Source organism: Pelobates fuscus, chromosome 3 (genome assembly GCF_036172605.1).
Source record: "Pelobates fuscus isolate aPelFus1 chromosome 3, aPelFus1.pri, whole genome shotgun sequence".
NCBI lineage: Eukaryota > Metazoa > Chordata > Amphibia > Anura > Pelobatidae > Pelobates > Pelobates fuscus.
Genome location: NC_086319.1, coordinates 355,404,275 through 355,548,453, shown reverse-complemented (window position 1 = coordinate 355,548,453; position 144,179 = coordinate 355,404,275). Strand labels below are relative to the sequence as shown.

General features: G+C 44.2%; 6 protein-coding genes and 1 non-coding gene across 7 annotated transcripts; 3 read left to right on the top strand and 4 right to left on the bottom strand.

The window, feature by feature from the left end:
• Nucleotides 1-53,030: 53,030 nt before the first annotated feature.
• Nucleotides 53,031-53,352, top strand: LOC134603334 (histone H4). Its single transcript, XM_063449196.1, has one exon. It carries the CDS (start codon nucleotides 53,041-53,043, stop codon nucleotides 53,350-53,352), a length of 312 nt encoding a protein of 103 aa, XP_063305266.1. The 5' UTR covers nucleotides 53,031-53,040.
• A 728-nt stretch (nucleotides 53,353-54,080) lies between these two features.
• Nucleotides 54,081-54,472, bottom strand: LOC134603333 (histone H2B 1.2-like). The gene has a single exon (XM_063449195.1). It carries the CDS (start codon nucleotides 54,459-54,461, stop codon nucleotides 54,081-54,083), a length of 381 nt encoding a protein of 126 aa, XP_063305265.1. The 5' UTR covers nucleotides 54,462-54,472.
• Nucleotides 54,473-54,736: 264 nt separating this feature from the next.
• LOC134603331 (histone H2A type 1) lies at nucleotides 54,737-55,158 on the top strand. Its single transcript, XM_063449194.1, has one exon. It carries the CDS (start codon nucleotides 54,747-54,749, stop codon nucleotides 55,137-55,139), a length of 393 nt encoding a protein of 130 aa, XP_063305264.1. The 5' UTR covers nucleotides 54,737-54,746; the 3' UTR covers nucleotides 55,140-55,158.
• A 381-nt stretch (nucleotides 55,159-55,539) lies between these two features.
• Nucleotides 55,540-56,092, bottom strand: LOC134603329 (histone H3). The gene has a single exon (XM_063449192.1). It carries the CDS (start codon nucleotides 56,076-56,078, stop codon nucleotides 55,668-55,670), a length of 411 nt encoding a protein of 136 aa, XP_063305262.1. The 5' UTR covers nucleotides 56,079-56,092; the 3' UTR covers nucleotides 55,540-55,667.
• A 781-nt stretch (nucleotides 56,093-56,873) lies between these two features.
• Nucleotides 56,874-57,621, bottom strand: LOC134601269 (histone H1-like). The gene has a single exon (XM_063445742.1). It carries the CDS (start codon nucleotides 57,619-57,621, stop codon nucleotides 56,980-56,982), a length of 642 nt encoding a protein of 213 aa, XP_063301812.1. The 3' UTR covers nucleotides 56,874-56,979.
• Nucleotides 57,622-59,427: 1,806 nt separating this feature from the next.
• Nucleotides 59,428-59,520, top strand: TRNAI-UAU (transfer RNA isoleucine (anticodon UAU)). The gene is given in 2 exon segments: nucleotides 59,428-59,465; nucleotides 59,485-59,520. It is a non-coding gene; the product is annotated as a tRNA-Ile (tRNA).
• Nucleotides 59,521-76,976: 17,456 nt separating this feature from the next.
• ATP13A1 (ATPase 13A1) lies at nucleotides 76,977-139,884 on the bottom strand. The gene is made up of 26 exons (XM_063449191.1): nucleotides 139,544-139,884; nucleotides 133,594-133,683; nucleotides 130,768-130,958; nucleotides 128,147-128,219; nucleotides 123,457-123,612; nucleotides 123,051-123,120; nucleotides 122,722-122,828; nucleotides 121,563-121,692; nucleotides 121,423-121,478; nucleotides 121,006-121,132; nucleotides 119,021-119,158; nucleotides 118,005-118,125; nucleotides 112,816-112,973; nucleotides 111,500-111,675; nucleotides 109,440-109,550; nucleotides 109,186-109,311; nucleotides 108,239-108,350; nucleotides 105,630-105,829; nucleotides 104,245-104,341; nucleotides 103,698-103,879; nucleotides 85,695-85,809; nucleotides 84,684-84,880; nucleotides 84,167-84,309; nucleotides 83,633-83,744; nucleotides 77,627-77,770; nucleotides 76,977-77,365 (listed from the first exon to the last, which is right to left on the bottom strand). Exons 1-26 carry the CDS (start codon nucleotides 139,835-139,837, stop codon nucleotides 77,255-77,257), a joined length of 3,537 nt encoding a protein of 1,178 aa, XP_063305261.1. The 5' UTR covers nucleotides 139,838-139,884; the 3' UTR covers nucleotides 76,977-77,254.
• Between the last annotated feature and the right edge of the window lie 4,295 nt (nucleotides 139,885-144,179).

Genomic DNA, 144,179 nt, shown 5'->3' with positions numbered 1-144,179 from the left:
GAGGAACGGGAAATGAGTAGCTCGGCATCCAACCTTGTGCAAATGGGGTCTTTCATGCTGTCGTGCCTGTTGAGGGACCCTTGTATAAAAAGGCTGAAGGAGAACGACCTGTACTGGGTGTCCACGTTACTAGACCCCCGGTATAAGCAGAAAGTGGCGGAAATCTTACCGAATTACAACAAGTCGGAAAGGATGCAGTATTTGCAAAATAAATTAAAAAGTATGCTTTACACAGCGTATAAGGGTGATGTCACAGCACAACGGGAATCTAACAGGGGGAGAGGTGGAAGTCATCCTCCTCGTCCCACGACCACGCCGGCAAGGACAGGACGCTTTAAAGACGTGTTGTTGATGGAGGACATGCGGACCTTTTTAAGTCCTACGCATCGCCACAGCCCTTCGGGATCCACCCTCAGAGAGCGACTCGACCGACAGGTAGCAGACTACCTCGCCTTAACTGCAGATATCGACACTCTGAGGAGCGATGAACCCCTTGACTACTGGGTGTGCAGGCTTGACCTGTGGCCTGAGCTATCCCAATTTGCGATAGAACTTCTGGCCTGCCCCGCTTCATGTGTCCTGTCAGAAAGGACCTTCAGTGCAGCAGGAGGTATTGTCACTGAGAAGAGAAGTTGCCTGGGTCAAAAAAGTCTAGATTACCTCACCTTTATTAAGATGAATGATGGATGGATCCCGAAGGGACTGACACTGGGCGATACATTCGATTAAAAAAGGCCTGATGGTTGTTGGGTTTACAAGCAGTAAAAAGATATATACACGGGGTGAACATACAGGAAGTGTACTTCAAACTAGTATACCGTTGGTATTTGGTGCCTACTCGCCTTCATAGATTCCCACCCACACTCCTACCAGATTGTTGGAGATGCGGTAGGGAGCTAGGTTCATTCTCCCACATCTGGTGGGACTGTGAGGAGTTGAAACCTATGAAACTAATCCTAGCGGAACTGGTAGACTTTATGTTTGAAGTTCGGACTGAGATCACGCCTCAAATGTTTTTGTTTCATTTAGATTTACCAAAAAGAAATATAAAACTAAAAATTATTTTGATTCATATCTGTATGGCAATAAAAATAGTTATGGCCAGAAATTGGAGAAATATGGGTGCGTTAAACTGGCAGGATATATGTACACAGATTGACTACCAACACAACATGGAAGCTGGGATAGCCAAGATATCTAAAGAAAAATATAATGAAGTCTGGGTCCCTTGGGTTAGATTTATTAACTACAAAATGCAACCCCCCCCCACCCCCCCCCCACCCCCTCATAGAGATAGCTACCCGCAGGCAGTAGAGAGAATGGGATGTATGTATGGTCAAGATGTAATGTATGGTATAGATACAGCAGAATACTGGTAGATATTTATTAGAAGCACGGCCCGACTGTTATTTATAATTATTATCTATTGTATCACTATTGCAAAGTAACTTTTTGTACTGTGTTTAAAATTATATAGTTAAAAGCTGTATCTGTACTTGAATGAATTTAAAAAAAAAAAAATGAAAATAAAGATTTATATATATAAAAAAAAAAAAAAGGGATGAGCTGCCTTGGGCTAAAAATGGTCCACACGCTGCTGTATTTTAGCTCTGAATGCCGGTTGACTTGCGTGACTTATCCGCCACCAACTATCCGCCATGTTTTAGGGCACTTTCTGCCTGTGAAACAAACATCAATTTTTCTGGCCGCTGCTACAGCAGCGGCTGCAACAATACCACATTTTTCAGGCATGTGTACATGCCTAATTTTTAGGCCCTCTGATGCTGCACTGTGGCTTCAAAAACCAAACCAAAGAAAAGGCACATAGTGACCCTATGTAGGGGGAACAGTCCCTATTCTGCTCTTGCATTTCTATTTCTTCTTAGATAACAAAAAAATTCTGAGACGACGTTGGCAGGGCTATTCACTTGTGTGATCTGTCATGAATTGTCATTTGAATGTTAATTTGAACTGTGGGGCACCAGAACTTGAATCTGACAATTTTTATTTTATCAGAGAACTTGTTCGGGATACAGAAAGGAAAAAAGGGAGAGTAAGAGGTTAAGGTACATCGTTCTTATTCACATCTTATACATTCAAGAGCAAACTGGTTATTCATTCTCGTGGGAGTTTTTCCGCTGCCCTTGTGCCTTTGGTCTAGTACCATGTCATGGTTGTCTTTCTCTCCTAAACCTGGGTTTGGTCCGGGGTATGGGAAGGGGGAAACCTGGGGACAGGCTACGGTAGGGGAAGAAGAACGGGGGAAATAGACGTCGGAAGCCCCTCATCTCCCTTTGTCTCCTTCTTAGTTAGCACGCTGTGTGCGGTCACCGGGTCTATTCCCTTATCTAACTACTTAACTATGTACAATGTGGGTGTTTGTTCCGTTATGCCCTGTAGATTGTTTAAACTCAGCTTGGTATACCTCAATGTTGGCTGTTGTACCATGGTGTTTGGAGTCGTTGTCTCTCTGCGTCAGAGCAGTTAGGTCTTAGGAGTGGTACTGATACCGGAGAAACTGACGGAAGCCAAGCACAGAGAGATGGACACAGGTTTCTTCAGGAAGGAAGAGATTCTTTATTGGATCACCGATCGGGACTCAGAGGGACTAATGTCACCAAAATACAGCAAGTTCTGAGCCCCGGACAATAGTGCAGGCTCCTTATATAGGCATATAACTCCTCCCATATTAAGCTCCACCCACACATTCTCTTGATCAATCAATACAAATAAGAATTAACTTCCTGCTTGACCGCATGGCTTGTCCAGCACAATGGAGGAGGGGAATACTACATCCTGTATTCTTGCACATGCTCCGTACACTACTGATCGTATCTTGCCTCGTGCAACCAACTGATCGATACGTCAGCATATGCACGTACACATGCCACGTGGTAATCTCGGCCTACTAAATTAATTTTTACCGAGATTCCACCACATTCCCCCCTTTGATGCCTCTTGATATTTCACAATTACTTGAGGCATCACTTAACCTTGGTTTGCATACACCGCAAGTTACCTTGAACCAGACCAGACTTATCTTATGATGTGAATCTTCAACACTCATCTTCCTGCATTGGTTCTCCCTGATCTAGAGCCTTATATTTATAAATTGCCATTATCTGTGCAGCAGCCTTCCTCTCTGCTATATTTTCTATCAGGCTTTGCACAGACCTAACTACTAAGGGTATAAGACACGGCAGGAGTAGACACAACATTAAAATCAGTAGGACTCCACCTACCACTGCCTTAAGCCCTCCAAACCACTCATACCAGCTACCAAACCAACTACTTGGATTATACCCTTTCCATACCTGAGTAGGCACATGCGCTAGTTTAACCATATGGCTAGTAAGCTCAGCTATTGCTTGCCCTTCGTCATCTATTTGAAGACAGCAATTGCTCAGGTTAAACTTCCCACATACACCTCCCTCTACTGCCAAAAGGTAATCCAAGGCTAATCTATTTTGGTAGACTGCTGTCCTCATCCTGGTATTATGCTTCGCTAGAAGATTGAGCGCTTGTGATGTCTCGTTAGTAATAATCTCAACCACTGCCTGTAATCTTATAATACGGTTGAGCATATAAATTGGGGTAACCAAAGGTACCATCCTCTGCATACGTGGCTGGACCATAATAATCTATAATACGCTGGGGAGGCCATTCATTATCTTCCCAGGCGCCTATCTCTATGGGTCCCCTTTTCTTCCTATGATTCACATCATACACTTTAACACCTAAAGTCTCACCTGTTTCAATAGGTAACAAGAAGAAGGATGGTTTGAGCATACCCAACACACATGCCCCTTCCCAGTCCTGTGGCAACTCCGAATAGGCTTTCTTACCACAGATCCAGTACAAATTTGCTGGGGCTCTCCAGTTAGATGTGATGGATAGGTCAAACCACACATCCTTTAAATTGGCGTATCTAGCAAACGGGTTAGATGGTTCTGAGACATTTGAAGCCGACCACCAAGTTGTATTCTTTGTATCATCATCATAAGCTTTTTGCCCTAGACAAGTTAATTCTCCTACAGAAGTATTATACATCATTCCTTTCCTTGCTATGCAAACATAACCTATGATGGAGGTCTTTAATCTCCACTCAGATTTACCTCTAACACTCATATGATAATCGGCTTGTGTAGATATTAATTGGTCAACTGCCTCAGAACCGGACATTACCTCCTTTGCTTCCCAAGGCCATTGGTCTCCCATGTTAGTACCTCCACACACATAGCAGTTGGTAACATTAAGACTACCGGCAATACTTTCGGCTAAATCAATGAACAGGTTTTTAGCATTATGGGGGATCTTATTATCTATGCTCATCTCTTCATAAAAGGAATGGTATACTTGATGAGTCTGGGAGGATACCGTATCAGTCTCTATCCCTATAAACAATACTGTCCCAGGATCTAAACCCGTCCCATATATTTGAAACCCAAATAAATTACCATATTTATCTAAGAACTTGTCGGGGTTATTTATAAGTATATGGACTGGATTGCATTCCATAGACTTACAATATGGGCTGGTAGGCAACTTAGTCACAATCATGTCCTTGTCTACTGTCTGTCCCCAAGTTGCCCACCCCACACAAGACCAATATGGGCAGAAGTTATAATCTCTATTTGGGCATCTAGGACTCACATATTTATTTTTACTACTGGGACAAATATATTTATCGTTAGACCCATACGTCCTCTCCCATCTAAGATCCCCACATACATTCCACGGCTTTCTACCACTTGATATCGCCTTACACGCATCAAATAGCAGAACACCCGAAGAATGTACGGATTCTAATACCGTCTTATTAATTAGGGTCCCCTGAGGATCTCCATTCCTGAGAGTCAACCAAATTGTACGGGGTTGATACTCTGGACTGAAGCACTTAGGTTCTCCTACTCCTAAATGGCACACACTATATTCTATATTTAGGTATCTACATCTTGATACATCTCCTTTACACTCGTATTGTGAATGCCAAATTAGGGTTTGAGAAATATGGTTACCTGTTCTTGTAGTCTTAATGCATACCTCACAGCTAGGAGTGTCGGTACCTCTACCTTCCTGAATATAAAAATACACATATAAAAACATTATTAAGAACACATCTTTCGTCGTCATCCTCAGTCTTCGTCCGTGTGAAGGCACCTCAGCTTCCAGGATGTAAGGGCTGCAGGGAATGGAGTTCTGCTCGTCTTCACAGGGGTCCCTTTGGGACTTTTCCTGGCTTATATACTATACGTCGGTGAGCGGACAGACTTTATTATGGCCTTCTCACTCACTTACCAAATCTCTGAAACAATAAAATTTGTAATCCACAAAGTTCCTCGTCACTCCGACTGAGTCGTGCGCTTTAACCGGATCTTGCAGGGATTCTCTGGATCTGCTGTAACTTGCCAAGAATCGACTGCTGCTGGTTTAACCCTGGAATGATGTATCCACGGAGTCACTTCGGCTACTTTTATCGCTGTAGGGGTAGACAAAAGAACAACATAAGGACCTCTCCACTTGGGCCCTAACGGTACATTATTCCACTCTTTAATCCACACTTGGTCTCCTGGGTGGTAACTATGAACTGGGGGATAAATATTCACAGGTAATCTATCTTGTACCCATTTCTGTACCTCCTCCATAGTCTTACCCAACTCTACAACCTGCTGCCGGGTAATTCCTTCTCCCAACTGACTCAAATCCCCCCTTAAGTTACCAAGTACGGGAGGTGGTCGCCCATACATGATTTCAAAAGGATAGAGGCCCATCCTTCTGGTAGGTGTACTGCGGATTCGCAATAGAGCTATGGGCAAGAGAACGTTCCACTTAAGTTGGGTTTCCTGACACATTTTAGCCAACTGATTCTTAATAGTTCTATTCATTCTCTCTACCTTACCAGAACTCTGGGGTCTATATGCCGTATGAAGCCTCCACTTTATACCAAGCATATGAGTCAGTTGTTGTAGGCACTGATGAACAAAAGCTGGACCATTGTCCGATCCTATAGAGCAGGGTAGTCCATATCGGGGTATTATTTCTCGTAACAGGAATCTCACAACTTCTCCTGCTTTCTCTGTACGAGTAGGACATGCTTCTACCCAGCCTGAATAGGTACACACAACCACCAGCAGGTAGCGATGTCCACCAGATTTAGGCATTACTGTATAGTCAATTTGTAAATCGGACATGGAGAGTCCCCCCATAAACTGGACTCCTGGTGGCTTTACTGGTCCTTGCCTTGCATTATTTTTAGCACATGTTACACATCTTCGTACAATGGCCTGAGTCAAGTTGGACACTCTTGGTATGTAGAAATGTTTTCTGAGAGATTCTTCTGTGCTGTCTCTCCCAGAATGTGTCCCGTTGTGATAGTTTTGGACAATTTCTACCGCTAGTGATGCTGGAATGACTATTCTTCCATCTTCTAACTGATACCATTTGTTCTCCAAATACTTTCCAGGTTCAGTCTTTAACCACTCCTCTTCTTGAGCTGTATAAACTGGAGTCCATTGAGACAGTGGAGTTGGTATAAGAGCAGCTATATGCCCCACATACTCCTGTCTTCCCGATTCAGCGGCACGCTTAGCTGTACTGTCTGCCATCCGATTTCCTTTGGTTACATCACCATCTCCTCTCAGATGCGCTCGACAATGTATAATACCGACTTCTTTCGGCTCCCACACTGCTTCCAATAGTTGTAGGATTTCAGCTGCATACTTGATTTCTTTGCCTTCTGAATTCAATAGTCCTCTTTCTTTATACAAAGCTCCGTGGGCATGAGTGGTTAAAAACGCATACTTGGAGTCCGTGTAGATGTTCACTCTTAAACCTTCAGCCAATTGTAACGCTCGTGTCAGTGCTATCAATTCTGCCTTTTGTGCTGATGTTCCTATTGCCAGTGGCCGAGCTTCTATCACCTTGTCTATTGTTGTTACTGCATATCCTGCATAGCGGATCCCTTCTTTCACATAACTACTGCCGTCGGTGTAATATTGAACATCGGGGTTCTGGTTGGATAAATCACGAAGATCGGGTCTACTTGAAAATACTTCATCCATTACTTCCAAACAATCATGTTGACTTTCAGTAGGTTGTGGCAAAAGGGTAGCTGGATTTAAGGTATTTACAGTCTCTAAATGCACTCTTGGGTTTTCACACAACATTGCTTGATACTTGGTCATACGGCTGTTACTAAACCAATGATTTCCTTTGTAATCCAACAACGTCTGTACTGCATGTGGGACTCGTACATAAAGTTCTTGACCCAGAGTGAGTTTATCGGCTTCAGCTACTAGCAGGGCGGCTGCAGCTACGGCTCTTAGACAGGGTGGAAGTCCACTGGCCACTGCATCCAGTTGCTTAGACATGTAGGCAACAGGTCTTTGCCATGATCCCAAATACTGTGTCAATACTCCCACAGCCATTCTTCTTTGTTCGTGTACATACAGGTAGAATGGTCGTGTGTGATCAGGTAGACCTAATGCTGGGGCACTCATCAAAGCCTTCTTCACATCTTCAAATGCCGTTTGCTGTTCTTGAGTCCATAAGAAGGGGTCGTGCTCTGTACCTTTGATAGCTGCATACAGAGGTTTTGCCAGTATCGCGTAGCTGGGAATCCATATCCTACAGAAGCCTGCTGCCCCCAAGAATTCTCGCACTTGTCTTCTATTCTTGGGTATCGGTATTTGGCACACAGCTTCTTTTCTCTCTGGCCCCATAATTCTTTGACCTTCAGAGATATGGAATCCCAGATATTTGACAGTTGGCAAACACAACTGAGCCTTCTTTCTAGACACCTTGTATCCTGCCTTCCAGAGAATGTGTAGTAGATCGTGCGTTGCTTGCTGTCATATTTCCTTTGTAACTGCTGCTATCAACAAGTCATCTACATATTGTAACAATACACACTCTCCTGGGATGGACTCGAAATCCAGTAGATCTTGACTTAGAGCTGAACCAAATAGGGTAGGTGAATTTTTAAACCCTTGGGGCAGTCTTGTCCAGGTCATTTGGCGTTTTGAGCCCGTTACAGCGTTTTCCCATTGGAAAGCGAAGATACATTGACTTTCTGCGGCAATTCGGAGGCAAAAGAAGGCATCTTTGAGGTCTAAGACTGTAAAATAAGTAGCCCCGCCCGGAATTAAAGCAAGCAGGTTATATGGATTGGGTACAACTGGATGTATACTAACAACCGCATCATTGACTGCTCTCAAGTCCTGCACAGGTCGATACTCATCTGTACCGGGCTTTTGAACAGGCAGCAATGGGGTGTTCCAGGGGGAAGTACAGAATTTTAGGATACCATACCGTATGAACTTATCCAGATAAGATTGGATGTTCTTCTTAGCCTTCTGCGGGATGTGATATTGTCTTAGGCTCACTGGATAAACCCCAAGTTTTAGTTCGATTTTAATAGGTGGAATATTGCGGCCCAGTCCTGGTGGGTTGTTCTCTGCCCAAACTCCTGGTATGTTGAATAAGGACTCATCACTCCTAGGGTTTTGGCTAGTCAACGCTGTATAAAGTCGCCACTCTTCTTCCTTTGGTACGGATAATGTCATAATACCTGAAGGTCCATTAAACTTTAAGGATGTTGTTCCATTTGGTAGGAACGTAATCTGCGCTTGTAACTTAGATAGCATATCACGTCCCAGCAATTGGACTGGACATTCAGGCATATAAAGGAATTGATGTTTTACTACGTGGCCTCCCAATGTACAGAGTCGACTTTTAAGAACCGGTTTTGCAGCACTTCTTCCAGTTGCTCCTATTACAGTAATAGTTCTTCCAGATGGAGGAGCAACTAGGTCAGTCACCACCGAATGTTCAGCACCAGTGTCGATCATGAACGCACTCCTTTTTCCCCCTATTGATACATCGACCATAGGCTCCGCTCGACCAAGGGGGATGGAGCCCGGTCGGTATCAATAGTCCTCCATGACCGTGTCAGCCAATCCTACAAAGTCCCTACCTTCTCTATCGCGGGACCTTTGCGCTGCTGGATAGTACCTATCTTCCCTTACACTTCCTCTGTTCCCATTACTCCCTCTATTACCATTGCTCCCTCCGGGGCCTCCTCTACCTCTCGCTCTGCCTCTAAAGTTTCCGTAACCTGCCCTGGGTAAGTCTCTCTCGTACTGCTCTCTTTGCGGACACTCGTTTCTCCAATGCCCTTCTTCCTTGCAATACGCGCACTGATTCCTACTCAAAGGCTCCCTATTCCATCTACTATCGCCTCTATCTGGGCCCCGTCTATCTACGCCTGCGATCGCTACCGCTAGCATATCAGCCTTTTTACGCATCTTGCGCTCTTCCTCTTTCTTCGTCTCTGTTTCCCTGTTCATGTACACTTTATTCGCTACCTCCATTAGTTGGGTGATAGACATACCTGCAAACCCTTATAACTTTTGTAGCTTGCGCTTAATATCTCCGTAAGCTTGGCTGACAAAGGCGGAGTTCACCATTCGGGAATTATCTGCGTCTTCCGGATTAAAGGGGGTATACAAGCGGTATGCCTCCAATAATCGGTCATAAAAGACACTGGGCGCTTCATCACTTTTCTGAATCACCTCAACTGTCTTCGACATGTTAATAGCTTTCTTCCCTCCGGCTTTCATGCCAGCAATTATAGCGTCTCTATAGGCTCTGAGTTGAACCATATCTGCGCCATTTACATTCCAGTCGGGATCGGTATTAGGGTAATGTGTTGCGGCCCATGCTGCTGGATTGGCTTGATTCAAAGCACGGGCTCTATCCTCTAGCGCTTTAATGGCCGCTTGATTAATCCTTGTCCTTTCCTCATTATTGAACAATGTCATTAATAACTGCTGGCAATCAGCCCATGTCGGGTTATGTGTCTGAACAATCGAGGTGAACAGATCGGTCATAGCTTGTGGTTTCTCAGTGTACGAGGAATTGTGGGTCTTCCAATTCAAGAGATCGGTAGTCGTGAACGGGACATATACGAAGACTGGGTCAGCATGTGCCATTTGACCTGCGGCATCGATATAAGCTGACCCGGGATTAAGACGAAGAGGCATCTGATAATGTCTAAGTTGTTGGGTACCGGTCAGTTGTCGGGTTAGTATGGGGCTACGTGGAGGGGCGTCAGTTAGAGGTTCCAGTCGGGGAAATAGGGCATGAGGATGTGGGAGCTTGATTTTGGGAAAAGTTAGTAAATAGAATACTCCCAGCCGAGCTAGAAGAAGCTTGACCGGAAGTTTGAAGTGGCGCCAAATCAGGATATTTAGATCTAACGGGGGTTGGTTCTGGTTCCGGAAGGGGAGTTTTAATACGAGGGGGGGTGGATTCTGTACTAGAGGAGGAAGCGGAAGTGGATGAGGGCAATGAGGGGAGGGGTATAGAACTTCCTGCATTCGCGTTACCTCTTCCTGTAGGGAAGTAAGGGGGCGGCAAAGGGATCTCGGACTCAGGGGGCGTGTCCAAAATGGGCCTAACCACCGTCCTAGTGGACAAACAAGTCCTGGCCACCATGAGGCGACATTGCTCCTCGTGGCATATCTGAATCCATTTTGGCGAGTCGTTTACGGCCTGTCTCCAACAATCAATATATGGAAACTGCCCGTAAAGTTCAGGCCTACCTGACACAGCCATGTGTACACGCTGTATCAGGGTTGGATCCAAACTACCACGTGGCGGCCATGCCGCAACCAAAGTAGGCCACTCCCTAGTGCACAAAGTGACCAAACGTACAGGAGACATTTTAACCCCAAAATCACATGTTTTGAATCCCTTTTTAAAATTCTTTACCATACAACCTAAGGGATCCGGAATCGTTGACTCCGACGCGCCCATACTTATCAATGGAACGTCGTTGACAACGAATACTATGCACGCGTACTATTCAACAGTCACACCCGTTTCCTCTGGCAACAGCACCACGTGGTACGGTTACCAAGTGAAACGTACACAATAACACAATAAACACTCAGGGAATTCCCGTACACACACAGCTGTTACACCAGTCACTAGATAATCAATATTATGCCCTTTGGCGAAACTATACAGTCACCCACGCTATAATTCTCTATATATGAATTACCCGTCTATAACACACCCCAGTAACATCGTCTTTTACAAATAGCGGTTACAGTACGGTTAGCATAGGTCAAAGCACAATTTAAGGTCACAATACAATTATTAGTGGTTATGGTGTTAAAACATGCAATGGACGACAATGATTAGTACTTATATACAGTGTCAGTAAATATACAGGGTTATGGTACCGTGCACTATGATACAGCAACACACTATTAACACTCTCGCTAGACGGCTGAGCTCGCGCTATCTAACAAGATATACACTTTACTAACAATCTTTAACACATTTACAATCCCAACTAAACTATTGGCCAGTACCTTGAATGGACTACCTAAAACTATGTACACCCGTTTTGGTTAGCCACACTGCCCAAGCACCACATATAGCGAGCTAGAGGACCGAATTTACACAGACGCCTCTTAGTCGATTACTATCAAAAATCTAGTGGGTTCCAAATTTACACGCCTTCCCACTTAGCCAAGATAGGTTGAGAGCTAGCGAACCGAATTTACACAGGCGCCGCTTAGTCTCCCGGTCCCTCCGACCTAGCGAACGTAATATACACCCTAGAACGCTAGTCTAGACAAGACACCGGTGTCCGGCTAGGACTATTTACACAGGACCCCGCCTGACTAACCAAATCAAACGGTCTTACTAAAGAGCGTTCGATTGAGCGGTGCGCCTTCGCTCCTTCCCTCCGACAGAGGGGGCAGATTCCATACACAATTCAAACCCCTTATGGGCCTACCGCACAATCGGTATACCCCTAGTGGGTCTGCTGTCTAAAACAGCAGTTGTCTTACCTCCTCGTTCCTGAACCTGAGTTCACACTCATCGACGGGGACACCCCAGCACTTCTTACGTAGAGGCCGATGATCTCCTGGACAACAGACCAGTGGCGCCGAGACGAAGGGAGGTCCACGCAGAAGTTCAGGGGTGCAGCCGTAGAGAACGTGGGCAAAGATAGACCGTCTCACGCCTCTGCCTCTCAGCTACCGTTGAACGATGAGCTTCCCGGCCAATGCACCAAATGATACCGGAGAAACTGACGGAAGCCAAGCACAGAGAGATGGACACAGGTTTCTTCAGGAAGGAAGAGATTCTTTATTGGATCACCGATCGGGACTCAGAGGGACTAATGTCACCAAAATACAGCAAGTTCTGAGCCCCGGACAATAGTGCAGGCTCCTTATATAGGCATATAACTCCTCCCATATTAAGCTCCACCCACACATTCTCTTGACCAATCAATACAAATAAGAATTGACTTCCTGCTTGACCGCATGGCTTGTCCAGCACAATGGAGGAGGGGAATACTACATCCTGTATTCTTGCACATGCTCCGTACACTACTGATCGTATCTTGCCTCGTGCAACCAACTGATCGATACGTCAGCATATGCACGTACACATGCCACGTGGTAATCTCGGCCTACTAAATTTATTTTTACCGAGATTCCACCACAGTACTATTCATCCTTTGTATATATATATATATATATATATATATATATATGTGATATGTTATTGTTCTAACACGACCCCCTCCTCCTCCTTCCTCAGATACGCCTCCCATATGTTCCTGGCTTCCACTATGTGGTGTGGGGGGTGTAGCCGCTGGCAGGTTTTTGTTTCATATGCTAGGTTTAGGGAGATCTGTTGGAGAAGGCTAGATCTCTCCGGTGGCTGTTGTTGTTTCCACCCTCTGGCTATTAATAAGTTGGCAGCAATCAAAATATGATATGTTAGGTCGGCATGTGCTTTTGGGAATGGGTCAATCGAGATGAAGAGTAGGGCATTTTCTGGTCTCAGGTTGGTTCTCGTGACCAGTGCCCCTTGTATCACCCCCTCAACTGCCTTCCAGTATCCTCTGATGGCCGAGCAGGCCCACCAGATGTGGAGCATTGTTCCCTACTCTATTAAACATCTCCAGCAAAGTCTCGAGGTGTTGGGATATATGGTCGCTAGTCTAGTCGGTACCAAGTACCACCTATATTGTATCTTGCGCATTAGCTCTAGGTGGGATGCGCATCTGGATCTACCTTTATGGGCTATGAAGGCTTGGTTCCATTGTTCTTCTGAGAAGACTGTACTCAAATCCTTATGCCATGCCTCCCAGGTGTGCGTTTCCTAAAATCGCTGCCATATACACGTCCACTGATAGGAGACGCAACAGGTATTAAACTGATAAGAATAATACTAAACACACCACTCCTATCTGGTGGCACATTAGATTGCACGCGCAGTGCCCAAAATTTGAAGTAGGAGGACCGACCAAGCATCTTCTTCCATCTCCCTGTTACAAAAATCGCTGCCATATCCATATAAGTTGTACATGATGTCCAGGATAGTTTTCCAGGGACAAATGTTGTAGCCTGTTGAACGAGGTGACCTTGCTCGGGTCCCAGGTGTGCGGTTCCTAAACTCGCTGCCATATACACGTCCACTTATAGGAGACGCAACAGGTATTAAACTGATAAGAATAATACTAAACACACCACTCCTATCTGGTGGCACATTAGATTGCACGCGCAGTGCCCAAAATTTGAAGTAGGAGGACCGACCAAGCATCTTCTTCCATCTCCCTGTTACAAAAATCGCTGCCATATACATATAAGTTTTACATGATGTCCAGGATAGTTTTCCAGGGACAAATGTTGTAGCCTGTTGAACGAGGTGACCTTGCTCGGGTCCCAGGTGTGCGGTTCCTAAAATCGCTGCCATATACACGTCCAATGATAGGAGACGCAACAGGTATTAAACTGATAAGAATAATACTAAACACACCACTCCTATCTTGTTGCACATTAGATTGCACGCACAGTGCCCCAAATTTGAAGTAGGAGGACCAACCAAGCATCTTCTTCCATCTCCCTGTTACAAAAATCGCTGCCATATACATATAAGTTGTGCATGATGTCCAGGATAGTTTTCCAGGGACAAATGTTGTAGCCTGTTGAATGAGGTGACCTTGCTCGGGTCCCAGGTGTGCGGTTCCTAAAATCGCTGCCATATACACGTCCACTGATAGGAGACGCAACAGGTATTAAACTGATAAGAATAGTACACCACTCCTATCAGTAGGTCCCCCCCATTGTGATTTATGCCCCCCACCCTCCGCCCAGGGGTGGGGGCCGGGGGGGAGGATAGTAGGTCCCCCACCTTATCCTTATTTACTCAATATTCCCCTGTATAACAATGTTTGGCATTTAGTAAATATTACCCATTCTGGTCTGTGTCAGTGTGTATCAGGGATCCTTAGGATAGGTGTCAATCCATATCTGCCAAGTGACCCTATGTAGGGGGAACAGTCCCTATTCTGCTCTGTGTCAGTGTGTATCAGGGGCTTTGAGGACCGGTGTCAATCCATACCTGCCAAGTGACCATATGTATGGGGAACAGTCCCTATTCTGCTCTGTGTCCGTGTGCATCAGAGGCTCTGAGGACAGGTGTCAATCCATATGTCAAGGTGTCAATATGTCATATGTCAGGTGTCAATCCATATTCATTGCGATTTAGGAATGTTAGGTGATTTCTGCCCTTTATGGATTAAAACCAGACTCTGCATCAAATGTGTAATTTTCCATGGGAGTTTTGCCATGGATCCCCCTCCGGCATGCCACAGTCAAGGTGTTAGTCCCCTTGAAAATTTCAGGTTCGCGACATCACTACTGAGAGGTCAGTTTATAGGGAAAACTGTTGCCTGGAGGAAATTCTAAAACAATTTCCATATGTCCTTTGCAGCTTTACATGCTGGAAAAACACAGGTGCCAACTGCTGTGGCTTTCTGCAGTGTGCATACCGGCAAGGAGGGCAGGGTTGAGGAGTGGGTGGAAGATGATGTGGAGGATGATGAGGTCCTAGACCCCACATGGAATCAAAGTCATACGAGTGACGTGTGCAGTTTGGAGGAAGATGCGCTGTGGCACAGAGGCACCAGCACAGAGGGAGCAGGGTGCAAAAGCGGAGCGGCCGTCCCCTAGCGCTCGTTGGCATGTATTAGCCCGAGAATTACCAGTTATCCAAGTAATCCATGTAGCAGTGACGGATCCAGAGACTGATCCCGGGAGGGGCACTTTTATATTATTTAAAGAAATAATCCATGCACAATAACCATTACAGCTCTGTGTAGTGGTTATGGTGCCAGGACCCCCTCCCAGAGTAAGTAGTCAAACCGTTTAAAAACAGTTTGACAACTTACAGTGTATGTGTGTGTGGGGGCAGTGTGTGTATGGGGGGGCAGTGTGTGTATGGGGAGGCAGTGTATGTATGGGGGCAGTGCATGTGTATGGGGCAGTGTGTGTATGGGGGACAGTGTATGTGTATGGGGGGCAGTGTGTGTATGGGGGGCACTGTGTGTGGGGAGGGCAGTGTATGTGTGTGGGGGCAGTGTATGTGTACGTGGTGGCAGTGTATGTGTATGGGGGGCAGTGTGTATACGGGGGGCAGTGTAAGTGTGGGGGGCAGTGTATGTGTGTGGGGTTCAGTGTATGTGTATGGGGTGGCAGTGTGTGTATGGGGGGCAGTGTGTGTATGGGGGCAGTGTGTGTGTGGGGGGCAGTGTATGTATTTGTGGGGGCAGTGTGTGTATGGGGAGGCAGTGTGTGTGTGTGTGTGTGTGTGGGGGAAAGCCGTTTATGATGGGCAATGTGTGAATGTGTGGTTAGGAGGGTATGGGGGCTTTTTGATTAAAAAAAAATTAATGTATAAAATTAAATAAATGTATGTCCCCCCTCCCTTCTTACCTTTACTGGGAGGAGGGGGGACATATTTCAATCCCTGGTGGTCCCAGTGGGAATCCCTGGTGGTCCAGTGGTCAGAGTGAACTGTAGCCCGCGCTCCAGGGCTAGAGTTTACTCTCGCGAGATTTGGAGCGTTGTCGTGGTAACTGCGGCAATGCTCCATGCTCGCAAGAGGAGGACCCGGAGGAGCTGCATGCTGTGCTCCTGGGTCCTCTTTCCCTCCCTGCCGGCTGCCAGCACGGTTCCTTGCGGACCGGGAGGGAGATCTGTGATCTCCCCTCTGGTCCGCAAGCACATTGCAGGGCTGGCACTTGGACACTGCCAGCCCTGCATTAGCCGGCAGGGGAGAATCTCGGTGGGGGGGGCAATTGCCCCGTTTCCCCCTCCCCCCCCGATCCGCCTGTGACATGTAACGATCAAAGGATCCATAATAGACTTGAGCGAACCCGAACTGCAAAGTACGTGTTTGTACTAGATTTAACGATCCATTCGTAGTTTCACAGTGAGGTGGGCAGTCCGGTGAACAGGACCCAGACACTGTCAGGATGTGACATTCACTGTGCACGCTTTTGGCGTTGTCACCCTGCTGCTGCTCGCCTGTCTGCACTGCAGCGTAACTTCGGCCTTCCCGCTCACTGCCTCATGAGACTTTGCAAACAGCAGGCGATAGTGGAGTTTCAGCTGCAGCACGCACGGGTCAGTGGCTCTGTACCAGACTTCCCTCCAATTGATCATAGTTAAAGGATTTCAAGTGGACTCATTACAATTACAGGGCCTCTATAGAGTCCTGTATTGTTATTTGTCGTCACTACCTTCCCCCATCGGGAGTGGGTCATTTGCACGCCTGCTGCCTTCCTTGTATGTGGAAGCTGTTTCTCGGGGTCCCTGTATGGAATGGAACCCTGATTCCCCATTACCCGTGGTCATCATGGTAGGGGCAGAAACTGGCATCGAAAGTTGATATGGATGACATCCGCATGCAAAGTCGCCGCCACGGGGATATGCGATTTGCCCGAGGTTCTCTAGAGTCAACAAAGTTCCTGCGCAACTATAATGTCAACAGCTACTGTGCGGAACAGAGCTGTCTTTTTTTATATGTCCCAATATTTTGGGGTCTTCCCCAATTAAAGTATATATATATATGTATATATATATATATATATATATATATATATATATAAATAAAAAACAGTGTTGGCTATCTCATCCTCCTCATCCACCGCCACGGTCACCGCCTTCTCAACCTATGGGTCACTTAGTATAAGCTAGGTACACATTAGCAGAGGCTTGTGAAGGCCTTTTCTCCATGCATCAGGACTTGCCTGATATGCACCGCAGGCCACAAATGTTTCTTTATTTGTATGTCCCAATATTTTGTGGGCTACCACAATTTAAAAAAAAACAAAAACATAAAATACAGTGTTGGCTACCTCATCCTCCTCCTCCACCGCTGCTTCCTCCTCCACCGCCACGGTCACCAGCTCCTCAACCTATAAGTCAGTTAGTATAAGCTAGGTACACATTAGCAGAGGCGTGTGAAGGCCTTTTCTCCATGCATCAGGAGTTGAGCATTTCTCCATGCATCAGGACTGCAAGAAATGTATCGCAGGCTGCAAATGTTTCTTTATTTGTATGTCCCAATATTTTGTGGGCTACCATAATTAAAAAATAAACAACCCCCCCCCCATAAAAAACAGTGTTGGCTACCTCATCCTCTTCCTCCACCACTGCTTCCTCCTCCACCGCCATGGTCACCGCCTCCTCAACCTATGAGTCACTTAGTATAAACTAGGTACACATTAGCAGAGGCTTGTGAAGGCCTTTTCTCCATGCATCAGGACTGCAAGAAATGCACCGCAGGCCACAAATGTTTCTTTATTTGTATGTCCCAATATTTTGTGGGCTACCACAATTAAAAAAAAAACAAAAAAAACATAAAATACAGTGTTGGCTACCTCATCTTCCTCCTCCACCACCACGGTCACCGCCTCCTCAACTTATGGGTCACTTAGTGATACCGGAGAAACTGACGGAAGCCACGCACAGAGAGATGGACACAGGTTTCTTCAGGAAGGAAGAGATTCTTTATTCGATTCACCGACCGGGACTCAGAGGGACTAATGTCACCAAAAAACAGCAAAGTCTGAGCCCCGAACATACAGTGTAGGTTCCTTATATAGGCATATAACTCCACCCATAATCAGCTCCACCCACATGTATTCTTATCCAATCAACAGAATAAAGACTAACTTCCTGTATGACCACATGGCTTGCCCAGCACAATGGAGGAGGAGAATTCTATATCCTGTATTCCTGCACATGCTCCATACACTACTGATTGTATCGTTGCCACGTGCAACCAACCGACCGATACATCAGTATATGCACGTACACATACCACATGGCAATCTCGGCCTACTAAATTTATTTTTACCGAGATTCCACCACATTCCCCCCTTTGATGCTTCTGATATTTCATAATTCCAGATGCATCACTTAATCAGAGTTTGCTTACACCTCAAGTTGCCATAAACCAGACTAGACTTTGCGACTCTCTAAAGATACAAATCCCTCAGCATTCCTCTTCCTGTACCTGTTCTCCTTGATTAAGAGCCTCATACCTATAAACAGCCATTATCTGTGCAGCAGCCTTTCTCTCTGCTATATTCTCTATAATGCTCTGCACAGACCTAACTACCAAAGGAATCAGACATGGCAGGAGAAGGCATAGCACCAAGATTAGCATGACTCCACCTACCAATGCCTTGAGTCCTCCAAGCTGCTCATACCAATTACAAAACCAACTACTCGGATTATACCCTTTCCATACTTGAGTAGGCACATGTGCTAGTTTAACCATATGGCTAGTAAGCTCAGCTATTGCTTGCCCTTCATCATCTATTTGAAGACAACAATTGCTTAAATTAAACTTCCCACATACACCTCCCTCTACTGCCAATAGGTAATCCAAAGCTAATCTATTTTGGTAAACGGCTGTCCTCATCCTAGTATTATGTTTTGCTAGGAGATTGAGCGCTTGCGATGTTTCATTGGTAATTATCTCAACCACTGCCTGTAACCTTATGATACGGTTGAGCATATATATTGGGGTTCTATATCCAAAAGTACCATCCTCCGCCCACGTAGCTGGCCCATAATAATCTATAATACGCTGGGGAGGCAACTCATTATCTTCCCAGGTACCTATCTCTAGGGGTCCCCTTTTCTTTCTATGATTCACATCATATACTTTAACTCCCAAAGTCTCTCCTGTTTCAATTGGCAACAAGAAGAAGGATGGTTTGAGCATACCTAATACACATGCCCCTTCCCAGTCCTGTGGTAACTCCGAATAGGCCTTCTTACCACAGATCCAGTACAAATTTGCTGGGGCTTTCCAACTAGATGTAGCAGATAAGTCAAACCATACGTCCTTTAAATCGGTATAAATTGCAAACGGATTAGGTGGTTCTGAGACATTTGAAGCTGACCAACAAGTTGTATCTTTTGTATCATCATCATAAGCTTTTTGCCCTAGACAAGTCAATTCTCCTACAGATGTATTAAACATTATTCCTTTCCTTGCTATGCAAACATAACCTATAATGGAGGTCTTTAATCGCCACTCAGATTTACCTCTAACACTCATTTGATAATCAGTTTGAGAATCTATTAACTGTTGAATTGTCTCAGAACCGGAATACATTGCCTCCTTTGCTTCCCATGGCCATTGGTCTCCCATATTAGTACCTCCACACACATATGTCACGTTTAAACATTTGTTATGAAGGAACACAACTGCAGATTTCTTATAGTTTGAATATTTATTATAAAAAGTAGAAGATATTGTGACGTTAAGTCCAATTTACAGGTACTGTAGCTTTAATTAGTAAACGATAACTGAAGTCCACAATTACAGGCACTGTAGCTTTAAGTAGTAAACGATAATTGAAGTCCACAATTACAGGCACTGTAGCTTTAAGTAGTAAATGATAACTGAAGTCCACAATTACAGGCACTGTAGCTTTAAGTAGTAAACGGTAGTAATTAGCAGACACTGAATCAGAAAGAGTCTCTTAGTAGTATTAATGAATTAGGTGATAAGAAGTTACAATAGCTGTTCCATAGCATTTAACTGAAGCAAGACAGATGCAGCTAACGTGTATAGTGAATGAGTTGAAGATAGCTGTAACTGGGTTGTTTTATAGAAGGACTTTGGAGACAGGAAATAACAGCTTTGAGATGTAACGCTTATCACAGAGGTTTTACTTAGCTTCTGGCACATAGAACACTGGTTCCCGAGATCTCCTCAGAGGCGGTTATCATAAGTGAAGAGAGTTCAGCTTTAGTCGTGGATGAGGAGAGGTGAAGGGAACTTGAAGTGTCTTCCAGTCCGGTCCGGTAACAGAAGGCTTTCACAACGAAGTTGTAGCCGGTTCGTGAGTACGGAACGTAGTTCAATAATCCAGCGTCGATCAGCTGGTGCGGTCGGATTAAATAAGGAGACCGTGTCATAAAGGGGTGTGGCTAGGCTCCGTGGAACCAGGAAGTAAGAGGATACCATAGTTAAGGCATGACAGTACCCTCTCCTTAATGAGCAACCTCTGGGTGCTATTGACTTGGTTTAGAAGGGTAACGCTTGTGAAATTTGGAAATCAATTTGTCAGCATGAACGACAGAGGAGTTTTCCCATGTATCTTCATCAATTCCATATCCTTTCCATCTGATGAGGTATTGTAAAGAGCCACGATGAATCCTTGAATCCAGTATACTTTGAATTTCGTATTCTTCTTCACCCTGGACCAATATGGGATCAGGAGAAGTAGCGACATTTCTATGGAAAGGGTCAGGATGATGAGGTTTTAGCAAGGACACATGAAAAACAGGATGTAGTTTCAAAGTAGGTGGAAGCTTCAATTTAACAACATTACGGTTGATAACCGATATTATCGGAAAAGGACCAAGAAAAAGGGAACTTAACTTCTTTGATGGACGGTTTGTAGAGATGTTCTTTGAGGAAAGCCAGACAAGATCACCGATTTCATAAGAGGGAGGAGGTTGTCTTTTTGTATCAAAAAACTTCTTTTGATTGGAGGAGGCCAATTCTAGATTTTCATGCAATTTCTTGAATAAAGAGGACATATGAGAGATTTGATTCGAATCGGAGAGGTTAGATGAAGAAACTGTCTGAGCAGGAAATGAGGAGGGATGAAATCCATAATTGGATAAAAATTGAGTCATTTTGCTGCTGGTATGAAAAGAGTTATTGTATGCGAATTCTGCCATGGGTAACCATGTTATCCAATCGTCTTGTAAGTGAGAACAATAACATCGTAGATATTGCTCTAAGCATTGGTTGACTCTTTCAGTTTGTCCATCTGTTTGAGGATGATATGCAGATGATAGTTTACGTTGGATATGAAGAGTAGCACATAATGCATTCCAGAATTTGGAGGTAAACTGAGTTCCTCGGTCTGAAATGATTTCGTCTGGCAGTCCATGAAGTTTAACTATGTTGTCAAGGAATATTTTTGAAAGTTCAGAGGATGAGGGTAAGAGGATAACGATTTTTAACTGTTATTTTGTTTAAAGCTCTGTAATCAATGATAGGACGTATAGTCTGGTCTTTGTTTCTCACAAAAAACATACTTGAGGCAGCAGGTGAACTAGAGGGTCTAATGAACCCTTTCCGTAGGTTTTCATCCAGATATTCTTTGAGAATTTGCAATTCAGACTCAGAGAGAGGGTAGATGTGCCCAAAAGGTACTGGGGCACCAGGTATGAGGTCTATAGGACAATCGTAGGAACGATGAGGTGGGAGCGTTTCAGCTTCCTTTTTACTGAATACGTCTGAAAAGTCTGAATAACAAGAAGGTATAGTTGGTTCTTTGGAGATCTGAAGAATGGGAATTTGTTGTAAACATGTTTCTTTACAATAATGGGAGTTAAAGGTGAGAGAGAAGGGAGACCAAGAAATTTGAGGGTTGTGGTTCCTTAACCAGTTGATCCCTATTATAACGGGATAGAGAGGTGATGGAATAACATCAAATACTAGAAATTCAGTATGAATATGATTGGTGGTTACCTTTAGAGGGATGGTTTCATGAAGAATCGGTCCTGAGGAGATAAGGGAGCCGTCAATCACTCTAATAGGAACAGAAGTGTTTTTTCGAACACAAGGAATTTTATTCTTTGTTACAAAGGTTGAATCGATGAATACCCCATTTGCACCAGAATCGATGATAGCTTCAGTCATAATTCTCACCTTATCCCACTGTAGTATGAGAGATATAGGAGTAAACTGAGTGGTTGGTGTAGAAGGGAGTGCACTTAAGATAGCAGAGGCATAGGCTTGCCTACCGCCCTTTGTCCGTTTTAATAAGGGACAATCAGGAACCAAATGATCTTGAGAAGCACAATACATGCATAGGTTTAATTGACGTCTTCGGTTCTTCTCTTCAGGAGTGAGAGGACTTCTTATTACCCCTATTTCCATAGGTTCGCTTGGTAAGGAAGTCTTTTCAGGAGCTTTTGAGGGAGTGAAAGGTTTTCGGTCTTTAGAATGTAAGAGGGCTTTTTCGGCCTTTCTTTCTCTTAATCTTCTGTCAATGGTGATTGAGAGGTGAATTAGAGCGTTCAAAGTAGTAGGGAGTTCTGTTCTAGATAGTTCATCTTTTACAGCTTCAGATAAACCAATTCGAAATTGGTTGCGCAATGTGATGTCATTCCATTGCGTTTCTACTGCCCATCTTTTAAATTCAGCAATGTAATCTTCAACGGGTCTATGTCTTTGCTGTAGAGTTCTGATTGTTAAATCAGCTGTTGCTTGTTTGTTAGGATCTTCATAGAGAAGAGACATGGCTTCAAAAAATTCATCCAGTGAGTCTAAGATGGGGTCATCGTTTTCCAGAAAGGAATGGGCCCATGACATAGGTTCACCTCTTAGAAAGGAAATAACCGAACATACCTTAGTTCTTTCTGTAGGATAAGATCTGGGTTTCAAAGCAATTAATAGTTTGCAAGAGTTAAGGAACTCCCTGTATTTAGAACGATCTCCAGAGAACTTTTCAGGGTTACATACAGCAGGATCGCTAGCCGAGTGCAGAATAGTATGAGGAGTATGAGTTTGTAAATCTCTGACATAAGTGAGAATTCTTTCGTTAGTAACTTGCAGGTCTTGCACACCTTGGGCTAGTGTATCAACTCTTTGATTCAGCGTAGTTATCGTAGAATCGAAATCTGCTGGATCCATTACAAGGGCTGGATTATTCTGTACAGGGGCGTATTTGCCGCGAGGCAAACAAGGCATTTGCCTTGGGCGGCATTTTCCAGGGGGCGGCAAAAAAGCCGCCCCCAAACGCCCAGGGCAAATGCCTTGTTAGCCTTGCGGCTAACAGACATCCTGGGCTGGTGGCTGCTGGGCTGGTTGCTGGGCGGGCGAGCGGGCGGCTGGCGAGGGAGCACTTCCTCTGAGCTGTCTGCTCAGCTCCCTCGCGCGCCGCAGAGTGAGGCTGGGAGCCGGAATATGATGTCATATTCCGGCTCCGCCTCCCAGCCTCACTGTGCGGCGCGCGAGGGAGCTGAGCAGACAGCTCAGAGGAAGTGCTCCCTCGCCAGCCGCCCGCCCAGCAACCAGCCCAGCAGCCCGACCGGCAGCCCCACTAGACCCCAGGGAGAGGGAGAACCCCCCCAGCATTCCCAAAGGTAAGGAGGCTGGGGGGGTAAATAAAAAAAAAAAAATGAGTTAATGTGAGTGAGTGTGTCTGTTAGTGTGTGTCTGTTAGTGAGTGTGTCTGTTAGTGTGTGTGTGTGTGTGTCTGTTAGTGTGTGTGAGTGTGTCTGACTGTGTGTGTCTGTTAGTGTGTGTGAGTGTGTCTGTTAGTGAGTGTGTCTGTTAGTGTGTGTGTGTGTGTGTCTGTTAGTGAGAGTGTGTGTGAGTGTGTCTGACTGTGTGTGTCTGTTAGTGTGTGTGAGTGTGTCTGTTAGTGTGTGTGAGTGTGTCTGTTAGTGTGTGTCTGTTAGTGAGTGAGTGTGTCTGTTTGTCTGTTAGAGTGTGTGTGTGTGAGAGTGTGTCTGTTAGAGTGTGTGTGTGTCTGACTGTGTGTGTCTGTTAGTGTGTGTATGTCAGTGTGTGTGAGTGTGTCTGTTAGTGAGTGTGTGAGTGTGTCTGTTAGCAGCTAACAGACACACTCACACATTCACTAACAGACACTCACACACACAGACATACACACACTAACAGACACACACACTAACAGACACACTCACACTCACACACAGACACACTCATACACTCACACACACACACTGACAGATACGCATCCATTAGCTAACAGTTAGCTAATGGATGCGTATCTGTCAGTGTGTGTGTATTTAGAAGGCGGGGGAAGGGTTGGGTGGGGGTGGCGGGGGAGGGAAAGGGGGGCGCCTGAGTTTTGTCCTGCCTAGGTCAGCACAAAACCAGGATACACCACTGATTCTGTCACGTTTAAACATTTGTTATGAAGGAACACAACTGCAGATTTCTTATAGTTTGAATATTTATTATAAAAAGTAGAAGATATTGTGACGTTAAGTCCAATTTACAGGTACTGTAGCTTTAATTAGTAAACGATAACTGAAGTCCACAATTACAGGCACTGTAGCTTTAAGTAGTAAACGATAATTGAAGTCCACAATTACAGGCACTGTAGCTTTAAGTAGTAAATGATAACTGAAGTCCACAATTACAGGCACTGTAGCTTTAAGTAGTAAACGGTAGTAATTAGCAGACACTGAATCAGAAAGAGTCTCTTAGTAGTATTAATGAATTAGGTGATAAGAAGTTACAATAGCTGTTCCATAGCATTTAACTGAAGCAAGACAGATGCAGCTAACGTGTATAGTGAATGAGTTGAAGATAGCTGTAACTGGGTTGTTTTATAGAAGGACTTTGGAGGCAGGAAATAACAGCTTTGAGATGTAACGCTTATCACAGAGGTTTTACTTAGCTTCCGGCACATAGAACACTGGTTCCCGAGATCTCCTCAGAGGCGGTTATCATAAGTGAAGAGAGTTCAGCTTTAGTCGTGGATGAGGAGAGGTGAAGGGAACTTGAAGTGTCTTCCAGTCTGGTCCGGTAGCAGAAGGCTTTCACAACGAAGTTGTAGCCGGTTCGTGAGTACGGAACGTAGTTCAATAATCCAGCGTCGATCAGCTGGTGCGGTCGGATTAAATAAGGAGACCGTGTCATAAAGGGGTGTGGCTAGGCTCCGTGGAACCAGGAAGTAAGAGGATACCATAGTTAAGGCATGACAACATAGCAGTTGGTTACATTAAGACTACCAGCAATACTCTCGGCTAAATCAATAAATAAGTTTTTCGCATTATGGGGGATCTTATTTTCCACACTCATCTCCTCGTAGAAGGAATGGAAGACCTGATGAGTCTGGGGTGCCACAGTATCGGTCTCTATCCCTATAAATAATATTGTCCCAGGATCCAAACCTGGTCCATGTATCTGGAACCCAAATAAATTCCCAAACCTATCTATAAATAGTTCTGGGTCATTGATAAGTATATGGACTGGGTTACACTCCATAGACTTACAATATGGTTTGATAGGCAACTTAGTAACAATCATATCCTTATCTACTGTCTGTCCCCAGGTTGCCCACCCTACACAAGACCAATATGGACAATAGTTATAATCTTTATTTGGGCATTTTGGATCTATGTATTTGTTCTTACTACTGGGGCAAATATACTTATCGTTAGACCCAAAAGTTCTTTCCCATTTAAGATCCCCACATACATTCCACGGTTTTCTACCACCTGATATCGCCTTCCATGCATCAAATAGCAGAACACCTGAAGAATGTACGGTTTCTAGTATGGTCTTATTTATCAGGGTCCCCTGTGAGTCTCCATTCCGAATAGTCAACCAAATTGTACGGGGTTGATACTCTGGACTGAAACACTTAGGTTCTCCTGCTCTTAGATGGCATACACTATAATCTATTCCCAAGTATCTACACTTAGATACATGTCCTTCACACTCATATTGTGAATGCCAAATAAGGGTCTGAGAAATATGATTACCTGTTTTTGTAGTCTTAATGCAAACCTCACAGCCTGGTGTGTCGGTACCTCTACCTTCGTGAATAATTAACAACACAAATATACACATTATCAAACACATCACTCCTGACATCTTTATCCTAATTCTTCGACCGTGCGATGGCACCTCAGCTTCCAGTATGTGAGGGCTGCAGGGAATGGAGTCCTTCCTGATCCTCACTTTTCTTCACAGAGATCCCTTCAGGACACTCTGACTATGTAACGTAGGTAGGTGGTCAGGCTTTATTATGGCCGTCAAAACACCTACTTGCTGATCTCTTTGATTACTCTAGAAGTCCCAATAGTTCCTCATCACTCCGACTGAGTTGCACGCTTCAACCGGATCTTGCAGGGATTCTCAGGATCTGGTGTAACTTGCCAAGAATCTACTGCTGCTTGTTTAACCCTGGAGTGATGAATCCACGGAATCACTTCGGCCACCTTTATAGCTGTTGGGGTAGACAAAAGAACAACATAAGGACCCCTCCACTTCGGCCCCAACGGTACACTGTTCCACTCCTGTATCCAAACTTGATCTCCTGGAGGATAAGAATGGACAGGTGGATAAATATACACAGGTAACCTATCTTGTACCCATTTCTGTACCTCCTCCATAGTTTTACTCAACTCTACAACCTGCTGCCGGGTAATTCCTTCTCCCAACTGACTTAAATCCCCCCTTAAGTTACCAAGTACGGGAGGTGGACGCCCATACATAATTTCAAAAGGTGAGAGACCCATCCTTCTGGTAGGTGTACTACGAATGCGCAACAGAGCTATTGGCAAAAGAACATTCCATTTAAGTTGAGTTTCTTGACACATCTTTGCCAATTGGTTCTTAATAGTTCTGTTCATTCTTTCCACTTTCCCAGAACTCTGAGGCCTATATGCCGTATGAAGTTTCCACTTAATACCGAGCATATGAGTCAGTTGTTGTAGGCACTGGTGAACAAAGGCTGGACCATTATCCGATCCTATAGAACATGGCAGTCCATATCGGGGTATTATTTCCCGCAACAAAAATCGCACAACTTCTCCTGCTTTCTCTGTACGAGTAGGACATGCTTCTACCCATCCTGATTAGGTACACACAACTACCAGTAGGTAACGATGTCCACCGGATTTAGGCATTACCGTATAGTCTATTTGAAGATCGGACATAGGGAGTCCTCCCATATACTGGACTCCCGGTGGTTTCACTGGACCTTGCCTTGAGTTGTTCTTGGCACACAACACACATCTTCGTACAATGGCTTGAGTCAAATTGGACAATCTTGGTATGTAGAAATGCTTCCTAAGAGATTCTTCCATACTATCTCTCCCGGAATGTGTCCCATTGTGATAATTCTGGACAATTTCTACGGCTAGCGATGCTGGAATAACTATCCTTCCATCTTCTAACTGATACCACTTATTCTCCAAGTATTTTCCAGCTTCAGTCTTTAACCACTCTTCTTCTTGAGCTGTATAAATTGGAGTCCATTGGGACAGAGGGGTCGGTATGAGAGCAGCTATACACTCCACATATTCCTGTAGTCCCGATTCAGCGGCACGCTTAGCTGCATTATATGCCATCTGATTTCCTTTCACCACATCACCATCACCTTTCAGATGCGCTCGACAATGTATGATACCAACTTCTTTCGGTTCCCACACAGCTTCCAATAGTTGTAATATCTCAGCTGCGTACTTGATTTCTTTACCCTCTGAGTTCAGTAGTCCTCTTTCTTTATACAAAGCTCCATGGGCATGAGTGGTTAAAAACGCATACTTTGAGTCCGTATAGATGTTCACCCTCAATCCTTCAGCCAATTGTAACTCTCGTGTGAGTGCGATTAGTTCTGCCTTCTGTGCCGATGTTCCCTTTTGACAGTGGCCGAGCTTCTATCACCTTGTCTATAGTTGTCACTGCATATCCTGCATAGCGAATCCCTTCTTTGACGTAACTACTGCCATCCGTATAGTACTGGACATCAGGGTTCTGGATGGGAAAATCACGAAGGTCCGGTCTACTTGAGAAAACTTCATCCATCACCTCCAGGCAATCATGTTGACTCTCAGTAGGTTGTGGCAAAAGGGTAGCTGGATTCAAGGTATTGACAGTCTCAAGATGCACTCTTGGGTTCTCACTAGTGTTGTCGCGAACCCGAAATTTTCGGTTCGCGAACGGCGAACGCGAACTTCCTCAAATGTTCGCGAACCGGCGAACCGCGCGAACCGCCATTGACTTCAATGGGCAGGTGAATTTTAAAACCAACAGGGACTCTTTCTGCCCACAAAAGTGATGGAAAAGTTGTTTCAAGGGGACTAACACCTGTACTGTGGCATGCCGGAGGGGGATCCATGGCAAAACTCCAATGGAAAATTAGACAGTTGATGCAGAGTCTGCTTTTAATCCATAAAGGGCAGAAATCACCTAACATTGACACCTGTCCTCAAAGCCCCTGATACACACTGACACAGAGCAGAATAGAGACTGTTCCCCGTCCTCAGAGACCATGATACACACTGACACAGAGCAGAATAGAGACTGTTACCCCTACATAGGGTCACTTGGCAGATATGGCGGGGTCGTGGGAGGGGGAGGATGACTTTCACCTCTTCCCCTGTTAGATTCCCGTTGTGCTGTGACATCACCCTTACACGCTGTGTAAAGCATACTATTTAATTTGATCAGCATGGCCACTTGAGTTTTCACGCTGCTTGTAGTTTATATATGGTTCACAAAAATCAAACAAACGATAAAGTAAACATGTAAGGATTCAGAATATTCTTTCAAACCTTTACACATTGTGTGTACATACTTTTTGTCTTAAGTTTGTGGCTTTAAAGAGGTTCACGTTGTTTCTATGATGCGCATAACATGTTCTTGTAAATGTTTGTTAAATTTTTCCTGGAATTGTAATTTTTGAATCTGAATAAAGATAGTCAAATCCCTGATACACACTGACACAGAGCGGAATAGAGACTGTTCCCCGTCCACAGAGACCATGATACACACTGACACAGAGCAGAATAGAAACTGTCCCCCCTACATAGGGTCACTTGGCAGGTATGGATTGACACCTGTCCTCAAAGCCCCTGATACACACTGACACAGAGCAGAATATACTGTTCCTCCTACATAGGGTCACTTGGCAGATATGGATTGACACCTGTCCTCAGAGACCCTGATACACACTGACACATAGCAGAATAGGGACTGTTCCCCGTCCACAGAGACCATGATACACACTGACACAGAGCAGAATAGAGACTGTTCACCGTCCACAGAGACCATGATACACACTGACACAGAGCAGAATAGAGACTGTTCCCCGTCCACAGAGACCATGATACACACTGACACAGAGCAGAATAGGGACTGTTCTCCCTACATAGGGTCACTTGGCAGGTATGGATTGACACCTGTCCTCAAAGCCCCTGATACACACTGACACAGAGCAGAATAGAGACTGTTCCCTGTCCACAGAGTCCATGATACACACTGACACAGAGCAGAATAGAGACTGTTCCCCGTCCACAGAGTCCATGATACACACTGACACAGAGCAGAATAGAGACTGTTCCCCGTCCACAGAGACCATGAAACACACTGACACAGAGCAGAATAGAGACTGTTCCCCGTCCACAGAGACCATGATACACACTGACACAGAGCAGAATAGGGAATGTTACCCCTACATAGGGTCACTTGGCAGGTATGGATTGACACCTGTCCTCAAAGCCCCTGATACACACTGACACAGAGCAGAATAGATACTGTTCCCTGTCCACAGAGACCATGATACACACTGACACAGAGCAGAATAGAAACTGTTCACCGTCCACAGAGACCATGATACACACTGACACAGAGCAGAATAGAGACTGTTCCCCGTCTACAGAGACCATGATACACACTGACACAGAGCAGAATAGGGACTGTCCCCCTACATAGGGTCACTTGGCAGGTATGGATTGGCACCTGTCCTCAAAGCCCATGATACACACTGGGGGGAGCTACTGTCCTCCCCAACCACTGCGCGGTGGGTTGGGGCCATAAATCACAATGGGGGGACCTACTGTCCTCCCCCCCTCGGCCCCCACCCCTGCGCGGTGGGTGGGGGCCATAAATCACAATGGGGGGCCTACTTTCCTCCCCCCGGCCCCCATCCCTGCGCGGTGGGTGGGGGGCATAAATCACAATGGGACGGACCTACAGATAGGAGTGGAGTATTGTTCATATCAGTTTAATACCTTCCGCGTCTCCTATCAGTGGACGTGTATATGGCAGCCATTTTAGGAACCGCACACCTGGGACCCGAGCAAGGTCACCTCGTTCAAGCTGCTCTGGTTCCTTGATGAGCCAGCTGCCCGTGAGTTAACATGTCCCGTGGAGAAGCACTCTGTCCTGTAAAGCCTCACCACAATAAAAATTAAATAAATAACAGCACTCGGAGTGGTGAGTTTAGTAAATGTTCATATCAGTTTAATACCTTCCACGTCTCCTATGAGTGGACGTGTATATGGCAGCCATTTTAGGAACTGCACACCTGGGACCCGAGCAAGGTCACCTCGTTCAAGCTGCTCTGGTTCCTTGATGAGCCAGCTGCCCGTGAGTTAACATGTCCCGTGGAGAAGCACTCTGTCCTGTAAAGCCTCACCACAAAAAAATTAAATAAATAACAGCACTCGGAGTGGTGAGTTTAGTAAATGTTCATATCAGTTTAATACCTTCCACGTCTCCTATCAGTGGACGTGTATATGGCAGCCATTTTAGGAACCGCACACCTGGGACCTGAGCGAGGTCACCTCTTTCAAAAGGCGACAAGATTTGGCCCTGTAAAACTCTCCTGGATATTATGTACAATTTCTATGGATATGGCATTGATTTATGTAACAGGGAGATGGAAGAAGATGCTTGGTCGGTCCTCTTACTTGAAATTTGTGGCACTGCGCGGGCAAGCTAATGTGCCACCAGATAGGAGTGGTGAGTTTAGTATTGTTCATATCAGTTTAATACCTTCCGCGTCTCCTATCAGAGGACATGTATATGGCAGCCATTTTAGGAACCGCACACCTGGGACCCGAGCAAGGTCACCTCTTTCAACAGGCGACATGATTTGGCCCTGTAAAACTATCCTGGATATTCTCTACAAGTTCTATGGATATGGCATTGATTTATGTAACAGGGAGATGGAAGAAGATGCTTGGTCGGTCCTCTTACTTGAAATTTGTGGCACTGCGCGGGCAAGCTAATGTGCCACCAGATAGGAGTGGTGAGTTTAGTATTGTTCATATCAGTTTAATACCTTCCGCGTCTCCTATCAGAGGACATGTATATGGCAGCCATTTTAGGAACCGCACACCTGGGACCCGAGCAAGGTCACCTCTTTCAACAGGCGACATGATTTGGCCCTGTAAAACTATCCTGGATATTCTCTACAAGTTCTGTGGATATGGCATTGATTTATGTAACAGGGAGATGGAAGAAGATGCTTGGTCGGTCCTCTTACTTGAAATTTGTGGCACTGCGTGGGCAAGCTAATGTGCCACCAGATAGGAGTGGTGAGTTTAGTATTGTTCATATCAGTTTAATACCTTCCGCGTCTCCTATCAGTGGACGTGTAAATGGCAGAGATTTTTAATTGTTGAATCACCTCCCCTTTTTAGGCCATCTTGGAGGATTTTTTTTTGGTTTGGTTTTTGAAGCCACAGTGCTGCACCAGTGGGCCTAAAAATTAGGCATGTACACATGCCTGAAAAATTTGGTATTGTTGCAGCCGCTGCTGTAGCAGCGGCCAGAAAAATAGATTTTTGTTTCACAGGCAGAAAGTGCCCTAAAACATGGCGGCTTGAACCCTAGTTGGTGGCGGATAAGTCACGCAAGTCAAACGTCATTCAGAGCTAAAATACAGCAGCGTGTGGACCATTTTTAGCCCAAGGCAGCTCATCTCATCAGGCCTTTTTTAATCGAATGTATCGCCCAGTGTCAGTCCCTTCGCTGTGTAAAGCATACTTTTTAATTTATTTTGCAAATGCTGCATCCTTTCCGACTTGTTGTAATTCGGTAACATTTCCGCCACTTTCTGCTTATACCGGGGGTCTAGTAGCGTGGACACCCAGTACAGGTCGTTCTCCTTCAGCCTTTTTATACGAGGGTCCCTCAACAGGCAGGACAGCATGAAAGATCCCATTTGCACAAGGTTGGATGCCGAGCTACTCATTTCCCGTTCCTCCTCCTCACTGATGTCATTGAAGGTATGTTCTTCCCCCCAGCCACGTACAACACCACGGGTACCAGATAGGTGACAACGAGCACCCTGGGATGCCTGTTGTGTTTGGTCTTGCTCCTCCTCCTCCTCCTCCTCAAAGCTACATTCCTCCTCTGACTCCTCTTCCTCACAATCCTCTTCCAGCGTTGCCGCAGGTCCAGCAAGCGATGCTGATAAGGCTGTTTCTGGTGGTGATGGTGACCACAACTCTTCCTCTTCACGCTCATCTACAGCCTGATCCAGCACTCTTCGCAGGGCACGCTCCAGGAAGAAAACAAATGGTATGATGTCGCTGATGGTGCCTTCGTTGCGACTGACTAGGTTTGTCACCTCCTCAAAAGGACACATGAGCCTACAGGCATTGCGCATGAGCGTCCAGTAACGTGGCAAAAAAATTCCCAGCTCCCCAGAGGCTGTCCTAGCACCCCGGTCATACAAATATTCATTAACAGCTTTTTCTTGTTGGAGCAGGCGGTCGAACATTAGGAGTGTGGAATTCCAACGTGTAGGGCTGTCGCAAATCAAGCGCCTCACTGGCATATTGTTTCGCCGCTGGATATCGGCAAAGTGAGCCATGGCCGTGCAGGAACGCCTGAAATGGCCACACACCTTCCTGGCCTGCTTTAGGACGTCCTGTAAGCCTGTGTACTTATGCACAAAGCGTTGTACGATCAGATTACACACATGTGCCATGCACGGCACATGTGTCAACTTGCCCAACTTCAATGCCGCTATCAAATTCTTTCCGTTGTCACACACCACTTTCACGATATCCAGTTGCTGCGGAGTCAGCCACTTTTCCACCTGTGCGTTCAGGGCGGACAGGAGTGCTTGTCCGGTGTGACTCTCTGCTTTCAAGCAAGTCAAACCCAAGACGGCGTGACACTGCCGTATCCGGGATGTGGAATAGTACCTGGGAAGCTGGGAGGGTGCCGTTGATGTGGAGCAAGACGCAGCAGCACAAGAGGACTCAGCCGAGGAGGTTATGGAAGAGGATGGAGTAGGAGGAGTAGAGGAGGTGGCAGCAGGACTGCCTGCAATTCGTGGCGGTGTCACCAACTACTCTGCAATGCCACGCATTCCTTGCTTGTCAGCCGTCAGCAGGTTTACCCAATGCGCAGTGTAGGTGATATACCTGCCCTGACCATGCTTTGCAGACCAGGTATCAGTGGTCAGATGGACCCTTGCCCCAACACTGTGTGCCAGACATGCCATGACTTCCTTTTGCACAATCGAGTACAAGTTGGGGATTGCCTTTTGTGAAAAGAAATTCCGGCCAGGTACCTTCCACTGCGGTGTCCCAATAGCTACAAATTTTTTGAACGCCGCAGACTCAACCAGATTGTATGGTAAAAGCTGGCGGGCTAATAGTTCGGACAAGCCAGCTGTCAGACGCTGGGCTAGGGGGTGACTTGGTGACATTGGCTTCTTACGCTCAAACATGTCCTTGACAGACACATGACTGTGGGCAGATGAGCGGGAACTGCTCAAGGCGGGAGACGGAGTGGCGGATGGTTGAGAGGGGGCAAGAAGGACAGCAGTGGTTGACGTGGCTGAAGATGCTAGACCAGGAGGAGGATGGCGGCTTAGAGTAGGCGTGCTGCTTGTACTCATGTGTTGATCCCATAGGCGTTTGTGATGTGAGATCATGTGCCTATGCAAAGCAGTTGTACCTAGGTGGGTGTTGGACCTCCCACGACTCAGTTTCCTTTGGCACAGGTTGCAAATGGCATCGCTGTTGTCCGAGGCAGACACACAAAAAAAATGCCACACTGCTGAGCTCTGCAATGACGGCATTCTGGTGGTGGACACAGCATGCGTTGATTGGCGTGCTGTCGGGCTGACCCCGGGTGCCAATGCATGCTGTCTGACTGTGCCACTAGCTCCTTGCGACGACCTCCCCCCCCCCCCTGCTTCCAACTCGTCTCCTCCTCCTCTCTGTCTCCCCATCTGAACTTTCACCCTGTTCTTCTTCTTGCCGAGCGGGCACCCACGTGACATCCATGGACGCATCATCATCATCAACCGCTTCGCTTGTATCTGACAACTCAGAAAAGGAAGCAGCAGCGGGTACAACATCATCATCATCACACCGTACCTCCATGTGTTTAATGCTGCCTGCCTGATACATATCCCTGTTATCTACATCCTCTAGCAATAATGGTTGCGCATCACTCATTTCTTCAAACGGGTGTGTGAATAACTCCTCTGACATACCAAGTAAAGCAGCTGTGGTGCTAGTTTTGGTGGTGGCGGCAGGCGGGTGAGTGGTATCTTGAGAGGTGCCTGAAGCTAAGCTGGAGGAGGATGGTGCGTCAAGGTTCCGAGCGGAGGCTGTACAAGATTGGGTGTCCTGTGTTAGCCAGTCAACTATGTCCTCAGAACTTTTCAAGTTCAGGGTACGTGGCTTCTGAAAACCGGGCATTATTCTAGGGCAAAAGGGAATCACAGCACCACGACCACGACGGCCCCTGCGGGGTGGCCTGCCTATGCCTGTCATTTTTTGGGGGGATTAGTGGTACTATGCGTGCAAGCTACTGTGAGACCAGATATGATTGGCAATGTGAACTGTAAGAGTTCTGCAGAGCACACACTGTAGGCCTGAGACACCCGCTTGAAGACAAGTAACTGCTATTCAATCTATAACAGTGAAAAACAAATTTTGGTTTTAAAAACACGCTATAGAGACACCAGATATGATTGGCAATGTGCACTGGAACAGTTCTGCAGAGCACACACTGTAGGCCTGAGACATCCGCTTGAAGACAAGTAACTGCTATTCAATCTATAACAGTGAAAAACAAATTTTGGTTTTAAAAGCACGCTATAGAGACACCAGATATGATTGGCAATGTGCACTGGAACAGTTCTGCAGAGCACACACTGTAGGCCTGAGACACCCGCTTGAAGACAAGTAACTGCTATTCAATCTATAACAGTGAAAAACTAATTTTGGTTTTAAAAGCACGCTATAGAGACACCAGATATGATTGGCAATGTGCACTGGAACAGTTCTGCAGAGCACACACTGTAGGCCTGAGACACCCGCTTGAAAGCAAGTAACTGCTATTCAATCTATAACAGTGAAAAACAAATTTTGGTTTTAAAAGCACGCTATAGAGACACCAGATATGATTGGCAATGTGCACTGGAACAGTTCTGCAGAGCACACACTGTAGGCCTGAGACACCCGCTTGAAGACAAGTAACTGCTATTCAATCTATAACAGTGAAAAACAAATTTTGGTTTTAAAAGCACGCTATAGAGACACCAGATATGATTGGCAATGTGCACTGGAACAGTTCTGCAGAGCACACACTGTAGGCCTGAGACACCCGCTTGAAGACAAGTAACTGCTATTCAATCTATAACACTGAAAAACAAATTTTGGTTTTAAAAGCACGCTATAGAGACACCAGATATGATTGGCAATGTGCACTGGAACAGTTCTGCAGAGCACACACTGTAGGCCTGAGACACCAGCTTGAAGACAAGTAACTGCTATTCAATCTATAACAGTTAAAAACTAATTTTGGTTTTAAAAGCACGCTATAGAGACACCAGATATGATTGGCAATGTGCACTGGAACAGTTCTGCAGAGCACACACTGTAGGCCTGACACACCCGCTTGAAGACAAGTAACTGCTATTCAATCTATAACAGTGAAAAAAAAAAATTGGTTTTAAAAGCACGCTATAGAGACACCAGATATGATTGGCAATGTGCACTTGAACAGTTCTGCAGAGCACACACTGTAGGCCTGAGACACCCGCTTGAAGACAAGTAACTGCTATTCAATCTATAACAGTGAAAAAAAAATTTTGGTTTTAAAAGCACGCTATAGAGACACCAGATATGATTGGCAATGTGCACTGGAACAGTTCTGGAGAGCACACGCTGAAGGAAGGACTGACAGAGACGCTTGAAGGACACTGACTGGCTGCTATTAGCTTACACTAGAAACCTTTTTTCTTTGTAAAAGCACGCTAAAGAGACACCAAATATGATTGGCAACTGTCAAAGCACGCTGGAACAGGTCTACAGAGCACACGCTGAAGTAGGCCTGACACCCAGACGCTTGCAGACAACTAACTGCTCTTCTATTACAGTGAAAAAAAATTATTTCTTTTAAATCTAAAGCTTAAGCTATTGTAAAAACAGATATGAGTGGTGGCACTGGGCAAGAGGGCACAGTATCCACTGTGAACCTCACACAGAAGCTGGCAGGCAGGCAACTGCTCTTCTATTACAGTGGAAACAAAATTTTGGTTGTAAAAGCACGCTATAGAGACACCAGATATGAGTGGCAACTGTCAAAGTACGCTGGCAGGGTTGTGCAGGGCACACGCTGAAGGAAGGCCTGACAGAGCCGCTTGAAGGACACTGACTGGCTGCTATTAGCTTACACTGGAAACCTTTTTTCTTTGAAAAAGCACGCTATAGAGACACCAGATATGAGTGTCAATTGTCAGAGTACGCTGGCAGGGTTGTGCAGGGCACACGCTGAAGGAAGGCCTGACAGAGCCGCTTGAAGGACACTGACTGGCTGCTATTAGCTTACACTGGAAACCTTTTTTCTTTGTAAAAGCACGCTATAGAGACACCAGATATGAGTGGCAATTGTCAAAGTACGCTGGCAGGGTTGTGCAGGGCACACGCTGAAGGGAGGCCTGACAGAGCCGCTTGAAGGACACTGACTGGCTGCTATTAGCTTACACTAGAAACCTTTTTTCTTTGTAAAAGCACGCTAAAGAGACACCAAATATGATTGGCAACTGTCAAAGCACGCTGGAACAGGTCTACAGAGCACATGCTGAAGTAGGCCTGACACCCAGACGCTTGCAGACAACTAACTGCTCTTCTATTACAGTGAAAAAAAATTATTTCTTTTAAATCTAAAGCTTAAGCTATTGTAAAAACAGATATGAGTGGTGGCACTGGGCAAGAGGGCACAGTATCCACTGTGAACCTCACACAGAAGCTGGCAGGCAGGCAACTGCTCTTCTATTACCGTGGAAACAAAATTTTGGTTGTAAAAGCACGCTATAGAGACACCAGATATGAGTGGCAACTGTCAAAGTACGCTGGCAGGGTTGTGCAGGGCACACGCTGAAGGAAGGCCTGACAGAGCCGCTTGAAGGACACTGACTGGCTGCTATTAGCTTACACTGGAAACCTTTTTTCTTTGAAAAAGCACGCTATAGAGACACCAGATATGAGTGGCAATTGTCAAAGTACGCTGGCAGGGTTGTGCAGGGCACACGCTGAAGGAAGGCCTGACAGAGCCGCTTGAAGGACACTGACTGGCTGCTATTTGCTTACACTGGAAACCTTTTTTCTTTGTAAAAGCACGCTATAGAGACACCAGATATGAGTGGCAATTGTCAAAGTACGCTGGCAGGGTTGTGCAGGGCACACGCTGAAGGAAGGCCTGGCAGAGCCGCTTGAAGGACACTGACTGGCTGCTATTAGCTTACACTGGAAACCTTTTTTCTTTGTAAAAGCACGCTAAAGAGACACCAGATATGATTGGCAACTATCAAAGCACGCTGGCACAGGTCTGCAGAGCACACGCTGAAGTAGGCCTGACACCCAGACGCTTGCAGACAACTAACTGATCTTCTATTACAGTGAAAAAAAATGATTTCTTTAAAATCTAAAGCTTAAGCTATTGTTAAAACAGATATGAGTGGTGGCACTGACTGTGCAAATGGGCAAGGCATCCAACCTGACACAGAAGCTGGCAGGCAGGCAACTGCTCTTCTATTACAGTGAAAAAAATGATTTCTTTAAAATCTAAAGCTTAAGCTATTGTTAAAACAGATATGAGTGGTGGCACTGACTGTGCAAATGGGCAAGGCATCCAACCTGACACAGAAGCTGGCAGGCAGGCAACTGCTCTTCTATTACAGTGAAAAAAAAAGATTTCTTTAAAATCTAAAGCTTAAGCTATTGTTAAAACAGATATGAGTGGTGGCACTGACTGTGCAAATGGGCAAGGCATCCAACCTGACACAGAAGCTGGCAGGCAGGCAACTGCTCTTCTATTACAGTGAAAAAAAATGATTTCTTTAAAATCTAAAGCTTAAGCTATTGTTAAAACAGATATGAGTGGTGGCACTGACTGTGCAAATGGGCAAGGCATCCAACCTGACACAGAAGCTGGCAGGCAGGCAACTGCTCTTCTATTACAGTGAAAAAAAATGATTTCTTTAAAATCTAAAGCTTAAGCTATTGTTAAAACAGATATGAGTGGTGGCACTGACTGTGCAAATGGGCAAGGCATCCAACCTGACACAGAAGCTGGCAGGCAGGCAACTGCTCTTCTATTACAGTGAAAAAAAATGATTTCTTTAAAATCTAAAGCTTAAGCTATTGTTAAAACAGATATGAGTGGTGGCACTGACTGTGCAAATGGGCAAGGCATCCAACCTGACACAGAAGCTGGCAGGCAGGCAACTGCTCTTCTATTACAGTGAAAACAAATTATTTATTTTAAATCTAAAGCTTAACCAATTGTTAAAACAGATATGAGTGGTGGCACTGGGCAAGTAGGCACAGTATCCAATGTGAACCTCACACAGAAGCTGGCAGGCAGGCACCTGCAATTACATTACACAGGAAAAAAAAAAAAAAAAAGCAGCCTGATGTTATAGCCCTAAAAAGGGTTTTTTGGGGTGCTGTCCTTACAGCAGAGATCAGATGAGTCCTTCAGGATTGTGGTGGACACTGAATACCCTAGCTTAGCTATCAATTTCCCAATCTAATCAGCAGCAGCTAAACTTTCCCTCCTCTCACTAAGCATGCAGCTTCAGAATTAATCGAAAATGGATGCTGGGAGGGAGGTTGGAGGGTGTGGAAGGGAGTGCTGCTGATTGGCTGGAATGTGTCTGCTGACCGAGAGGCACAGGGTCAAAGTTTGCCCAATGATGACGAATAGGGGGCGGATCGAACCGCCCATGTGTTCGCCCGCGGCGGCGAACGCGAACACGCTAAGTTCGCCGGGAACTGTTCACCGGCGGACAGTTCGGTACATCACTAGTTCTCACATAACATAGCTTGATACTTAGTCATGCGGCTATTGCTAAACCAGTGATTGCCTTTATAGGCTAGCAACGTCTGTACTGCGTGCGGGACTCGCACATAGAGTTCCTGACCCAGAGTGAGCTTATCAGCTTCAGCTACCAGCAGGGCAGCGGCAGCTACGGCTCTTAGACAAGGTGGAAGACCACTGGCCACTGCATCCAGTTGTTTGGACATATATGCAACAGGTCGTTGCCATGATCCCAAGTACTGTGTCAGTACTCCCACAGCCATCCTTCTTTGCTCGTGTACATATAAGTAGAATGGACGTGTATGATCAGGTAGACCTAATGCTGGGGCGCTCATTAATGCCTTCTTGACATCCTCAAATGCCTTCTGCTGTTCAATAGTCCACAGGAAGGGATTGTGTTCTGTGCCTTTTATAGCTGCATAAAGGGGTTTCGCCAATATCGCATAACTGGGAATCCATATCCTACAGAAGCCTGCTGCCTCCAAGAACTCTCGCACTTGTCTTCTATTCTTGGGTGTTGGTATTTGGCATACAGATTCTTTTCTCTCTGGCCCCATTATCCTTTGACCTTCAGAGATATGGAATCCCAGATACTTGGCAGTTGGCTGACACAACTGGGCTTTCTTCCTGGACACCTTGTATCCTGCCTTCCAAAGAATGTGCAGTAAAGTGTTGCTTGCTGACATATCTCTCTTGTAACTGCCGCTATCAACAAATCATCTACGTATTGTAATAGTACACATTCTCCTGGGATGGACTTGAAATCTAGTAAGTCCTGACTTAATGCTGAGCCAAATAGGGTAGGTGAATTCTTAAACCCTTGGTGCAATCTTGTCCAAGTCATCTGGCGTTTCGAGCCCGTTACAGCATTTTCCCATTGGAATGCAAAGATACACTGGCTTTCTGTGGCAATTCAAAGGCAAAAGAAGGCATCTTTGAGCAGGGCCGGCGCCACCTGTAAGGCGACCTAGGCAGCCGCCTAGGGCACAACTTACCAGGGGGCGCCGGATCCCTGTCCCCGCTGTGGCTCCTCATGCTGCGCCGCCTGAGCGCTTCAGCAAGCCCCAGGCGGCGCAGCACTGCTGCATGGAGGGCGGCCGGGTTTGAGTGACCGGCAGGAGGGAAGCGCAGAGCGCTCCCTCCTGCCGGTCTCTCCATGTAGCATGGCCGGGCGGCGCGGAACGCAGGACAGGAACCTTTGTTTCCAGTACCCGGCCGCCGGCGGACTGACAGGAAGTGCTCACTCAGTGAGCGTTTCCCTTCAGTCCGCCGGCGGCCGGGTACAGGAAACAAAGGTTCCTGTCCCGCGTTCCGCGCCGCCCGGCCACGCTACAAAGGCAGGAGGGGAGGGTAAGGACCACTAGGGGTGGGAGGGAGGGGGGGGTAAGGACCACTAGGGGTGGGAGGGGGGGGGAGGACCACTAGGGGTGGGAGGGAGGGGGGAAAGGACCACTAGGGGTGGGAGGGAGGGGGGGGAAAGGACCACTAGGGGTGGGAGGGAGGGGGGGGGAAAGACCACTAGGGGTGGGAGGGAGGGGGGGAAAAGGACCACTAAGGGATGGAGGGGGGGGGAAGGACCACTAGGGGTGGGAGGGAGGGGGGGAAAGGACCACTAGGGGTTGGAGGGGGGGGAAAGGACCACTAGGGGTTGGAGGGTGGGGGAAAGGACCACTAGAGGTGGGAGGGGGATAAGGACCACTAGGGGTGGGAGAGAGGGGGGGTATAAGGACCACTAGGGGGAGAGAGGGGGTATAAGGACCACTAGGGGAGGAGGGGGATAAGGACCACTAGGGGGGGTAAGGACCACGAGGGAGGGTAAGGACCACTAGGGGAGGGGGGGGATAAGGACCACTAGGGGAGGGGGGGATAAGGACCACTAGGAGAGGGGGGATAAGGACCACTAGGGGTGGGAGGGGGGATAAGGACCACTAGGGGGGAGAGAGGGGGTATAAGGACCACTAAGGGGGGGTAAGGACCACGAGGGGGGGTAAGGACCACTAGGGGAGGGGGAGGTGGGAGTGAGAAGACCACCAAGGGGGAACTGCAGAGGGACAGGGGGCCAAGGGAGAGCACTAAGGGACAGAAGGGGAGAACATGGAGGGACAGAAGGGAAGGGGAAATCATTAATTGACCGGAGGGGAGAGCACTATGAATTTTAAAAATAAATAAATAAAGAGCTGCTCCCCTCTCAGTCCCTATCCTACCCCACAAACCCTCTCTTTAACACTACACACATACACAATGCATCCCCCCCACATACACATACACACACACACACAGAGAAACATACAATGCATTCCTACTCACACACAGACACACCCGAAACACACAATGCATCCCTTACGTTCACACAAACACTCATTCTCTTAGACACAGAAACTACATTACATACACAGAAACAAACTTTGCACCCCTTACACACACACACACACACACACAGAAACATACAATGCATTCCTTATACGCAAACACACACTGCATCCCCTATAAACACACTACATCCCTTACACAAATTGCACACATAAAACATCCCCAACTCATTGATGGGCCATGTAGGTGGATTTATGGGTGGGCAATGTAGGCATACTCACGGTCAAGCTCTGGGGGCCCAGACCTTGAGCTGTGTAAGGGGCCCTAAAAAATGGAGCTGTTTCCTGTTCGTTAATTGTTGTGAGCACTGTTAAAAACAGTCTCCAGAGAGCCTCTTCTACACCAGACCCGTGGAGCCAGACTGAGCCCATCATCAGCCTCTCATCTGGTGGTAAGTAGGCAATCCAATATATTATTAGTGGCACTAATTTCTAATTTACCTCACATTAAATGGATACTATAGTCACCAGAAGCACTACAGCATAATGTAGTGGTTCTGGTGTCTATAACCTGTGCCTGTAGGCTTTTTAATGTAAACACACTGTCTTTTCAGATAAAAGACACTTTGTGAAGACTGGCGTTGGCCCATATGGCAGAGCATATGGCGGCACATTTTTTTTTGCCTAGGGCGGCAAAAATCCTTGCACCGGCCCTGTCTTTGAGATCCAAAACAGTGAAATAAGTAGCCCCGCCCGGAATTAAAGTAAGCAGGTTATAGGGATTGGGCACAACTGGATGTATACTTACTACCGCATCATTGACTGCTCTCAAGTCCTGCACAGGGCGATACTCATCTGTCCCGGGCTTTTGAACAGGCAACAATGGGGTGTTCCAGGGGGAAGTACAGAATTTTAGGATACCATACCTTATAAACTTATCCAAATAAGACTGTATGTTCTTCTTTGCCTTTTGTGGAATATGATATTGTCTTAAGCTCACTGGATAAACCCCAAGCTTTAATTCAATCCGAATAGGTGGGATATTGCGAGCAAGTCCTGGTGGGTTATTCTCTGCCCATACTCCTGGTACATTAAACAAGGATTCATCACTCTTAGGGTTTTGGCTGGTCAACACTGTATAAAGTCGCCACTCTTCTTCCTTTGGTACTGATATTGTCATTATACCTGAGGGTCCATTAAACTTCAAGGATGTCGTTCCGTTAGGCAGAAATGTTATCTGTGCTTGTAATTTCGACAACAAATCTCGCCCTAGTAGTTGGACTGGACATTCAGGCATGTAAAGGAACTGATGTTTTACTACGTGGCCTCCCAGTGTACAGAGTCGACTTTTAAGAACCGGTTTAGGGGCACTCCTTCCAGTTGCTCCTATTACGGTGATAGTTCTTCCTGAAGGAGGAGCGACTAGGTCAGTCACCACAGAATGTTCAGCACCAGTGTCGATCATGAAAGAACTCCTTTTTCCCCCTATTGCTACATCGACCATAGGCTCTGCTCGGCCAAGGGGGATGGAGCCCGGTCGGTATCAATAGTCCTCCGTGACAGTGTCAGCCAAACCCACAAAGTCCCTATCTTCTCTCTCTGGGTCTCTGCGCTGCTGGGTAATACCTATCCCCACTAACGCTTGCTCTATTATTCCCACCATTTCCTCCAGGGCCTCCTCTTCCTCTCGCTCTGCCTCTATAATTATTGCTATACCCTGCCCTTGTTCTCTCTCTCTCTCTCATGTTGTTCCCTCTGTGGACACTCACTTCTCCAATGCCCTTCTTTCCTACAATACGCGCATTGGTTCCTACTTAAAGGCTCCCTATTCCACTTATTCTCGCCTTTCTCCGTTCCCCTATACACTTCCTTTTCCCTTCTATCTACGCCTGCGATAGCTACTGCTAGCATATCTGCTTTCCTTCTCATCTTTCGCTCTTCTTCCTTTTTCGTCTCTGTCTCCCTATTCATATATACCTTATTTGCTATCTCCATTAGTTGAGTTATAGACATCCCTACAAACCCTTCTAACTTTTGCAACTTTCTTTTTATATCTCCGTAGGCCTGGCTGACAAAGGCAGAGTTAACCATCCGGGAATTCTCAGGAGCCTCTGGATTAAAGGGGGTATACAACCGGTATGCCTCCAATAATCGATCATAAAAGGCACCAGGCGACTCATCACATTTCTGTAATACCTCAGCCGTCTTCGACATATTAATCGCCTTTTTCCCTCAGGCTTTCATGCCAGCAATAATAGCGTCCCTGTAAGCTTTTAAATGGGCCATGTCTGCGCCATTGACATTCCAATTCGGATCAGTATTTGAGTAGGGGGCGGCATGGGGATCTCAGACTCAGGGGGCGTGTCCAGAATGGGCGTGGTCACGGCCTTAGTGGACAATCGAGTTCTGGCCACCATGAGGCGACATTGCTCCTCGTGGCATACCCGGATCCATTTTGGCAAGTCATTTACGGCCTGCTTCCAACAGTCAATATACAGAAACTGGCCGTAAAGTTCAGGCCTACCTGATACAGCCACGTGTACGCGCTGCACCAGATTAGGATCCAAACTGCCACGTGGTGGCCATGCAGCCACCAGAGTAGGCCATTCCCTACTACATAAAGTAGTCAGGCATGTTGGAGACATCTTTACTCCATAATCATACACATTATATCCCTTTTTAAAGTTTTTTAACATACATCCTAAGGGATCCATAATCGTTGAATCCGACGCACCCATACTTAACAATGAAGCGTCGTCTCCAACAGAAAGCAAACAAATACACTTCCAACGGTCACACCCGTTCCCTTGGCAACAGCACCACATGGTACAGTTACTAGGCCAAACGCACACAACAAAATATACAGGGAATTCCCGTACACACACAGCTGTTACACCAGTCACTAAATAACTATTACTGTACCCTTTGGCGAAACTGTACAATTACCCACGTTATAATTCTCAGTGTCTGAATTACCCGTCTATAACACACCCCAGTAACATCGTCTTTACAAACAGTAGTTATAGTACGGTTAGCATTGGTTAGAGTACAATTTTAAAGTCACAGTTCAGTTAGTAGTGGTTATGGTGTTAAACATACAACATAAACGACAATTATTAGTAGTTATTTACAGTATCAGTAGTTATTATACATGTTTATGGTACCGTGCGCTATAATACAATTACACACTATTCACACTCTCGCTAGACGGCAGAGCTCACGCTGTCTAGCAAGATATACACTCTACTACAATAATCTTTAACACATTTACAATTTCCCAACTAATCTATTGGCCAGTACCTAGATGGACTACCTAAAACTATTTACATCCGTTTTGGTTAGCCATCTCTGCCCAAGCACCACATATAGCGAACTAGAGGGCGGAATTGACAACAAAACCCTTTTAGTCTATGTACTCTATCAATAGTCTAGTGGGTTCCAAATTTACACCCCTTCCCACTTAGCCAAGATAGGTTGAGATCTAGCGAACCAAATTTACACAGGCGCCGCTTAGTCTCCCGGTCCCTCCGACCTAGCGAACGAAATATACACCCTAGAACGCTAGTCTAGACAAGACACCGGTGTCCGGCTTGGGCTATTTACACAGGACCCAGCCTGACTCCAAACCAAAATTAAACGGGCTGACTACAGGGCGTTTAATTACGAGCGGTGCGCCTTCGCTCCTTCCCTCCACTGGAGGGGGCCAATTCCATACACATATAACCCCTTATGGGCCTACCGCACAATCGGTATCCAATACCCCTAGTGGGTCCACCGTCTAAAACAGTAGTCGTCTTACCTCCTCGTTCCTGAACCTGAGTTCACACTCATCGATGGGGACACCCCAGCACTTACTACGTAGAGGCCGATGATCTCCTGGAAAACAGACCAGTGGCGCCGAGATGAAAGGAGGTCCACGCAGAAGTTCAGGGGTGCAGCCGTAGGGAGCGTGCGCAAAGATAGACCGTCTCACGCGTCTGCTTCTCAGTTACCGTTGAACGATGAGCTTCCCGGCCAATGCACCAAATGATACCGGAGAAACTGACGGAAGCCACGCACAGAGAGATGGACACAGGTTTCTTCAGGAAGGAAGAGATTCTTTATCCGATTCACCGACCGGGACTCAGAGGGACTAATGTCACCAAAAAACAGCAAAGTCTGAGCCCCGAACAGTGTAGGTTCCTTATATAGGCATATAACTCCACCCATAATCAGCTCCACCCACATATATTCTTATCCAATCACCAGAATAAAGACTAACTTCCTGTTTGACCACATGGCTTGCCCAGCACAATGGAGGAGGGGAATTCTATATCCTGTATTCCTGCACATGCTCCATACACTACTGTTTGTATCGTTGCCACGTGCAACCAACCGACCGATACATCAGTATATGCACGTACACATACCACGTGGCAATCTCGGCCTACTAAATTTATTTTTACCGAGATTCCATCACATTAGTATAAACTAGGTACACATTAGCAGAGGCTTGTGAAGGCCTTTTCTCCATGCATCAAGACTGCAAGAAATGCATCGCAGGCCGCAAATGTTTCTTTATTTGTATGTCCCAATATTTTGTGGGCTACCACAATTAAAAAAAAAAAAAACATAAAATACAGTGTTGGCTACCGCATCCTCTTCCTCCACCACCACGGTCACCGCCTCCTCAACCTATGGGTCACTTAGTATAAACTAGGTACACATTAGCAGAGGCTTGTGAAGGCCTTTTCTCCATGCATCAGGACTGCAAGAAATGCACCACAGGTCACAAATGTTTCTTTATTTGTATGTCCCAATATTTTGTGGGCTACCACAATTAAAAAACAAACAAAAAAAAAACATAAAATACAGTGTTGGCTACCTCATCCTCCTCCTCCACCATCACGGTCACCGCCTCCTCAACCTATGGGTCACTTAGTATAAACTAGGTACACATTAGCAGAGGCTTGTGAAGGCCTTTTCTCCATGCATCAGGAGTTGAGCATTTCTCCATGCATCAGGACTGCAAGAAATGCATCGCAGGCCGCAAATGTTTCTTTATTTGTATGTCCCAATATTTTGTGGGCTACCACAATTAAAAAAAAACAAAAAAAAAAACATAAAATACAGTGTTGGCTACCTCATCCTCCTCCATCACCATCACGGTCACCGCCTCCTCAACCTATGGGTCACTTAGTATAAACTAGGTACACATTAGCAGAGGCTTGTGACGGCCTTTTCTCCATGCATCAGGACTGCAAGAAATGCACCGCAGGCCACAAATGTTTCTTTATTTGTATGTCCCAATGTTTTGTGGGCTACCACAATTAAAAAAAAACATAAAATACAGTGTTGGCTACCTCATCCTCCTCCTCCACCGCTGCTTCCTCCTCCACCGCCACGGTCACCACCTCCTCAACCTATAAGTCAGTTAGTATAAGCTAGGTACACATTAGCAGAGGCTTGTGAAGGCCTTTTCTCCATGCATCAGGAGTTGAGCATTTATCCATGCATCAGGACTGCAAGAAATGCATCGCAGGCCGAAAATCGTTCTTTATATGTATGTCCCAATATTTTGTGGGCTACCACAATTAAAAAACAAACAAAAAAAAACATAAAATACAGTGTTGGCTACCTCATCCTCCTCCTCCACCACCACGGTCACCGCCTCCTCAACCTATGGGTCACTTAGTATAAACTAGGTACACATTAGCAGAGGCTTGTGAAGGCCTTTTCTCCATGCATCAGGACTGCAAGAAATGCACCGCAGGCCACACATGTTTCTTTATTTGTCTGTCCCAATGTTTTGTGGGCTACCACAATAAAATAAAAAAAATAAAACATAAAATACAGTGTTGGCTACCTCATCCTCCTCCTCCACCGCTGCTTCCTCCTCCACCGCCACGGTCACAACCTCCTCAACCTATAAGTCAGTTAGTATAAGCTAGGTACACATTAGCAGAGGCTTATGAAGGCCTTTTCTCAATGCATCAGGAGTTGAGCATTTCTCCATGCATCAGGACTGCAAGAAATGCATCGCAGGCCGCAAATGTTTCTTTATTTGTATGTTCCAATATTTTGTGGGCTACCACAATTAAAAAAAAAAAAAAACATAAAATACAGTGTTGGCTACCTCATCCTCTTCCTCCACCACCACGGTCACCGCCTCCTCAACCTATGGGTCACTTAGTATAAACTAGGTACACATTAGCAGAGGCTTGTGAAGGCCTTTTCTCCATGCATCAGGACTGCAAGAAATGCACCGCAGGCCACAAATGTTTCTTTATTTGTATGTCCCAATATTTTGTGGGCTACCACAATTAAAAAAAAAACATAAAATACAGTGTTGGCTACCTCATCCTCCTCCTCCACCGCTGCTTCCTCCCCCACCGCCACGGTCACCACCTCCTCCACCTATAAGTCAGTTAGTATAAGCTAGGTACACATTAGCAGAGGCTTGTGAAGGCCTTTTCTCCATGCATCAGGAGTTGAGCATTTCTCCATGCATCAGGACTGCAAGAAATGCATCGCAGGCCGCAAATGTTTCTTTATTTGTATGTCCCAATATTTTGTGGGCTACCACAATTTAAAAAAAAAACAAAAAAAAAACATAAACTACAGTGTTGGCTACCTCATCCTCCTCCTCCACCGCTGCTTCCCACACAACCGCCACGGTCACAGCCTCCTCAACCTATAAATCAGTTAGTATAAGCTAGGTACACATTAGCAGAGGCTTGTGAAGGCCTTTTCTCCATGCATCAGGAGTTGAGCATTCCTCCATGCATCAGGACTGCAAGAAATGCATCGCAGGCCGCAAATGTTTCTTTATTTGTATGTCCCAATATTTTGTGGGCTACCACAATTAAAAAACAAACAAAAAAAAACATAAAATACAGTGTTGGCTACCTCATCCTCTTCCTCCACCACTGCTTCCTCCTCCACCGCCATGGTCACCGCCTCCTCAACCTACAAGTCACTTAGTATAAACTAGGTACACATTAGTAGAGGCTTGTGAAGACCTTTTCTCCATGCATCAGGAGTTGAGCATTTCTCCATGCATCAGGACTGCAAGAAATGCACCACAGGCCTCAAATGTTTAATTTGTTGTATGTCCCAATATCTTGTGGGCCACCACAATTAAAAAAAAACAAAAAAAACATAAAATACAGTGTTGGCTACCTCATCCTCCTCCTCCACCACCATGGTCACCGCCTCCTCAACCTATGGGTCACTTAGTATAAACTAGGTACACATTAGCAGAGGCTTGTGAAGGCCTTTTCTTCATGCATCAGGACTGCAAGAAATGCACCGCAGGCCACACATGTTTCTTTATTTGTCTGTCCCAATGTTTTGTGGGCTACCACAATAAAATAAAAAAAATAAAAAATAAAACATAAAATACAGTGTTGGCTACCTCATCCTCCTCCTCCACCGCTGCTTCCTCCTTCACCGTCACGGTCACAACCTCCTCAACCTATAAGTCAGTTAGTATAAGCTAGGTACACATTAGCAGAGGCTTGTGAAGGCCTTTTCTCCATGCATCAGGAGTTGAGCATTTCTCCATGCATCAGGACTGCAAGAAATGCACCGCAGGCCGCAAATGTTTCTTTATTTGTATGTTCCAATATTTTGTGGGCTACCACAATTAAAAAACAAAAAAAACATAAAATACAGTGTTGGCTACCTCATCCTCTTCCTCTACCACCACGGTCACCGCCTCCTCAACCTATGGGTCACTTAGTATAAACTAGGTACACATTAGCAGAGGCTTGTGAAGGCCTTTTCTCCATGCATCAGGAATTAGTTGAGCTCAGTTTGAACAATGAAAGAGAATACCCTGCACTCCAACCCTCTCTCAAATTGATAATTCTGTTGATCCTCCTGACAGCCATGCTTTAGATTTTGATTTATGTTCTTCCAAAGCTAAATTCAAAGATTCCATTTAGTGCTATTTAATGGCTCAGCTGTATTTTTAATTGTTATGTTATTTTAAGTGATTTCCCAATCCACATTTGTTTGCAGAGCACTTGTCCTACTCTTACTCCCATTTTACTTCCTTTTACAGCTCTCTAGCCCTTTCCAGAAGGTTTTTAGAGGCATTTTTGTGGTTAAAAGTTCGGTTCCCCATTGACTTCAATGGGGTTCGAGTTCAGGGTCAAGTTCGACACCGAACTCTGACTTTTTTTTTCAAAGTTCGACCGAACCCGCTGGACCCGAATATCCAGGTGTCTGCTCAACTCTAGTTCTGTGTATAAAAGACCAGCTTGTCCCATTAAACTTTATCATTGTCCCAACATCAAGTGTTATCTGTTGTATGGGTGGAATACAGGCTATAACACATAACAGCTGTTTCTTCCAGCTCAAGGGATATTTCAGCGATGATACCCAGCCAGATTTTGCATTTCAGAGAGATCTTTCCGGGGATGTATGGCATGTGGGGGTGCTTCTCTGTATTATGTGTATTTTGCGGGGGTTTTTGTGTTCAACTTTCTGTATCCGGGAGATAATTACTTTAACCGACAGCTGACAGTGATCTCCTAAACACAAAGACGCGTAGGCGGGCTTTTGTTACTTTGAATGGAGACACCTGCTGGGGGTCTGTGTATAAATTCAGTGTACCTTGCCCTAATAAAACAATTATTCTTCACCCATCACTAAGTCTCAACTAGTGTTTGGGTAAGATAGCGGTATCCTTAGCAGGAGGGTATTATCACTCTGGAGCTATTCACAACTGTTAAAGGGACTACCTATGCCGAAAGTAACCCACCTTCTCGAGGGTTTACTGCCACAACCGCCACACAATCCGAGACAGTTACCCTTTGGAACAGCCCGTTCAATTTGTCCACTATTTTGCACTATCCTCCTGATTTAGAAACTGAGTGTCTGGATACTTTGTTTAACCATTCACATTGTTGTATATGTGTATACTTTATTTGTTGTTTTTGACACTATGACCATAGAAACATAGAATGTGGCGGTGGATGATGAACCATCTCATTTTCTAAATACTTTCAATAGTCACTTGCCTTATCGTATAACTAGGATAGCCTTATGCCTTTCCCACGCATGCTTAAACTCCTTTACTGTGTTAACCTCTACCACTTCAGCTGGAAGGTGGTTATATGCATCCACTACCCTCTCAGTAAAGTTATACTTGCTGATATTATTTTTAAACCTTTGCCCCTCTAATTTAAGACTTTATTTATGTGACGGACCGCCTGGCACCCCGACTGGGTTCCTCTGTCAATCGCTGCTTCCTAGTAGCCTGGAGTACTATAAGAACTGCACCAGACACCATAAGCACCGTAGCCCCTTAGCCGCCGTAGCTTGGCTGGGGTCTCGCTCTCCTCCACCCACCCTAGAACCAAACCCAGGATCCAGCTTCCAGTGGGTGGACCTCTCCTACTCCAGAGAGTCTAGCAGGTATAGCTGTGTAGCTCTTACAAGAGCTAGTGATTATACCCAGTATAGCAAACAGAAGCAGGTATAGCTGTTACCTACAATCACGAAATGAAGCTGCGTGTTGAGGGTGAAGTGAACTGATTTTAATGGGACCACACTTGACCTTTTATGACAATTCCCATGCAAGCGGCACTCCCTCCTGGACCTGAGAGTAAACCACAGTAGAAACAAATACAACATCACATTGGTTTTCAGATCCAGGACACTCTTATACAAACTAGGTCAATCCCTCCTCTGTACCTGGGAAATAATTGAGTCAAGTACTATATTTATTGTATTTTTGTAGTTATATCCCCTGATAGCCCCGATCTGGGTGAACAACATATCCAAAAATCACCCAGATCGGTTCAGGGGTTCAGGAATTTCCTGGAAGTCATAGTTATGGCCGACAGCACGCATGGTCCCATGCCCAAAACAGTTTCATAGAATCGCGGTTAAGTGCCGCTGGGGACCATCTGGGAACCGTAAAGTTTTCACGCCCAAAATAGTTCCAGGGCATTCGCGGCTAAGTCCCCCTGAAGTCTATTCGCGTTTTTGGTCCATGCAAACAGCCGCCAGTGAGCTAGCGTACAGTTCTATAGAAAGTGCCGAACCAGGGGTAATAAAATCTGGGTCTTTACAGTCGCTGACCTAGACCATAGTCTTTTGGCAGGAGGCTGGCAAGCAGACCCCTCCAAAAGCCCATGGCGAGGTTCTGTTCGCCACAATGTATTTAAATGTTTCCAGACACCAGCTGATTTAGTATGAGAGAAGAGAGAGAGTTGTATTTATTGTCATAGACCTTTCATATGTATAGTTTTACTGACTACTGGTATTACACCTTGTATATGTCCCTTGGTCACCACTTCTCTAATCCTTCACTGGTTCTGGATTCAGCTACAGCATACAGTGATTATAGCCCTCTGGAACATTGTAAAATCCCCAATATAGTGGACAATTATTATTATTATTATTATTGTCATTTATATACAGCCAACAGATTCCGTAGCTCTTTACAATATCATGAGAGGGGATTTAACTATAAATAGGACAATTACAAATAAACTTACAGGAACAATAGGTTGAAGAGGACCCAGCTCAATCGAGCTTACATTCTATAGGAGGTGGGGTGTAAAACAAGACCAGTTGTATTCGGTTAAAGAAAACCCTGGTGTCTTGGACATAATTAGGTCAAGACATGATAATTTATTTTGGTGCTGGACCCCAAGACACATTTCGCAATGCCTTTTATATAAGCTTATTAAACACAATGGTTTTCATTCAGTTCAACATTTTAAAAATAACTGAGCACACAAGTCACGGCTTCTGTGACATACCTATACTTAAAGGCCATTATATTTAGACTGCAGAAAAACTGCAGGACAGCCACCTAAAGCTATTTAGTGTAATGAGTGTCTGTAACTGTATGCGAGACAGGATAGCAGTATGTTGTTCTATAGTGGCCTCTAGTGGTGCCTTCGGAAAATAACAATTCAGCCTTTTAACAAAAGGAGTGGTACATGATTTCTGTACTAAGATTTTTATCATTTTTGCACCTTTACTAATCAATAAGTGTTTATTATTATTATTTATAATAATATACACTTCATACTGCTATCCTCTTTTTTTCCAATTCCAGGTATAGAATAAATTGTGATATTATATGAATAAATAGCAAATTGATACTTAACACATTGCAAATTGTGTTTTTTTCAACTATTGTTTTTTTGTTTTGTTTTTTATCGAAAGTTATGTTGTAGAGAACACCAGTATTTGATTTCCTATCTTATTTTGTTGTTGGAACCGATGGGAGGAAGCACCGTTGTCAGGGCTGGCGCCAGGAGTAATAATTTACAAACTGACCAATGATTCCGTTTCTGCCCCTCCCCCACGTGTTCTCAGAGGAGAGTCTGTAAGGCTTTCGTGTTGAGCGCCAAGAGAACAATGAGTGGGGTGACTTACACCCTAACCACGCCCTCTATCGCACAGCCTACTTGTTGTGCAGTTCCCCATCAGGTCGTACTCACGCTATATAAAGCCTTGCTCGGAGCTCACGTTCTTCATTCGTCTGTGATGGTCATAGAAGAGAACCATGTCTGGCAGAGGTAAAGGCGGAAAGGGACTCGGGAAAGGCGGCGCTAAACGGCACAGGAAGGTCCTGCGTGACAACATCCAGGGCATTACCAAGCCTGCAATCCGCCGCCTGGCTCGCAGGGGAGGAGTGAAACGTATCTCCGGCCTCATCTACGAAGAGACTCGCGGGGTGCTGAAGGTCTTCCTGGAGAATGTTATCCGAGACGCCGTCACCTACACCGAGCATGCCAAGAGGAAGACTGTGACCGCCATGGACGTAGTCTATGCCCTTAAACGCCAAGGCCGCACTCTCTATGGCTTCGGAGGTTAACCATCATCTCATCCTCCTTTCTTGCGATCTCCCATCAAAGGCCCTTTTCAGGGCCACCCACCATTTCCTAATAGAGCTGTGTCTGTCACTGCCCGCGTTGGATGCTCTGTGTGCTAGTTAAAGCCGGCTTCCTTTATCTTTATTACATTGGCGGTCACTGTGGCAAGGTTAATGTTAAACTCCCGTTTATTACTGGCTCTAAGAGCCGCCATGTTAACCAGTTTTAATAAACCGCAGGATTTTATTAAGAAACCTTTCCACCCCAGCAGTGCGATGTGCAGGTCCTGCGTGCTCTAAGGCAGAACCTGAGGTAAACAAAACACGGAGTGCGGACTGTTGTCGCCACCTTGTGTCAATTTGAGGAATTTCCCCAGTGAAGCTGAGCCAGAGAGAAGCGCAATAAATGCACTACACGCGTTGGTTGCCAAACCTCCAAGGTGGCTACTTGGGACCCACAAATTCCATTCACATGTCCGTAATTCCGGGACTGATGAATGGAGCAGGCTTTCTAATGACGGATTTCAGTTTAAGATCCATCTAGCAGGCGAAAGCAATTCAGACCTAGTGATACAAACAGTCTGAGCAATATGCGAGATTCACTAAACAGTGAATACCGAGAGCAGCAGAGATGATACTAGTGGGTTTATCACGAGGATTAGAGCTCTGACAGACGGTGTGGGTGGCTCTTATAAGAGCCTTTGGGTTTATAGTAAAGTAGAAGAATGCCATTACTTTGCGCTGGTGTACTTGGTGACAGCCTTGGTGCCCTCAGACACGGCGTGCTTTGCCAGCTCTCCGGGTAGCAGCAGGCGCACGGCGGTCTGGATCTCCCGGGAGGTGATGGTGGAGCGCTTGTTGTAGTGAGCAAGGCGAGAGGCTTCTCCTGCGATGCGCTCAAAGATATCATTAACAAAGGAGTTCATGATCCCCATGGCCTTAGAGGAGATACCGGTGTCGGGGTGGACCTGCTTCAGCACCTTGTACACGTAGATGGCATAGCTCTCCTTCCTGGTCTTTCTACGCTTCTTGCCATCTTTCTTAGGAGTCTTGGTCACAGCTTTCTTAGAGCCTTTCTTAGCGGCTGGTGCGGACTTGGCTGGCTCAGGCATGATCTACGCTGTTTGCTGGGAATACAATGAAAGTCTGGGCGCTCCGGCGGCTATATTTATAGGCAGGCCATGCAAATTAAGCCCTTCCGCTTCCCATGATGGGATTGGTCAACACAGACAGGTGACATAACGATGTCATAGTTTCAGCAATTGATTGGTTCCCTGTGCAGCGAGTGTCTAATTGGCTGCTTGTAAAGCCATCCAATCACAGAGCAGAGTGTGTCTATAAATAGCCCGTGTAAAGGGGGGAGGAGTCATTATTAACAGCGACATTCTAGAACCAACATGTCAGGCCGCGGAAAGCAAGGAGGAAAGACCCGTGCAAAGGCGAAGACTCGCTCATCCCGAGCTGGCCTTCAGTTCCCAGTCGGCAGAGTCCATCGTCTGCTGAGGAAGGGGAATTATGCAGAGCGGGTGGGAGCCGGTGCCCCCGTCTATCTGGCTGCAGTGCTGGAGTACCTGACCGCTGAGATCCTGGAGCTGGCAGGGAATGCCGCCAGAGACAACAAGAAAACCCGCATTATTCCCCGCCATCTCCAGCTCGCTGTCCGTAACGACGAAGAGCTCAACAAACTGCTGGGAGGAGTGACTATCGCACAGGGAGGTGTCCTGCCCAACATCCAGGCTGTGCTTCTACCCAAGAAAACCGAGAGCCACAAGTCAAACAAGAGCAAGTAAATAATCAATCACTGATTCTTCATACCCAAAGGCTCTTTTAAGAGCCACCCAATATTTCCTAACTGAGCTGAATGATCTTACCACTGACTCTGCACCATTAAAAATATATATAATCTACCATCCGTTTCAGGATGTTTTCAACCACTGACTATAAACAATGAGAAATATTGCGTAATTTAGTTTGGAGAGACGGCAGGGAGTTATTTAATGGAATTTAAGATTCTAAACTTGGGTGCGGATAGGTTGCCAGTGCAGCTGCTTTTATTTTTAAGCAAATTTTACATTTGAATTCCGTGCTTGCTATTCTTCCTTTACAGAGGGTTATTCACTAAATAGCTCAAATTCTCCAAGTCAGCTATTGCTTCCGTCCGAGTAACTGAAAGCACTCATGGCAGTTCCTGTGTTTAGGATTATATTCACACAGGTGTAAAATGGCTACATGGAGGGGAAGGATTTAGGCTCATTCGAGTGCAGATTTGGTGGCTCTTAAAAGAGCCTTTTTGGTGTTTGTGTGAGCAGGTTAAAAGTTTAAGCTCTCTCTCCTCGGATCCTACGGGCCAGCTGGATGTCTTTGGGCATGATGGTGACCCTCTTGGCGTGGATGGCGCACAGGTTGGTATCCTCAAAGAGACCCACCAGGTAAGCCTCGCTAGCCTCTTGCAGAGCCATGACGGCAGAGCTCTGGAAGCGCAGATCAGTCTTGAAATCCTGAGCGATCTCACGGACAAGACGCTGGAAGGGCAGCTTGCGGATGAGCAGCTCAGTGGATTTCTGATAACGGCGGATCTCCCGGAGAGCCACAGTTCCCGGCCGGTAACGGTGAGGCTTCTTCACTCCGCCGGTAGCTGGAGCGCTCTTCCTGGCAGCTTTGGTGGCTAGCTGCTTGCGGGGAGCCTTGCCTCCGGTGGATTTACGGGCGGTCTGCTTAGTTCTGGCCATGTCTTCGCGATCACAGAAAGGAAAATCGAATGTATACAAAGGGCCACAGTCTTCTATTTATAGGCCGCAGGGCGCATTCTGATTGGCCCGTTCTCTGTACTCATTCTGATTGGCCCGTTCTCTTTACTCATTTTGATTCGCTGCTTTTTGTCCGCATTCTGATTGGACGACAAAATTAACTGTTCCTGAGTTCAAACTGGGCGCCAAAATTTCCATCCTCACAGATTATAGAGACGGAACTAGATCTGCTTTTATATAAGTGGTACTATTAGCGCTCTATCCGCTGCAGTGATTCATTAAACTATTCCGCGATTAGGGAGAAGGGAGATTAAAGCGGACTCCCTGACATATCATCAGTCCTACTCCTGCGTGTTTGTAGATTTGTGTCAGTGGGCGTTCATTATGGGCCGGGCCAGGCCGGTCCCTCTGTTTATGGCTCTTACAGCTTTGCGTTTCAACATAAAGTGACTCCTTACAATAGGCCGCTAGATGGCGACATTGCATTAAATATGCCAGTGGAAAACACCGTTGCTTGGGGGAAATGTACTTTTATTACAAGTCTCCAAACTGAGACGGGGAGTATCTAATCCCTTTCAGAACTCCGTCACACATTGTAATGGCACCAACAGCTTGATAGATACTCCTAAATCTGTATTGTAGGCAATGGATGTGTTTACAAAACTAAACCTATTGGCAGCGATAGCTGAACAATCTAAAGTGGAACGTCCGAGCATTCCATTCCTAATCTAAACGAATATCCCCTTCCTCAACATACAGCGTGTAAAAGCGAATACACTCAAAACCCACGATTCCCCTGTGGTCATAGCTCTGAAAAGACAAGGTGGTGGCTCTTAGAAGAGCCTTTGGGGGTTTTATAAAAAGTAAAATCACGAGTATTAGCTTATTTCTTCTTGGGAGCTGCCTTTTTAGCCTTTGCTGGACTCTTGGCGGCTTTGGGCTTGGCTGCCTTTTTACCCGGGCTCTTTGCTGCTTTTTTAGCCGGACTCTTTACTGCCTTCTTGGGCTTGGCGGCTTTGACTTTCTTGGGGCTCTTGGTGGCTTTTTTAGCGGAGGCTGCCGGCTTCTTGGCCTTCTTCGGGCTCTTCGCGGCTACCTTCTTGGCTTTAGCCGGAGACTTTGAGGCTTTCTTTGGGGCGGGCTTCTTGACTTTAGCCGGTGCCTTCTTGGGTTTTGCAGCCTTGTCTTTGCTCTCCGCCTGCTTCTTGTTGAGCTTGAAGGAGCCGGAGGCTCCGCTACCTTTGACCTGGACGAGAGTCTCTTTAGTCACCAAGCCCTTGAGAGCCAGCTTGAGGCGGCTGTTATTCTTCTCCACATCGTAACCAGCGGCGGTCAAAGCCTTCTTCAGGGCTGCCAGGGACACCCCGCTGCGCTCTTTAGAGGCGGACACAGCTTTAACAAGGAGTTCGGACACGCTGGGACCGGACGGCTTGGCGGCTTTCTTGGCGCTGGATGCTTTCTTGGGCTGCTTCTTCTTGGAGTCGATTTCAACCGCAGGAGCGGCAACGGGAGCAGTTTCAGCCATTTCTCTTTTTCTCTGAGATCAGACGATAATAAGAATTAAACCTTGGCCTGTGCCAGTCTCTCTTATATAGCTCCAACTGACACCCGATTGGCTGTTCAGCACCATTTCTGATTGGCTCAAACTGACAGACTCAGCTCCCCGCACTCTCTCCTGCTTCACATCGCTCTCTGCTCTGGCTCTGTGTTTCCTGCTCTGTAAAACTTATGTTTTATGTTAAATGTGGCCACTAAAATCGGCGCATTTTCCCCTGAAATGCACGAAGACACCGCATTTGACCTTCCATAGGAATTGCTTGGCTGCTGCCTGCTAAGAGAACATAATTCACTCAGTGAAAGTTTGCAGAAACCAAATGGAGTCTGCTCGATTCATTTCAGACCTCTGACTTTATATACATTTAAAATACAATACGGTAAATGTTTTACCGCTCAATGTCATGCAAGATAAAGAAGGCCCCCCTGAGGATGTAATGTGAGGATTAAAGTGTTAGGAAGACCAGAGCAGGATAATGTGTTTCTCTTATTCTTTCACACAGTTAACACAGGCAGCAGTGATTCTTGCTGGTGCTATCTCCAACTGCCTTCATACATATTTAGTTGTCTGTTCCAGTTGTGGATAATCAATTACATTTGTATGTCTATTAAATAACATTAACCGTGTTCATCAGTTGTAATACATTTGATTGTTAGAATGGTTTCTACTCAGTGATATAAGAGGAGTAACAGGGAGGGAGCAGTGTAGCTGAAAGAGGACAAACCGCAACAATCTGTCTCTTGCCTTTTATTATAAGGAGGCCAGTAACAAGCCCCAAACCCAAAGTGTTACTACTTAACAATTATTATTTTTTGGTTAGCCATTGCTTCTTTCGAATTAAACATCACTCCTTGTCTCTCGTTTGATCAATCTTTTCACCTTGGACACATTTCTTTTTTTGTCTTCTGATTGTATGATATGCTAATTTGTTTAATCTCAGATGGTCAGATACTTGTCTCTTCTCTGTAAACTTCATGCACATTCAGTCCCCCCATTAGATTTGTAGCTCCCATAAATGTAGGATTTTTTTAGAGAGCCCCAGAAGGATAATGGTTATCACAATTTACAGGGTTAAGGCAGCAGGTTTCTCAGATTGGATGAGATTACTCATTCTAAAATAAATACATTTATACCGGTATATAAAATGTAACGGGCAGAAATGGAACCCAGATCAACATTTTACAGGGGAGTGAGGTTCCCCAATACACCACCAATGAAGCTTCAATTCAAATGTTTGAAATAAGGAATGTAATGCAATCATGTTTCATATAGTACAAGTAAATATAAACATTTTTGTGATGCCAACTTTACACTTAAAATTATTCAAAATTAAAAGTTATGTGCTCCCTGAATTCTGTAAACGAGATATTAATTCAGAGAAACAATGGGTTGTAGTTCAGATACAGCTAGTGGAGTTTGAGATGCATTGCCTGCAGTAAGGGATGTTAAATTTTCCTGCAAAACAAACCCATGATCTATTGAAGTGTAGGATAAGAGCATAAGACTGAAGGTCAGCACTACCAAGGAAGTTTCTGAAAATTGGCTCACTCACAACTTGGGGGCAGTTCAGTGCTGCTTAACGTAACGTGATTTTGATGGATGGGTCTTTAATAATGGTCTTGTCGAGTAATGCCATATTTACACAGATATCTTAAAGACAAACTTTGATTCTTGACTCTTGTTTTTTCTCCCTATTACACTACTTCCAGAAAACCAACAGAATGATCCCTAAAACTGGCGCAGAAATATTTATGAAGAAAGAATTCAGGTATATGTGCTCCAGTGGCGCAATCGGTTAGCGCGCGGTACTTATATGACAGTATCTGATGAGCAATGCCGAGGTTGTGAGTTCGAGCCTCACCTGGAGCACACTTTTAATATTGATATTGGCAACTATTAACTACCTAAAAAGGCGAAATAAGTGTTCACAATATCGAAGATAAACAATATATATGAGATGTATAGTTGTATACATAAATATTGTCAATTATGTATTTATTCTTTAACCAAAGTTAAAAAGCTTGGACTTAACAATAAAATGCACTATTGAATTGATAATACAGTAGATATCAAATTGGAACACAGGAATGGTTTATATATTAATAAAAAATTAATAGATAATGCATTTAGTCCATATGGAGAGTCCTGATATTAAAAAAAACCTGACAATTGCAGAATATGCATAATTATAAAATAACATTAAAGGGACACTACAGTCACCCAGACCACTTCAGCTCAATGAAGTGGTCAGGGTGCCAGGTCCCTCAGGTTTTAACCCTTCAGATGCAAACATAGCAGTTTCAGAGTTTACATTTGGGGTTAAGCCAGGCTCTAGTGGCTTTCAGACAGCCACTAGAGGCGCATCTGCGACGCTGGAGGCATATTTCGCATCCATCGCGCAGAGCGTCCATAGGAAAGCATTGAGAAATGCTTTTTTATGGACACTTTGAATGCGCGCGCGCGCAGCACTTGCCGCGTATGCGCGTTGGGCGCCGCTGACGTCAGACGGGGAAGAGAGGACACCAGCGCCGAGGGAGCCCGGCTCTGGAATAAGGTAAGCTGTTGAAGGGGTTTAAACCCCTTCAGAGCCACGGGAGAGGGACCCTGAGGGTGAGGGCACCCTCAGGGCACTATAGTGATCCTTTAAAAGAAAGAAACAAAAGTCACAATAAAAAATCCAGATAGGGAGTGAAAAAAGCAACACAGTACCTAAAATAACTGCTTGCTGATAAAGGATATATGTAAAGTAAAAATAAAGGAGGGAAATGCTTCTTAAAAATCAATGTCTTTAATAAAATATACAATGACTAAAATCGTTTTACACACAAAAAATAAAAGATTCAATAGTATCAACAGTTGCTCCAGATCACTTGCACAGATGTCCCCTTCAGCGGTTCTCCCGGTGGCTGTGGCTTGTGGGAGCTGTAGTCCTCGCTGTGGAATGTTTGCTGATGAAGTCGGCGTTCGGTTCACCCAGTGTTCCACCCGAAGCCTCACTCCCCAAGGATAAGCCTCTGGGGGAGGCCAGCAGGTTAGCTCCCGAATGGAGTCTTTGGATACGGGCCATAGTCTTTGGGCAGGAGGCTAGCATAGGCACATTTGTGGCATAGGCACATTTGCCACAGCTGGGTTCTCCCCATTCAAGCTACTATATGGAAAGCGGGTGAAGGGGCCCTTAGACCTCATCCGAGTACACTGAGAGGGGAACCGATATAGCAGGGACTCTAAGACTCCATCCGGTCCCTTAGTTCCAGTATGTAGGGTATGATCAGACGGTACGCGAAAACATTCAGGCAGCCCAGAAGCATGGTACAACCGGGGGCCAGGCACTGTAGCTTCCAGGTCACACAGAAAGTTATGGTTTTAAAATAAGGCCAGCATGACAAGCTGCAGGCTTCCTGGCAAGGACCCTATAAGGTGGTAGAGCTGGTCTGTGATACCACCTATGTAGTAGCTAGCTGTGAGAAGGAACAGGTGAAACTTACATTTTACATTTACATGCTTAAAGAGTATAAGGGCAGAGAGGAAGAGGTAGCCGCCATATGTTCCCCTGCTTCCAAGGACCCAGAGAATACACCCCTACCCGTCCTGTTAGGAGGTGACCCCAGGGCTGGCAACATAGAACTAGTCCAGTTAGTTGACAGACTAGGGACCCAAGAAAAGGGCAAAAGCTATTCAGCTCCTTGAAGCAAAACAGGTGACATTTTCCTAAAAACCTGGATATACTACGTTAGCCTAAAAAAAGGAGAAAGGTACTGTCCCTGTATGGTATTAGAAAAAATCTCAGAAATGGTAAAAGGAATAGGTCTTTTATTAATTAAACTACTCAACACACGCACTGAAAAACACAATCAGTGGTCATCGCTGCCTCAGTGATGGATAACTGGGGCAGAAACAGATGACTGAACCTTAACACTACTAAAGTGAGGAATATATACAGACGGGGAGTGAGGAAAATAAAGGGTATATTTACATAAGACAAAAAACTTGGGGCACCAGTCACCGAATAACGGTGAAGTGGATAAGTCCCTAAACCAGTAAGCAGGGTGTATTAAACCGAAAGGTCTAAGCCTGGAGGTAATAGAGTAGCTAATAGTCAATTAGCCGTCTTATTGTAACCTCTAGGTCTAAATAAACGTAGTACACCTGGTACATGGACAACTCCGATACAAACGGAGGTCGCTAGTATATACACAAAGTATCTAATGCTACTGGTTTAGTCAGTGGCACAGCCGAGCGTCAGGACAGTGATCAATATGATTAGTAATGATCGCAATAGTGTCTGGATACGTCCTTGCGCAGGGGTGCTGTGTGTACAGTATACTGTGTATGGACCGGGAACAGCACAGTAGCTTAGACGTCAGTCAGCCTGTGTCAGTCATGCGTTTAAATGTCTTCGGTCCTATATATGGACCGAGAGTCACACAATAACTAAACGTAAATTAGCCTGTGACAGTCATGCGTTTAAATGCTTTGGTCCGTTACACTGTGGACGAGATCCACTAGTCGCCAACAACTGGCATTAATAACAAGGGTAGCACTGTTACCCGTCGTCAATTACCCGTGTAAGTAACGGTTTCAGTAACTGAGAGAGGAGAGTAAACAGAAGTGTGTGCCCCTTATCAATAAATGTAAAATTATTGCGCAGTCTGTTTAAAGCCAGGTAGAGTCACCCTATTCAAGGTGAGGTGTCTCAGTAGCACCGTTAAGGAGACAGTAAGGTAGTCAGATCACACCAAGTCAGATCAGTGTCATGAGCCCCGACGCGCGTTTCACCCAACACACAGGCTCATCAGGGGGATGAGCCTGTGTGTTGGGTGAAACGCGCGTCGGGGCTCATGACACTGATCTGACTTGGTGTGATCTGATAACACTAGGTGTGCTACTATATACCTAGCCACCTCAGCTACGCTTACGTTCCTTCTTCTTACCGTACTGAAGTTGGATCGATAGACTACAACCGTCTAAGACTCCTATTGCCACTCTGTTCGAATTTAGCCTAGCACCGTTAGCACTATAGACAGGTGCCCTCGAAGGCACAGATTAGGGCATTTGCTATTTTACAACAGATAGTTATTCGAGATTTCTCTTTAGTCGTAGGTGCCCTTGAAGGCACAGCTTAAGGTTCTCTCACTATCTCACTGGGTGCTCCACAAAGGGGCACTACCTTACTGTCTCCTTAACGGTGCTACTGAGACACCTCACCTTGAATAGGGTGACTCTACCTGGCTTTAAACAGACTGCGCAATAATTTTACATTTATTGATAAGGGGCACACACTTCTGTTTACTCTCCTCTCTCAGTTACTGAAACCGTTACTTACACGGGTAATTGACGATGGGTAACAGTGCTACCCTTGTTATTAATGCCCGTTGTTGGCGACTAGTGGATCTCGTCCACAGTGTAACGGACCAAAGCATTTAAACGCATGACTGTCACAGGCTAATTTACGTTTAGTTATTGTGTTACTCTCGGTCCATATATAGGACCGAAGACATTTAAACGCATGACTGACACAGGCTGACTGACGTCTAAGCTACTGTGCTGTTCCCGGTCCATACACAGTATACTGTACACACAGCACCCCTGCGCAAGGACGTATCCAGACACTATTGCGATCATTACTAATCATATTGATCACCGTCCTGACGCTCGGCTGTGCCACTGACTAAACCAGTAACATTAGATACTTTGTGTATATACTAGCGACCTCCGTTTGTATCGGAGTTGTCCATGTACCAGGTGTACTACGTTTATTTAGACCTAGAGGTTACAATAAGACGACTAATTGACTATTAGCTACTCTATTACCTCCAGGCTTAGACCTTTCGGTTTAATACACCCTGCTTACTGGTTTAGGGACTTATCCACTTCACCGTTATTCGGTGACTGGTGCCCCAAGTTTTTTGTCTTATGTAAATATACCCTTTATTTTCCTCACTCCCCGTCTGTATATATTCCTCACTTTAGTAGTGTTAAGGTTCAGTCATCTGTTTCTGCCCCAGTTATCCATCACTGAGGCAGCGATGACCACTGATTGTGTTTTTCAGTGCGTGTGTTGAGTACTTTAATTAATAAAAGACCTATTCCTTTTACCATTTCTGAGATTTTTTCTAATACCATACAGGGACAGTACCTTTCTCCTTTTTTTGTACCAATTTACTTAGGGTTATCCCCTCATCTGTCCCTCAGACTTTACTTACACTTCTATAGGGCCCACCCCTCAAAATTACTACGTTAGCCTTCCACAGAGTGGATACCCGAGGACAAGCACTCCTACGTCAAACCCCATACCAGATTCCTAATGCAGTCCAGGAAGGAATGCGGAAAGAGATTAATGAAATGCTCTGCCTAGGAGTCATAGAAGCCTTGGAAAGCCCTTGGGACTCACCGGTAGTCTTAGTACCTAAGCGGGACGGCACGAACCGATTCTGTGTAAATTACCGGTGACTGAACGATGAAACAGTCACAGGGGCCCCGGGTAGATGAACCGCTGGACTGCATAGCTAGGGGACGTTACCTGGAATTGGCAAATTCCCCTATCCAAGGAGGCTATTCTCAAATCACCCTTTGTCACGCCGTTCGGCTTATACCAGTTTCGGGATGAAGAATGTCCCCACTACCTTCCAATAGATGGTAGATGAACTCTTCAATGGCCCCCAGGATTATGCCTGTGCATACCTGGACGACATAGCGGTCTACAGTGATACATTGGAGGCTCATCTAGAACATATAGGGATGGTTCTGGACAGAATTAGGAATGCCGGCTTGACATTGAAACCAGACAAGTGTCACATTGGTATGGCGGAGGTACAGTACCTGGACCACCGGGTAGGGTGCGGAAAGCAACAGCCAGAGCAAGCCAATATAGAGGCCGTGGCTAACTGGCCCACACCCCATACCAAGACAAAAGTCTGGCTTTCCTAGGAACAGCTGGCTCCTACCGACATTTTGTCACGTACTATAGAGCCATAGCAAAGACCCTGACAGACCTGACTAGAAAGAATTTGCCTAGACAGAATGTGGTCTCTGGAATGTGAGACAGGATTCCAGTCATTGAAACAAGCTCTAATCAATGCTCCCGTACTGGCTGCCCTAGATCCTAGATCCTACCCTATACTTTGGATGAGTATATTCGCTGGTGTCCCTCGTCCCACAGAGTGAATCTGTGATATAGCTCTAGTATCCACAAGCATCAGACTTGATGAAGGGTAAATCAGTATGGTTTTCCCCTTCATCAAAGAAGGTAGAGATATTTATACAAGAACCCCCAGCATTGTGTCTCTATTCATACAGTCCTAAGCCTGCCCAGGCGTCTCTGTGTCTAAGAGATAATTGAGCTAATAACCGGTGAACTAATTATCTCCTGGAAAACATTAAAATTAACACCCGGAAAACAACATGGTATCCCCACAAGTCATAAATCCCCTAAAGGAGGGGATCAGACTGCCCATTCTCTTTAAATAGCGCTCTGATTCATGGGAATCAATGAACTCAATTCACTTTTAGACTCACCGCTGATAAAGTTTTTCCTGTAACTAGTTCCAGATGGTTAGGGCTAGGTCACAGTCTTTTACCGGGGGTTCTAGTGGGCTAAAAAAGGGGGCTCCCTCCATTTCACTGGGAGCGATTGTTCAGGAGGATTGGGTTAACATAACTTTCAAAGATCGCCTTCATAGCTCTTTGATAAAGGGGTTAATACAAGGGTGAAAAGGGAGCGGGGTGAGGTGGTTGCCCATAGCCGCTCTAGAGTTCCAGAGAGAGAGAGTCCATATCTCCTGCTGGTCGGGTAAACATTCTGATTGACTCACGGCTGAGATGGGCTGAACCACAGGGTTTGCTGAAATAGTTGTATCTGGGGAAAGGTGTAACAGGGAGAGAGTGAGAGGGAATATAGTCTTTTGAGACAGAGTTTGTTATACTAACAAATGCTTTATCGTCCATAAAGACGCTTCCGTGTTTGGACTGGGGGCAGTTTTGAGTCAAGTCGGCGAGGACGGCAGGAAACATCCAGTTGCCTATCTAAGCCGAAAGCTGTTGCTATGAGCAGTAAGCTATGCAGCAATTGAAAAATAATGTTTAGTTCTGGAATGGGCTCTGAAAAAATTTACTCCATACTTATCCGGACAAGCTTTCACCCTGATCACTGACCACAACCCGTTGGTGTGGCTTAACTGGGTCACAGGAGACAATGCAAACCTACAAACCTATGACTTTACTATTCATTAGCGACCCGATAAGCAGAATGAGAACGCTGATAAGTTGTCCCGGCAGATCGAGCTTGTGAACTAAAGAACTTTTCCAGGACATCCCCAAGTTGACCCAAACGTGTCAAGCTGTGTCTGCCAGAGTACTGACAAGGGGGAGAGCAGTGTGACAGTGTCCTCATGTTAAAGACTAGTTTACGTTCGAACACTCAAACTATAGACTATAACTAGATCCCGTTCAGGTGTTAACTTGCCCTACCTCCCCGCGAGTCATATCCATGGTTCCCCTGGTTCTCTGCCTTCCCTCTCCTGAATTCATCTTAACACTCGCTCTCTGGCAGTCGTTTCTGCGTAACATTTTGTGAACAGGCTTCAGCGGGATGTAGCTGTGACCGCTGTGGAACTCAAATCAGCTATGGGTTGTCGCGGTTCCTGGTTATTTTTACCTAATGTACTGACCCGTTTACCCATGTGCCAGAAGAGCGCTTTTTGAAGAGAAGGTACCTGAAGGGGAGGAGAACAATTGCTCCCTGAGTCGGGAGGGATACTATTTACTTTGGGCACTGGAGCCACCTGACAGTTGACCGGCCAAAGCTTTAATGACTCTGGAACTCTTTTGGGCATGGACCACGTGTGCGGCCAGTCAAACCTTTACCCTAATGGCATTTGGTCAATTCTCCGTGGATCCATGGGTGCTATTTAGACAGATTAGGTGTTCAGAGGCAAGCTATCCTGTGGTATAGGACATGTATGATACTGTATTGTGTGTATTTTCAAGGTTTTTGTATGTTGAAACCTCTATGTTCGGGCAGTAATTGGTTTACCGGTTATCAACTCAATTATCCCCCAGACACAGAGATGCCTGGGTGGGTTTATGTGTCCATAAATGGAGACCCCATGCTGGAGGTCTGTGTAAATTTTGTGTGCTTTGCCTGAATAAACCAGACCTACTCCCAGCATTAAGTCTCGGCTAATGCATGGGGGGGAAAGCTATGTCAGCTATAACCACTACTTCATCTGTACAGGGATATTATAGTACAGGAAAGGGAATCTACCTAGACAGGTCCTGTGGTTCCCGAAATGTGCGACAGCTTTCCAAGCTGTGAAGCAAGCACTAATTATTGCCGCTGTCCTGGCTGCCACAGATCATAACAAACGTTTTATCAACCATACAGACGCTTCTATGTTTGGACTTGGGGCAATTTTGAGTCAAGTTTGCAAAAATGGCGTGGTGCATCCGGTTGCCTATCTAAGCTGAAAACTTTTTTCTTGAGAATTAAGCTATGCAGCAATTGAAAAATAATGCCTGATCTTGGTATGGGCTCTGAAAAAGCTTACCCCTTATTTATAAAGAAAAGCCTTCACCCTGATCATCGACCACAACCCATTGGTGTGGCTCAACCAGGTAGCAGGAAAAAACGCATGGTTGCTGAGGTGGAATCTGGCCCCTACAGCCATATGACTTCACCATTCATTATTGATAATAAGCAGAATGGGAAAGCCATTGGATTGTCCCGGCTGACCATGCTCGTGAACTAAACAACTTTTTCTCAGAAAACCCCAAGGCTATAGATTGTTGCGGCTTAAAATATTTTTGTCCCAGTGTAATGACCCCATAGCGGACCCCGGGTAACCCAACTAGTTACCTCTGCTAATTCCTTCCCTCAGCCACTCTGGAACCATTAAACTAAGCAGACCTCCATTCCCCCAGTAACCTGATAACACACAGCTCTGGGAGTACAACGCTCTGAACTCAACTGATCTGTTTAATAGGACATGGTACAGCCAAGTTATAAACAGACCCTCAGTAGGGGCATGGCCGGTGCAAGGATTTTTTGCTACACAGGCGAAGATGCATTTTGCCACTGGCAAAAAAAAAAGTGTGTCTTCACCTGTGTGTCTTGTAACCCTCCCCCCTCCCCCCCTTTTGAATGTCTTACTTTCTTGCCCTCTTTACTGTTTCATATCCCCTCTTTTGAATGTATGACCCCTCTTTAGTGCCTCCTTTGTTTGTCTCTTACTTACACCCATTCCCCTTTTTGTGTCTCTTACCCCAGCCCCTTTCTTAGGTTTTTTTCTCCACCACAGTCCCTCTATGTGGCTATTTCTCCCTTTAGTTCGTTTTGTGTCTCTCCCCTCCAGATCCCTTTGTGTGTCTTATCTTCCAAGCCATGTAGACATAGACATTGTTTTTCAGGCACACAATCAAACAATGTCATACAAACACAGACAAACACAGACAATGAGACATACAGACGGAGACATACAGACGGAGACATACAGACGGAGACATACAGACGGAGACATACAGACGGAGACATACAGACGGAGACATACAGACGGAGACATACAGACGGAGACATACAGACGGAGACATACAGACGGAGACATACAGACAGAGACATACAGACAGAGACATACAGACAGAGACATACAGACAGAGACATACAGACGGAGACATACAGACGGAGACATACAGACGGAGACATACAGACGGAGACATACAGACGGAGACATACAGACGGAGACATACAGACGGAGACATACAGACGGAGACATACAGACGGAGACATACAGACGGAGACATACAGACGGAGACATACAGACGGAGACATACAGACGGAGACATACAGACGGAGACATACAGACGGAGACATACAGACGGAGACATACAGACGGAGACATACAGACGGAGACATACAGACGGAGACATACAGACGGAGACATACAGACGGAGACATACAGACGGAGACATACAGACGGAGACATACAGACGGAGACATACAGACGGAGACATACAGACGGAGACATACAGACGGAGACATACAGACGGAGACATACAGACGGAGACATACAGACGGAGACATACAGACGGAGACATACAGACGGAGACATACAGACGGAGACATACAGACGGAGACATACAGACGGAGACATACAGACGGAGACATACAGACGGAGACATACAGACGGAGACATACAGACGGAGACATACAGACGGAGACATACAGACGGAGACATACAGACGGAGACATACAGACGGAGACATACAGACGGAGACATACAGACGGAGACATACAGACGGAGACATACAGACGGAGACATACAGACGGAGACATACAGACGGAGACATACAGACGGAGACATACAGACGGAGACATACAGACGGAGACATACAGACGGAGACATACAGACGGAGACATACAGACGGAGACATACAGACGGAGACATACAGACGGAGACATACAGACGGAGACATACAGACGGAGACATACAGACGGAGACATACAGACGGAGACATACAGACGGAGACATACAGACGGAGACATACAGACGGAGACATACAGACGGAGACATACAGACGGAGACATACAGACGGAGACATACAGACGGAGACATACAGACGGAGACATACAGACGGAGACATACAGACGGAGACATACAGACGGAGACATACAGACGGAGACATACAGACGGAGACATACAGACGGAGACATACAGACGGAGACATACAGACGGAGACATACAGACGGAGACATACAGACGGAGACATACAGACGGAGACATACAGACGGAGACATACAGACGGAGACATACAGACGGAGACATACAGACGGAGACATACAGACGGAGACATACAGACGGAGACATACAGACGGAGACATACAGACGGAGACATACAGACGGAGACATACAGACGGAGACATACAGACGGAGACATACAGACGGAGACATACAGACGGAGACATACAGACGGAGACATACAGACGGAGACATACAGACGGAGACATACAGACGGAGACATACAGACGGAGACATACAGACGGAGACATACAGACGGAGACATACAGACGGAGACATACAGACGGAGACATACAGACGGAGACATACAGACGGAGACATACAGACGGAGACATACAGACGGAGACATACAGACGGAGACATACAGACGGAGACATACAGACGGAGACATACAGACGGAGACATACAGACGGAGACATACAGACGGAGACATACAGACGGAGACATACAGACGGAGACATACAGACGGAGACATACAGACGGAGACATACAGACGGAGACATACAGACGGAGACATACAGACGGAGACATACAGACGGAGACATACAGACGGAGACATACAGACGGAGACATACAGACGGAGACATACAGACGGAGACATACAGACGGAGACATACAGACGGAGACATACAGACGGAGACATACAGACGGAGACATACAGACGGAGACATACAGACGGAGACATACAGACGGAGACATACAGACGGAGACATACAGACGGAGACATACAGACGGAGACATACAGACGGAGACATACAGACGGAGACATACAGACGGAGACATACAGACGGAGACATACAGACGGAGACATACAGACGGAGACATACAGACGGAGACATACAGACAGAGACATACAGACAGAGACATACAGACAGAGACATACAGACAGAGACATACAGACAGAGACATACAGACAGAGACATACAGACAGAGACATACAGACAGAGACATACAGACAGAGACATACAGACAGAGACATACAGACAGAGACATACAGACAGAGACATACAGACAGAGACATACAGACAGAGACATACAGACAGAGACATACAGACAGAGACATACAGACAGAGACATACAGACAGAGACATACAGACAGAGACATACAGACAGAGACATACAGACAGAGACATACAGACAGAGACATACAGACAGAGACATACAGACAGAGACATACAGACAGAGACATACAGACAGAGACATACAGACAGAGACATACAGACAGAGACATACAGACAGAGACATACAGACAGAGACATACAGACAGAGACATACAGACAGAGACATACAGACAGAGACATACAGACAGAGACATACAGACAGAGACATACAGACAGAGACATACAGACAGAGACATACAGACAGAGACATACAGACAGAGACATACAGACAGAGACATACAGACAGAGACATACAGACAGAGACATACAGACAGAGACATACAGACAGAGACATACAGACAGAGACATACAGACAGAGACATACAGACAGAGACATACAGACAGAGACATACAGACAGAGACATACAGACAGAGACATACAGACATACAGAAACAGTCACACGGAGACATACAGGCAGAGACATGCACACATACAGAGGTACAGAGACATGCAGACATACAGAGGCATACAGAAACATACATACAAAGACGTAAAGGCATGCAGATACATACATACAGACAGACGCATGCATGCGTACAGAGGCATACATACAGAGCTGTCTCACAGACAGAGACCATGCACACAGAGACATCCATACATACATGCACAGAGACATACATACATACATACACTACATACAGAAATGCACACATACAATACATGCAGAGAGGCATACATACAGGCACATAGAGAAATACATACAATACATACATACATGCACACAGAGACATACATACAATACATACACAGACAGACAGTCACAATGACATACCTACTATAGTTGTGCTGACAGGTGACCGGCTCTGTGGAGTCCTGTCTTGCAGCCCAGCCCCATCACAGGGCGCCAGCAGGGAGCAGGGAGATGATGTCATTCATATCCCCGCCCCCTCCACACAGCCTGCGGCAGACATCAGTTCAGGAGGCTCCTCGGGCGGCAGTAAGCTGGGCGGGTGGTAAGCGGCTGCGCTGAGGGGAGGCGCTTGCGCTCGGCTTAATAAAGTAACCGGCTGGAGGGGAGCGCTTTCCTCCAGCCGGACATTGCGCCCCCACGGCCAGTGCGCCCTAAGGCGGCCCGCCTTATGGTAGCGCCGGCCCTGAGTAGGGGGTCTCCATACAATTACACACAAACTCCTTCCCTGTGCCTGGGAGATAATTGAGTCAGGAACTGTACAAACTCAATCATCTCTAAGTTACAGGAAAGCATACAATTGTAAAACACCTCAAAAGTACATTTTCAATTTCAAAAGGGGTTAATGTAAATTGCATAGGAATGTGAAAGGGGTCAGATGGTTTACCATATGGATTGATCCTTTGATTAATGAAAGCCTCTGCAAGGTGTGAAATGCTACTATTGAAAAGCCTGTATGTCTAGTTTGTCTCTTAGATAGAAAGTCCTTTGATATGTAGATAGACTTGCTGACTCCCACAGCAGGTCAATCAAGCATTTCTTGATTAACACACAGAATACATTTCACACCTTACTATACTTTTCAGTCTATAGAGCTGCTGCACCCCACCTCCCCCTTTGTTGACACACAGCTGCATGTACAGACACATACTGCTCTATGTAAAATACAGGCACACAACACAGAGACATCTACACACATGGAAAACAGTCACAAAAATGGTGCCGCAAGGTTGTGGCCCGCACCAAAAAAAAAAAATCAGGCCATCCATCACACATCTCCCCCCATAGAAATAAATAGACCTGTGGCCAGACCCACGATGGCCTGCAACAAGTCTGTTAGACCCCTCAGACTCCACGTCCTTGGGGGCCCAATGTGACTGGACAAGTGGGTGGGCACGTGTGGGTATGGCACTCAGTGATGGTGTTCTGTCACAGACCCTTTTGCCAACATAACGGGAGAGCGATTTTTGGAGGGAAGGTACCTGAAGGGGAGTGGAACAATCGCTCATTGAGAGCTAGGAGCAAGACGATTTACTTTCTGCACAGGAGCCCCCAACAGTTGACTGGCCAAAGCACCAATCACTCTGACCAGCCGCACACATGGTCCATGCCCCAAAAAGTTCCAGAGTGATTGGTGTTTTAGCCGGTCAACTGTTGGGGGCTCCTGTGCAGAAACTAAATTGTCTTGCTCCCAGCTCTCAATGAGCGATTGTTCCACTCCCCACTCCCCTTCAGGTACCTTCCCTCCAAAAATCGCTATCCTGTTATGTTGGTAGAGTCTTATTTCCAAGAGTCTAAGTAAGTGTGGCAGTTCACTGTATTCTCACCCCCGAAGATTCCCTTTCCCATAGTGTAATCGCTCCTTCCAGAAGCACACATGGTCCATGCCCAAAAAGGTTCCAAACCTTTCCCCCGGTGGAGTTTGGTCAATCTCCATGGACCCGGGCACTATTTGGACAGATTGGGCGCTTGGAGGCAAGCTATCTGGGAGTATAGGCCATGTGGGCGTTCGGTACTATATTTTGTGTTTTCAGGATTTTTGTATGTGAACCCTCTGTGTCCGGGAGATTAGTTTACCAGTTATCAACTCAATTATCTCACAGACACAAACACCTGGGCAGGTTTATGTGTCCATGAATGGAGACCATGCTGGGGTCTGTGTATAAATTGTGTACCTTGCCTACTAATGTATGGGGGGGGGGAGGGAGGAAGCTATACCAGCTATAATCACTACTTCTTCTGGAAGGAGCGATTACACTATGGGAAAGGGAATCGTTGGGGGTGAGAATACAGTGAACCGCCACACTTACTTAGACTCTAACACGAAGACTCTTTCCAACTGAATTCTGGGACTTTGAATTTCTTTGCTAGCCAGATCAACTCTGACTTAGAAAGTTTACAACACAGCTCTTGCTAATTTCCTACCAATCTTTAACCCCTTAAGGACACATGACATGTGTGACATGTCATGATTCCCTTTTATTCCAGAAGTTTGGTCCTTAAGGGGTTAAACACTCTTACATGCATTCACCATCCATTGGCTTATATCTCCAGCCCACCTAAAGAACATTTTACAAATTGGTAAATATGCTGGTTTAATTTAATTTTTTTTTTTTTTACGAACAGCAGAAATAGACCTAGAAAATGTGGATCAGATTTCAAAACTTTTGAAATCATATTTCGCTGAGAAATATATGCCATACTGCAGCAGTGATAATGAATAATATATTTACTGGTAATTTGTCAAATTTAGCATATCACGCTATTATCTAGAGATATTGACATATCTGAAATTTCAAGGCAAAGTTAAATATCTGCCGCAAGGCATTAAAGGCTTAGTTATTTTTTTTTTTTCTTTTGGTTACTGGATGATAAAGAATAGTTTAATGGACACTATAGTTACCAGAACAACTACAGCTTAATGTAGTTGTTCTGGTGAGTATAATAGCTCCCTTCAGGGATTTTCATGTAAACACTGCCTTTTCAGAGAAAAGGCCTCTAGGGACACCTCCAAGTAGCCACTCCTTAGATGGCCACTGGAGGGGCTTCGTGGCTCAGGGCTGCACAGTAAGCAGCCTTGACATTCAGCGTCCCCACGTTCTGCATGGAGACGCAGAATTTTCCTCATAGAGATGCATTGATTCAATGCATCTCTATGAGGAGGTCCTTATTGGCCAAAACGGCATTTAGCCCCACACCCGTGCCGATTTTAGCCAATCCAATGCTTTCCCTATGGGAAAACATTGGCAATCCAATGCTTTCCCTGTGGGAAAACATTGGATCAGCTAAAAATCTGCCATTTTGATGATGCCACACAGGGGGCATTGCTAGCGCCGGCAGACCTGCGCGGCACTGGAAATAAGGTGCATTGAATTGGCTAAAAATCAGCAATTTTGATGGTCACCAAGGGGGTGGGGCCAGCGCTGGTGGACCCGTGGAGAGCTGGACATGAGTTTTAAACTTTAATTGGGGGGCTGAGGAGGGGCAAGCCACCTAAATGGCGGGTTTAGCACTATAGGGGTTTGAGTTCCTGACCCTTAGGTGATCCTTTCAGTTGACTATTTGTGAGGAACATTCATTGTATATTTTGTTTGCAATGCTTCTCTGTGATAATTATATCCAGCAGTGAGTGAGTTCATTCTTTTTGAACTGATTCTAACTGCCTGTCTGCAATCTAGTTTTTACGACTTGGAGTTACGTTGTATAAAAAGCTCTGTTACATTCTGTAATGTAATTCTAAAGCTGCTCTAATTCTTGTTATGTATCAATGTTAAAATAATTCCTCTCGCATTTAATCAAGTTATCTGTAATTTTTGCATGTAACTCCTTTGGAACTTAATTTAAATTCTGCTGTTGGATACTATTGCTGATAGCTAATTGATTATTCATGTGTCTTGAAAATCTGTAATAATAGTTGCTAAGGATACTGATCCCTACTGGTGGATAATTTCTAAGCAACCGATATATGCACTACCTGAATAGCAAGGATTGAGAATGTGCATATTCAGGTAGATTTGCATATTGCTATTTCTGCAGGCTGGATAGATGTTTTATTATTTATAAAGGGGTGGGAAAGAAAATAATTATGTTATTAGAAATTCCTGTATGTTGTCTAATGTGATTTGACTGTTTATATTTTTAGTGAATTGTCACAATAATCTATATGTAATTAACATATCGGCTAGTCCCTAGTTGAAATTAAGTATTGTATGTTAGTTTTTTGGGAACTTGTGTCCTGTGTGGATTTTTTTTGGTTTACTGCAGGATCCCTATAGCCCTGGGATAAATCAAAAGAGCTAGGCCTTAGATCTGGCAATAGCTATAATCACATTATAGGTAGTGTTCCGGATACCTGCCTGGAAAAAGAGCTGCATTGGCAGAGGGAACAATACCTACCTGGAAGTAGAGAGCTGCAGCGCAATAGGCAGAGGGGATGATACCTGCCTGGAAGGAGAGCTGCAGCCTGGACGAGTGGAAGAGCACCTGAGAGAACCCAGTCAAGCTTTGGTGACAGGGGCGGAAGTGTTTCAGGGTCTCTGCCAGCGGCTAGGAAATGGATTGGGCGGAGGTACTCAGTTGGCGTACAGGAGCTCTGTCACATGTCTAATGCGATGCATGTCCTTTAAATAAAATACGTGATTCTTTGAATTTTATATATGTATATATTGATGTTTTGTAGAGAGGTAATCTGAGTTGTGCTCTCTGGATCCGGAAAATAATTAGCTTAGCGAGCAGCAACTCTATTGTCTCCCAGACACAGAGGCACCAGGGCAAGATCATTGTACTGTGAACAGGGACACCATGGTGGGGGTCCGTGTACAAATGACTGTGCTAAGCTTTATAAAACCAGATCTACTCCCAGCATTAAATCTCATGTGATGTATGGGGAAGAGGGGGGAAGTTATATCAGTTATACTCATTCTGCAAGGAGCTATAATACTACAGGAATGGGAATCCTTGGCCGTGATACAATGGTGCAATAGCGCGACCGGGCCCCTTTAAAAATTTGCAGTCGCAAAGTACTGCTGGGAGGAAGTGGTAGTCACTTCCTCCCAGCTCCATCCATGCGGGAAGGAAGAAAGACAGGCCGCGAGGACTGAAGAGCCATGCCGACTCCCATCAGTCACAACCATCCACCTACAAAAAATTAGCTGTGTGTATGTCAGTATGTGTATATGGAAGATGTCAGTATGTGTCTATCTGTATGTATTTCAGTATGTTTGAAAGCATGTATTTCCGTATGTATGTCTGTGTGTGTGTGTGTGTGTGTGTGTGTGTATATGTCTGTGTGTGTGTGTGTGTGTATATGTCAGTATGTATCTGTGTGTATGTATGTCTGTCAGTACGACAGACATACACACAAGTATGTGTATCTGTATGTCTGTGTATGTATGTATGTATTTCAGTACGTGTGGCTGTGTGCATACGTTTGGCTGTGTGTATGTATTTCAGTATTTGTGTATGTATGTCAGTATGTGTGTATGTATGTCAGTATGTATGTATGTATGTATGTGTCTGTCTGTATGTGTTTGTATGTATATGTATATCTGTAAGTATGTTAGTACGTGTGTCTGTATATGTCTAGGTGTCTGTTTCACTATGTATAGGAAGTTTAACATTTTTTAAACTATAGTCCAGCCCCACAGCAGTGTCTGAGGGAACGAGAACTGGCCCCCTGTTTAAAAAGTTTGAGGACCCCTTGCTATAGTATTAGTGAGGATGCAAAGTAGGCCAATAAGATATAAGAAGAGAAAAAAATATTTTGGCTATGTAAATGCAAAACCAAAACACAAAAAATAAGTTTAAGACTGATTACAGTAACATGACATTTTGCAGGGCTTTGTTTTGATGGAACATCAACATTTTACTTTCTTAGAAAAACGTCTCTAAATTCATAGAAAACATTTTAAGTATGACACTTCATCAGAACCCGACTGCTATAAAAAGTATATTTTAAAAAAAAAGTGTTTAAAATTCATCAATCCTGTTTATTTAACGAAATTTGGCGCTTTCCAAACGCAAATTCAAGTAGGAAAAAAAAAAAGTTAGGATTCAGTTTCTTATGTCCCAAACTCGCACTTGAAAGATTCAAGTGTTGAGATGATTCTTCATTCATTTCTCCTTGCGGTGCCCCATCCCATCTTTCCTCCCAGAGGATGGATGCGGCCGTATGAAACCCAGGATAGATGGGCATTAGCCTTTAGATGGCTCAACAGCGTGGGCAGTTCGTGTCCTCAGTAAAGCTTCAAGAAGGCACTTTCAGTTTGGAACTCCCCAAAAAGTATTGAAGAATCCGATCCACCACCCAGGCCAAGCAGAAGTCCAACAACAGAACTTTGACAATAACCAACTTAAACTGTGTGTAGAAAGAGAGAAAGGGGAAAAAAAAAAGCTTACAGTAAGACAAAATCTTTATTAAGAAGATTTTTTGGACAAGAAAGTTTCTCACACACTTAAATATATACATACACAAATACATACATATACCCTGGGTTAATGCTCTACTTTAAGCTTACCGATTGTGTTTAAAATTTATAATTAATAGTCCAAAAAGGTTTCTATCCCGATAGCATGCAAAAGTGATCACAGGTCATTCCTAAAACAATTTTCATATTACCTCCATAGGGATGTCCACCAGACCGAACTGTTCATTGAATTCAGGAGATGAGCCTGACAAGAGTCCCATTATAGCCATACCAGAGAGGATAATACTATACAGCAAAGGTTTGTTCTCTCGTAGACTTTCCATGAAAGGATGGCCCTAAAAAAAAAAAAAAAAAGTGTAATTGTGTCACCATATAATGTCTGATAAAACTTGCAAAATAATGAAAAGAATGGTTTATCCACTTAACTCTTGCTTGTAGAGAATTAAAACCCAAACTGCTAACTTGAGGCTAAAATAGTGAAGCTGTGTCTATAGGGGAGTTGGAGAACTTTTCCAGGTCAGCTAATTGTTTCCTAAATTTTGCAGTTTGAATATTAGAAACATAGAAACATCTAGTCTGCCCAGTTTTCTAAATACTTTCATTAGTCCCTGGCCTTATCTTATAGTTAGGATAGCCTTATGCCTATCCCACGCATGCTTACACTCCTTTACTGTGTTAACCTCTACCACTTCAGCTGGAAGGCTATTCCATGCATCCACTACCCTCTCAGTAAACATACTTCTTGATATTATTTTTAAACCTTTGTCCCTCTAATTTAAGACTATGTCCTCTTGTTGTGGTAGTTTTTCTTCTTTTAAATATCGTCTCCTCCTTTACTGTGTTGATTCCCTTTATGTATTTAAATGTTTCTATCATATCCCCCCTGTCTCGTCTTTCCTCCATGCTATACATGTTAAGATCTTTTAACCTTTCCTGGTAAGTTTTATCCTGCAATCCATGAGCCAGTTTAGTAGCTCTTCTTTGAACTCTCTCTAAGGTATCAATATCCTTCTGAAGATAGGGTCTTCCAGTACTGTGTACAGTACTCCAAGTGAGGTCTCACCAGTGTTCTGTACAATGGCATGAGCACTTCCCTCTTTCAACTGCCAATACCTCTCCCTATACAACCAAGCATTTTGCTAGCATTTCCTGCTGCTCTATTACATTGTCTGCCTACCTTTAAGTCATCAGAAATAATCACCCCTAAATCCCTTTCCTCAGATGTTGAGGTTAGGACTCTATCAAATATTCTGTACTCTGCCCTTGGGTTTTTACGTCCAAGATGCATTATCTTGCACTTATCCACATTAAATGTCAGTTGCCACAACTCTGACCATTTTTCTAGTTTACCTAAATCATTTGCCATTTGGCTTATCCCTCCTGGAACATGAACCCTGTTACATATCTTAGTATCATCCGCAAAAAGACACACCTTACCATCAAGACCTTCTGCAATATCACTAATAAAAATATTAAAGAGAATGGGTCCAAGTACAGATCCCTGAGGTGACAAGCCCAAGCTTCGAATATACTCCATTGACTACAACCCTCTGTTGCCTGTCACTCAGCCACTGCCTTACCCATTCAACAATATTGGAATCCAAACTTAAAGATTGCAGTTTATTGATAAGCCTTCTATGTGCAACAGTGTCAAAAGCCTTACTGAAATCTAGGTTAGCAATGTCTACTGCACCACCCTGATCTATAATTTTAGTTACCCAATCAAAAAAATCAATAAGATTAGTTTGGCATGATCTCCCTGAAGTAAACCCATGTTGTCTCTGATCTTGAAATCCATGTGTTTATAGATGTTCAACAATCCTATCCTTTAACATGGTTTCCATCACTTTCCCCACTACTGAAGTAAGGCTTACTGGCCTATAGTTGCCCGACTCCTCCCTATTACCTTTCTTGTGAATGGGCACAACATTCATAACTTCCAATCTTCTGGGTCTACTCCTGTTATCAATGATTGGTTAAATAAATCTGTTAATGGTTTTGCTAGTACACCACTAAGCTCTTTTAATAGCTTTGGGTGTATTCCATCAGGTCCCATTGACTTATTTGTCTTTACTTTTGACAGTTGAAATAGAACCTCTTCCTCTGTAAACTCACGTGTAATAAATGACTCATTTATCCTTTTTCTTAACTGAGGTCCCTTTCCTTCATTTTCATCTGTAAATACCGAACAAAAATATTCATTGAAGCAGTCAGCTAGACCTTTATCCTCATCTACACACCTTCCTTCTTTTGTTTTTAATCTAACTAATCCTTGTTTTACTTTTCTTTTCTCATTTATGTATCTAAAAAAAGTTTTGTCCCCCTTTTTTTACTGACTGTGCTATTTTCTCTTCTGTGTGTGATTTGGAAGCTCTTATAACTTGCTTAGCCTCTTTCTGCCTAATCTTATAGGTCATTCTGTCTTCCTCACTCTGTTTTTTTTTATAATTACTAAATGCTAACTTTTTGTTTTTTACTATTTTGGCCACATCTGCGGAGTACCACAGTGGTTTCTTTAATTTTTTGCTTTTACTGACAAGCCTAATGCAATTTTCTGTTGCCTTCAGTAGTGCAACTTTTAAATAATCCCATTTCTTTTGGACTCCATTTAAATTGCTCCAGTCTGATAATGACTCCTTTACACATATTCTAATTTTAGAAAAGTCTGTTTTTCTAAAGTCTAAAACTTTTGTTTTTGTGTGGTGTGACTCAGTCACTGTTCTTATATTAAACCACACTGACTGATGATCACTGGATCCTAAACTTTCACCTACAGTAATATCTGATACCAAATCTCCATTTGTTAACACTAAATCTAGTATGGCCTCTTTACGAGTTGACTCCTCAACGACTTGTTTTAGAGACAATCCCAGTATGGAGTTTAGAATATGTGTGCTCCAGGCACAAGTAGCTATTTTTGTTTTCCAATTCACATCAGGAAGATTAAAGTCACCCATGAGGATAACTTCCCCCTTCATTGTCATTTTAGCTATTTCTTCAACTAGTAGATTATCCAACTCTTCAATTTGTCCTGGGGGCCTATAAATCACACCTACACGAGTTACTGTGTGATTACCAAATTCTAACGTAACCCAAACGGACTCTATGTTCGCCTTACTAACCTTTATTAGGCTAGATTTTATGCTATCCTTTACATACAGGGCCACCCCTCCCCATTCCTTGCCTTCCCTGTCTTTTCTATATAAAGAGTACCCTGGTATTGCTATGTCCCAGTCATTTTTCTCATTATACCATGTCTCAGTAACAGCGACTAAATCTACACTATCAGTTGCCATTATTGCCACAAGTTCATGGATCTTATTCCCTAAACTGCGAGCATTTGTAGACATGACTCTAAGCTTATAATTTTTTGACACACTTGCTACAGGCACCTTCTGTCCTTGTTTTGGGGGACAATTGGATTGATGTTTTATGGCCAGCTAGCAAGCAGGGTGAAAGGACGAAAAAAAAAAATAATATAAATAATAAAATATTAATAATTAAAATAATAATAGTACAAATAAAATAATAATTAAAAAAAAATATTAAAATAATTACAAAAAAAATTATAAAATTGCCCACCCCCCACCAAGACTCTGCAACACACACGCGCTGCACTCACACACACGCGCTGCACTCACACACACGCACTGCAAATAAATATTCACTTAATTTAATTTTTTTAGGATCTAATTTTATTTAGAAATTTGCCAGTAGCTGCTGCATTTCCCACCCTAGTCTTATACTCGAGTCAATAAGTTTTCCCAGTTTTTGGGGGTAAAATTAGGGGCCTCAGCTTATACTCGAGTATATACGGTATATTTAAAAGAAGAAAAACTACCACAACAAGAGGACAGTGTCTTAAATTAGAGGGACAAAGGTTTAAAAATAATATCAGGAAGTATGTTTACTGAGAGGGTAGTGGATGCATGGAATAGCCTTCCAGCTGAAGTGGTAGAGGTTAACACAGTAAAGGAGTTTAAGCATGCGTGGGATAAGGCTATCCTAACTATAAGATAAGGCCAGGGACTAATGAAAGTATTTAGAAAACTGGGCAGACTAGATGGGCCGAATGGTTCTTATCTGCCGTCACATTCTATGTTTCTATAAGCTGTATTCAGCTCTAATTTGCCAGGAAAATGTCATTCAAATGTATTTTAACTCTCCAGAAAAACATACTTTGTCTTATTTGACTTATATTGGGAGCACAGCACCAGATTTAATTGGTGTAAGTAAGATAATAAGACACTGGAATGTGTTTGCTTATTGTCTTACAGTGCATGCATGAACTCCAAGGTCATGAATTTACCAACTGTTGAAATGTATTCACACACAAACTTACATATATACAGTGATGAACTCACCATTAACAGACTGCTAAGAAGAGGTTCCCTATTCTGTTCCCCAGTTAGATGAACACAATAAGTTCTTCTGTATTTTTCATTTGACCTAACACTGACCACCCCTTAGCTCATTTCCAGTAAAAGACACACCCAAACGGAGAGACCATTCGCTCCCTACGATCAAGTAAAACCTTTGTTTTCGAATAGGAACTCACGAAAGTTGAGCTGCCGCTTCCTCCTTTTCCTTGGAACTATTTGGGCAGCAGCCATGTATGCGGTTGGTAAAAACTTTACCCCAGTGGCGATTCGGCTATACTTCATGGATTTGAGCACTATTCAGACAACTTGGGTGCCAAGTTGGGTTACTCAGCCTTGTTACAATGCAGCCGCCCATCCCATGTGTTCCCTATTAAGGGTTAATAATAAAAAGGGGTGTATATAAAAAATACCCCTTTCTGTCTCAGAGATTTTTGCCAGAAGGTCAAGGAAGCAAGGTGAATGGTTAGAGTTAGGACCCACCTGGGGGGTCTGCCTTGACGTTGGCTTATCCTCGCATGGCCCTTGGAGGTAACAAAAAAACTCAATTTGTTTAGAAATACATAGGGATTAAGGAGAGAGCGCAGTTAACTATTTTTTCTGTGGTTTTTACTATATATTGGGGCTGATGTGTACTGTAGTCATTGCTGCCGCCCAGTGATGGGATTGAGCGCAGAACTTATCTTTCTGCATTTGTATCCGAGGATATAATACTTGTGGGGGTTCCTACTAATATTGCATGTATTTTGGAGTATTTTATGTATTATGTACGGTACTTCAAGTGCCTGGAAGATAATTTAAGTAAAAGCAAATTCACAGACCACGCATGTCCCACTACTACAAAATCAAACACCACATATTTGTATTTGCTACTGTTATCAAGTACAATAATACCCCACATGTATAACTATTCCCCCAGTCCTGTCCCTAATCCAACTCATAATCCTACTTATAATCCCAGTCCTAATGCTACCTGTCAAGGAATTCCATCTGCTGAGGTCCGTACAGTCATCAGCGTAGGGATTTCTCAACTCACACAGTACAACGGTGGTGTGAGCACTCATGCTGCAGCGGCACCGATCCTGAAGCAGGGGTTCTCCCTGAAACTTGGGAAAGAGTGCTAGGCTGGTGGGGGCAAAAGCATTTTTAAATTTACAGAGGAAATGCTGCCGCAGCATTTAGATAGCTAAATTGCTATGAACACTAACTGTGACCTCAACTGAAAGGGGACTTTTTTTTTTTTTTTTTTAATCTTAGAGGCTGGGGTAAGTGAAAGAAGTACTGAGCGATCTAGCTCAGCCGCAGTATTTAAAAGGTAATGAACAACGATCATAGCTCATCTGTCAGTCTGGGGCCACTAACTGTGGCCAAAATGACAGAGGGGACCCCTCAGTATCAAAATTGCATGACTGTATGTTGTCACTGGGCATTAAAGCATTGCATGCTATTATGGCACAGACAATCACATGGTCCGTAAGTGGTTATGGTATTTATGATTTCTTGTCATGTGATCATAAAAGTTTTGGGTGAAGGGTACTTATACAAAGCTTGTTAGATCCACATTATAGCTGCAGCATGCTCGATCTATCCCATTCTGGTTGCATTCAGATAGACAGTTATTCCATCTGAAAGTACATAACCCTATTGAAATTTTCAGATTCTGTTCTTCTGATTGGTTACCTGTCCCATCATTAAGGAGTCTACCCATTTGTGTATTGTCGCTATGCAAAACAAACAAACAAAAAAAAAAAGGTATATGTTCCAAAAAGTAAAAACTTATCTAAAGTAATTTTTTTGTTAAATCCGCATTAGGTTTACCTTGTAATTGATGGCAAATGTAGCCATTTGCATCGCCATGGACATTATGTACACTGTGCTGTTGACAAGACTTGGCTCAAACGCTTTATACAAGTCCACAAACTCTTCTTTCCTTCAACATATCAAAGTGGTTACAGACATATACACAAGACCAAGTAATTTTTAACTATCAAGTTATAAATATAAAGCAAAGCAAAGCAAAGCAAAGCAAAAAAAAAAAAAAAAATCCTCTAATGAAATAAAGAATTTTAATGTGAAAGTATGCACAAATAGACTACAATATCAGACATACTTTGTTAACTCTTACTTAATGGCCAGAGGAAAAAAAAATAATAGAAATAGCCTACCTACAGCAGTAAGAAACATGTCATTCTGGTCTATAAATGTTTTTCCAAAAGAGCAATTGCACTCATCACATAGGATGAGTGAGTGAAACTGCTTTAAAACCAGATAGCAGTCACACCACAACTAATATCCGTTTACCCAGAGCCCAGTTTACCATTTAAAGTTAAAGCAAGCTGGTTAGAAACTCACTTTTCTTCAGTTCGTTCTAAAGCCCCTTGGTACAAGTATATGAGACTGCAGAAGTGGACGAGAAACTGTAAAAGCACAGTTAGTACTGTGTATAGGTTGAAGATGTTTGGCAGAGGGCGTTCTTTGGAGAGGTATTTCAAAGGCTGAAATAATTAAAGAAACAGAAAAAATAAATGAAAAACAAACCGTTATAAGGCAAAATATTTTTTTTTCCTTTTATTAAGTTATCAGCCTAGTATACACATTTCATTTGGCTCTCCCCTCCCCTCCCCAATCTGCGTAGAATAGTCCAGACATCCTCGCACCAGGGCTGGGTACATTCCCAGCACTCTTATTGGCTGTGTTACTGCAGTCTTACATCAAGTTCTCATGCCGTTTTACTTTTACGTCCCACCTTTATCCAACACCTTGTACTGTATAAATACCCTGCTTGTACAACAAAGCATGGGCCAGAAACAATGCATACAATGGCCGCAATGCTGTTCTGGAATCTAGAGCAACTAATAACATTACAAACCTTAGACCGTGAAATGAAGAGAAAGCAGCCAGCTAAGAGAAGTCCTTGCAGTGTTGCTTGAAAGTCACTAAATTTTACACCCTCGAGGTATAGGACACTCTGACCATAGGCTAAGATTAGGGCATTTAGTGCCAATATTTTAAACATCTGCAGGGTTGTTACCAAAGTGCAACGGCCTTGTTTGATGACGTGGCAAACTACATAAAAACAGAAATAAATGTTAATATTGCTTCTAAAAACAAAACAAAAATAAAAGACACATAAATAGCAGTGAACACAGCTACAGATCATATTACTTTTCTACACTACAATACAGAATTAGTTTAAGCTTCCTCCTCCTACAGGCTTTAAAACCGTGAAATAAAATTCCAAAATAATAAAAAAAAACAAAAAAAAAAAAAAAAACATTCCATTGTTTAAAATCTGTAAAAGATAGCCTTTAACTTTCACAAAATGCTGTAAACAACAAAAATACATGATTCTTGTGATTTCGATTTTAAAACAACTAAAACAAAAAGTAAGAGACTGTATGACAATATCAGACCAGAACAGGCTATCCAGATTATTTCTATGAAGTTTATCTACACAGTGCCAATTATATTGTGGTCATCAAGATTATATTGTATTTTTTGCCCCTAATTATTGTTGAAAGATGACAATCGGGTTATCTACAACACCTATGGATCACTCTAACAGTACATTGAGTGTTGGTGGGCTTAGTGTCCTATACCTTTCCCACCCAATGGTAATCTAACAACTATTAAGTGGCCACGGCTGGAAACCACTGTAAGTTCTGCAAGTTCAGCTTAGACATATAATTATTCTGAAGATCGGTGTTGGTCAAGTTGTAGCTCAGCCAGCTAGCTATGCTGTTCTTTTGCCAAGAATGATTGTTGAGAATCCTGGGACTTGTAATTCCTCCATAACAGGTAGATAGTGCTGACTGCCCCATATACACCAATTATTTAAATTCTATTACTGAAAGGTAGGCATTACAAACATCATACGTACTGCACTGGATGGATGATAACTTTGAAGTAAAAGGAGCAGCTATGCTTGCATCTCCCAACTTCACTACTTGCACCTGATCTTCTTCCAAATCCTTGAGGACCTGGCTGATCTTCTCCTGGAAACAAATGCACAATTTTAACAATTGTCATATGAGGGACAGAGAGAGAGCGAGAAGGAGAGAGATAATGTATAGTAGGGTTTGAGGAGTCAATAACTTGTTTTTATTAATGAACCAATTTCAATGATGTCCCTTTAACCCCTTAAGGACACATGACATGTCATGATTCCCTTTTATTCCAGAAGTTTGGTCCTTAAGGGTTTAAGCTTTCATTGTATGTAATGCTATAGTCACCAGAACAACTACAGCTTAATGTGTTTGTTCTGGTGAGTATAATAGCTCCCTTGCTGAAAAAAACAAGGGATTGGATTGGTTGATTTTTATTGGATTGGCAATTTTGATGTCACCAAGGGGGGAGGAGGGGGGGCAGCACTGGCAGACCTGTGGAGAGCTGAAAATAAGGTGAGTTTTAACCCATTCTGACGGGCTGTGGGGGGGAGGGATGAGGGGGAGGCAGGCCCCCTAAATGGTGGGTTTTCACTATAGGGTCAGGAATACATGTTTGTGTTCCTGACCCTAAAGTGATCCTTTAACATATGGAACTTTGGTTGACTAGGTAAGAAAAATTACATACCGTATATACTCGAGTATAAGCCGACCCGAATATAAGCCGAGGCCCCTAATTTTATCCCAAAAAACTGGGAAAACTTATTGACTCGAGTATAAGACTAGGGTGGGAAATGCAGCAGCTACTGGTAAATTTCTAAATAAAATTAGATCCTAAAAAAAAATATATTAATTGAATATTTATTTACAGTGTGTGTATAATGAATGCAGTGTGTGCGTATGTGTGTGTGTATGAGTGCAGCGTGTGTGTATGAGTGCAGTGTGTGTATGAGTGCAGTGTGTGTGTGCATGAATGCAGTGTGTGTGTGTGCATGAATGCAGTGTGTGTGTGCATGAATGCAGTGTGTGCAGGGCCGGTGCAAGGATATTTGCCGCCGTAGGCAAAAAAAAATTTGCCGCCCCCTCCCCCCCCCATATGTCCTGACTTCCCCTCCTCCTCCCTCAGTGGTCCTTACCTCCCCACCCCCGTGTTCCTTCACTCCCCCCCCCAGTGGTCCTGACTCACCCCTCCCCCAGTGGTCCTTACCCTCCCCTCCCCTAGTGGTCCTTACTTCCCCCTCCCCTCCCATAGTGGTCCTTATCCCACCCCCTCCCTCTCATAGTGGTCCTTATCCCCCTTCTCCCTCCCATAGTGTTCCTTATCCCCCCCATCCCTCCCATGGTGGTCCATATACCCCCCCCCCTCCCTCCCATAATGGTCCTTATACCCCCCTCCCTCCCATAGTGGTCCTTATCCCCCCCTCCCTCCCATAGTGGTCCTTACCCCCCCCCCCCCTCCCTCCCATAGTAGTCCTTATACCCACCCTCCCTCCCATAGCGGTCCTTATACCCCCCTCCCTCCCATAGTGGTCCTTAACCCACCCCCTCCCTCCCATAGTGGTCCTTATACCCCCCCCCCCTCCCATAGTGGTCCTTATACCCCCCCCCCCCTCCCATAGTGGTCCTTATACCCCTTTTTTTTTTTATTAATTTTTTTTTAATTATTTTATTATTTTATTTCTTATTTTTTTTTTTCGTCCCCCCTCCCTGCTTGATATATGGCAGGGAGGGGGGCTCTCCTTCCCTGGTGGTCCAGTGGCAGTTCAGTGGGGGGAGAGGGGGGCTGGCAGAGCTGTACTTACCTGTTCTGCAGCTCCTGTCAGCTCTCTCCTCCTCTGCGCCGTCCGTTCTGCTCTTCTGTCAGCTCCCAGTGTAAATCTCGCGAGAGCCGCGGCTCTCGCGAGACTTACACTGGGAGCTGACCGAGGTGCTGAACGGACGGCGCGGAGGAGGAGAGAGCTGACAGGAGCTGCAGGAAAGGTAAGTACAGCTCTGCCAGCCCCCCTCTCCCCCCAGTCTGTATTATGGCAATGCAAATTGCCATAATACAGACCTTGACTCGAGTATAAGCCGAGTTGGGGTTTTTCAGCCCAAAAAATGGGCTGAAAAACTCGGCTTATACTCGAGTATATACGGTATTTAAAATGAGCTCCATTGCCACCTTGCAAAGTCGGGCTCTTTTGATTGCTTTGTTCATAACATTAGTAAATGCTTGAGACTCTAGTGCTCAAATTTCTGCATGGATTTGCTCACGCACACCAGCTCATTCAGATATTCGCACTGGAAATAATCGGGAGCTGAAAGGTCAGGCAAACACAGCAGCCAATTAATCTGGGAATTTCTTGAAATTATCCACTCACAAAACAGTTGCCCCAGGAGGTCTGTAGTGTAGCTTGCTCTGACCATCTAACAACTGGTGCAGGACTACTGGTGCTAAATCACACTTTACCTCCACCTCCCTCTACCAAAATATATAAAAATATGCAGGATGCAGCAATACCTTTTATTACTTAAAAGACAAGCTTTTGAGAGTTTTCATCAGGTTTGAAGCAATACTACACCACTCATGCACTTGTATGGCTGAAGGAAACTTAACTTATCAATGACATTTACAATATATGGCATGGGCTTAAACTTGCAATTTTTTTTTTTTAAATGGTCTCTTTGTATAACGCAACACAAGGGCAGAACAAAATATGTTCCGGTGCATGGGAAGTCCACTTCACACTTTTCAGCAACAAATTACCGTATATACTCGAGTATAAGCCGACCCGAATATAAGCCGAGGCCCCTAATTTTACCCCCAAAAACTGGGAAAACTTATTGACTCGAGTATAAGACTAAGGTGGGAAATGCAGCAGCTACTGGTAAATTTCTAAATAAAATTAGATCCTAAAAAAATTATATTAATTGAATATTTATTTGCAGTGTGTGTATATAATGAATGCACTGTGTGTGTATGAGTGCAGTGCGTGCGTATGAGTAATTGAATATTTATGTGCAGTGCGTGTGCGTATGAGTATGAGTATGAGTATGAGTGCAGTGCGTGTGCGTATGAGTATGAGTGCAGTGCGTGCGTATGAGTAATTGAATATTTATGTGCAGTGCGTGTGCGTATGAGTATGAGTATGAGTATGAGTATGAGTATGAGTATGAGTATGAGTATGAGTATGAGTATGAGTATGAGTATGAGTATGAGTATGAGTATGAGTATGAGTATGAGTGCAGTGCGTGTGCGTATGAGTATGAGTATGAGTGCAGTGCGTGTGCGTATGAGTATGAGTGCAGTGCGTGTGCGTATGAGTATGAGTGCAGTGCGTGTGCGTACGAGTGCGTGTGCGTACGAGTGCGTGTGCGTACGAGTGCGTGTGCGTACGAGTGCGTGTGCGTACGAGTGCGTGTGCGTACGAGTGCGTGTGCGTACGAGTGCGTGTGCGTACGAGTGCGTGTGCGTACGAGTGCGTGTGCGTATGAGTGCGTGTGCGTATGAGTGCGTATGAGTGCAGTGCGTGTGCGTATGAGTGTAGTGCGTGTGCGTATGAGTGCAGTGCGTGTGCGTATGAGTGCAGTGCGTGTGCGTATGAGTGCAGTGCGTGTGCGTATGAGTGCAGTGCGTGTGCGTATGAGTGCAGTGCGTGTGCGTATGAGTGCAGTGCGTGTGCGTATGAGTGCAGTGTGTGTGTGTATAGTAATTGAATATTTATTTACAGTGTGTGCGTATGAGTGCAGTGCGTGCGTATGAGTGCATTGTGTGTGTGTATAGTAATTGAATATTTATTTACAGTGTGTGCGTATGAGTGCAGTGCGTGTGCGTATGAGTGCAGTGCGTGTGAGTGCAGTGCGTGCGTATGAGTGCAGTGCGTGCGTATGAGTGCAGTGCATGCGTATGAGTGCAGTGCGTGCGTATGAGTGCAGTGCGTGCGTATGAGTGCAGTGCGTGCGTATGACTGAGTGCATTGTGTGTGTGTAGTAATTGTTTATTTACAGTGTGTGCGTATGAGTGCAGTGCGTGTGCGTGTGAGTGCAGTGCGTGCGCGTGTGAGTGCAGTGCGTGCGCGTGTGAGTGCAGTGCGTGCGCGTGATGTAGAATTATTAAAAAATCTTTTATTGAACTTGTATTGAATTATTGCACTAACTCCATTTTAACCTGATACTGTGACAAATCCTCCATTTTGTCCTCATAACCTGACTTCTCCATTTCAAAACTACATTACATAACAGAAATTTCTCAGCACATCTAACACAATAGACAAAGACTGTATTCTCCATAAGGATATGACTAACCCAGGAACTGTTGAATTTCCCCTAACTCGCAACATAGTATAATTTAAAGGCCATGAGAACACAGTAGTAATGAAATGTTCTATTCATAAGAGACCTTGCACCTAACATCACCGACCGTGTAAAATGACGCTCAAGACCCCCTTGTCCCCACCCGTGTCCAAAACAATACCACCTCTTGGTGGGTGGACACGAAGCTAACCACTTAGTTTTTGAGCCAATTAATTATATTGATAGGTGGATACTAATCCAGACACTTAACAATTAATCCAATTAATGATGTTTATTCACTGACATCTTGATAATCAATGATGACGAAAATGCCTCTTAAAAGGGCCTGCGCGCCCGCTTTTCTTCACTTGCCAATAAATTTCCTCGAAGTTATTTTAACCTGAACTCCGTGTGTCAGACTGAATTACTTCAGCGTATATACGCAATTCAATTCTCTTTAATTTGGACAGGAACAGATAGACATTTAAACATTTTGGTTTACTGAAAAAGTACCATAACAACTTTGGCGCCCGAACAGGGACTCCGGGCTATGTCTGGCCGGTGAGCCGTCCTAAGGAAGACGCAGTTGGACGGAGGAATCCGGGGGGAAGGAAAGGAGATTGATCACCTCCAGGTACACGGTAGAGACTTCTGCAGAGCCACCGGTATGTTCCGGCCCCTTTGATTGACCCGTCCACGTGTCTGTGACTGCTTCCCGGGAGGACATCAAAGACAGGTAATATCTTGCCCGGAGTCTTATTACCCATTTGTTACCTGCATTTAGTCTGTTACCTGGGTGTGTCTGTATTGGCATGATCTAGTTTGGTTGCCCAGGCTGAATGCTTATTTGTTTCCCCTTTTTGGGATAAAAGGGGGGTGGACCCGTGGTAGTTTGCCTGGGGGTCCTGTGTTTGTCTGTTTCCCCTTTGGGATAAAGGGGGGTGGACCCGGGGGATTTGCCTGGAGTCCTGTTGCCTGTTTACTCCTTTTAGGAGCCACGTGGCTGTGGCTGTAGGGAAAAGGGGGGGTTGACCTGTGGAAGTGTTCCTGAGGGTCTTCTTTGCCTGTTTACCTCTTTTAGGAGCCTCGTGGCTGTGGCTGTATGGAAAAAGAGGTGTGTTGGATCTGTGGAGATTGTGTAGACTCATAGTTTCCTGGGGATCCTTCTGGTGTCACTCTGATAGCCTAGCTAGCTTCATTGTGCACATAACTCTGCTTGCAGAGAGGTGGTACCCTCCAGCTTTGAGCGCTAGGCTGGAGTCATTCCAATTGTTATTTGTGGTGCGTGAATTCGGGCAGGCATTGCTGTCTTCATCACCACGGAGTAGTGAGACTTATGAGTGGGTCTCATAGGGGCACTACAAGGGTGAGGGTAGCGCGGCCACTATTAGTGGACTGCTGTAACGAGGGAGGCATATGGATTTCGGACCGGTGTTAGCTGTTATCCTTGGCCGCTGGTAGTGAGACTTACGAAAGTCGTTCTCCAAGCGGGGACACTACGAGATTGAGGGAGGTGACTTTGGAGTAAGCACATGAGTAAAGGAAAGGAATTACTGTTGATTTTATTTGAACTGTGATGCATGCACTGTATTTCAATTGTATTGTTGTCTTGTTTGTTTAATCAGGAGTCTTTCAAACTCCTGTGTCTGTCTCTAAGGATTTTTCCTTACCTTTTTTTTATCTTTTCTACACTTCCTGTACTATTATACTATCCACTCCCATTCCTCTTAACAGAGAAGTGATTGGTCACACACTTCTCACCTCGCTCCAATCCGTGTCTACCACCCCGGGTAGGCGGATTCAGTGACTAGTCTACGTTTTGGGAAGACGCACTTGAGTAGGACCCACCTACCTTAAAGTGGCAGTCGAGCATTGTAGACATTCCTGTTCAATTTTCCTTATCTTTCCCTATATCTAGGACGCTGGTGTAGGGGAAAGGGGATTATGGGGCAGGATTTGAGTAAGCCCAGTAAGGGCTGGCTAGCATGTGATTTAGTTGAAGACAGAGAGGGTGAGGAGATGGTTAAAGGTGTTGTAAAGATTGCTAAAGTATGTAAAATTGCTGTACCAACATGTGGTAGATTGCAACCAGAAAGTTGGCGTAGATTACTGATGGAGAAGAAAGGCAAGCTTGCAAATAATGATTTATTAAAGACAGCTGAAGCATGGTACAGAGTAGCGAAGGCTATTCAGCAAGAAGGTTGGGTTGAGGAAGAAATAATTCACAAGGGTGTGAAATTGTTTGTGTATCATAATAACTGTGTTGCTGGGGTTTTTCCTCAGCCAGCGCCCCAAAATGGCGCCCAGGGGATGTCTATCCCCAAGGTTCAGTCAGCAATGGGTGATTGCCAGCTGACTATGTATCCCGCTCCCAATCCTCCCAGCACCCATCCCGTCACCTCCCCCGTTTGCCCGGTCCTGAATTCTGATGGATCTTTCTTTTCCCCTTCTCCTTCCCTAACACTCCCATCATCCTCATCCATTCCTAAGCCACCTTCTGTGTCTAATGCTAACATCTCATCTGCCATTCCTTCTCCACACTTTCTCCCCGTTGATAATCCTACCCTCCCATCTGCATCTGCCCAGTTAGCTAACCCCTCCTCCCCTGCCACTGTCAATCTTGCTGATCCCACTCCGGCTCCTCCTTCTTCACCTGCCTCTACTGATTCTTCTCCATCCTCTCCCTTGCCCGTCCCTACCACGGCCCAGGTTCCCACCCCCTTTGCTAATCCCTACCCAGCTCTCCTGCCCACTCCAGGTTCCGCCCCAGCCCCCACCCAGATGGCTTGGCCATACCCCTTCCCATACCCCATGTCCATGCCCTATCCAAATTATCCATACCCCTTTCCCCAAGCCACTCCCCAGGTTCCGGTCATGCCCAGTCCGGTACAGTCTGCCCCGGATGTGCCCACATCCAATATGGCCGCCACTTCTTCCCTTAACCCCAATGCAACTTCCTTCCCCGCCTCCAATATGGCGGCCCCCAGTCATTCAGCACCCCTGATGCCGGTGCTTCCCGGTGATTACCGATCCCAAGATTATGACCCAATGGCAACTCCCGCCTCCGGGACTCCCTCTCATCCCCCGGCTCTGTCACCTCAGGTAATCCCCTCACGCAGGAGGGCCCAGATCATAGAGTTAGATGAGGAAGAGGATGACAGGGATGACAGGCTGTCTCAGGATTCATTGGAGGCTGCAAGAGTCTCGGCCCACCGCTCTATTGAAGATCCCTTCGGCCATAAGGGTCGGGGAGAACGGGCCCCTCCTAAATATGTTGCCTTTAATCCCACACAAGCTAGTGCTTTAATGAAATCTCTCCCTGACCCAGAGAAGCAGCCTATGCCTTTTTACCGAGGGATAGTTCAGATTCAAAAGACTTATTCCGCCGCCTGGCGTGACTTACTGAGCATTTGTGCTATTAAAGCAGGGGATGCATATTGGCCCAGCATGGCCCGCCACCTCAGTACAGATCTGCTTACAAGTGATGTTGATTACCCCTCCGGAGTAACTTTTTGCAATCATTTAAGACATTGGGCAAAGGACAAACTTGGAGATCAGGCTGCTGGCCTTACTGATGTTGTGCAAGACAAAGGAGAATCGGTAGAAAGGTTTCATGCAAGACTGTATCAAATGTTTACAGATTTGGGATTTGATCTTACTGACAAAATTCATTCACAAATGCTGTCAGGTGCGTTTGTCCAAGGTGTTAAAGACTCCATACGCAAGGGTATCATTGCTGCACGCCCTGAATATAAGGTTGTTCCCCTGGATACTCTTCTCCTAGTTGCTAGAGGTTTGGAATCTGCCCAAACTCCCAGAAGGCCCAGTTCAGCTCCTCTCATGGTGTCCCGTACCAATCCTCCCGTTCCCAGGGGCACCAAACCAGAAGATGGATATTGCTTTAATTGCAAGGCTAAAGGACATTTTAAAAATGATTGCCCAGAACCTAAAAGAGAGCCCAGAAAGCCGTCCAAGCCTGCCCCGGCCCCTAAGGCCGAGACAGCGGTTCCAATAGTTGAGGAACCAGAAGATTAGGAAATTGGCAAGCCTGTGTCATTAACCCCTCTCCTGGCAGTGTCTACAGGGGATAAAGGGGGGGGGGGGGCACTTGCCACAGTGACTTTACCCATTGAAGGCCAACCTACCACATTTCTTGTTGACACAGGTGCAGCCCGAAGTGTTCTAAGAGAACAAGACCTGCCAGACCCATCTTTCTTGTCAAATATTGATGTCTCCTGTGTTGGAGTGGATGGCCAACCAAGACATAGCCCTTTAACAACCCCTCTGCGAGTTGGGACAAGCCTTCTTGCTCGTTTTGTAGTATCCTCCACGTGCCCAATTAACCTGTTAGACGCTGATGTCCTCTCACGTCTACAGGCATCTATAACCTTCACTCCAGATGGACAGGTAGAAATGTCTACTCCTCTATCTGCTTCAGACACCTCAGCCTTGTGCTCCCTACCCCTGATGCTGCAATTAGAGGAATCCCGCAGGGAAGCAGCAGAACCAAGGTCCAATTTCCCAGATATGTTGAAAACAGAGGTGCCTGCTAAGTTATGGTCCTCAGGTCCAGAGGACATAGGTCACCTAAATGTTCCACCTGTGGTGGTAAAGCTGATCCCAGGAGCTAAATTACCAAGAAAACCACAATATCCTCTCAAACCAGCACAGGCTGCAGCCATTTCTATCCAAATTAAAGCACTCCTGGAAAAGGGTGCTCTAGTGAAATGCAAATCAGAATGTAATACTCCATTGTTTCCAGTGAAGACGAAAACTCCAAAAGGTGAGCCAGAGAAGTACAGGATGGTTCAGGATCTCCGTGCTGTCAATGAAGCAACTGTTCTGGACACCCCTCTTGTACCAAACCCACACACTCTGCTCTCAGGAGTACCTCCATCTGCAAAGTACTTCACAGTCATTGACCTAGCTAATGCCTTTTTCAGTGTTCCACTGGATCCATCCTGTCAATACTTGTTTGCTTTCACCCATGAAATGCAACAGTATACATGGACTGTCATGCCCCAGGGGGCACAAAATTCTCCAAGTCAATTTGCAAAGGCCATGTGTACCATCCTTGACCCATGGCAAGCTGAACACCCAGAAGTTGTTCTGCTCCAGTATGTGGATGATTTACTGCTCTGTGGAGATGATATACCCACTACTAAAAAGTGTTCAATTAGTCTGCTTTGCTATTTGGCAGAACAAGGATGCAAAGCTTCACTTCTCAAGCTGCAGTTCTGCCAACCTTCTGTTATTTTCCTTGGACATTGCTTATCTCAAGGTACCAGACATCTCACTCGGGACCGAGTCAGAGCAGTTCTGGACATTCCACCCCCAAGGACTTCAAAATCTCTTCATGCCTTCTTAGGCCTCATTTCCTATTGCAGAGCATGGATCCCAGAAGCCTCTCTGCTTATGCAACCTCTCTATGATGCACTCAAGTCAGACCCATTCGGGCTGACCAATGAAGCTCTGGACAATTTCAAATCTCTTAAACGTGCCATTGCTTCTGCTCCTGCCTTGGGCCTACCAGACTATACCAAACCTTTCAAATTATTCGTCTCTGAAAGACAAGGCCATGCTACAGGAGTTCTTACACAAACTAATGACTTAAGAGGCCGCCAGAGGCCTATTGGATACTTCTCATGCCAATTGGACATTGTGGCCAGAGGTGCCCCGTCCTGCCTTAGGGCTGTTTTTGCTGCAAGAGAACTCATTGAAAGAACTTCTGATCTGGTCCTTGGCCACCCTCTGGTTGTTTTGGCCCCTCATGACATCTCTGCCAATATCAACCAAGTACAGCTCAAGCACGTGTCACCTGCTAGACACCTGCGTCTACAATGTCATCTTCTTCTGCCTGACAACATTTCTATACAAAGATGTCAAGTTCTTAACCCATCCACTCTTCTTCCACTCCCTGAGGGGGGTATCTACTATGGGTTTGTCACGGATGAAACCTACATATACCTTCTCTGTGGATGTATCAAGAAAATAATGCATCCACATTTAACATTTTACGAAGGCAAAACACCCCTCTGTGAAGGCCCGGATTATGCCTTCTGTACCATGTGGTACAAGCCAAACATTACCCCTGAACCTTGCTACGAAGATGAGCTTTACCACTGGATTGAAGTGAAGCTCACTGCTCAGGATTTCTATTGTGACTCTGAAGGCAATAGCATGGTCCTGATCCAACTGCCCTCAGAACTTAATTACCTGTACCGCCATTGGGATACTGCTATTCCACATATCCCTGTCACCAAGTTGAAAACAAGATCATGGAATGATCTTGGGCCTATGGCAAAATTATGGGCCACCATGGATGAATCGCAGCTACAGGAAAATGGCATTGCCAAATACAAAACAACTGATCTTCTTGAAGCATGGCCACGCCATTTCCTGGAAAAAGAATTTAAAGACCTGGTCATAGTGAATGACTATGACCCAGAAACTCCTCATGACTGTTTTGAACAGATGAAAATGGAAACAGTGCATTTACCAACTGTGCATGAGAATCCATTACCAAATCCGGATTTCACCCTGTTTGTGGACGGCTCAAGGTATGCTGATGAAGAAGGGAAATACCACACAGGATATGCCGTAACCACTACAGAGGAAGTTCTCAAGTCATCATCTTTACCGCCAGCAATGTCTGCGCAAGAAGCTGAATTACAAGCCCTGACCTCAGCATGCAAAATTGCAGAAGGAAAGCGTGCCAACATCTATACAGATTCGAGATATGCTCTGGGTGTGGCACATGACTTCGGCCTCATTTGGAAGACAAGGGGATTTCTTACCACTGCCGGTACACCAGTCAAACACAGCTCTGCAATCAAGGAACTAATGGATGCCCTCCTACTCCCTGAAGAAGTGGCCGTTTTGAAAGTCAAGGCACATGGGAAGTTGGATACAGATGAAGCAAAGGGCAACCATTTGGCTGACCAGGCTGCTAAGCAAGCAGCCAGAGATTTGCAGTAAGTGGATGAAGAAGTGTCCGGACAAGAAGAAGAAGTTCCTATCTTTACCTTGCAAACTCTTCCTACTGATCTGAGAATTTTGCGGGAACAGCAAGCTGCAATTACCCCTGAAGAAATCCAGAAATGGAAGAAGAAAGGAGCTGTCCTAAAGGACGGAATTTACTACAACAATTCTAAATTTTGCCTTCCAAGAAATTTATATCCAGCAGTTGTCCAATGGGCACATGGACCTGCACATCTGTCAAAAGACCTAATGGCCGCCCTAATTCAAAAGTATTATGAAGCACCTGGAATCACAACCCTGATCAACAGCTTCTGCAAGGCCTGTGTCATTTGTGCAAAATGCAATCCAGGAAGACCAATCAGGGTGCCTGCAAAGCACCTAGCAAAACCCATGTACCCATTCCAGAGAATTCAAATTGATCACATCCAAATGCCCAAGAGTGGGCCTCATGAATATGCACTAGTAATAGTGGACATGTTCTCAGGCTGGCCAGAAGCCTACCCTGTGACCAATATCACTGCAAAAACAACCGCAAAACGCCTACTTACAGACATTGTATGTAGATTTGGACTTCCAGAAGTCATTGAAAGTGATCAGGGCCCAGCCTTTACAGCAACAGTGACTAAAGAAATCTGGACTGCCCTGGGGGTGACTCTAGCCTTTCACACCCCTTACCACCCACAAAGTAGTGGTAAAGTAGAGCGAATGAATGGCACTCTAAAAGCCAGAATGTTAAAAATGTCACAAGAAACAAAGATGCCCTGGCCAGAAAGCCTGCCAATAGCTTTATTCAGCGTTAGGCACAAACCTAGAGGGAAGCATTCGTTATCCCCATATGAAATTCTATTTGGGACAGCACCCAGACTAGGTTGTTATTATCCGCAGCAGTTACAGCTTCAATCAGATGTTTTAGTAGACTATGTAACTGAACTTGCAAGTGCCTTGAACAAAATACATGCCCAAGTTTTCTCTTCAATTCCAGATCCTGATTTGGACACAGGTACCCACAACCTGCTTCCCGGAGATTGGGTTATGGTCAAGAAGTTTGTGCGGAAAAGTACCCTGGAACCAAGATTTGACGGGCCATTCCAAGTTCTCCTGATCACCGCAACCTCCGTCAAAGTGGCCGGCAGGCCACATTGGATCCACGCTTCCCACTGCAAGAAGTCTCCTGCCCCAGAGGAAGCAGATACCGCACAACCATGTACCTCTGGTACATTGTCTCCTTAATTAGTTTAATTAAGGCCCAGCAGGTAGCCATCACTAAAGATGCTAGTGGGTACACCTTCTGGTATAATTCATCATGTACCCGTGTGGCTACCTATACCTTTGATTATTGTGACATCGTAGAATGCCCATTCTCTACAACACAAATCCAGAATATCTATAGAGATATCCCTCATGCAAAAGACCCATATGTTTGTGTAGTTGACAAACAATGGGGGCACAATTGTGGCCATTGGGGGGCGGCGGGATGGAATGCCGGGCCTTCCTGGGGTTACAAGCCAAAAAGTGCCTTATCTAAAGTAGATGATCATGGTAGGTCCCTCCTTCAAAGAATGACTCTGAGAAAGCCTGGAGGAGGCACACCAATGAAATTAATTCTTAATATTGAGCATCCAAGCCCAACAGATGCAGACCGATATGTATTGGGAATGTATTGGAAAAAGGGTTCCTATACTAAATTAGGGCATTTCTACCTTAGAGATATGTGTAATTCCCCTGAGTGGCGAGGAGCTACTCACATGGTCACAAACCCATTAAAACCACACATCCAGTCCTTTAAGGACATGATGGCCATTGCTAACCCCACCTTCGAAGATACCATGGCCGCTGAAACAGGTTTTAATGATGTTAACCTATGGTTAGAATGGATGAAATACAATGCCAACAAACATAACAGAACCGCATGCTATGTGTGTGGTGGTGCCCGGCCCCATCTGGGTACTGTACCTTTGACCCTGCCAGTAGATGTAGAAAATTGTGTTTTAAGTCTTTTTGCCTACCAATACAATGTTAACAGGTCCATATGTCAAGCATGGACAGCAGAGTATCCTCTTCTAGCCAAAGGTGTCAGACCCCCTAATGGTATTACCGTATATAAAGGTAATTATACTTGCTATGCCATGCACGATGGGATTGGTAAATTTGTGGGTAACTTTCCCAAAGGTTATTGTGCTACATACAGAACTGTTCCTGTACGTTTACTGCAGCATCACACTAGGTCACTGGGAGACATTTACTGGTTGTGTGGGGATTTACAGCTAAGATCCAGAATGGACACGGAGTGGTGGGGGGAGTGTACTTTGGCCAAGGCCATTATGCCTATACACATTATCTCTGACACACACCTCAACACCCATGAGTCCAGCCACACTAAGGTTAAGCGTGAAGCCCCAGTAAAAGGAAGTTTTGACCCTCACATTTACATTGATGCCATTGGGGTGCCTAGGGGGGTACCCAATGAGTTCAAAGCAAGAGATGAAGTTGCTGCAGGGTTTGAATCAATTTTTACCATAGTTACCGCAAACAAGAATTTAAACTGGATAAATTACATTTATTACAACCAACAGCGTTTTGTTAATTACACCAGAGATGCCCTCCAGGGATTAGCCGAACAGTTGCAGGCCACATCCCAAATGGCCCAGAATAGAATGGCCCTAGATATGATCCTAGCCGAAAAAGGAGGGGGTATGTAAAATTTTGCCCGACACCATGACATGTTGTACCTACATCCCAGAAAACACAGGCCCCAATGGTAAAGTTACATTAGCCATAGCAAAATTAAATGACCTCTCAGAAGAGTTGAAAAGGAATTCTGGGATAAAAGATCCCTGGGACAGATGGTTTGGTTGGATGACGGGTTGGCAAAAGGCTTTAATGCATATTGGTATGGCAATACTAATTTTTCTTTTTATCTTTGCTCTTCTCTTTTGTTGCGTCTTCCCTTGTCTGAGGAAAGCCCTCACGAAGACTGTTGACCAAGCGGCACCCACTTTCACACATCTTGAAGTTGATGACCAAGATTTCCAAGATCTCAACTCACCCTGTTTGCCGCTGCAATCTATCCCTTTTGATGATCAAGTGCAAGAGTTCTAGGAAGGGACCACCTTAGGGACAGCATCTGTCAGTGAATGGTAAAGGCCCCGTGTGGAGAAGTGGTGGGTTAGCCGCCATGGGCCACCCATGGGTGTGAAGTGTTCGAGAGCCATACTGACGATGAGTTAGCCTATTAGGGTCAGAACTAGGGACAGACTTGCACTTTGCATTAACACCTAGCTAGCGGCCACGGGGTTTCTGTGCCTTTGGGCTAACACGTCTTCTGGTATTAACAAATAAAGTTTTTTATCTCTTAGAATTTAACATTTCATAGGGGGGACTGATGTAGAATTATTAAAAAATCTTTTATTGAACTTGTATTGAATTATTGCACTAACTCCATTTTAACCTGATACTGTGACAAATCCTCCATTTTGTCCTCATAACCTGACTTCTCCATATGAAAACTACATTACATGACAGAAATTTCTCAGCACATCTAACACAATAGACAAAGACTGTATTCTCCATAAGGATATGACTAACCCAGGAACTGTTGAATTTCCCCTAACTCGCAACATAGTATAATTTAAAGGCCATGAGAACACAGTAGTAATGAAATGTTCTATTCATAAGAGACCTTGCACCTAACATCACCGACCGTGTAAAATGACGCTCAAGACCCCCTTGTCCCCACCCGTGTCCAAAACAATACCACCTCTTGGTGGGTGGACACGAAGCTAACCACTTAGTTTTTGAGCCAATTAATTATATTGATAGGTGGATACTAATCCAGACACTTAACAATTAATCCAATTAATGATGTTTATTCACTGATATCTTGATCATCAATGATGACGAAAATGCCTCTTAAAAGGGCTTGCGCGCCCGCTTTTCTTCACTTGCCAATAAATTTCCTCGAAGTTATTTTAACCTGAACTCCGTGTGTCAGACTGAATTACTTCAGCGTATATACGCAATTCAATTCTCTTTAATTTGGACAGGAACAGATAGACATTTAAACATTTTGGTTTACTGAAAAAGTACCATAACACGCGTGTGAGTGCAGTGCGTGCGCGTGTGAGTGCAGTGCGTGTGAGTGAGTGCAGTGCGCGTGTGAGTGCAGTGCGCGTGTGAGTGCAGTGCGCGTGTGAGTGCAGTGCGCGTGTGAGTGCAGTGCGCGTGTGAGTGCAGTGCGCGTGTGAGTGCAGTGCGCGTGTGAGTGCAGTGCGCGTGTGAGTGCAGTGCGCGTGTGAGTGCAGTGCGCGTGTGAGTGCAGTGCGCGTGTGAGTGCAGTGCGCGTGTGCAGTGCGTGTAGTGCGAGTGAGTGCAGTGCGAGTGAGTGCAGTGCGTGCGTGAGTGCAGTGCGTGCGTGAGTGCAGTGCGTGCGTGAGTGAGTGCAGTGCGTGCGTGAGTGCAGTGCGTGCGTGAGTGCAGTGCGTGCGTGAGTGCAGTGCGTGCGTGAGTGCAGTGCGTGTGTGAGTGCAGTGCGTGTGTGAGTGCAGTGCGTGTGTGAGTGCAGTGCGTGTGTGAGTGCAGTGCGTGTGTGAGTGCAGTGCGTGTGTGAGTGCAGTGCGTGTGTGAGTGCAGTGCGTGTGTGAGTGCAGTGCGTGTGTGAGTGCAGTGCGTGTGTGAGTGCAGTGCGTGTGTGAGTGCAGTGCGTGTGTGAGTGCAGTGCGTGTGTGAGTGCAGTGCGTGTGTGAGTGCAGTGCGTGTGTGAGTGCAGTGAGTGTGTGAGTGAGTGCAGTGCGTGTGTGAGTGCAGTGCGTGTGTGAGTGCAGTGCGTGTGTGAGTGCAGTGCGTGTGTGAGTGCAGTGCGTGTGTGAGTGCAGTGCGTGTGTGAGTGCAGTGCGTGTGTGAGTGCAGTGCGTGTGTGAGTGCAGTGCGTGTGTGAGTGCAGTGCGTGTGTGAGTGCAGTGCGTGTGTGAGTGCAGTGCGTGTGTGAGTGAGTGCAGTGCGTGAGTGAGTGCAGTGCGTGAGTGAGTGCAGTGCGTGAGTGAGTGCAGTGCGTGTGTGAGTGAGTGCAGTGCGTGTGTGAGTGAGTGCAGTGCGTGTGTGAGTGAGTGCAGTGCGTGTGTGAGTGAGTGCAGTGCGTGTGTGAGTGCAGTGCGTGTGTGAGTGCAGTGCGTGTGTGAGTGAGTGCAGTGCGTGTGTGAGTGAGTGCAGTGCGTGTGTGAGTGCAGTGCGTGCGTGAGTGCAGTGCGTGCGTGAGTGCAGTGCGTGCGTGCGTGCGTGCAGTGCGTGCGTGCAGTGCGTGCGTGAGTGCGTGCGTGTGTGCAGTGCGTGCGTGTGTGCAGTGCGTGCGTGTGTGCAGTGCGTGTGTGAGTGCAGTGCGTGTGTGAGTGCAGTGCGTGCGTGAGTGCAGTGCGTGCGTGTGTGCAGTGCGTGTGTGAGTGCAGTGCGTGTGTGAGTGCAGTGCGTGTGTGAGTGCAGTGCGTGCGTGAGTGCAGTGCGTGTGTGAGTGCAGTGCGTGCGTGAGTGCAGTGCGTGCGTGAGTGCAGTGCGTGTGTGAGTGCAGTGCGTGTGTGAGTGCAGTGCGTGTGTGAGTGCAGTGCGTGTGTGAGTGCAGTGCGTGCGTGAGTGCAGTGCGTGTGTGAGTGCAGTGCGTGTGTGAGTATATAGTAATTGAATATTTATTTACAGTGTGTGCGTATGAGTGCAGTGCGTGCGTGTGCAGTGCGTGTGCGAGTGCAGTGTGTGTGAGTGCAGTGTGTGTGAGTGAGTGCAGTGTGTGTGAGTGCAGTGTGTGTGAGTGCAGTGTGTGTGAGTGCAGTGTGTGTGAGTGCAGTGTGTGTTGGTGGGGGTGAGCATTTTGATTGTTATATTATTAATTATTATTTTATTTTTTAATATTATAATTTTTTTTTTTTTTAGGATTATTTTTTTCGTCCCCCCTCCCTGCTTGCTAGCTGGCCAGGGAGAGGGGCTCTCCTTCCCTGGTGGTCCAGTGGCATTGGCAGTTCAGTGGGGGGGAGAGGGGGGCTGTCAGAGCTGTAACTTACCTTTCCTGCAGCTCCTGTCAGCTCCCTCCTCCTCCGCGCCGTCCGGTCAGCTCTTCTGTCAGCTCCCACTGTAAGTCTTGCGAGAGCCGCGGCTCTTGTGAGATTTACACTGGGAGCTGACCGAGGTGCTGAACGGACGGCGCGGAGGAGAAGGGAGCTGACAGGAGCTGACAGCCCCCCTCTCCCCCCCCACTGAACTGCCAATGCCACTGGACCACCAGGGAAGGAGAGGTAAGTTACAGCTCTGACAGCCCCCACAGCCCCTGTCTGTATTATGGCAATGCAAATTGCCATAATACAGACTATTGACTCGAGTATAAACAGAGTTGGGGTTTTTCAGCACAAAAAATGTGCTGAAAAACTCTGCTTATACTCGAGTATATACGTATTCACTTTCACAGATATCCAAAGGCCAGAGAGTAATTATTTGGTCAAAAACACACATACATGTTACATTTAGTTAATAAGAGCACTTGTTTTGTCTCCATTGACTATTCCATTTTAAAAAAAAAAAAAAAAAATCACTTTTTTGTCCAAAGTCTGAATATTTACTGTGAGAGCATGTCTGGTGATTTTTGCTCCAATATAAATATAAATGTCTGTAAATTTAAAATATCCATAGGTTTGCAGGCAATTTTTCTCTAATAGAACAGAGAACTACAGATGTGTGGTGAGTACAACAGAAAGGTAATTGTGATTACTTACTCTCTGCAATGCCTGTTGCTCTTCTCGTTGAGACATGATTCTATTTTTTGCAGCTCTAGAAGTGGGTTTGATGGAGTTGCTGGTAAAAGTTGGTCCTGTGGGCCGGCCATCACTTGTCCCTTCTCGTGGCTTCCTTTTCTTCTCTGGCAAACGTTCTGGTGCATTGGCAAGAAGTGCAACCCCTAAAACAAGGAAAAAGTAGAACTTCTGCATTTACCCACTGCAAAACTGCTCTCTTACATACGTTCCTTGAAGGTTCAACTTAACTCCTATGAAAATTCTTAAGTAATTTATTGCAGGCTACCACAATAACCACATGTTGTACAAGTTTCCTAAAGTTTTCATCTTTTAGTCAGTCTTATCTTGTTCAAATGATAAACAGGAGAAGATGTATTGTTATTTTAGAGATACTGTTAAATCCTATGATATAATTATAAAACCACTATAAAAACTAGTAAGAGTATATCTAAATCGTTGGACTGCCCTTATATTGTACAGAGCAAATGAAGATTTAAAAATATATACAATTAATCTTTAGTTTACTTACCAACATTTGCATGCTTTAAAGCACCCACATCATTCGTTCCATCTCCGCACATTAGTGTAGTATAGCCAAGCTCTTTTAAACTTGTAATAACAAACTCCTGAAATTTCAAAAGGAAAATATTTGTTTTATACACCTAAAACTAGAAGCGACTTAAAAACAAAAATCCATCTTGACCACTAACTTTTTCCCATGTAGTTTTATTTTAGTCTGGACTGACTGTGGATTTTATTCACTGCCATTATTACTGTTAAAAGGACACTATAGTCACCAGAACAACTACAGCTTAATTCTAGTGAGTATAGTCATTCCCTTCAGGCATTTTCATGCAAACTTGCTTTTTCAGAGAAAATTCAGTTTACATTGCACCCTAGGGACACCTCCAGTGGCAGTCACTGCAGTTGCTTCCTGGGGCAGTGCTGCACAGTAGTCTGTTCAGTGTCTCCACGCTCTGCCTGGAGACGCTGAATTTTCCTTAGAGATGCACTGCTTCAATGCATCTCTATGAGGAGATGCAGATTGGCCAGGAAGGAATTTGGCTCTGCCCACATTCCCACCTCCTTGGCTGAGATCAGAATTGACAATCTCAGCTAATCCAAATATTTTCGATGTCAGCCAAGGAGGCAGATCGGGGGCAGAGCCAGCACTGGCAGAGGGGGGATTGAGGGGGGACGTGCCTGAAAGTGAAAGGTGCAGGTTAGCTGAGAATAGCCAGACAAAGTACATAAACAGAGGAGAGTCAATTAAAAAGAAAAACAAAAACATATATATATTTTTTGAGATGAAAATGATTACATTAAATCCTTAATTTCTGGTGTTGAAATGTGTAGACTTTGGCTTTTTAACAAACTACCAAAACTTTTATAAAACACACATCTTAATGTCTTCTATAGTTATTTTTCAATATTCGCGTTTCACCTTTATTGGATCAATTTATACACCTATATTTGCAGCTATAAACTTGCATGCCTTGCTCTGCTGTTTTCTTGTTTTTTTTTTTGTTTTTGTTTTTTAACAAGCTTATTGACTGTTTATTTACTTTTGCTGGCTTTCCTCAGCCAACCTACACCTTTTACTTTCAGGCACGTCTTCTGCTATTTACGACACCCCACTCTTGAAAACTCTTGAAAGCTGGTCTAGAATGTGAGTCCAATAAAAAAAAGGTATCATTGCATACTGCAATACTCTGGTATTTTGGCATTAGATATAACTCCCAGGTCCCAGCACTAGATGCTCCCAGTCTTTCAATCGCTCCGGTGTAATCTCCAAACAACTGTATATAATCCAAGTAAAGAGCACTCTGGAGTCTTAATAATAATTACAAACTGTTGCTTTCAGTCTATTCAGACTTTTATCAAGATTTTTATAGACACTACAAAAAGTCATACCTTTTGCTTAGGTGCTACTCTAGCAAACACTTGGACGTGAGGTATGAGTGCAGACAGAAGGTCAGGTCTGACCACTTGTAAGTAAGACAAGCCCTCTCCCGTCAGGCACAAGTAGTAGTTGGCAGTAAACATTTTAGGAGAATCAGGGAATGCAGGCAGAGAGATGGTGTCATCAATGGATTTCCACATCCAACAAGAGTCTGTGGTATAAAGGAAAGAAAAACATGACAGACAAAAAAAAATGTAGTGGACAATAAATAGATAAAATTCACAACCAGAAGGCGGGGCCTGACCGGGGAGCTGAACAGACACTATCTGTGAGCTCCTGAGCCTGGATCAGATTTTCGATAAAAAAACAGAGAAAAACTGCTTGATTCCTGAACCCCAACTCACCTCACCTTGCAATACAAACGATGGGGAACGGGAAGACACCTTTCATACCCAGATCGCCTGCTGGGTCACCAGACCTGGGGCCTACACAATGCAGAGCAGTGGAGAGGCGGCCGCTCTCCCAGCTCACCAAAGCAAGCAGCACCCGAAGTATTGGGCTCCCCCTCCCCCCCTCAGGACCGGTGGGGGTTATCCCGGTCCCAATATGAGAATCCTCACCTCCACAGCCACTGGTCTCATGGCGCAGCTCCTCCACTTTAAGCGGAGTCCATTACAAGATGGCGGAGGGGCCTAATCCACCTCCTACATCCACGCCACATGGCGGAGACTGCTGCTCAGCGGTGGAGTGTATACTAACGCGGATCGAAAAGGGCTTCCAACGCTTCTGGGCAACACTAGAAAAGCGTATGGCCCCGCACACAGCCTTCACAGAGAGGGAGAAGGACAGAGACCGGCGGGAGCTGAAAAGACCGTTCCCGGGCACCGATAACAACCCTACATCAGCTACTGCTCCTACTTACCCACCCAGGCTGAGGGTCTTAAGGAGAAAGCCTCCAAAGCATTGGCCACCACGCAGAAAGACCGCCCGCCACTGGCGGCGCATGTCCAGCTGGGTCTCTCACTGTGTCTGATATGGGAAAGCCTCGAACTCGAAAAGCCACCGATCCTGTGGTCCACTTATGCGGCCCTCCACAAAGGCCTGGTGCCGGAAGAAGGCTCTGACCTACCCGCATCACCCTGCCGCCTCCCATACACTCACGCGCAGATTGAAGCCTCTCTCTCTCCAGCCCCAACCAATGCCTGGCACGACAGCAATGGAGAACCCACACTCACATCAACGCCAGACGCTACAGAGACACGGAGCCCCGACACAAGGCTGGGGGAGATCAGGGCAGGAGCCCACTATCGAACACTCTTCATGGCACTCAGGACTTTACCTGTCGGGCATAGGTTGAACCGAGGACTCGCCGCAACCTGTCTGCCACAAGGACTATGTATGCCATTATTAACCAGCGGTATTTTACACATCTCTCAAATATTACTAGCTTCCCCAGGGTAGAATGAACGACAACAAAGAACTGCATCCATCAGCATTGTTTAGCATATATAAAGCGGTGTGCACCCTCAATATGGACTGCCTCTCTTAGAAGTTCCCTATGTTGTATGTTTAAATGTTTAAGGGCAGTCTCATGCTCCAGGGAACAATAAATTGACATGCCACCAAATAGGCTAAATAGGAAGAATAAGCTTGACCTTAAAGGTGTAAAGGTGTAAAAGCTCTGAAGCATCATTCTAGCCTTTATCGGCATGCATGGCCTGTGGTTAGCAATCTATTAGCACCTACCATATGTTCCCCAAGCATGAATACAGCGATGTTAAAATGTGATTTATATAAATTGCAGGGAATCAGACATATAATACAATTTAGACGAGAAAAGTGCGGTAAATCAGACATGTAATGTACGCCTTTAGTTAATACTTCCTGACACCGATCGCAATGTACCTGTTAATCTGTAAAATCTGCACAGCACCATAGTTTACAGAGCTAAACTGTCATACCTTTGTTTAATTTCATCAGTGATAATCTAGTAACAGTGCTTTGGGCATAGAGACAAAGCACGCTACTGTCCTGGGAAGGCAGTGAATAGCACTATGAGAGTATATGTTTTTTAGCACTATGAGAGTAACCCACTATGAGAGTATATGCTCTAACACTGCACTCCACTTATGTTAACAAATCTTGACTGCTAGATACTGTAGAAATGTGCCGTGGTCCCAACTGCCACGTCTAAATTTGCCTGTGTTTTTCGGTTCTCCACAAAATTTTAAAAAAATTGTGCAGTATATGCATTTGCCATGTCTGTTACCGCTTACGACTGCTACCGTGGCTGCGTAAGCATATTGTTACACCATGCACAACAATTTTTTTTTTTTTTTTTTTTTTTTTTTAAATGCACAACCAAACTACTGTTGGATAACATATGAAACCGAATAAGAGCACACACACAATGTAGATTTTATACTTCGAGTATAACCTAGCATTGAGGGCTAAGATGTGTAAGTCAAGATATTAATGTAAAGAAAATTTAAAAAATTGATTTGCATATTCTACTGCATGACATAAAGGTGAAGCGGTTTGCTCTAAAAGAATCACCCTCTCCTATATTGCATCATAACCATGCCGATACTTTAAACAGACTGTAGTATAGGTAACTAACCTTGGTTTTCCTGTGGGGGCTGAAGTATCAATGTATCTTGCTTCTCAATGAAACTGAGTTCTTGGGCCACATGGCAGGCAGTGAGGGGATTGTCTCCAGTTATCATCACCACCTAGAACACAGCACTGTTTAATGATGCTTTATATTCAGTTTGTGTTACCTTGAAAAATTTTCTATGAGGAGAGTCTCAAACATGTTGGTTTAAGCAAGCTGTAAACCACTTCTAAAAAATTAATAGGTTTTCCCTCTTATAGTACATTGGCACACCATACTTCCGTCACAGAATCGTTGCCACCTCATCTCAAGAAAGTTAAGAAAGTTAATACTAAAACACAAAACACATGTGGATGTGTAGAATTTTTTTTTAAGAGGTTTCTTTGCCTATGCCCACTTTCACTCAAGCTTTTTCTAAAAATAATAACGGCCTTAAAATATTTTTTTGCACAGGCAACCCTATCTCTACTTCTGTAGCAAAAGCATAATTTATCCATCCAAAATATTTGTATGGCATGAAAGTCCAATGATAAACTCTTAGAAATGGGGTACTGTAGGATTTAACCATATACTGATTTGTCGCAGCTGTTCTGGCATGGATGAACACCTGACAACACTTTCAGAGTCACTAAACTAACACAAATTCCCTGCATTCTTTTTTTTTGTTTTTTTAATCAAAACCACTAGCAGAAGCTATAGTGCAGGGCTGTTCAACCGGCCCTCCCGATATTGCTGAACTTCAACTCCCATGATATCCTGGCTGTTTCATTGAAATAATCATGAATGTTGTAGTTCAGCAGCATCTGAGAGGCTGCAGGTTGGTGAGTCTGCTTTAGTGCTTACAGAGGTTGGAGAGTCCCTTCAGGGAGGACACACAAAGTAACGCACAGAAAGTGATGAGAGTGCTCCAGAAATTGGTTTCCTACTCTGTGTGAAATTAAGTAGTCTCTTACATGGTGGGATGCTTTTTGAATCTCCCGGATGACAGCTTTGGAGTCAGCTTTCAGTGGGCATGAAACTACAATGAATCCTGCAAATCTCAGATCACATTCAAGAGTTTCCCGTTTAACTTCACGGATCTAGTAGAGAGAAAAGGGGGGAAGATTTGTTAAAGCACATCCAAGATATATATTTCTCCACTGCCAAACCCTGCCCTTTTGCAATAAACAGTATCTAGAAGCAGAGGGATATTGTGACTGTCCATTACCTGTTGATGGGAAAGGTGTCCAAGTTCTTTGTATCCTAAAGCAAGAACCCTCGCTCCTTCCCGAGAGATTTCTGTGTGTACTCTGTTATAGTATTCTGGACACTGGGAAAACTGAAATCCACAAAAGACTACAAATAAATAAATTGCTCTAGCAGTCAGGGTCAAACATGACTGGTTTAGTACTCTCACATGAAAATATAGAAAAATAGATATACATCAATATGCATAGTGCATATTCAGACTTTCTACAGGAAAGCACCAGGTTTTAAAAGAATGATTGCATTTGTGTACATCGTACAAAAATAACATTAACCTGATAAGGGGGGCTAACGTAATCCTGAAATGTTGCAGTTTTAAACAATTGGTAACTTTAATATGAATTAATTTTCACTCTATAAAGTGTGAAGTGATGATGTTCAATTATGAACATTACATGACTAAAATATGCTGCCACTGCTGCGTTACAGAGCTGGGTGACTGAGATAAAAATAATTTAATACATAAATGGATCAACTGATCATTCTCTAGCACACTTTTTTAGTATAACAAAAAAAAAAAAAATTACCTGCACACTATACCTAATCCCCAAGTAGTTAAAAAAAAAAAAAATTATATATATATATATATATATATATATATATATATATATATATATATATATATATATATATATATTTATTTAGATACCACTACAATGGCCATTTAGTTTAAGCTTATCTGCCAATATCGTAAAACACTCGGGCAAGTCTTATACCAACAATTTGCCTTGTTGCCTTCAGTCTAAATTTAGAAAAAAAATAAAAAAAAAAACACTAATCTTTAGATTGTAAGCTCATTAGAGCAGGGCCCGATTATTCACCTACAGTTCCCATACGTCAAACATGCACAAAACTCCCACTAGTCTTGGGCAGAAATATTGGCTATAGTATTCATCATCCAAAATGCAAAAAAACAACCCAAAAAAATGTCGTCCGGGCCCTATCCAAAATCTCTGGAATATTAGTGCAAGGCTAATTTCAGTTTGGTTTTTTAAATTTGCGTTTGTAGTATAACCTCCTAAATGCAACACAGCCACCAGCCCATGTGTGCCATGTTTAAGGTTAAGAGGTTTGCCTTGACACTAGCAGGCGAGCTAAGGTTTTAATGGTCATTAAAGTTGTGACAAGCCTCCCAAGTCACCGTCTGTACCCTTCTTGGTGACGTCTATGTTTTCCTCAAGAGACTATTTTCACTACCCCTGGCTCCCGTCACCTACCCCTCAATGCCAAACCACAGAGAATGCCTTTCATGTTCACCAGACAAGCAGTCCAGAGAACCCCGAGGACTGTGGCAAGACTTACTCTCGAATCCTCTAGAATTCTGTCCTGGTCGCGGCTGATCCTCTCTCCCGGCCAAATATCCCCTCCATTTCCCCCCACTTTCTGTCAAGCCAGGAAGGCGGCTTTTTGGAGGGGAGGTACAATGAACTAAATGGAACAATGACTTCCTGAGAGTTTTGTTGTGCCCTCTCCATGCGATAGATAATTTGTTTAGCGAGAGACAACTCAATTATCTCTCAAGCACAGAGGCACCAGGTTGGGATCATTTACTGTTGAATAGGCACCGCATGCTGGGGGTCCATGTATAAACGACCGTACTTTTAACAATAAAAGCAGATCTACTCCCAACATTAAGTCTCAATTAATGTATGGGGGGAAAGCTATAACAGCTATAAATATCACTACTACTTGGAGGAACTATAACACTGAGGGAAAAATAATCTCTGGCGGTGATACGCCATAGCAGTCATACAAAAAAACCTGACATGTAACAATCAGTTTTGTATTGTTTATACATTTAGGCTGATGAAAGCTTCACTTTAAGACTAAAACTTTTATCTACTAAAAAAACAAGGTTTTCTGATGAGGATCATGGGATTGTGTAGATGGGGTTAAAGTGAATGCATAAAACATATTTTGCATTATCTTCAAACAAATACTATTATCAGGAATAAGTATCTCCTCTTTAAAGTGATTCACTGACAGAGAAATGAGAATTGCTGTCTCTTTGAAGTCACCTACCATAGTTTGTAATGTTTCAGGGGCCCCTTTCACCGTAGCCACACAGCACAGATCGGTGGAGCCAGGCCGTTCGTAGGAAGCCAGTACTGACATTCGCTTAAGAGAACTGGCAAAATGGAAACGCTGGTGGATTTTCAGGCCCTGAGTTTTAATACTTCGAGGGAATACTTTCTCATCTGATAACATAAATAGTTACACATAAATTAATTGTTTGCTACTGTAGTAAAAAGTATAATCCATTTAATATTATAATTTTATCCACTGAACATTCTGGGGCAAGTTATAAAAGTGATGCAGTTCTTAACCTTTTTTGACTGGAATTTAAGAAGCACATATGGAATACATTTGGTGACCTATTATTTATGTATAAAATTAGCTCAGTGAACCATTCTTCAATTATGATTTGGAAAAAAAAATAATTTAGCAAAACAGCATCATTAGGCTCTTTATAGTTTCAGAGCAATCTCCACTACACAGAGGAGGCAGTGTTGTTCTAAGAACTAAATTTAATGTGAGCACTTGCCTGGGAACTAATGAATCCCATGATTGTTCCAACCAGTGTCTTACCCCTAGGAATACTGGAAAAGTGCATGGGGCATGCCTGGCAATTTTTACACATGTGTATTTGGAAGATCTCTTCAACTTGTGAAATCCTAACAAGGGGAGAATAGATGGTCTTTGATCAGTGTTATCACGCAGAGCAGGCTCCTGTGTGTGTTTTCTCTCATTAGTAGACTGGTCTGAAACTGAGCTGGGTAGGTAAAAGGGAGAGGGGAGACTGAAGAAGCTCCCCTACCCAATAATGCAATTTGGCCAATGTTATAGTATGTTTCTAAATGTGTATTACATACTTTAAGTTTTTCTTGCTTTATATTGGTTTGTATATTTGTTTAGAAGTGTTTGCTTGTGGATTAAAAAAAAAATTAATTGTCAAATAAAGCACGTCTTTCTCATAAAATTTGGATATGACCTCTGTGCTGTTGGCATAGAATAACAACTACAACTATGGCAGCCACAAGAGTTATGTAAAGAAAGGATTACACAATGAGGTTTATGTATCTACACATTAGAATTAGTAGAGTGACAAAAATAAATAAATTAAAAAAGAAGGTTTGGAGAATGCATTCATTTCTATTGATATTACACCCTCATAAGGTACAAGCAAGCATTGGATAAATAAATAGCACATTTACAGTGTATGAAATAATTTCACACATCTACTTGTCAATCGCACCGTTCACAGATGATAAATTCGCTTTACAGACATATGGCCAGCATTGAATAATCTACCAAAAGAATATATTTTGCTTCCTCACCTTTGGTCAAAGCCCAGTCCACAGCAGTAAGCATTGCCTTCTCCAAAGGATCTCCCACCAGTGTACCATCATCCAACTGTACTAAAGAGTGACATGTGGCCACCACCCTGTGGGTATCGATCGGTATCTCGGAGATAGGCGTAATGTCTTTTCCATCTCTAAACGGGAAAATATAATTTAGTTCTTATGCACCAACGCAGTTGAATAACAGATAGCTAGAATCACGTCCAGTCAATAAGATTGTCAACAGTAAATAAAGCATTTAAAAAGGTAACCGATATACTTTAACTACTTTATGTTGAGTTTTCCCCTTTTGAACCATGACAAAAAATTACTGGCAAAAGTGGGTAACATTTAGTCAATTATCACAATTTTATTATACCAAAAACCTTTTTTTTTTTTTTTTTTTTTTTTTTTTTTTTTATTTTAAATTCTTTATTTTTCTTGTGCATGTAAAGACAGTTAACATTTTGTCTTGCGATGCCACAACAGCATTAGCAAGCCGATTAGGAACAATGGATTTGCCATGGCATGCAATTTGACAGCACATTTTTATATGAATATCAGGCTAACGTTGGTACAGTTATGTCTAAATAACTAAAGGTAATGATAAGTCAAACTTAGTCACATGTACCGTTGATTGTAAGCATTTGCAACAAAATTAATAAAACAAGCTAAGTACAAGCTGAGTAACGATGTCTATGGTAAAGGTACTCGTTGAGGTTTGTAGGCTTAGACTATGGAGCATGCCGTGCTCCTGAGGGGTCAAAGAGAGAAAGATATCTACACCAGTCGTCAGCATTACACATTGTCTAGGGTGCGTGAAGGCAAGTAGAAATTCTTGGGTCGGTAGTTTCTAGCTGTTAGGTTGAGGAACTATCCTGTTTCAGTATGCTCGGCTGTATGTATTAGTAAAACAAGTCAGTTCAGCACTTTTTGTTGTGCAGGGTAACATGGAAATACAATGATGAAAACTGTGTAGTTCCAATGAATGAGAGTAAAATAAGGTTTGTCATAGCGATTACGTCATTGGCTCTGATATTGAGTGCCCCTATTAATAATACGCTTAGTTAAACATAGGCTACTATGCAACATTATTGCGTAACAGAACATGCGAATCTAGATATGCACATAGTCAGGCTAGTTGCGTTTTAGGTTATAGGTGATCTCTAAGCACAGTTTCACAATAGTACAAACAATAGTTAACATTTATGAAGGTTCCATTCTGTTCCATCTATCATATATATATAGGCTTAGTGAAGTATATGTGAGACGGTTATATAGCATGCTTGAAGTGATATTGGGAGTTAAACAGTTGGTCTATAACCAGGCTATCCAGGCTATGCTAGGCATGGTTGTAGATATACATGTATTCGAAACGTCATGAGCTGACTGGTAGCTGTATAAACAGGTGAACTAGAGGTAACGTTCCCTTATTCAGAGCTTAGCACTTAAAACATATAATAGGGACTGCATGTTGAGCTACAATAGCAGGCATTATAAACGTGTTATCCCATATAAATGGACAGTGTATCATACTAGGAGAAGTAGACAGTTAAGAGGAAAGACATATTAATAGGGATAGGTTTGTCTCACAGTTTAAGATGCCGGTATTAGTTACTGTCCCATATGTGTGTTTCGAGCTGTAGAGAGAAATGCCTCATTGGGAGAGTCAAAAACATATATAAGTCGCTGAGTCCCCTTTTATCCATGCTTGTCGCTTAAAGTAGGTAAGGCAGTTGACGTTGGCCACATGGATAGCAGCTTAATGTGGCCGGGGACCATTCTGGTGGCGTGATTCTTGTGTCAGCCGATGCCGGCTCTCAGAGGGCTGTTGTAGCTGTTGCGGTGCGGTGGGATGCTATGGTGTTGCCAGTCACTCTGTGCGGCACTGGAGGTGTTTGCTGCGGCGAGATCAGAGTCCCATTCCGGTAGAGCATAGCTGTTAGTGTGGGAGATTCCGTGGGAGCCAACGTATTGCAGGCGGCTGTGTTGCCTCCTGGGTATGCCCGGGCGGGGGTCTGCCTCATGCCGGCGTCGGTTGAGGTGTTGCGGTGTGGTCCGCTTGGGGTCCTTCAGCCTTGTCCGGTCCTTGATTGGCCCTGCTTGCCGTCGTTGTCGCTCAGGGAGGTTTAATTTCCCTGGGCACTTGCGTGGACGGGCTGCCGCCAATGGCGGTGTTAGTTTCTTGGGTTTTCGGGTTCTTTCAGTGTGCCATACCCGGCGCCGTTTGCAAGCCCTGATTGCAGGGGGAGGCGTGTGCTTGGGCCTGGGGTTCGCCTGTTCCATGGTAGCGATGTTGTGTGCCTTGGCCCTTTGCTCCCGGGTAGCTATTGTCATCCAGAACCTGGTGAATAGTTCATCCAGCCTGGCCTCAAGGTCAGTTTGCTCCATGCCCTGAGCACATGTGGCGGCGGCCATGTTGCCTGGTTGCGCTGCTTCTTGCTGCCCGTTGGATTCTACCCCTGGGGTCCGAGCAGGGAGTTTTCCCCTCAGGGTTGGACCGGGATAACCCCCGCCGGTCCAGGGGGGGGGGTAGGGCATTTGTGGGTCCGTACCTCTGATGTTTAGGCGAGGAGAGCGGCCGTCTCTCCCCGATTTCACCATCAGTAGGCCGCGGCTGTCCATCTTGGGCTCCCGGTCACCAAAGTGTTCAAGTCAGATATCGGGATGATCACCAGGTCACTCCTGAGGCAGGTAGTGCACCCCGGTTTGCGTAGTTTGTCGAGTTTGGCGAATATCTGCGTGAGATTGGCAAGTAAGGCAGGAGCCCGGCTTACATGCGTCTGCTCAGTTTGCTAGCTTGGCCCCGCCCCCCATACCAAAAACCTTTTAATATGTTAAAAGGCCATTAGGCCTGAATTTGTGGGAGGAGTTATGGCCCCTAGTTAAACTCACAGCCCCTACTCACCTCTGCCGTTCAAGCTGATTGACCCCACCCACCTGCACCCATCATATATTACATTATCTCCTTTGTGGGCCCTCTTTTGCACACCTCAACCAACTATGCATTTTCTTATACATTCCATAACCTATTAAATTCCCAGCACAAAATGTATATATATATATATATATATATATATATATATATATATATATATATATATATATATATATATATATATATATATATATATATATATATATATATATATTAAAAACAAAAAAGTCAATAGGATTTTTCTTAAAATAAATTCAGCTTCAAGCAGATATTAAAATAATTACAAATATTAAATACCAGCATTGAATATCTGCTGTGTAATATGTCCACAACACTATCGATTATGAAATTCAGTAACATACATATGTGTTGGACTTTGCTACTAGACTTGGCCAATTTGGAATTGTATGCCATCCGATTTACGGATATGCACTGTACAGTTTTGTGTAAAAGTTTTTATTGCCAATTAAACTTGAAATAAAATTTGACTTTGCTAAAAAAAAAATAATAATGTAATTTACGCACCTATGCCGGTGAAAATACAAGCAATTATTTACATCAATGCCTCCTCATTTCAGCGTCACTCTTAAAGGACCACTATAGGCACCCAGACCACTTCAGCTTAATGAAGTGGTCTGGGTGCCTGGTCCAGCTAGGTTTAACCCTTTTTTCTATAAACATAGTAGTTTCAGAGAAACTGCTATGTTTACCTATGGGTTAATCCAGCCTCTAGTGGCTGTCTCATTGACAGCCGCTAGAGGCGCTTCCGCGCTTCTCACTGTGATTTCACAGTGAGAAGACACCAGCGTCCATAGGAAAGCATTGTGAATGCTTTCCTATGAACTGGCTGAATGTGCGCACAGCTCTTGCCGCACATGCGCATTCAGCCGAGGAGGAGGAGAGTCCCCCGCCCGGCGCTGGAAAAAGAGGTAAGTTTAACCCCTTCCACCCCCTAGAGCCCGGCGGGAGGGGGACCCTGAGGGTGGGGGCACCCTCAGGGCACTATAGTGCCAGGAAAATGAGTATGTTTTCCTGGCACTATAATGGTCCTTTAAGAAGACACATGAATTTATTCTACTGAAATTCAGTCAATTAAAGCGCAGTTGGGATCATTTTTCCTCCACGATTTTTGACTGAATTTTCCATCATTTCAATTTGGTAGAAGTAGGAGTTTACTGAATAATGTGTATATTGTTTGGAATTATTATAATAATAATAATAATAAAAAAAAAATAAAAAAAAAGTTAGATTTTCCCAACATGGCAGGTAAAAATCTAAACAAAAAAAGTTTTTCAATTTCCAATTAAACAACTGCATATGTTCCATGGTGATAGAGCTCAAAGCAATATGTAATGTGCATGAAAGCTCCATTACTGATCTGGAACTTCACTGAGCTCCAGAGCGAAGACAGCCTCAGCAAGATACATTCAATGTGTTCTAAATGCCTTCAGAGTTTAGTTTGCACTAATACAATGCATCAATGGTGTCCCAAACAACAGTGGCAGGTCACTAGACAAATTTCACACATTTTCAGCTGTGAGAAATTAATCATACAGGGAATCGATCCATTTAGGATTTATCTGTGAAGATAAGTTTACACATTCCCAGACTCACTGATTTGATTGTCCCAGCTGAAAAGCACTTGTGCACAAGCCCGCTGGTCAAAAAATTCTAAACCTCTATATAAACAGTGTCCTTAACTAATTTGAAAAGTTGGAAGATTCGCTTTTTTTAATCAGAAGCTTATTTCCATCTTCTTTAAGCTGCTAGGTGGTTCCCACCACAAAGAAAGCAAGCTCACACGCCACTCCCTCAAATGCTGCATATGGTATTTCTGAAATTCACAGAAATGAAGAACTGAAGTGGTACACGTGCCGTAAAACACAAAATTTGTACTTTTAGTTTATACTTTTAGGCTAAAGATGAAATAAATATATGACATTTAACACATGCATATGCTAGCAATCTGAAAATGGGGACCAACAGATTTAAAAAATTAAATTGTTGAAAATTCAAAACGATTATAACGTGAATTTTTAATTTTACACCAAAATAGCCAATACTGGAAAAAGTTTTAAGTTCAGCTATAACAGTGGAATTCAAATTAAATTATTGACAGAGCACACAATGGTGAATAACCATATTAATCTCTGGTTTACAGAAAGAAAAAGAAAAAAAAATACATAATTGTACATTTATTCTGCCACCAGAGAGCTCCAATAATGTTCTTATCTGAGAAGATACTTACTTAAGCCCAGCTACACCACGTACCACCAGGCTATCACTGGTTAAGGTGCCAGTCTTATCAAAGCAGCAGATCTCTACCTTCCCAGCAAAGGGAATACGGAATGGCTCAGTGCAGTAAACATCTGAAATAGAATGAAAGTTTGTTACTTGAAAAAGTATAAAGCACAAATGTCATATTTCAGAGCCATTAGAAAATGAACCCTATAGTGCAAGTTTACTTGATTTTGTTTTTGAACTGAAAACTATTACACATTCTGCTAAATAGTATTCCACACTGAATCTTATTGGAGATCTTCTCTCTTATTTTAACACGTGATGGAAATGACAGTGCATGAATGCGTGATGGTTAAAATGAACACACAAAGGAAGCGGGTAAATATAATCTTAAATGGATGTGAAGAACTCACTCCTATAAGACTAATCCACTAGGTTTCCCATGGTTACCGCACTACACTGTGTAACCCTCACCTAATAAATACCTGTAATTTCACTTTTTTTTTTTTTTTAAGAATTAATGTTACAGTAACTGGGCTCCACAGCATGTCCCACTAATAGAATATAAATGAGGTCTAGTTTCCTAGCTTTCCCATTGAGCTATTCAAGTATTTCAACTAAGTAAGCACACACAGCCTACTCAACTGCTGCTCAAGTCAGTCTTTTTTTCAGCTGTGTGAGTTGTGCTAAGAAAGCATATATGCTGTGCACTTTTATATGCAGATTCTGCTGCTGTGAGCATGTCCAGTCACAGCACTGCTCCAATGACCAACAAAAACTGACCCAAGGGGATAATTAAGAGTCCTAACTAGGTTTGCAGAAACCTATATGAATGTCTCCATAATGTAATAAAATCATTAAAAAAAAAGAAAAAAAAAGACACTTACACTGTAAATGTAAAAAGAGAAGAAGTGGGTTTTTTTTTTTTCTTTACTGTTGTGAAAATCTCATAAGGCACCTGTCTGCTTATGTAATGCAGTCAGAAAAAATATTTAAATAAATAAATCCAACAATTTTACTTACAGAGTTTTGCCAACGCAATCAGGGATGTGTTTACAGCCAATGAAAGTTCAATTGGAAGTTCAGGGGGGACAACAGAGGTCAAGATTAGTGTGCATTCCAAGAATAGCTTGTAACGGTTCCGGCTTAGATCTTTGGTACCTGCAATTAAACAATTCAAGCAGTGGTCACTAGGTGGGCCTATAGATTAATGGAAGGGAGCTACAGCCAAATGAATATATACAAGTACTTCCACACTCTAGTATCAGTGCATATTATGCAGCCACTAGATGCTTACAAACAACTGAATATAAAAATGATTAGGCTGTAAGACTGGTAGAAGCAATCGTCCAACTCATATAATACTCAGTCAAACAGCAGGAGGCTGAAAATGATTTCTCTAGGAAACTAAAATGCTGCTTAAGTTATAAGAAATGCATTAGCAGTCCAATAGTAAAAGCATTTTTTTTTTTTTTTACAAAATGCTGCACTTATAAGCTACTTGTGCAGTGAAACAGTGACTCCATGCACCAAGATAATGCCAATAAACATAGGCTGTTGTAGTGCATAGAGTCAAACTTTAAGACTTCTAGGTCAACCAGTGGATTACTACCATCACATGTGAGGGTGCCTAAAGAAACAATTGGAAGAAATAAAACAGATGTCTGGGCATACACTGGTCCACCAAAGCAGACTTTTATTGCAACGGAGCATAAATGTTTCAGCTCTACATTAGAACCTCCCTCAAAAGCTCTAATGGGGCCAATCATTGCGGCTCTATTCCAAGAAACGCCTGCTTTGGATTACCTGTGTGTTTAGACATCTAATTTTTTTGCTATAGTGATGGGCGTTTAGCTACCCCAGTCTGTGTGGGAACACTGGAAGTTTCCCATTATGTTTTAAATAATTACTCGGAGAACCATGACCACTTAAGTAATTTGAAGCAGTCATTATGCCTGCAATCTGTATGTGCAGCAGTTCCCTTTTAAAAGCTGCTCATATGATGATAAACAACTCTGCTGCTGGAGGTGTAACTCCACCTTAAGCAGTATTATTGGGGTGTCTAGCTACCTGGAGTACTAGAATCAGTGAGTGGCAGGATTGGCATCTAGCCTTTGCTGGTCTGCAGAAGCCAGATGTTTTAGATCTGCCTTCAGAAAAACGCAAACGGTATAATAATTGGAGTGACCCTTTAAGTGTGTTCAGTCCTACATCTGATGTTTCTACTAAAGAAACATAAGAACTTTATTTTAACACTTCCACTACCTTGCACACAAAAGGAAAGACTATTTAGTGAAATTAAACACAATAGAAAAAAAAAAAAACTAGAAGGTGTTGAAAAACATGTTAATTACTTGTATTATAATTATGAGCTATATGTTACTGAATAATAATAAAACATTGTATCTCATGGAGCATGTTTAAGGTCATTAAAACAAAAGAAAAAACAAAAACAATAATTGCTACACTTTGTTTTAATTTGTGAAATAAAACTAGTCTGAGAATTATTACTTGAAGGGTCAGTTTAGGAACCACAACCATCAAAGAGTCATCTGGTGCCATCCTCTGGGTAAGTATAAAACCTTTTTGGAGTGAGTTGACTCTTACCTCCCCAGAGCAGCACAAGTTCAACACCTCTTCTTGGGTATATCTAAAGCTGAAAATCTTTCTCAATGGGTCTCTACATGGGTAGAATTTATTGGCAGAGATAGCCGCTTACATTCTGGGTCAATTAATTATATGGGTGGAATTAATGTCACTAAGGCAGAAGTAGCATGTTGCATTAATTACATCAGAATAAGAGGTCGGAACTGAAGCGTTTAAGAGAACCAGGTACGTGTCAAAATGTTTGTCAAATGGATTGACCTTTACCCAGGAGATAGCACCAGAAGATTTCTGGCACTATACCCACTATAGCAATTTTTATGGTGCTTAGGCAATGCCATTAAATGGACAGTATCTGGCTCAGTAGCTCTAGAGAAAATACATTTAAAACACTGCAAAATTACCTTCAATCCACACATATGCAGCAGCGGCAATGGCAAACACCAAGAGAAACAAAATGAAGATAAAAGTTTCCAAATTATTGGCAGTCACTCGCTTCACCCCAAAGAGAATTGTACGGAGAAGTTTACCCTATTTAAAAAAATAAAATAAAAAGTTTACATTTACATTGTGAACAGTGAAAGACACAGGCAACACTCCAAGGTTCCTGATGATGCGTTTATTGGAGGGTAAGTCTCCTCACAAATAAGTGCAATTTACAATGTTTTCCCCAATCACTAATCAATTTGGTTATAGGGCAGGAAGCAGGATGGATAATTCTATGGCCATGAGTATTATACCACATAAAACATAAGCTGTTAACAGTATGGCTATATAGTCATGTGAAGTGTTACCCAGTATTAGTGCAGAGTGACACTCACCTGGGAGGTATTAAATCCAGTTCTTAAGACATAGGCCACACATCCATTATCAAGAGCTGGGAGAGAAAAGAGCAAAGAATTCTTAATTCATAGTCTATTACACCAGTTAAGCTCCATAATTCACCTGAAAATATACATACGTTTAAGGCCACTTGTTGCCTTCTGAGGGGGAGTGTGCTGTACCACCTTAGTACCACCAAAGATGACATGCAGTTTGGAATCTAAATTCATATCCAACACATGTTCTGGGTCCAAATCCTCAACAGGCTCCTGCACAAGTCCAATAAAATAGTTAGCTCTTAAACTGTGCAAAACAATTCCAGAATACTTATACATTATTTTTATTTTTTTACATTTCAAGCAAACATACACAAAGACAAAACATTCATAAAAGGTTTTTCATTTTTGTCTTTGTGGACTTCCAAATATTTTTTATATAAGTATCCAAATGCAATGTTAATTCTGTCGACTAACAATTTTCGTCAGACTTGGTCAACTAAAATCTTGGAGATTTTGTTGACAAACAATTCATATGACTAAAATACAACTAGAACTAAAATGGCTTTTAGTCAAAAGACTATAACTAAATCGAAATTTGCTGCCAAAATTAACATTGGCGGTTAATACACTTTGGAGAGGAGAGGAAATGAGCCACATGGGTGACTGGGAAGGAAAACGAGCACATAGAGGGGCTGGGAAAGAATGGAGACACATGGGGAGATGAGATGCATGGAGGGGCTGTGGGAGAAGGAGACAATGTGCTGGAGAGAAGAAGAGGCACACAAATGTTGCTGTGGAGAGAAAGAAACACAGGGGGGCTGGGGAAGAGATGCCTGGTAAAGAGCAACAAAGGGCTGGGGAAGTGGTAAAAGAGACAAGGGAAGGGGCAAAAAGAGACAAATCGGGCCCTGGGAGAGAGACACCCAGAGGGGCTGGGACACACACAAAGAGACACAGAGGAGCTGGGGAAGGGGCAAAAGAGACAGAGGTTTTAACTAAACATATTCAATTTTAGGCGTATTGACTAAAATCTACTGAAGATTTAGTATACAAACTAAAATAATTCGGGTGACTGAAATACGACAAACTAAAAGGGCTTTATAGTCAAAAGACTATGACTAAAACTAATTTGAAATTTGCTGTCAAAATTAAACACTGATCCACTGTTGTATCTTTGAGGTATTTTTATGGACTATTTCATTGCTAGTCAAACTATTATATGTTTTGTTGTTTGTTTTTTACCCAGTAGCACAGATCTAGTAATTTATGTTTTGTTTTATAATCTTTGAAGCATTTCACCTTCATCTGAGGAACTGACTCTCCGGTAAGCATAGCTTCATCCACTATACAGCGACCACGAAGCAGGAGAACGTCACATGGAACCAGATTCTCATGAACGGATCGTCCTGAAATCAACACAGTACAATAAAATAGCATTGTTTAATAAACCATCCAAATGATTATATCATGGACTAAAGGACAATAGAATAATCACAGCTCAACTACATATTTGTACCTTGTCAATGGTCTATAAAGACAGTGTGTAAAAATGCACTAGTTACTGATTCATCACAGTTCTTACCAACCCCCTGCCGAGAGATTTGATTCATGTAAAAGTAAAATGTTACCTATGGATACGATATCGCCTGGGATTATTTCATCACTCGAGATGGGCCTCCACTTTCGATTCCTGTAAACCTAAGAAACTGTATATTAATTTCTGCAAATAAAAGTGCACTGCCTTCCGGTTGGCTTAACAATAAATAAGTAGAGCAGAATTCCAGTTGGCTTCAAAATACATAGAACTGAATTCATCCCTTGCATATAACAGCTCAGAAATCATTTAGAGAAATGTGCAATTTAAGCAGACAAACACCATAAATACTAACTTGACTATAACTCGTTGCATAGACTATAGATTTGTGAAGGTGTAGATCAATGCAGTGTAGTGTATACAAAATTAAATGGTTTGCAACACGGCAGGCCTGCTTCATCTTTCTCTGTTTATATTCAGACAACACATGTCCTTCTCACCTGGATCATGTGCGGCTTGTTCCCCATCTTTCTGATCTCAGACAGGTTCCTCATCTGCTGCTGGACTAAAGAGGCTTCAAATGCTACCAGCATGAACAAGGTGAATACACTGTAATACCAGTACTCATCCAAGCACCATAGCCCCACACAAAACACCTAAAGAAGAGGTGGAGTGTTAAATGCTGTTATTTGGGGGTATTGATTTACAGTACAGATAAAGTTAAAGCTAAAAAGCATACATTACAATTTTCTAAATCTACCAATTCATTCAGAACCAGCAACACATCAAAAGTGCATACATTACTTGCCCAGATGCCATCATGAAGTGGCAAAACTCAACCTAGTCAATATAGTAAAATGAAAAATACATTGCAACACGAGTTTAGTGTAAGTGCAGAAACAGCTAAAATTATGTGTTTTGATGGCTTTTCCACATAAATATTAGAAATTTCAGAATCAATAGAGATAAAAATAGGAAAACAGGGATGTCCAAACCTTGGCAGCAGATTATTATGAGAATTGCAGTCCATCAATAGCAAAAGAGCCAAAGCTGGACATGGTCTGGTGTATGATACTCATGTCTTAAAAGACCATACAGAAAGAGGTATATAGAATGAGATGTTTTGTTAGTTGTGAATATCTTTTTAAAATAGGTGTACTTTGTCACCTGTGACCAAGTGACAGGTTATGTAAAAGCAAAGTGACACATTTGGTCTTGCAGTACGTGTTAGGAGGCTCCTACTTTCTCATAAAAAAAATAAAAATCCTGTATAAAGTTTAACTGTAGCCATAAATGCATCTATAACAATATATGGTGAAATTTAACACATTCAATGGATTCGAATACAAACTACGTAAGTAATGCTCAAATAAGGGCTTAAAATTTGGATTCCTATGCTACTAGTCAGGCTTTAAGAGTTACTCACCACTGCAAGCGAAAGTGTACACACCAGCGTTGAATTTCTACTCGTTAGGGCAATATTTTCATTCTCAGCATGCAGTGCGCAATAAAATGTATTTTATGCACAGAACTGACATTGCCTGCTCGGAACAGAGTGTTATGAGCCAGTATGCACAGTCTTTCAGCTTAAACCACCATGATCACTTCAAATCATTGGTGTGGTCATGGTGGTTGGAGTAACTTTCAAGAAACCTTCAGCTATTCTCCTCTTAAAGGAACACTATAGTCACCTAAATTACTTTAGGTAAATAAAGCAGTTATAGTGTATAGATCATTCCCCTGCAATTTCACTGCTCAATTCACTGCCATTTAGGAGTTAAAGCGGCAGTGTCATGCCCCGTTTTTTTAACCCCCTTCCGCCTCCACTACATCCAATTGACCTCTTAGTCACCCCCAAATGCCCCTAAGCCCCCCATATTACCTCTTTTTTAATCTTTATATTCTGCCCCGATCTATATTCAGGGCGCTGCCATCTTTGTGTGGGTAGGTGAAGTCCCTGTGGGACACGTCATCTGCCCACACTAGATAGCACTGAGATTCCCGCACATGCCCAGTGAAACACTTGGACATGCGAATGGGAATTTCATCTATTCATTCATCAGACAGACGAATGAATGAATAGAAAAATCAGATGAACAAACTAACACTGAGTATCAGTGTTAGTTAGTTCGTTCAGTTTATTACAAGGAGGGAGCTACCGGCACGCAGCTCCCTCCTTGAAATATGAAAAGATAGAAGCGGCAGGGAGCAGTGCTCCCCGCCACTTCATAAGCCCTCCAGGTCACCCCCCCCCCACTCACTCTATGGGGGTCAATATGACCCCCATAATAGCATAAGGGAGATTAAAATCTCCTGAATGCCCCTACTCGCTATACCGTGAGTAGGGGCATGTCTACTAAACAGTGAGCAGCCAGTGGCCAGTGTAAAAAAAAAAAAAAAACTACTATCCGGCCCCCACCCCTGCGCGGCGGGTGGGGGCCCTAAATAACAATAAGGGGGGGGGGACCTATTGTCCTCCCCCCGGCCCCCACCCCTGAGCAGGGGGTGTGGGCCATAAAAAAATAATGAGGGGGGACCTACTGTCCTCCCCCCACAGGCCCCCACCCCTGTGCGGCGGGTGGGGGCCATAATGATAATGGGGGGGGGGGGGGATCTACTGTCCTCCCCCACTCCGACCCCCACCCCTGGGCGGCGGGTGGGGGCCATAATGATAATGGGGGGGGGGGAGACACCTACTGTCCTCCTCCCCCCCCAGCCCCCACCCCTGGGTGGCAGGTGGGGGCCCTAAGTGAAATACCCCCTTCCCTCCATCAAAGGTGACTAGGGGTCCCCAAGCCCCTAGTCACGCACCCCCCCACCCAAATAAAAAAGCCCCTACCTACCCCCCTCACCCTAAAAAAAATAGTGAGGGGGGAATAAAATTACTACCCTGTAAAGTAAAATTAAACTTACGATTCAACGTCTTCTTTTTTCTAAAATCTTCATTTTTCAGCCCCAAAAAAGGCCAAATAAAAATCCATTATACCCGAACTTAAAATAAAAGAAAAAACCCGAGCGCAAAAAAAAATAATCCATTTTCACCCATGGATGGCTCCGCGCAGACTGAGCTCCGCAGGGCGGGGGAAGGCTTATAAAGCCTTGCCCCGCCCTGCAATTAGGCTAAGAACACTCTGATTGGTGGGTTTAAGCCAATCAGAGTGCTCTTTGTCACCTTTGATGGGGGGGGAGGATTTGACTTCGGGCCCCCACCCACCGCCCACCCGTTTAGGGGTGGGGGCCAATAGGTGTTTATATTTTTTTTTTTTTACAGTGAGGAGCCACAGGCTGCTCACTGTTTACTAGACATGCCCCTACTCGCGGTATAGCAAGTAAGGGCATAATTTACTAATACTAAGTAATTTTTACTTAGTATTAGTAAATTTGGCTGAAAGACCAATTTAGGTCTTTCAGCCTTTTAGTAGATAGCTATCTACTAAACGGCTGCAAGATGCAGCCACGGCACTAATAAGATCGGAGTTTCATTCATTCGAATGAAATTGCGATCCGAACAAAGTGCCGAATTGCGTTCTAAAACAAACGAACATACTGTTCTCATTCAGTTAGAACGCAATTCGGCAGTTTTGGCTAAAATGACAGGAAGCATCGTGGGAACAGGGAATAAAGGTAAGAATTATGGGAAAATTGCTCTGACCAGCGGAAATGAAGCACACTTTGCTCCTCCGCTGGTCAAACGGAGGAAACCTCCATAAGGCAGAGAGTCCCTACTTTGTCTTATGATTTTAAAGAAAACTAGAGAAGACAGGAAGAAACGGAGAACAGATCCTGAGAGAGGAAGAGATTGAGGCATGACAGTGCCGCTTTAAATCACTTTGTTTCTGTTTATGCAGCCCTAGCCACACCTCCCCTGGCTATGATTGACACAGCCTGCATGAAAAAAAAAAACTGGTGTCACTTTCAAACAGATGTAATTTACCTTAAATAATTGTATCTCAATCTCTAAATTGAACTTTAATCACATACAGGAGGCTATTGCAGGGTCTAGCAAGCTATTAACATAGCAGGGGATAAGACCATCTTAATTAAACAGAACTTGCAATAAAGAAAGCCTAAATAGGGCTCTCTTTACAGGAACTGTTTATGAAAGGCTGTGCAAGTCACATGCAGGGAGGTGTGACTAGGGTTCATAAACAAAGGGATTTAACTCCTAAATGGCAGAAGATTGAGCAGTGAGCAGTGAATCCACATCTTTAAAGAAGCATGAAAATGAACCTACAGTTTAACTAGCACTCTTTTGATGTGAACTATTTAGCCAACATCTTCTTTCCATTCTCACTTACAGAACTGGCTTTTCCCCAAAACAATCTCCATACTTCTGCTAAACATATGATCAAATAAGTCCCCCACAATTACAAGGTGAGTACATGATGTTCCTCTTATATCTCCTCACAGATCCATAGGTATGTCCCTTCTCGGTCTCTCCGCTCTGCCCATGACCACCTCCTGTCCGTTGTCCGCACCCGTACAGCCAACTAACGCTTGCAGGACTTCTCGCGGGCGGCTCCCTTCCTATGGAATAGCCTGCCTACCGCCATCAGACTCTCCCCTAGTCTTGCATCTTTTAAGAAGTGCCTTAAAACCCATCTCTTTAGGAAAGCTTATGGCCTCCAAGACTAACCCCTACCTCACATACCTGTCTCTTGCCCTCTCCTAAAGGGTAGCCCACCTTATTTTACTGCAAATTCCTGTCCTAATGTGTTTTACACCCCACCTCCTATAGAATGTAAGCTCGATTGAGCAGGGTCCTCTTCAACCTATTGTTCCCATAAGTTTATTTGTAATTGTCCTATTTATAGTTAAATCCCCTCTCAGAATATTGTAAAGCGCTACGGAATCTGTTGGCGCTATATAAATGGCAATAATAATAATAATTTGCTCAAGGACATTACGATTCACAGTTTTTTTTTGTTTTGTTTTTTACAGTTTCAATGAGTGCTAGCATGGCACTGCGTATGAGGCACGGGAGTGTTAATACTGATTTTAATTGTGAATACAGACTGAGCATAAAAATCTTTAGAGTACAAAGCTTGGCTCAAAAAGAAACCATAAAAAATTGAAATAAAATGAGCTTTCCTGATGTTTAGCAAATTCTTTTTATTACAAAATACGTGCCATGCTTTAGTAACTAACTGAAACAACCATGTAAAAACAATGATTTTGAAATAGTTTTACCTGGAAAACAAAGAATGGTGCAATGGCTCTCTCCTTAAACAGATGTAAGAAATCAGGTACCACCATTTCCGCCCTGTGAAGAGAGTAAAGTTTATGTAAACTGGGAACAAAACCACAGTAAACCAAAAGGAACATTGAATGATTCTAGTCTTTCAGTAGAGTGCGGTCTTGGAGCAGATCTTGTTAGATGTATACAATATTGCCTTTTAAAATAAACAAATAGTTTATATGCAACTACTATTTGTCTAATGCATCAAAATACGGCATGCTGACAGCTTATTATATTTGTTCTGGTCAGTATAGTCAGTCCCTGCAGGCTTTGGAGAAAAGGCAGTGTTTACTTTCTAGCCTAAAGGTACCTCCATAGGCCAGAATTGGAGAATTTTAAGGAATCTGAAATTAATCCAAAATGAATTTCAAGCTTAAGGCCAAAACTAAAAAACTTCTCTAAGTCCGTTACACTTTCAGTTCAGGTTCTTAGCCTTAATTTTAAAATTCACTTAGAATGCCCAAATACTCTCACTTCAGTGAATACCTCTCAGGGTTATATACTAAAGTGTACTATGAATTGTCTGCTATTTAAGGTACATTTTGAATTTTAGGGCAGAATGGAGTAAAAATGGGATTCTCTGTTAAACTAATTTGCATATGCCCACCCAGAATCCTTTGTTGCAAGGTGCGGAGTTTAGAGGAAGCAAAACATATGTGAGTGGAGTGTCTCTTTAATTTATGTCATATAAATACACACACACACAATATTATATGAACCACTCACATATGGTTTGCTTCCTCTAAACTCTGCACCTTAGAAGGACAGAGATCCAGAAGCAGAACTGATATATGCCTTTTCTTTAACAGGATACCAGAGATTGTCAGTGACATTGGCACTTTGTGTGCCCATGTGTGCAGGGGAGGAGAGATATACTTCCCTGAAGCCATCCGCCATGGGCACAGATCTCCTTTCTTCAACTCCTGGCGCCTCATCCATCAGAAGCCCATATCAGTGCTGTACTCTAACACATACGCAAGAGTACAACAGTGATGTCTATAGGAGGGTCATGCAACCTCCATAGATATTGTCTCAATTAATGAGACAATGACTTTATCCTCACAGCCATCGCTAACTAAGGGTGGTGTAAGTGACAACACAATGCAAGTGTGGCAAACATGCCCATGCCGGGAGCTCCTCTAACTAGCCTCCTGCCCAAGGACTATGGGACATTTACCAAGACCTTGTTTGGGAGTTAACCCTGCCCAGCCGCCATTAGAAGCTTTTCCTTGGTGCTCTTGGTTCGGCACTTATCCTTCATTCGAATAGAACCAAGCACTAAATCCCCGACGGCCATTCACATGCAGAAACCCACAAATTGTCCTCAGCGGTACTTAGCCGCGAACGTTCTGGAACTATTTTCGGCATGAGGTGACCGTGCGGTTCCCGGACAACATGGTCCACGGTTTGAATAAGCGCTTTTTGGAGGGAAGGTGCCTGAGACTAAGGGGCACAAACGCTACCGAGAAGCCAGACGGAGCACCCCGTACTGCGGCCGCAGGAGCTCCCGAAAGTTAACCGGCTAAAGCACCAAACGCCCTGGAACTATTTTGGGCATAGGACCACGTGTGCGGCCGATCAGAACTTTAAACACAGTGGCGTTTTCTCTACACTGCGTGGATCTGAGTGCCATTTGGAGAACTTGGGCACTCAGATCAGGACTATTTGGGGATGTATTTGTGGGGTTATATATTTTTATGATATTTTGGGGTATTTTTAGGTTTTATATTTTTGTGTTTGCCTCTATGTTCCTGGGAGATAATTAGCTTACCGGTCTTTAACACCATAATCTCACAACCAGAGCGATTTATGAGAGGGGCTTGTCTTGTATTTAATGGAGACCCCATGCTACGGGCTGTGTATAAGAGCAGGCTACTTGGCCATAATAAACAAGTTATTTTTCACCCTGCACTCAGTCTGGACTAGTGTTTAGGTGGATCAGCTATACTATCTGCAGGAGAGCTTAATCACTTGAAGTTGTTCCCAGGACCCTATTCCAGGGCAGGAAGCGACAGAGAGACCACAGCCAAGCTTCAGCCTTTAGGGGCTGAAGCACTACCTGTGTCCCAGAGGAGAGCTAGGAAGCGAGCTTGACGAAGATACCCAGTTGGGGTGACAGGCAGTCCATCACAGCGAATAGCTCAGTCTTTTGTCACATTTTAACAATCAGAGGAAAAATAAATAAAACAAAGCCACTTGACTGCATTCAAACTTCAATTAAACTACAACACAGCCTTTATGCGCATTTCATAAAGATTTTATCTTTATTGACAGAACCACTTTAAAACTGCCTAAGGGCCAAGCAGAAGGAGCTTTGATACTGGTTGTGTAAGTCACCCAGCCATGGGCAGCATGTGTTGAAAGGAATCAGATGCTGTGCTGCCCACTAAATACATAGACTGGCTACATCAGCATCCAAATCAAAACAATCCCATGCCCCTCTTAATAAACGCAAAGAAACTGATCTTCAGTCTTGCATGTGACACCTTTTGGCACTGTTGACTTATTCCAATACCGGTTTGACTTCTTAGTATAAAACATGACATATTTACTGGCGTGAAGATGCACTTACTTATTTGTTCCATATTTTTTCTCAGCAGCTTTAATATCTGCCTCCTCTAGATATCCCTTGGCACTCTGGTAATAAGAAAGGCGTCGCTCTACTGGAAATACAACAGGAAGGAATGCCTTTTTTTCCTCTGCGTCGTACGAATACTTTATCTTCTGGAATTCAAAGAACAGGATCTCCGGACCATCTTCTTGCTGAATGATTAAAAAAAATTTAAAAACATTTCCCATGGAAATTACAACTGAAACTTTGGAGTGTCTTCTAAAATCACAAAGATCGGCATGTTTAAGTCATTTTAATTTAGGGTAATTTCCATATCTATTCACAGTTCCAATCATATCTCACCAGGCTATATAATGCATTAACCCAACCTGTACCACCAGAAAAGAAAATAGATTTCTTTTCACGGCCCAGTTGTAAATTATAGGATGCTAGGTGGAAGTCATACCAGAGATCAGCTTTCAGCACATGAGGAGATAAAATAAAAAAATAAAAAAAAATTGTATACCAAGTTCACAATCAATGAGGTATGTAAGCAGTGACATTCAACTCATGACAAGAAGTTTGTAAAGCACAGAGAGTAAAATTAACATAAATGAATTCTCTGAGTTGGCAACACTAGCAATATTGGGGAGACATTGAGGAGGGCGGCGAGGGGGAAATACTTCCCTCTTACCCATTTCCAGCAAGACAATTCTGGCCTAAAACTTGCAATTTCCTTGTCAATTCTAAACAATCCCCAGTTTTGTCAACAAACCCGCTTTAAAGAACTCCACTGAGTTTATTTACTAAACATTTTAAAACTAACTATAGCCAAGGTGTAGAATATTTACAAATCAGCTATTTTTGCCTAACATCCACAGTTTAGATTTAAGTTTACCACCATTTGCTATTTAGTGAATAAACCCTGTGCTTCACTGTATTTTATAATGATGAAAAATCAGCAATCATGTAGATTAACTTTTCTTTTGATACGCTACATCATACCATGATTACAAGACCAAACAGATAAACCTAAGAATCATCTAATTACTCACATATTGTTGATGCATATTCTATGACTATGACTGACTCTTCTTCAATGCATTAAATATATATATATATATGTATATCAAAAAACAATGTTTCTAACAATGCTTTCTCTGTATATAGTTAAAACAAACAATCTGGACTCAGCCACTCCAAAGCAGTCACAGGTAAGACTATACAGCCACGGATAGCACAAATACCAGTTTTCTTCCTAAAGTTACCACATGTAGCCAAACAAAAACAAAAAAAGACCGGAGTCAATTTCTTTCAAAATAAACACATGACGACAACTTTTGGAATTCTGATGTGAAAATCAATACAGTTTTACAACTTACAGGTTAGGATGTAGACATTAATTTCAAACAGGAGAGTGAGGGGTTGGTTAAAAACAATGTTGGTGTCTGGGGTTACATAGACATTTTTTGTAAGATTTGACTGACAATTTTAATGCATTATATATAGAAAAAAAATTATACTGCACATTGGAGGAACTTGAAACAAGTATCTTTAGTGATCTCTCACTCGATCTTTCTAAAACTGAGCTTAACCACTCACGTTATGAAATTGATGGCAAGCATATAAACACATTGTTTATTTTTCCTTTGTATGTGTCCTTTTGCGTTTATACTTGCTTTCACGATCTCTCTGCTTTGCCAGTGGCCATTTACAATTCTCTGTTTGCACTCGAACTGCCAATTCTCATCTACAGCATTTCTCAAAGGCAGTTTTCCTAACAGTATTGAATAATTGAATGTAAGCTCATTGAGTAGTGCCCTCAATCCCTCTGTTCCTGTGCTTCCATTTGTCTGGTTACAATTACGTGTCTGTTAGTCCACTCATTGTACAGCGCTATGGAATTTTGCTGGCGCTATATAATTAATACAATAATAATAGTAATAATTTAGAATTCTTATTAGATTGAGGCCATAATTAGTGGCTTCACACTGCACTTCACTCATGTACATTCCAAATTTTCTGCTTTCCCACACAATCACCCCTTATCTCCATGTTTCTTGTATTTTATTTATTTTTAATCTTATCTCTGCTAGATTGCAAACTTGTTTGAGCAGAGTCCCCAGTAACCACTTGTTTCTTGCTAATACTGGTAATTGTTTGCTTCTTAGTTGTTTTTGCAAGTCCCTAAACTCAAATTCAATCCACATGACGAATTTAAGCAAAACAGTGAAATTGTGACTACGTTTGTGTTGGAGATTTTTTCCAGATCGGCTAATGTTACCTCAGTTTTTCCATTCAGATTAAATTTGGGAAATTTTGGAGCTTAGAGAATAACCATGTGAGTCGTAACATCATGTACAACAGTATTGTTTGAGTAAAAAGGAAAAACACTGCTGGTTGAGAGGCGAAGAAGAAATGGTTTGGAGAGAAAAAAAAATATTATAATCATAAATAAAACAACTGCATAAATAACTGTAACAAACTTGTGTATATATGCCTGGTGATCCACTAAGGGTGTGAGAGGCTGTAGGAAATCTTGTAACTTTTTTTTATACCTCCTGAAATTCCCTGCGTGTCCTGTGCAGGTGTTTACCTACCAGAATAGCTGCCATGTCAGAACAAAGTACAGCGAAAGGCAGATGTAAGGCAGCAAAGACAGGTCGGTTAGTGCTCGCTCTCCCTGATTTGTCAGCACATGGGAAAATCATTCTATTCCACTAGTCAACTTTGTGGGATTGACAGAAATACAATTCACAATTACAAATCCATTTTACATAGAACACAGATCAAATCAACCAACATCGAATAAAAATTAAATAAATAAAAATAATAAAGTACCCTCACCTTTTCTCGAAGCAGTGGCACTAACTCAGCAGAACCATTGTTTGGAGTGGGTACAACTTTGGCTAAGGTGGCAGTTTTTGTGTTTGGGTGCTGAGGAGAAAAAAAAAAAGTAGTATTTGATTAAACATAATTAATTCTAATACATTCATTATTAACTTTTGTCAGCGTTCATTTTTTTAGCTTTCCATTCTTGGATTTATTTTTGCATGCAATTGTCATTACTTTATGAAGAAAAGTAAACAAGTGCAGAGATAGGCTACATTTGTTTCCTACTAAGCTGGGAATAAAATGTCTCACAAAGTTCAACCATCACTGAACTAGAACAGGTGCAGTGGCTGGGAACTACAAATGTCTGCCGTGAAAAAATATCACTCTAGAGATAAGAGAGGATCCGACACACAACACATGGCTTCTGAGGAGGCTATCACTGACAGATTGTCCTCGGACTAACCTCATACCTCATGCTTAAAATAGGTATATCAAAAAATGGACATATTCCTCATGTCGACATAGATGCAGTCTTAAAATGCAGTACAAATTAAAACCTTGTGTCAATGGATGTCTTATAAAATAATATTTTCCTGGGGGCGGAGCCTAGCATCCGAGCTGAGCGGTTGTGCTGAGCCTTGGCTCCCGCTTTATCTGCTAATAATAGGGGTAATCCCGCGACTAACACGGCACAACCACACACCGGGGACAAGCCATAGTGACGGGGACACCCGGGGGAACCGCCAGATACCTGAACCAAGCCTGTACTCCCCCAGGACCCGACGAAACAGCATGAGGCCTACCGGAGATCGAGCAGTGGGGAGGCGGCCGCTCCCAACGCTGTCTGACCTGGACACGGACCTCACCTCCGACCCCCCCCCCCCCTATGGACCGATGGGGGTTATCTCGGTCCGCTTTAAGCGAGAGAAGAAACGACCACAGGCTGAACACGCAGCCAGGCGACCCGCAGCACCGGGACAGCCGAGCACGTGGCCTGCCTAAAATGGCGGAGGCAAGCGCAGCAGAGGAGACGACGGAATGCCACACGACAGTGCTGGATTACACAGCCCGGCTCAACGCACTCTTTGCAGCATTTTGGGCCAAGCTGGAGCACCGGACATGGCAGCCCACCCCACATGCACACATGGCTAATGAGAAACCCAAGCAACCTGTCCGCAAGCGGATTGCCACTCAAATACACAGCGCCCCAAGATGGCGCCGCAGCAGCAAAGGCCATCGGCCTGTACACAAAAGCATGAAAGGGAAAAGACCACTGAAGCGAGGTCGCAGAACACCACGAACCCTCCACACACATGGCACACTGCCTCATTCTTCTTCCGAGCTGGGAGCTCACCAGGAGGTAGCTCTCCACTGCCACCCATATACCCAGGGAGCTAACCGAGACCCGGTGGAACCCTGGGCCCACGGCCCTGATGATGGGGCCAATGGACATGTGGTGCGGGCCCCCGCCAAAGCCTCGGGCCGAAGACGAAAGGCATTCATACGACTTAGACCCAGGAGGGAAACTGCAACACTGCGGGTCAAGCGACCAGACAGCCTGAACAGGCGAACGGGAGAAACTGGACGGTATCCTGACCGAACACGAGCGCAAGGGAATACCTCCGCTCATCTTGGGACTACAGAGGATTTCCCCTCACAACCTAAGTGTGACTGCTCGAGACGGGACCGCTTAATACCCTTAGCCGGCATAAGGTAACCTGGGAACCAGGACTGAGACACGAGATGGGACCTTAACCTCTCACTGTCACTACCTGCCTTCATAGTGATCCTGGTGCCTATTAACTTATGCATAGAAATTTTCCTTATGATGAAAATAAGCCATACAATTGTGCCCTTAGAAATGTATACATACATGTAATGCATCGTATGAGGGATATACCTTGCAGTGACTAGGCAGCATTGAACATTAACAATATTTTAAATTGTGTAAAGTATTAAACGTTAAAAGTATTAAACGTTAAGTAACTGCATAACTACCTATAACGTGAGCCATACCCCAAATTGCCATGTTAGCATGGTTGATGCTTTTATGTATGTTCTGCAGCCATAGTTGTGAGTCACCAGACACCACGCTGCGTACATGCTGACCCGGCGGATCTAACCACCAGCGTGCGGATCTATGCACCCCATCCCCTAGCTAGATAAATGAATCTACGTACTAGACTAACTAAGCATGTCTCTCTTTAACAATGGGAGCGTATGGACCGCTCCTACACATAGTCTGATTGTTTAACTTTACCGAGAAAACTAAGCAATGTAATCCCACCAATACTATCACTAAACATGCCAACCCGATATCTCTTATTTTGTAACATACCTGGGCCGGGACAGCTATCCCTAAGATGAACCTAGTTATATTCCTGCTATTAAGCATGGCACTAATACCCAGCCTGTTTACACCCGTGTTTAACTTTCGTAAAAATTGAGACTGTTACTACTAAGAATCTGCCTTATTAAGTAATGGATGTCATACGTTTTTTCTTCTGTCTAGCGTTTGTCTCCTTTACTTTAACTCTGTTGATGCTTCCATTTGAAGTATAGGCATAAGCATTATCACACCTTAGACCAACTTTTCATATCCTATTTAGCTATGAACACCAAACCTGTATATGAAGCCTATCTTTACTATTTTGATTATTTTTGTTTCTTATCCAAGCTTGTATCACTCTGTTTACTTGAATGTTTCACAAAAAAAAAAAAAAACCCAGGGCAATCTTTCTTTGAGGTGCACTGCACACCATCTTGATATTATTATCTCATGTTATCCCACAATGCCTCCTCTTTCTCTTATGTACCCCATGACGTATATGCCATAATAAAAGAATGATTTACAAAAAATATCACTCTAGAGTCTCTAGACCAGGGGTAGGCAACCTTTTAGCAGCACTGTGCCGATATAGGATTGTGATGTCCCGTAGCGTGCCGGTCCTATTTTTTTTAAATTGAGGTGTGTATGCTGCCGTATCCTGCTTGTGTTATTTTTACTGTAATTGCTTTGTATCGTTGTATTTGTGCATATATGCAGGGCCGTCTTTAATATTGACTGGACCCTGGGCAAATAATTTTTTTGGGGCCCCCTGGAACGTGTCCCCCCTCCCCAGGCGTGCAATCACGTCCTCCACCTCAACGCAGTGGCGGACCTAAAGTAGAGAGGTGCAAGAATTTTTTTGGGCCTCCCTGTTGCACGAGTGATTAAAAGGTAGATCCCCATCTGTCGTGCAACTCCAGTAATGCATTGACAGCTGGGCCTCTACCACTTACCCATGTTTCCAGGTCTTAGCACTAAGCGGTTTTTGTGTGTTCGAATGTAAACAGGTTTTTGTATGGAATATGTGGTGTTGGCGTGACTGCAAGCATGTATTTGTGTAGTGTTGGTTTTTGAATTCAGGGGTGTATTTACATATAATTTTGGTGTGTAACACAGACATGTGTTTGTACGTAGTGTTGAAATTTGAATGTAGGGGTGTATTTGTGTGTAGTGTTAGTGTGTGAATGCTGAAATGTATGCACATATACACGCACACAGAGATATATATACACACTGAAACACACACAGACATACTGACATACACACACACAGATATACTGACACAGATTTACTGACACACACACAGACATACTAACACACACACACAGATATACTGACACACACACAGACAGACATACTGACAGACATGCTGACAGACACACACACTGACCTACTGACACACACAGATATACCGACACACACATACTGACACACACAGACATACTAACACACACACTGACAGACATACTGACACAGACATACACACACACAGATTTACTGACACACACAAAAATTACACTTTTAAACCCACCCTCCAGTTTCCTACCTTACCTGCTGGTGGCTGAAGGTGTTGGGAGTTGGGGTCTGGCTCTCTCGGCCAGCCCGCCTCCAGTCTGCCTACTCTTCTTTCCCGCGCGCTCCTCTCTTTGTGGGAGGAAGTGATGCACGGCCGTCACTTCCTCCCAGCCTGTTGCCAAAAAGCAAGGGGCCTGCTCGCGCTGTTAAAGCGCCTCAGTGTGCCACCGGGACCCTGCTGACAGAAGCCCACCGGCCCACCGGGACCCTGCTGACAGAAGCCCACCCTTTGTGCACGGGCCACCCGGTGGGCCTCCTTATTGTGTGGATTACCGGCCGGGGGTAAGAAATAGTTGAGGCCAGCGGGGCTCACGGTGCAGCTGCCCAGTTTGCCCCACGTTAAAGACGACCCTGCGTATATTAGCTATTTTATTGTATATGTTCATAAGTAGTTTATGGTATTGTGTATGATACATATGAATGTGAGTTGTGTATGGGGGCTGCTTGTGGAATTGTGTGAATGGATATGTCACATTGTGTGTTTGGTAGTGTGTGTGGGGGCTGTTTGAGGTATTGCATGTGAGAGACTGCATGTGGGGTTGTGTGCATGTATGTGGATTGTTAGTGGTGTTGCGTTTGTGCAGATTATGTGTATGTTTGTGTGTGGGCTGTCCGTACTATTTGTATGAGGGATTACACAGGAATGCAGGATTCTGCATTCCTGTGTATATCTAGCAGTGTGGGTGGCTTCCCTGGGTTCCAGACCGGCCAGGTACATGTCAAGGACAGGAGCTGCAACAGCAACTGCAGGCTGCTCTACTACAGTGTGGATTCCTATTCACAAGTGCTGTGAGGAAGTGATCTAAGATCACTTCCTCTACGTGCTGCAATGCATAAATTGAGGATTGTCCTTCACCACCTTTTCGGATAAGCAGATATCTGAAGTTTTACTGGGACTCCTGATAGGCCAGAGCCTATTTGTCTCTAGCAGCCTTGAGTGCCGTGCAAAGACACCTCGAGTGCCGTGCATGGCACTAGTGCCGTAGGTTGCCTACCTCTGCTCTAGACCAATATCACCTCAAGGTCAGTTGTACAAAATACCGTACATATTTCTTAAGACACTGATCAGCATTTCCTGTGCATAAAATGACTTTTTTTTATCCCACTGCCAGGAAATACAAAAAAAAATAATAATAATATTTAAAATAAATTTACAATCAATAATTAAGTTGGGTTGAGTACTGTAATAAGACTGAACTTTTCCCTCTCCCCATAAGCTTTATTTAAATCACTGACATCTGCCCAGAGACCACAACAACTTTCCTGGGATGCCATATGTTACAAACGTCAAGGGTTGAATGACAACACCGTCCATCTCTCTATAAATTTAACAGCATTACTGGGTGATAATGAACATTGTTAGCAGTCACACAGCTATGAATAGCCAATTTGTTTTTTTGTTTTTACAGCATCTTACAGCACACCACATGTCATACACTGCCTTTACGGTAATGCTTCAGTCTAGCCCTCACCATGCTGACCTGTCAAACCCTTTAGACATGTCGCTGACCTCAGCTGACTCTACACACTCTCCCACGGGATGGAATCCTCACACACTCACTCTCCCACGGGATGGAATCCTCACACACTCTCTCTCCCCCACGGGATGGAATCCTCACACACACACACACTCTCTCGCTCTCCCACGGGATGGAACACACACACACACACACACACTCTCTCGCTCTCCCACGGGATGGAACACACACACACACACACACACTCTCTCTTTCCCATGGGATGGAATCCTCACACTCTCTCTTTCCCATGGGATGGAATCCTCACACTCTCTCTTTCCCATGGGATGGAATCCTCACACTCTCTCTTTCCCATGGGATGGAATCCTCACACTCTCTCTTTCCCATGGGATGGAATCCTCACACTCTCTCTTTCCCATGGGATGGAATCCTCACACTCTCTCTTTCCCATGGGATGGAATCCTCACACTCTCTCTTTCCCATGGGATGGAATCCTCACACACAGTTTCCAGAGCCCTGGTGATGGCGTGTGACGTCAGATCGCCTGGCACTGACAGCTGGGGAGCCTTATTCCACTCACCTTCGTGCACGCAAGGGCGCAGTGCGCGTGCACGGACCACAGGCCGGAGAGAACGGTGAGCGCGTGCACGACTCCGAGCGCCGCCAGGGCCAGGAGCCCGGCCTCCGGGTACTCGGACACCCCGTACACGGACACCCATGCGTACAGCCAGGCCGGGTAGAGGACGGCGAATGGCAGCACCGTGCCTCGCAGGATGTGGGGCCGGCGGCGGTACAGGGTAACCGAGCGGACCAACTCGTCCTGCGCCGGTAAGCCGACAGCACTCACACCACCCGCCGTCACCACCGCCGCCATTACCCCCAGCCCTGACACTTCCGCCAGCGTCAGCGCTGGCCCTGGCAACACGAACTTCCCTTTCCGCTAGACGGGAGCGAGCACTTCCGGGTGCTTCAATGCCATACTTCCGCATAGCTTCATCCAGTAACTGGGCGTTATCAGGGCAGGGGGTGCTCTCTCTGTCATTTGTAGTGTTTAAAGGGGACCTTACAGGCTGGAGGACGTGCCAATTTCTTATATTTCTTTTATGAGTGCCAAGCTCAGCATATTATTTAGAATTAAACATATATATATATATATCAATTATAAAAAATAAAAGAAATTGACAAATTGATATATATATATAATAGAAAAGCTTGGCACTCTCCTTACTCAAAAGCTATAAAAGTATCTTGCCTAGGTGCTACCCGCGTTCAAAATATAAAATATAAAGTAAGGGGTGCACTCACAGGTCTTCAATGAAGTGGAAAATTGGTTTATTAGGTGAAGAAAAACATCAGTACATCTGTGAACAAAATCGACGTTTCGACCCCTAAGGGTCTTTTTTTTTTTTTTTTTTTTTTAAAAAAGACCCTTAGGGGTTGAGACGTCGATTTTGTTCACAGATGTACTGATGTTTTTCTTCACCTAATAAACCAATTTTCCACTTCATTGAAGACCTGTGAGTGTGATACCGGAGAAACTGACGGAAGCCAAGCACAGAGAGATGGACACAGGTTTCTTCAGGAAGGAAGAGATTCTTTATTGGATCACCGATCGGGACTCAGAGGGACTAGTGTCACCAAAATACAGCAAGTTCTGAGCCCCGGACAATAGTGCAGGCTCCTTATATAGGCACATAACTCCTCCCATATTAAGCTCCACCCGCACATTCTCTTGACCAATCAATACAAATAAGAATTAACTTCCTGCTTGACCGCATGGCCTGTCCAGCATAATGGAGGAGGGGAATACTACATCCTGTATTCTTGCACATGCTCCGTACACTACTGATCGTATCTTGCCTCGTGCAACCAACTGATCGATACATCAGCATATGCACGTACACATGCCACGTGGTAATCTCGGCTTACTAAATTTATTTTTACCGAGATTCCACCACAAGTGCACCCCTTACTTTATATATTTTTTTTATATATATATATATAATTATAAATAATATGCTTAGCTTGGCACTCATGCTAATAAACTCACATAAAATCAGGAACTGCTTGGGTGAAATCCACATTAGTTATATTCCTACTAAAAACAAAAGTGCACTCACAGGTCATGTACATACATGATTTTTATTAACTGGGTTATTCACTAAGGTGAGAATTTAAAGTGAATTTCAAATTCTAGGTAAAATAGTCGATCTGGAATTCTTCAACAAAGGAACGCTCCATACACTTAAAGCACTTTAGCTTACTGAAGTGCTTTCTGCGTGTCCTCTTTTTTTTTACAAAAAGTGTACATTTCTATAGACATTGGCACTTTAACCCCTTAAGGACCAAATTTCTGGAATAAAAGGGAATCATGACATGTCACACATGCCATGTATCCTTAAGGGGTTAAGGGACACTCCAGGCACCCAGACCACTTCTGCTCGTTGGAGTGGTCTGGGTGCCAACTCCCATCACCCTTAACCCTGTGTGGTTTTTATAAACTGCAATAATTACATTACAGAGGGACTTCTGGGTTCTTAAAACACGAAAAGTGTTTTAAATGACGCTGGACATCATCACACTATGCATGAGGACCTCCAGCTTCCCCGTAATCTGCATAGGAAAGCATTGAATAATGCTTTCCCATGGGGAGGTCTAATGCACGCAACCATTTCTGCGCATGCGCATTAGGTCTCCCCTACCGGCTGACGTCAGCGGGGGAGAAGCATGGGTGGAGCTTGACCCAGCACCAAGGGACTTTCAGGTAACTCACTAAGGGGTTTTAATCCCTTCAGCAACGTGGGAATGGGGCACTGCAGGATTCTGCAGTGCCTTCCTGGCACTGGAGAGTCCCTTTAAATCGATTAACCTTTTTACACCCTTAGGCTGTCCATCAGACAACCTCTCCTGTTACTTCCTGGTTGTTTAGCTACACTCAAGAGGCAGGAAATTGACTAGACCACGTGCTTTGCTAAGACTTCTCATTGAGTTGTGTGACGGAGCTCCCATACTCCCACCAATTAACTCTCGCTGCCACAGGGGACTCTGGAACGCTTCAGTCCCAGTTTCTGAAGCATGACTGGGGTCTCTCCAGCTTTTCCTCCGACAAGGCTGCAGATAGCGTCCCCTCTGCCTATTCCTCTGCAGTTCTCCTTCTCAGGTAGGTATCCACACTTCTGCCTGCACTGTTACTAGGATCCCTGAGCAAAGCATGACAGGACACACAGTTCAAAAAAGGAACTAGCACACTCAGCTTTATTGAACATAGCACATCAATTTATACCCCACAGCCTCATATACATACAATAGGGTTACAGTGGTACACAGAGTTTCCCCTCAATCATAACCCCCTCCCAAACAACACAGTGAGCCTAAGTCAGCCAATAGCAGTATGGACTTAGGATAGTAACTAGGCCCTGCCGCCGGCAAGTTAAATCCGCCCCCGGAGTGGGAACTAATTCTGCGCCGTACCCCGGATAACAAGGACACACATAACAAAGGGGAGGGAGCGAGGAAGAACTTCAGGAGCCAGCAGGAATCACAAGGAAGGACAGGAAACGCAGGAGCCTCTTAAAAGGTAAGGAAAGCCAGCGGAGAACTGAGCGGACAACCCGAGCCAGGACTAGCTTTGAAACAGACCCCAAATCGTTTCCCCCGAGATGGAGCACCAGGATGTGCGGACTCCCCCATCGCGCCCTAACCTCCTAGAGCAACGCTGGGAGAGCAGGCCAGCAAAGGCTGCATTGTCCGAACCAGCGAACACATACTCGAGAGGGTGGGAACCCCAGAGCCTGGCCAAGCGACGAGGAGAGTGCGTGCAATGTAGCCCAGTGGATGAAGGAGTGACCCACTAACCAAACACGCGTGGGGAGAGCAGCTCCTAAAAGGAAAGCAGAGTGAATAAATGGACACAAAACAAGCAACACCTTACGCAGCAGCAAAACTTTACCCCAGTGGCAGGCTGGCGTCTCCTAATGAATCTAGGCGCTATGTTGCCAACTTGGGTGCTCAGATCAGAGCGATCGGGGGATGTATAATGTGTGGGGTTTCCTGTATGTTTTTATTATGTTTTTGGGGTGTTTCTGTGTTGTGCTCTCTGTATCTGGGAGATAATTAGTTTATTGAGCAGAAACTCAATTATCTCCCAGACACAGAGGTACCAGGGCGGGATCATTGTACTATGAGTAGAGACCCCATGCTGGGGGCCCATGTATAAATGACCGTATTAAACCTAATAAAACCAGATCTAGTCCCAGCATTACGCCTCGACTAATGTATGGGAGGAAAGCTATACATACTATCATCACTACTTACTCGGGAAAGAGCTATAATACTACGGGGAGGGGAATACTTGGCGGCAATACTAGGATGGTCCACCAAAGATGATAAGCAACTGAAAAGTATCTGTTAAATAGTCAATTATGCTTTGATTAAGTATGACCGAGATGCATAGTATTGCATTCACAGAGGTAAATTTATATTAGGGTCAACATCCAACAAGGATTGTAAATAACACAGTGTTCCTCATTTGAATGCTTTATTTATATTTCATAAAAAGAAAAACATGAAAAAGTTCAGATCAAAACACAGTTCACATATATACTTAGCGACTGAGTATATTTAGTGACTGACTTTTATAAAAGTATGAATGTGGCAGCAGAGTGAATAATGAAATATAAATAGTAGAAACTGTGAAACTGAGAGAACATGTGTCTCTGGTATAGTTGTGGAAGACTGAGGGAGGCAGCGGCGGAACTACTGATGGTTGCTCCAGGGCCCGTATGCAGAGGGTGCCCATCGGGTGGCCGATGCCGTTGGGCACGTGTTATCAGGGGCCTAAATGTGTGCTGCGGCGCTTTAACAGTGCGATCGAGTTACTTTAATGGTGGCAGTTTTGTGAGGAACTCAGTTGGCCACGTCCTCCCAGATAACAGACCGAACCTCGGGGGAGGGAAAGAGGAGAAGTCATAGAAGATAGATGTGTCTGTGTATCTGTATGTGTGTCTGTGGCTGTATCTGTCTGCTGTTTTATGTTGTGTTGTTGTGAGTGCCTGTATGTTTCCTTATATGATTAAGGTATATGTATTAAATTGAATGTATTGATTGTCAAGGTTGTATGTGCCTTTCCACCTCCCCCTTTTTACTGTATTATTGGTTTTGCAAACCAGTTCAAACTGGCTGGCCAGTCACTCCTTTAAATATCTCATGTTGTTCTT

What these genes read in the sequence shown, in the direction of transcription:
- LOC134603334 (XM_063449196.1), top strand. Translation starts at nt 53,041, where the DNA reads ATGTCTGGCAGAGGTAAAGGCGGAAAGGGACTCGGGAAAGGCGGCGCT.
- LOC134603329 (XM_063449192.1), bottom strand. Translation starts at nt 56,078, where the DNA reads ATGGCCAGAACTAAGCAGACCGCCCGTAAATCCACCGGAGGCAAGGCT.
- LOC134601269 (XM_063445742.1), bottom strand. Translation starts at nt 57,621, where the DNA reads ATGGCTGAAACTGCTCCCGTTGCCGCTCCTGCGGTTGAAATCGACTCC.
- ATP13A1 (XM_063449191.1), bottom strand. Translation starts at nt 139,837, where the DNA reads ATGGCGGCGGTGGTGACGGCGGGTGGTGTGAGTGCTGTCGGCTTACCG. An exon ending in CACCATTCTTTGTTTTCCAG is followed by an intron (nt 123,613 to 128,146) that starts GTAAAACTATTT and finishes CCTCTTCTTTAG; the next exon opens with GTGTTTTGTGTGGGGCTATG. An exon ending in CGTGGTGTAGCTGGGCTTAA is followed by an intron (nt 112,974 to 118,004) that starts GTAAGTATCTTC and finishes TTTCCCGTTTAG; the next exon opens with AGATGGAAAAGACATTACGC.
- LOC134603331 (XM_063449194.1), top strand. Translation starts at nt 54,747, where the DNA reads ATGTCAGGCCGCGGAAAGCAAGGAGGAAAGACCCGTGCAAAGGCGAAG.
- LOC134603333 (XM_063449195.1), bottom strand. Translation starts at nt 54,461, where the DNA reads ATGCCTGAGCCAGCCAAGTCCGCACCAGCCGCTAAGAAAGGCTCTAAG.